Consider the following 139,474-nt stretch of genomic DNA (forward strand, 5'->3'; position numbering starts at 1 on the left):
CAGCCAACAGGGCTGGGGATACCCAGGTCACAGACTTGACTGTCTTCTGACGTCTGCAAAGCACTCTACCCTGCTTCGGTGACACGTGCTCAGTTCCCTCCCACAGTCTTCTCTCCTTTGGTTTATGAAGCAGAGCAGACACCAGCGTGCTTCCAGTTCTGCTTGTCACTAGTGTCCTTTCATGGGTCAACTGTGGAGTGGCTGGAATTTTCCGGACGAGGTGTGTCCAGGTGTCTGCAGACAACCTTCCCTCCTCCCACTGACCCACCTGGAGCTCACACTTCTTTCTGGTGCTTCCATGCATGCACAAAAGTCGTGACAGTGGAGGCTGTGACATAGTTATTTGATGATGGTATTTATTTGGAGGAGGGTGAGCTCTAGATTTCCTTTGCCCTCCGGAAGCAGTCCTGCCCATCACAGAGACAGAAATCCCTTAAAACCAGGCTAAGCAGGGTAGGGGCGCAGAAGCTCCCTGCCCCCAAAACTCTCTGCAGAGCTAGAGAGACAGAGGCCGATTTCCAGGTCAAGGTCCCTCCCTCCCATGTCAGGTTTCTCTGCCTACCTTCATGGCAGCTGTCCTTCAACATGATCCAACTGGAACTCGCTGCTGAGGCAGGGGAGTCTCAAGGAAACCTCAGCCACCTGCTTGTTTTTAATGGCTACAAAAGCCCCACCCAGGTCAGCCAGGAAAAATATGAGCCAGGTGAGTTGTTCCTCTTTTTGAAGGAAACCACTGGCATCGACAACAGAACAGGCCAGCGAGTAAAGCGGCCACCAGACACACGGTGGAGTAAGCACTCCACTCATGACTGGCAGCCATGCAAGACCGGCTTGCAAGGTGGAGGCTGAGGGGCAGGCCAGGGTGCAGCCTGGCTGCGGCGTTCCCATGTCGGCCCCCGGCCTCTGCAGAAATGATGAAGCAAAGGACCAAGGCCAGAAAACACAAGTTCCCCAAGGTTCTTTTTCTCTCCTCTCATTTGGTTTGTCTCAAGGGATAAGAGCTCCCGAATGGAGGGGACCCCTTCTTCAGGCTTCCAGAGCCACTGACTCCATAGCTAGGAAGACCAGCCCTTGAGTCTGTTGACCCTAGAATGTAGTAGCCCCAGCAGGGGCTTCAGTGACCAGGCTGTCTCCAGTAGGGACAGGCACTTCAATAGCTGCAGTGTAGACCACTGAGAGACCCCCAAAATGAGCCTCCTCCCATCGGAACAGGGAACTCTGAGGTTAGTGTTCCTTTAAGAAACCCTCATGGTTGCATTACTGTGCCCCTTTTATCTGGGGTGTGAGGACCAAACTATGGTTTTGGCACCATAAACCGCTGTCTTGTCTTCCTGACCCACACACGCACGCACAGCCAGCTCAGAGGAGGGCAGGAAGAATCACTTCTCTTTGCTGTGACTTGCTTTCACGCCGCCCCCAGGTCACGGGCCTGGTGCTCTCAGCACTGCTCGGCCTCCATGAAGCCCTCCTTCTCGTGGCCCGAGGGCTCCACCTCTGTGTAGGTAGAGTGGCTGGGGTGGTTGCGGAACTTCATGACTGGCCAGTGGTGAGGTCGCCTCTGCAGAGACACAGAGGGAAGGTCAGTGAATGCCACCTCCTCATTGGACCCCATCCCTGAGGGCTGGTGCAAGGCTTCCTCTTACAAGGGATCTGCAGGGATGGGGGCTCACTGTGGAGAAACAGCTGGTGGTTGGGGCCGCTCTCTCAACAAGATTCCTCAAGTAAACTGTCAGCCACTAGAAACCCAACATAAGGCCTGGATGGCCCAGAACTCTCTATGTAGACCAGGCTGGCCTTGAACTTGCAGCAATCCTCCTGCTTCTACCTCGAAAGTATTGGGATTCTAGGTGTACACTACCCCACCTGGCATTTTTAGAAGCCGGTTTGGAAGAAGCACATTTTACCCATCACCATTTGGTTTGCAAAACTGATTTAGAGTCTTCAACAGCAGACTGGAGACGCAAGTCTGTAGGAGGTGACGAAGCAGGTCATAGGTGCCTAAATGAACCAGGAGACTGGACATGACAAGATAGCCCAAGACAGCACAGGTCCCACAGCAGAGTCAGTGGGAAACTTACTCAAATGCAGATTCCTTATCCTACCCTGACTCCAATCATCGAAGTGGCCTGAGGACCGATAGTCCTTGGTGATACCCAGGTAGGCTAAGAATCAGAACATGGGGCTCAGAGGTTAAGAGCACTGGCTGCTCTTCCAGAGGTCCTGAATTCAATTCCCACCAACCACATGGTGGTTCACAACCATCTGTAATGAGATCTTCTGGTCTGCAGACATACATGCAGACAGAACACTGTATACATAATAAATAATCTTCAAAAAAGAATTCAGAACAACTGAAAGAACCCTGTTTCATTAAAAAATAAAAAAGCCAAGGGAACCACCTAGGTCTCTGAGAATAAGGTCAGTGGGCTTGCGACCCAGGTAGAGACTGATGTATCAGACGTGCCCTCTGGAATCTTCTCAAATAGCCCTTCTTAATAAGGGCTTTAGAGAAGCTTGCTCTGATGTGCTACCTAAGTGCTGTTGAGTTCACCATCTGCTTGTGACCTACTAGAGGGCAGGACCAGTGTCTCACTCATCTTCACGCCCTGGGAAACCATGGGGTGAGCACCATGTTTCTCTGGAAATGTCTTCAGCAGTGGGATAGGAACCAGATGTCTCTGAGCTCTGTGGCTTCCCATGATATACTACTCTTCCCTCTGAGTTCTGGAACATTGAAACTGTAGCATCCCAGCTAATGCTCCCTGAGAGCACAGCCCTTGTTAGCATTTTGGCTTGTCAGCTGTCACCTAAAAATCCCACAGAAGCAGTGAAATATGGTGGCTGCTTGGTGACTCGGAACAAGAAATCGCCCCAGCCACTAATGGGGCACTCTGTGGCATTTCTGACCACTAATGGAGCACTCTGTGGTATTTCTGACCACCCTCCTCTGGGTTTCTTTCCCTGGCCTCATAAGTGGGGAAGGAGACAGACCACGTCCCAGCACCTAGGTGCTGGGTCCTGGGGCTTCAAGAGCACCAGCCACGGAAGACGTGATGGAGTGGAGGAAAGGCTCTCAGGGAGGTGAGGGATGGATGGGAGGGGATGGGGCGAGGCAGGTTCTACATGACCAGGGAGACACTGATGTGGAAGCCGTTCTGAGGCAGATGCAGGCAGATCCCACACCAACCTCGATGAAGAAGAGTGCAGCATTGGAGTTAGGGTGGCCGCTGATGTAAATCCCAGCCAGGATGATGGCCGCTACCAGGAGCACAGCCAGCACGATGCCCACGATGGTGCCCAGGTGCACGGGAGGCCCCTTGGTCTTTGGGGACAAGTTGTCTTGAAGTCCTATGGAGGACAGAGAAAAATTTCATGGAGCAAAGAAAAGCTAGGCCTCCAAGCCTTGTGTTCTGACAAGATCCCAGAGATGAACATCCACATCTCAAACCCACAGAGGGGTGTGGCTGGAGTCGGTGGGATGATAATTACAACATGAATGCTCTGGCACCTTGAAGGTGTTTTCTAGAATCATTTAGAAGTTGATCTTAAGACGTAAAAGGAAGCTGTCTCAGACACCTGGGCCACATCAGCACTTCTGAGGAATCCACAAAAGGCATGCGATAGTTAGGACTTTGGGGTTTTGGAGGTAACGAAAAGGCTCAGTGGGCCGCCAAGTGTTATAACTTAAATTCGATCCCTGGGCACCATGGGTGTAAAGGACAGAGCTGACTCCTGTGAATTGTCCCCTGACTTCCACAGGGAGGGTAGCAGGTTTTCACAGATTCTCCACACACAAAATAAATGTAATTAAAAAATTTGGCATCACCCTGTCTCGTAAAACCAAAAAAAAAAAAAAATTGGCATCTTAGTTCTGAGTGTGATCTTGAAGGCCTGTAATCTTAGCACTTGGGAGAAGGCAGGAGGGTCAAGAGTTCAAGGTCACATCCTCACCAACACAGTGAGTTTGAACCTAGCCTGGGTTACCTGAGACCTTGCCTCAGAAAATCTGGGGATGTCAGTTGTGGTGGCAAACACCTTTAATCTCAGCATTTGCGAGGCAGAGGCAGGTGGACCTCTGTGATTTTTCAGTCAGTCTGTTCTACAGAGTGAGTGCCAGGACAGTCAGAGCTACACAGAGAAACCCTGTCTCAAAAAAGCCAAAACCAAAACAAAGCATAGCAAAACCAAAAAACCTCGCAAACCTATACTCTGCCACTTATTAGATATGTGACTTTGGGCAAATCAACCTCTGTGAGCCTCTGTTATCACCTTTGTAGGACAAGGACAATAGCTCTCTAGCTGGGTTACTGTGCTATGGACAAATGGCAGAGCTCATGCTGAGCCCTGAGAATTTCAGCCAGCATCTGGGAAGTCCTGAGCTAGTATTAATTGTTCTGATAGCAAACAACCATAGTTATCCTTGTTTCTGTCTCTTGCCAGATTGAGTCCTGCTGGACAGTAGGGCCACTATCCAGCTCTTAAAAACAATAGGGTCCACTGTGAAAGGGGCGATCCCATTTCACCTGCATCCAGTGGAATGAACTAGATCCTCTGGAGGCACCTACAAACCACGGCGAGAGAACATCCAAGGCATTTGAAATACATTCCAAGGGTAAGAGGACTCATCCAAGCCCACCCTGTCTTTATGACTAAGGTAATGGAAACAGAGACGTTACGTCATTTGCCTACGGACACACAGTATCAGCTGCTAAGAAACCAGGTTCCCTAACATTACTTGAGTGGGTATTAGCTGCCTCCCTACCTAATGTGCAGCGATGAGCTAAAAACACAGATGTGAGTGTCGGCCATGGGAATGCCCAGTCCTTCTCACACGGCTCTTGGGTGGGAAGGGAGGCCATGGAGTGTGAGGATCTCAATAGGATGTTGACTGCATCGGGATCTTGCTGTCCCCATTTGTCTCTGCTGGGCACTGCGTACACAGAAGGAACCCAGGACAGAAACCGTCCGGCCACTCTCGTGTGTGCTAGGGCCTCCAACGTCCATGAACTGGGAACACTGAAGAACACACCCAGGCTAGCCTCTGCTGATTCGGTGGTTGGCCATCAGCCCCTAGCTTGCTGTGATCTGGGTTGTGGCTCCTCCCCCACCACACACCCAGTCTCTCAAACTCAAGGAGGGGAACAATGGTGTCACCTCCACGGGAGGTATGTCAGACTGCTCCTCTTGCAAGGACTACCCCCAGCCTGGAGCTGCAAAGGCATTCCCATGACCAGAGAACATTTTCCCTGAGGCTGGTAGTGGCCCACCTCCTGGTACCCCTGCAGGCAGGCGGCGGACACAACCTGCATGCTTTTCACATGGGAGAGAAACTGGGTGCTGGAGAAACTGCTGTCCCCACACAGCTGAGGCCCACAGGGAAGCAGGTCCCCCTGTCACAAGTCCTCCTGCCAAGTGGCACTGGTTCAGCCACTTCCTCAAATTCTTCTCAGGGCATAGACACGGGAGGCTCCTGGCTGAGATAGGAGGTGTCCAGCCCTCCCATTCAGCCTGGGACCCCGGCTGCTTTGCTCTCTCCCCTCCCCCACTGCTATGACTCCTCGTGGTGGACACAGCCATTCCTCTGAAGAGGGACAGGCAGCTCCGTACTCACCATCTCCTCCTGCGTGGGGATTCAATTTGGTGTCATCTTCAAAGAGGACAGAAGGAGCAAAATTAGTGGAATCATTCAGACTTCTGCCACCCCGGGTCTGGATGGAACTTGAAGGAGGTTGCCCTTTCCAAACTTTCCATTTGGGCAGGGGAGGTGTCCAGCCCAAAACTATATAGCAGTGTAATGGGGGAAGGTCATGTCATTCATTATGTGAGTGTTTACTATGGGCTGGCCACTGGGAGTAGGGTTAGGGAGACTACAGACAATGGATGGACATGGTCCCCACCTCTATCAGGTAGGGAATAGAGGAGCAATTAAACACACACAATACACAATACCAGGCTGTAGCTCAGTCACTGAGCACGTGCCAAGCATAGGGCATGAGGGAAGCTCTGGAGTTAGCTCTAAAAGACACACACACACACACACACACACACACACACACAAACAAGCAACCCCCAAAAAACTATAAATAGGCCTCACAAGATGAAGCCCTCTCTGCTTCAGATCACTCAGATCACTCAGATCATGGGAACCAACAAAAGTTTCCCAGAGGGAGGAAGTGAATCCTAAGCTGGGAAGTGGAGAAGACATGCTAGTCCAGAGTCAAAGAATTGGCCAGCTGTGTATACCAGTGGGCAGAGAGAAGGAAGGGGCCAGGAGCTGGCTGGAATGCTGTATGGAACTCTTGCCCGGCCTTCTAAGGGGCAGCCGGGTGCTGTGGAGGGCTACAAACCCCTGGTTTGTTTGCAGACTCCAGGGCCTGCAGCAGTTTCAACGCCCTCTCTATACCTCAAGGTGTACAGCAGCGGCTGTCTCAGCCTCTTCTGAGGTCGACCTTCTTCCTCGGGTTTTGCCCCACGAGGCAAAGGAAGCCAGGAGTTCAGTGTCTGGAAGCCCCATGGCGCTATAGGCTGTTGCTCTAATCACTTCAACTTGAAACAGTCTTAACCCTACCACAATTTACAGCGTTCCGTTCATCTTCCCTGCTGTAACCCCAGCATCCAGGCTGCTTGAGACTCTTAGTGGGTCCCATGTTCGTTGGCAGGGCTTTGAGACCCTCGTAATCTCTTAAGTGTCACTGCGGTGGAAGCTGCTGGAAAGAAAGTAGCTGGAGACACAGCTTGAGGTCCTCCAGATGCCCTAGCCTGCCCTCCACACATCTGAGCAGCAGAGCAAGTGTTTTGTCACTTCTGCCTCCACGCCCTCCCTCCCCACCCCCGCTTCCTCCTCCAGTGTCTCCCCATGGAAAACTCGGCAGAGTTGACCTGGGAGTCCCATCCTCTGCTGAAAACTGGTGTTTGGTACATCATGGAATTTTTAGATTAATTTTGTAAACGCCACATTGAACTATTTATCCCGAATATCACTTTTGGGTTCTTTGGAGTCTCCTTTAAATTCTCATGCAAGTCGAATGCCCTGCTTGCCTCTCGCTAGTCCTGGTACTGCCACTTCTCAGGGGACAGTTTCGTTGTGTTCTCCCACGAGCCTCACTGTCCTTGGGTCCTGCTTGTCGGCAGAACTGGGATCCCCAAGGCTCTCTCAGGGTCTTGAAGTATCAAAATGTAGGTAGTGGAAGAAAACTGTAATAAAGAATGGGAGCTGGGAGCTGGAGGGAGGGTTCAGAGGTCGAGCGCTTGCTGTCCTTCCAGAGGACCCGAGTTCGGCTCCCAGCACCCACACGGCAGATCACAGTTCTGGCCAACTTCACAAGGGCTCCAGGAATCAAACTCGGGTCCTTGGACTTGTGTAGCAATCACCTCTACCACTGAGCCATCTCACTGACGCATGGGATGGGCTTTTTAGATTTACAGTTTATAATCATTTAATAATTAAAGGATAATTGTTAGGATTTCAAAGTAAAATCTACAGAAGCAGGTATATTTAACAAATTTTTGTTTCCTGATCTCTCCCTCCAGCTTATTTCTTCTTCTCCTCATAAAAATCAACCACAGCCCAGCCCACACCTATCCTGGCAGGCAAATGGACATGAGTGCCTGTTCCAGTCCATTCTGCAGAGCCACAGAAGGCGGCCTCACTGCCCAAGGCAGCCTCTCCTGCTCACCAGGACTGGGTCCCAGAGGCCGTCTTGCCAGGGCTCTGTGAAGTATAAGGTGGTTCTCTAGTCAATGGAGAGAGGATGCAGCAGCTACTAAACTGATAAGCACAGATACTACCGCCCGCTTCTGCCTCCGTAGTGCTGGGATCAAAGGCATGCACCACCACCGCCCAGCCCCAAAGCCCGTTTGTTATGGATGTAGCTTGACAGTGTTGCTATGTCCTCTGGGACTGAAAGGATCCAGAGCTGTAAACATCCTCATTTTACTAAGTGTTTCCACCAGGAGCTGTTACTTAGCACACAGGCAGGCAGCAGATGTGCAGGCAATGCCACCAGCATACTTCTCTCCTACCTTAGTGCTGGGACAGCCCATGAGAGCAGCAGCCCTGAGCAGGGCTGTGAGCACAAGCAAGATTTGTACTCAGTCCCCAGATCTGTGTCTTGGGGTCCATGCAGCTGAACTTCCAGCCCCGGGGCTGCTGCTCTACCACACAGCTGCCCTCTGAGTGGGTGGGCTTGCTCCACGCCCAGTGCAGGAGCAGACATGACCCTACACATAGGTTAAGTTGAGGGTGGCTCATTAGGTTCATTGTAAACATTACCTAGAGGACTGGAGAGCAGCAGCAGACCTCGGACTTGACTGGAGGAGAAGGAGCCATTGATGAAGAGACATCTTTGGGGGGACTGGCTATGGGGGGAGGTTGTAGAGTCATGCATTAATGACACCCCATTCCTATGATCCTGGATGTTGATATTGGAAGGTAAATGGAGGTCACCCTTGCCCCTGGATACTAACTCCCTGAGAACAAGTTCCCTTTGTGCTCCATCTTCACGGAGTTCCACCGAATTCTGAGGCAGCAATGTGTGCTCTGCGTTAATGTCACAGTCTGGCTGCCGTGTCATTCCTGGCTACAAGAGTAAGGCCAAATTTCTCTCTAAACCTACAACACCTCCCTCTATTATGGTATCTCTTTTCATGCTCTCCTCTGTTCTTACCCTGACTCAATCTTCCTGCTCTCTCCTGTCCTCCTCTCCCCTCCTCTTCTCCCCTTCTCTTTCTGCTAACTCCCTCTCCCCTCCCCAATGCTCCCAATTAGCTCAGGAGATCTTGTCCCTTTCCCCTTCTCCGGGGGACCATGTATGTCTGTCTCTCTTAGGATCCTCCTTGTTTCCTAGCTTCTATGGCAGTGTGGATTGTAGGCTGGTACTCCTTTGCTCTATGTCTAAACTAAAGTCCATATATGAGTGAATACATACCATGCCTGTCTTTCTGTGACTGGGTTACCTCCCTCAGAACTGTGTCCACCCCTTGCTATTTTCCCAGTTTCATTTCTCATAGCACAGAGGAGGGCGGGGGGGGGGGGGGAGGGGCCTAGAATTCTTGGAGTCTGGTGAGACCTGTCTCCATGTCTTCCTGTCTGTGTCACCCTGGACAAGTCACTCACATCTCCGAGTTGTGGTGTCTTTTCTACAAAACGGGGGTGCAATAATATAACATCTAGGACTGTGGGGACAGGGTGTTAATGCAAGACTGTACATCCTCCTGGCACACGGCCCCCATGATGTCAGGTCTGAGGTTGGCCGTCTCTCTAGTCTTCTAGGTGATCTTTACAAGGACAGGTGGCTCTCACATAGCCCTGAGTGGCCCATTTGGCCTCTTATAAGCCTCTTACTCTCAAGCAAGACTGCATTGTATTTTTGGATACTAACTTTTTCTTCTCCCCTTCCCTCCTCTCCAGGGACACTATTAATATCTCACAAGCCCTTCAGCCTTCCTAAGGGAAAAGGCTCACGTCGAGGACTAAATTCTAAAAGGATCCAAGGAACAGAAGATACTTGAAGCCCTTAGGACTGGAGGCCACAGGGGCTGCCAGAGACACTCACACTGTTTCCCAGAGATCCTGATCTCTGGCAACATCAGTCAAGATCCTCAGGCTTTGAGGCAGCAAAGGAGCCCTGTGGACAGGCAGGCCTCAGTAGGCAGGGAGCCCTGTGGACAGGCAGGCCTCAGTAGGCAGGGAGCCCTGTGGACAGGCAGGCCTCAGTAGGCAGGGAGCCCTGTGGACAGGCAGGCCTCAGTAGGCAGTGAATGGGTACCAACCCAAGGAGGAAGGCTGAGTCAGAAGTAAAAGTGAGATGGGCATTGTGGCGCACACCTTTAATCCCAGCACTAGGGAGGCAGAGACAGGCAGATTTCTGTGAGTTCTAGGCCAGCCTGGTCTATAGAGAGAGTTCCAGGACAGCCATGGGTATATAGAGAAAGACTTTGCCTGCCTGCCCCCCCCCCCGCAAATACCAGCACTTGAGAGGTTAAGGAGGAGAATCATGAGTTCAATGTCACAGTGAGTTCCAGGCCAGCCTGAGCTACATGAGACCTTTGTCTTAAAAAAAACTAAAACACAGTGGCTCACATCTGTGATTCCAGAACTTAGAAGGTTGAGACAGGAGGATTGCTTCTAAGTTCAAGACCAGGTTGGGGGAGTGAGACCCTGTGTGGGGATTTGAGTAAGAATGCCCCTCACTCTCCCCCATAGGCTCACACGTTTGAATACTTGTCCCTACTCCGGGAAGAAATAGGGGGTGTGGCCTTGTTGGAGGAAGTGTGGCACTGGGGGCAGCCTTTGAGGTTTCGAAAGACCTGTGCCATCCCTGTTGTGCTCTCTGCCTCCTGCTTGTGGGCAGATGTGCGCACTCAGCTGTTCCTGCCACCACGCCTTTGCTCTGCAGTCATGGACTCTAACCCCTGAAACCGTAAGGCCAATGAAACTCTTTCTTTTATAAGTTGCCTTGGTCACGGTGCTTGATCACAGCAATAGAAAAGTAAAATAAGAGCCAGGTGGTGGTGGCGCACGCCTTTAATCCCAGCACTCGGGAGGCAGAGGCAGGCGGATCTCTGTGAGTTACAGGCTGGGCTGGACCGACAGCCTCCAAAACAATACAGAGAAAGCCTGTCTCGTAAAACCAAAAAAAAAAAAAAAAAAAAAGAAAGAAAGAAAGAAAGAAAGAAAAGTAAAATAAGTAAAAACAAGAGGGCTAGGCATGTAGTATAGTGGCGGGGTGTTTGCTTAGCAGCACGCAAGGCCCTGGGCTCAATCTCAGTGTAGGAAGAAGGAAAAAAAAAAAGGTATGTTCTAGAAAAAAAAATCAATGGTCTCTCACCACTGACTGCACGGACAGTTATCATTCTACAGTCTAAGTACCTCAAGGCTCTGCCAGGCCAATATTAAGATGGGGTGCTCTCTGAGGGGCCTCCACCTCATGTCCCACGGTCAGTCTTCTCCATGGTCTGAGCTTCCCCTGTATTGGCTTCTGCTTCTCACCAGTAAGATAGCTAAGTTTCCTGAATCTCATTACATGGTCAGTGAAGGACCAGGGCAAGCCCTGTCCTGTGAGACAATGGCCCCGGGTCCTGTGAGTCGGTCCCTGTCCTGTGAGACGGTCCCCGTCAGGAATGGGCAGGCTCTTCCTGAGGCTTCTCTCTGTCAGTACTCATGGCTTACCTTCTGTGGTGAGGCTGTCCATGAAGAGGGAGGAAGAGGTAGTGCGGTCACCATCAAAGGGGCCGAAGGAGCTGTCAGGGGAGGCTGAGTAGTGACCCTCATCCTGGAAGTCCTCGCACGTCCTGCCTTCTGCCTGCAAGAGACCCCCGTGCTGCTTCTGGACACAGCCAGCCCTGAATTCACCCAAACCTTGTACTTATACTCAACTACTTGGGAAGTGGAGCAGGTAGGATGGAGGGATTGATTGAGTCCAGGAGTTCAAGACCAGCCTAGTCATCAGTGGAGACCCTGTTTCAGAAAATAACTAAGATGGAATCTTCCACTTTATTTTGAAAGTGTCTTATCTTACACGGTAATTTATCTGTCAGCAGCTTCAAATCAATCAGGGGGCTGAGATGTCAATCTTAAATAAATAGATAAAATCTTAATAGTCACTGGCTGGGTGCTCTCCTTTAATGCCAGCATTCAGAGGCAGAGGTAAGGAATCTCTGTGAGTTTGGGGCATCCTGGTATAAATGGCAAGTTCAGTACAGCCAGGACTACATAGACCTTATCTCAAAATCAAAACAAAATAAATTAATAATAATATCTTTTTTTTGTTTTTTGTTTTTTACGAGACAGGGTTTCTCTGTATTGTTTTGGAAGCTGTCAGTCCAGCCCGGCCTTGAACTCACAGAGATCTGCCTGCCTCTGCCTCCCGAGTGCTGGGATTAAAGAATAATGATATCTTAACAGTCACTAACAGCCAGTGTCAGATGTGGCTGCCCCCCACATTTATCTATTTAGCGCATGTGTATCTATTTAAAGTGTGTGACCACCATAACAAGTATATGGAAGTCAGAGAACAAACTGTGCAGGCCGTTCTCACCTTCCATCTTGCGGGTTCCGGGGATCAAACTCCGGCTCTGAGGCTTGGCAGCAGGCACCTTTACCCTCTGAGCCGTTTTGCTGCCCCGGTTATTTTTTCTTAAGAGCAGAGAAAGATGAGAGTATGGCAGGGAAGCCTGGAGGACTTGAGTTTAAACACTGAGCCTAGCATCTTGTAGGGGTGAATGCCAGGCCAACTCTTTAAACTTCTCTGTGCCTCAGTTTCCTCTCTGGTCAGTGAGGGCCCTGGTCCCCAGGTTTTTGGGTCATGTTAAATAAGAGGAAGTAGAAAGCAGCGAATTGTGCCTGGCGTGCAAGAAGACCCGGAGACCAGGGAGCTGTGTGAGTTTGAGGCTAGCCCAGAGTACAAAGGGAGTGGGAAAGGAATGGTGCCCGAATGAAACCACCTGTTCTCGCCATGTGAGAAGATGTCTCCAGAGTCTAGAGCAGCCGTTCTCAGCCTGTGGATCACAACCTCTTTTACAAACCTCTGTCTCCCAAAATACTTACACTGCGACCCATAACGGTAGCAAAATTACAGTTATGAAGTAGCAACGAAATAATTTTGTGGTTGGGGGTCACCACAACATGAGGGACTGTATGAAAGGGTCACAGCGTTAGGAAGGCTGAGAACCACTGTTCTAGATTGTTCTGGCACCTGGATGGGATTCTAAGTAGGAGGTGCCTGGAACAACCCCCCTCATTCCCAGAACGACTCCCTCCCTCAAGATCAGTAGGAATAGAGCTTCATTAACATCATAAAGAGTACAGGGCCCCAGAGGAGTCAGCTGAGGCTAAGGCCAGACCCAACTCGCCCTCTCCTCTGAGGTAACAGGATTCCCAGGGTTCCTGCTCAGGGCCACTGTTGGGGAAGTCTTATGCCAATAAAGCACTGTCTGGCCAATAGGGAATCTAGATAGGAGGGACTAGGAGTCCAGGAGGATTCTGGGAAGGAGAAACACAAGAGTCGACATGTAACGCCATGAGGTAGGAGCCCAGAACTATTCTCCGGTAAGAGACATACTTAGATTAACAATTATGGGGTAATTACTTAAGTCAGAGCTAGCCAGTAAGAGACAAGCAAGGCTCCCAGCAGAGACTAAAGCAGATCTCTCACACTCACACGTCTCACCTCCTGGGCACAGCCGTAGGCCAACCACTCCTGGCGGTAGCGGTCAAAGCCACTGGAACATCTATAGGGAACCAAATGTGGGAGATGTGAGGGGCTCAGCAGAGAACCAATCACTTACCCCTCTACTCAGTAACAGCCAGTGAGGGGAGGGGGGGGGCTCAGCTCTAGGCAACAGAACAGCCCCTGCCCAGGTGCCCTGGGCAGGAGGTGATTATGGGATTTGCAGTCAGACCCTCATGTCCTCTACTTCTTCCTTCTGACCCAGCTGCCCAGGTCTAAGCTTTCTCTGCCCAGCCGTGTCTGTGTGTGTGTGTAGGACCCTGGAAACTCTCGGGTTCCTTCGACTCTGGAAATCTGGGACGTCCATGCCTATGTTTTCCTTCTGAGAAAGACTTGCTCAGTCAGGGCTCTCCATCACTACTGAGGGTCTCCCTTTGGCAGCAGAGGCTGAGCAGACGGTGGTATCAGATCATGTAATGTAGCCAACTCCCTCTGTGTAATCACAAGGGGACAGCGATAAGATTGGTGTCAGAGACCATCATGGTCTCTGGAGAGAACAGAAGACATCAATGGATTTCCTAGGGAGAGGGCGGGGCCCAAGCATGAGCTGCAGAATGGTCTTTCCAGCATCATCCTGCTTAAATTTCCGTTCTTCCTTTTTGGTGTCAGAGGAAGTCACTAAGCTCTATGCCACCCAAGCATGTCGCAATGGAAGAATAACATCCCAAGCCACTAGCTCAGAGAAAGACTCTCCAGCAGGTTAACTCAGCCCCAGCAGTGGCCGTGTGCCCACACCCTGGTCAGATCAAGGCAAAGTTTCTCCGGTGGCTGAGCTGGGCCGGCCACCACTCTTCTCACACTTTTTAGGGGATGGGGACAAGGAGCAGTTTGGAGGTTGGAACTCAGGCTTCTTTGATAATATTGGTGGATTCTTTTAAGACTAAGTTGAGTCTTAGTGGTGGTGGTGGCGCGTACCTCTGATCCCAGCTCTCTTGAGGCAGAGGTGGGTGGATATCTGAGTTCAAGGGCAGCCTGGTCTACAGAATGAGTTCTAGAACAGTCAGGACTAAACCGAGAAACCTTGTTTCAGAAAACAACAAAAGAAAACACAAAGGACTGAATCTTCATGCTGGTTGTGGTGGTGTATGCCAAAGAAGCAGTTCAAGGCCAGCCTGGTCTACATAGCAAGTTTCAGACAAGAGGACCCAGGTTCCATCCCCACTAACCACGGTGAAGGCCCACAACTGTCTATGACTCCAGATCCAGGGAACCCAATGCCCTCTTGTGACTTCCAGGCATGAACATGGCTCACAGACACACATTCAGGGAAAATACCCACATACATAGACAAAATAAAACAAAAATCAAGAAACACCACAACCACGAGTCTTGAGTTTGGATTAAGTCTCAAGCTAGCCAACATTGACTCAGAGAAGAATATGAGAATGGGCCATTTACTGAGTGTCTCTTGACTATCTGGTGCAGTCACAATGACATGGTAAGGTGAGAATTATGACCATTATTTTCTGGGCAATTCCAGGGCTGAGGCCACCCACAGACTCAAGGGGACAAGTGGTAGGACCAATATAGAAAGAAAGGGAAACATCTTTGGAGAAATTGTCCTTTACAGTGCATAGAGGGGACCCTGAGTGGCTACAGAGGGCAGAGCGAGTGGGGGAGGGGAGAAGAGACCCATTGGTGTCCCCAGGACACTGGCCCTGTCCTCTGGCTTTTCAGGGAACTGGCATCAACTCTTATTTGAAGCTGAGGCTCCAGAGGCTGTCTGGTGGAAGCATGGGCTGGAGTAAGCCCAGTGCCGTGGGTGTCTGGCTGTAGAAGCATGGCTTGAGGGAACCCAGTGATCTGGGGATCTGGCTGGGGTGGGTGGTTTAAGCTCCCTTGTTCCCTCTGCTGGGGCATTCCTGTTTTGTCGTAGAGGCAGAGCCCACCAGCAGAGGCCCTACACTTCCCATCCTGGCCAGCATCTTCACATTCAGGAACTCCAGCTTTCATTCCACTGTCTTGTCTCTAAGTTTGGGTATGGCTGCTAACTGGGGGTGGTGGTGAAGGGAGGGTTTGCTTTGTATGACCCATTTTCCTATGGCTCAGCACGGGTTGGATCCTGAGTCATGCCTGGCAGCAGCCCCCAGATCCCAGGGATCATGTGAGGTCATCTCACGTACCATCCCAAGACTCAGAAAATGCTGCTCAGCTTTGAAAATGAGATGAAGCACCCCACAATTTAGGCTCCTGGCATCTTGGTCCCTGGGGACCACATTTTTTTACATTGCTAGTCTCACACTCACTACACAACTGGAGATGACCTGAACTCCTGATGCTCCCACCTCAACCTCTCAAATGCTGGGATTATAGACATGTGCCACCATACCCAGATGGCTTTTTTTTTTTAGCTGTTTTATTTTTATTTTACATATATGGGTGCCTTGCCTGTGTGTACGTCTGTGTACCACATGTGTGCAGTGCCTACAGAGGCCAGAAGAGGGCATCAGATCCCTGGAATTGGAAGTGTAGACAGTTGTAAACCATTGAGTACTGAGATTTGAACCCCGGGTCCCTCTGGAAGAGCAGCTAGTGCTCTTAACAGCTAAGTCATCTCTTCAGCCCCAGGATTGCTTTTTTGGTTTGGTTTTGAGACAGGATCTTAATATGTAGCCTTGTCTGTCCTGGAACTCACGATGTAGACCAGGATGGCTTTAAATATCATAGATATCCACCTACCTCTGTCTTTTTTTTTTTTTAAACAGGGTTTCTCTGTCTAACAGCCCTAGCTGCCTAGCTGTCCTGGAACTTGCTCTATAGATCAGTTCGGCTTCGAATTCACAGAGATCCGCCAGCCTCTGCCTTCTAAATGCTGGGATTAAAGATATGCGCCACCACATCCAGCCTGGCTGCCCTTTTTACCAAGTCTTTAGGGTGGTTCTCACAGTCCACAGGCAGGAAAGCTTCACTCCCAGAAGACAGGGTTTTTTTTGTTGTTGTTTTGTTTTGGTTTTGGTTTTTTCGAGACAGGGTTTCTCTGTGGCTTTGGAGGCTGTCCTGGAACTCGCTCTGTAGACCAGGCTGGCCTCAAACTCACAGAGATCCGCCTGCCTCTGCCTCCCGAGTGCTGGGATTAAAGGCGTGCGCCACCAACACCCGGCCGCCAGAAGACAGGGGTTTAAATCACCAACTTCCCCTGGGGCTCTGTGCCTTGCCTGCAAAGGACCCTGGATGAATTTGTTAAAATGCTATCTGGCATTACAGGAGCTGCAGTAACAGTGAGTGCCCCACCCATGCCTCTCTGAATCACATCCTCTAGGCCATTTCGTAGGGTAAAGGAATTAAGGTCCCCAAAAAGAGACAGACACGGCTGGAGGGAAGAACACCCCCGAGGCTGAGGCCCCTGGCATCCCATCCCAGCTGCTCTCTGGTGGGCGGCTTGGGGTCCCGTGTGCCAGGCTGGCAGTCTGTAGGATGCAGAACGTCTATTTCTGCTCTGAGATGTTGGAGAGGAGCAAAGGAAATGCTGACCACTGCACAACAGCTGCACAGCGGCTTAGAGACTGTAATTTTTCAATTTTCAAGATGGCCTTAAAGGCTCTTGGAATTTGTAGGGCTTCCCACTCCCAGGAGAGCCAGCATCCCCAAAGGAGTCCTTTCTCCCATCTCCTGTCATTTATTTATCTTGGCTAGAAGAACCTGAGATTGAAGTACAAGTCTAACTGGTGAGGAGATGATTCCAGAACAAGGACTGGAAGATGTGCTGGACTGAAGAACTTCATCCCCAAAACCAAATCTCATCCAGAGTGCCCTGAGCGTCCCGTACCTGCAGCATTCATGCCTGCTTCTCAGGAAACCTGTTGCAGCCCAAGAGGACACTGGGGCAGTTTTGGGGGGTCATGGAGCTCACCCAGCAGTGACAAGTCTTTGTGTCGCAGTCTGTCACTTGCTTACTAATGGGGTGTCATGCTAAGATGTAGGCCAACCTTTAATACCAGCACTTGGGAGGCAGAGGCAGGTGAATCTCTGTGAGTTCCAGGTCAGCCTGATCTATAGAGTGAGTTCCGGGACAGCCAGAGCTGTTACACAGAGAAACCCAGTCTCAAAAACCAAAACAAGCAAACAAAAAGATGCAGACCTGGGGTCTCCCTGGAAATCATAGCAGAAGGGTCCAGTGATTCTGGAGTGACCACAGCGTGGCCTACTCTTTGTGAAGCCCAGAATGAGTCAGCTTTCCTGCAGCCTCCAGAGTCTCCAGACGATCTTCCCGAAGCCTGGCCACCCCAGGCCTTACTCTGCCACACACTACCTTGACCAGGTAAAAGCCTTGAGAGAAACTTACTAGTCGAATTCTTGTCTTACGAGTCAGACTGGTACTGGACAAACAGACCCTAATGCTCTCAAGCAGTAGGCAGTGAGGCCTGAGGCTGTCAGTGGGCCCTGGTTACCCCCACCCAGCCTCACCCTCACCTCTGTGGCTGGTCACCTGGACACAAACCTCTGCAGGACATGGCACCAGCTGCAGTTGAAGGTCAGAGTTGAGGACATGCAGGTGTCGCAGCTCCGATGCTGGAGGCAGGCTGCAAGAGAGGAGGCTGTGACTGTCAGCACCGTGTCCCTGCTCCTCAGGGCAAAGCTCCTGAATGCTGGGTCATTCCTGAACTGTGGTGTCTCCGACTTTGGGGACAATTTAAGGTCATTATTGCCTCTCTCTCTCTCACTTTTGTTGTGTTTCAAGACAGTGTCTCTCTATGTAGTTCTGGCTGTCCTGGAACTTGCTATGCAGACCAGCCTGCCCTCAAACTCACAGAAATCCTCCTGCCTCTGCCTCCTTTGTGTGCTGGGATTATTGAAGAGCAGTTCCTCCTTCCCTTTCTTTTCTCCAGCCTTCCTGGTTACTGGACCCTGGGATGTGATCTTCATTATCTACTTGACTGGATTTTGAATTACTTGACTGGATTTTGAATTGAAGCCCAGTGGGTTGGGAATCCAGGTGTCCTGACTGCTGGTCTCATGTAAGTGGCTCTCACTACCAGTTTGCCACCATGATAGACTGTACCCTCCACTGTGAGACAAAGTATACCCTTCCTTTTTGTTTTTGGATCTTTGAGACAGGGTTTCTCTGTGTAGCCCTGGAACTCACTCTGTAGATCACTCTGTAGATCAGGCTGACCTCAAACTCACAGAGATCCACCTGCCTCCCCAAGTCTCCTTTCTTTATTTTTAAATAATTTATTTATTTTTATTTTATTTGGATTGGTGTCTTGTGCTGCATGTGTGTCTGTGTGTGAGGGTGCTGGATTCCTTGTAACTGGGGTTAGAGACAGTTGGGAGCTGCCATGTGGATGCTGGGATTTGAACCTGGGTTCTCTGGAAGAGCAGCCAGTGCTCTTAACCACTGAGCCATCTCTCCAGCCCCCACACCCTCCTTTCTTAAGATGCTTTTCTCACATCAACAGAAAAATAACCATTCATGTGCCCTGGGAGTCTAGAATATATGGAAACCATGGGTAGGAGCTTTCCTTACCCATTCTACAGTGGGGAGCTGAGGCTTGGAGAGTCTTGGAGCTAAGGGTGGCAGGTCTGGGTTTGAATCAGGGCCTGTCTGAGCCTGGAGTCAGAGCGTTCAGTCTTGATGCTCCATTACAGATGCCTGCCTGGCTTGGACATACATTCCCAGGATGGCTCAGTACTGCCGGGGCAGTTGAGCCTGGCCTTGGATATTCTTGCTCCTGATTTCCAGGACTCAAGGTTTGGTTCCCCCCAGAGACAGAAGCTCCCTATATAGCCCAAGCCAGCCTTGAACTCAATGTCCTCCTGCCTTAATGTCTCAAAGGGAATTACAGGCCTGCATCACTGTGAGCCCAAGATCTACTCTTACAGTGTGGCCTTTGGGAAACCCCTACTTCCCAGGCCTTTGGGCTTCTTGCCTCAGTGGTGAGTGACTGGATTGGGGGGTGACTGTGACCTGACTGTGTCCTCAGATTCTGATTGCTTCATGATCAGGGCCTTTCCCAGTCTGCTATCTATTCCCAGAACTTCCAGGGAATAGAAAAGTGTGTGTGTGTGTGTGTGTGTGTGTGTGTGTGTGTGTGTGTGCACGCGCATGCGCACTCGCAAATGGCTACAGCTCTCTCAGTTGGCAGCAGGGAGACTCCTGACACAAGAGAAGGAACAATGCCCTCTGGAGAAATACTATTCTGAACCTGGTGCAACAGCACATGCCTGTAGTCTCAGCTCTTGGGAGGCGGAGGCAGGAGGATCACTGCAAAGGAGAAAGCAGCCTTGGCTACATAGCAGGCAGGCTCCACCTCATCCAAGGCTGTGCAGTGAGGCAGCCTCCAGGGACACCTTCTCTAGGGGAAAGACGGTGAGTGACCGAAGACCAGCTCTATTTCTGGATCCCTGTCCAAGCAGTATCCAGGCTCAGCTCTCTGGAGTTTCAGATATGTATTCCTAGCAGTGGATGACAATGATTAGACACAGACCACACTCCAGGCCTGGGGTGAGCTAGTCCATGCAAGGCTGCCATTTCTGTAGTCAACTTGGCCTGTGTGGTCCCAGCCCTGACCATAGCTTTGCAGGGTGGTGACATCAGGCCCAGAGAAGTTAGGTGACTGTGTTCCCAGGGATCAGAGGTTGGGCCTGAGATCAGAACCCAGCCTTTTTGAGTCTAAAGCATGTTCTAGAACAACAGACTGGCCCTACTCACTTGGCAATGGGGTGAACTCCACAGCTGATGTGTTGGTGATCTTGCCGGAGTCCAGTTCCACCCGGTGGTATTCGAAAATCGTCCGTCTCCGAGACTCTGAGAAAAAGTGGGGTTTGTCACATCAGGAGCACACCATAATCAAAGCACTCCCAGGCCTGCGCCCAGGACCCCAACAGAGGTTAGCAAGCAGCCAGTGAGATAGGAGGTGAACCTGGAGGCCTGGGATAGTAATGCTGAAGCTACATGCAGGGAAACTAAATGTGAGTGGCTTGGGAGGAGGGCCTTACATAAAAAGCAGGCTGAACCTGGTGGCCTGGCTGCTCCTGGAGTCAGGACCTAAGGCATCCTCCTCAGGCCCGGATAATGCCACAGCATTTGTCCATTCTCTTTGTGTCTAGCGCACTCAATGCGGCTTCCCTGGCCAGCGCTCCTAGGCTGCTCTGCTCCACTCAGGCCGAGTGCCTTCCCCACACTCCCTTATTAACTTCTCATTGGACGAGTGGTGAGCACCTGACTGTGAACCTTGACAGCCGATGTTCACTAACAAGAGACACTACCCTGTCTGACCACGCCCTGGCTCTCCCCTCCTGGTAGAGGCTTGGCAAGGTTCAGAGCCCAGAACCAAGCCTACATCCTGCAGCTGCCGTGGCCCCCAAACATTGGAAATCACAGAACCTGGGGGTCCATACAAGTAGGAGGACACTGCTCTGGAGTTGGTGCAGCATCCCAGACAGACAGAGTGACCACAGCCGCAGCCCTTGGGCCTGAGCTGGAGATGCCAGCAGGAACACTCCCATATCACCGGGAGGGGCCAGCAGTCACCTACATCTGCCACAACCCTGGAAAGACGGGGAGACGGACTGAGACCGTGGGGAAAGGGAAGCCTTTGCCAGACTGCCACCTTGCCCAGGTGATCTTGACTGAGGGACTCAGGCTCAGCAAACCACACTGAGAAATGAGATGTTAAACTCTACTCATGGGGCTGTTTTGAGGACTTGGGTTTTTTGTTTGTTCTGGTTGTTGTTTTGTGGTATTTCTAGAAACAGGTTCTCACTAGGCAGCCCTTGGTTGGTGGCCTGAAACTCAATCTGTAGACCAACCAGACTGACCTTGAACTCACGAAGATCCGCCTGCCTCTGCCTCCTGAGTGCCCCACTATGCCCTGGATTATTTTGAGGTTTATAGAAGACAGCGTGTGAGCTTCTCTGCCCTCTGTTTTGTTTCGGCTGAGATTCTGACACTTTCAGCCGCTCCGGAGCCCTCACACCCCCTCTAACCATTGTTTATAAACTTGGCTGTGGAGCGGAAGGATGTCCACTTGCTCCCTTCCCCCCCTGCCCCCAGCTCCCCATGGCATATTTCATGTCAGAGAGCCTCTGCCAGCTTCAGCAGCCCCTCCCACTTTGGACATTGCTGTAACTAGAGTCCCTCCCAGAGGCCCCGACCCTTGGCTAACAACCTGGGCATCCTGCCTGACTTTGTACTCCTAGCCTCTGCCATCCCCACCACTGCCTGGCACTCTGTTGGTCCCCCACCAGAGAGCAAGGCAATAGAAAACACCGGGCTGTCAGTGCTCGGGTGGCAAGTGGGTCTTGGGGTTCAGGCCAAGGACAGTTCAGAGAGTTCTGATCTCAGATCTCCCTCCCCACCGCACTTGTCCCAAGCTCACACATCCTACTGGCCCTCTGGGCTTCTTGGAGCCCTTGACCTTCCTTTACTGCCAGGGGAGGTGACCAACCCAGGCCTGAGATGCCTCCCTTCCTTGGAGGACTCCCACTTTGGAAGCAGATGGTTTGTAATGAGAGCAAGGCTCCTGCTTCCTCCTCCCCACTCTCCATCCCAGACGGATCCTCGGACAAACATCGGGTGGGAGGAAGGGTCCAGACCTCCATGGGATTCCTGCCCAGTGTAGGTTCTGTCAGAGTGACACTCAGATGCCTCAGGCTGAGCTGCAAGGGAGCCAAGACATACTGTTCCGCCATGCACTTCACAAGTGGGGAGACTGAGGCACAGACAGGCTAGTCCATAGAAAAATACATCTTTTGTAACACACTGCCAGCCAAGCCTATCCACAGCCTTAAAGAGAAAACACCTTCTGCAGTTGAAGGGGAAAATTGCACAAGAGCCCAGCATCACCGTGAATGTCTTCAGTCAACTCATTTGGTACGCAGGTGTGGGCACCTGCTAAATCCTGAGCCCCAGCTCAGAGCTCCCAGATCTGACCATCTCATTTGCTCTGGCATCTTTCTGGAGCTCATGGAGAGACACCACTGCTCACTACATCTTAAAGGAAGAAGTGACAACAAGGAGATGCTGTGCGTATTACCTATATGTATTACTTGCTCAAAGCCATGTAGCATTTTTTTAATCCAAAGGCTAGACTTAAACCTGAGGTTTCAGCTAGACATCCTGGCACATGTCTGTAATCAGAGCACTCAGGGAACTACGCCAGGAGGACCGCTATGAATCGGAGGGAACCTAGACTACATGGTGAATACTAGACCAGCAAGGGCTGTATAGCAAGACCTTGTCTCAGAAAAACACACAAACAGCCCCAGGTCTCAGGGTTAGGAAAACTCCGAAAAGTCCCCAGAGGTGTGTGTGGTGTGTGTTCGGGTGAGTGTGTGCAGGTGAGTGTGTGCAGGTGAGTGTATGCAGGTGAGTGTGTGCAGGTGAGTGTGTGCAGGTGAGTGTGTGCAGGTGAGCGTGTGCAGGTGAGTGTGTGCAGGTGAGCGTGTGCAGGTGAGTGTGTGCAGGTGAGTGTGTGCTCATGAGTGTGTGCAGGTGAGTGTGTGCTCATGAGTGTGTGCAGATGAGTGTGTGCTGATGAGTGTATGCAGATGAGTGTGTGCAGATGAGTGTGTGCTTATGAGTGTGTGCTGATGAGTGTATGCAGGTGAGTGTGTGCAGGTGAGTGTTGCAGGTGAGTGTGTGCTCATGAGTGTGTGCAGATGAGTGTGTGCAGGTGAGCGTGTGCAGATGAGTGTGTGCAGATGAATGTGTGCAGGTGAGTGTGTGCTGATGAGTGTGTGCAGGTGAGCGTGTGCTGGTGAGTGTGTGCTGATGAGTGTGTGCAGGTGAGTGTGTGCTGGTGAGTGTGTGCAGGTGAGTGTGTGCAGATGAATGTGCAGGTGAGTGTGTGCAGGTGAGTGTGTGCAGGTGAGTGTGTGCAGCCATTGGGGATGGTACATGAGATCTGGCCAATTCCTGTAGCATAAATGCTCTAACACCCACTTTCAGCATCCTTACTGGTGTTTCTAAAAGAGACAGAATGGAACATTTGCATGACTGTCTTTGAAAGTAAACTATTATACCAGCATCCAAAGACTTGGATGATTGTGTATTCATTTCCCTACTGTCTGAGAGTTTCCACTGCTGTGATGAAACACCATGAGCAAAAGCAACTTGGGGAAGAAAGGGTTTATTTCATCTTACAACTTTTGTGTCACATTCCCATCACTAAAGGAGGTCAGGACAGGACCTCACAGAAGGATCCCGGAGGCAGGAACTGATGCAGAGGCCATGGAGGAGTGCTGCTTACTAGCTTGCTTTCCCTGGCTTGCTCAACCTCTCTTATAGAACCCAGGACCAGCCGGGCATTGGTGGTGCACGCCTTTAATCCCAGCACTCAGGAGGCAGAGGCAGGTGGACCTCTGTGAGTTCGAGCCCGGGCTGGTCCGACAGCCTCCAAAACAATACAGAGAAACCCTGTCTAGTAAAACCAAAAAAAGAAAAAAGAAAAAAAGAAAAGAAAAAAGAAAGTACAGTCAGGTATGCCTTTAATCTCAGCACTCAGGAAGCAGAGGCAGGCAGATTTCTGTGAATTCAAAACCAAGATGGTCTACAGAGTGAGTTCCGGGACAGCCAGGGCTACATAGACAGACACTATCTCAGAAAAAAGAGAAAGGAAGAAAGAAGGAAAGAAAGAAAGAAAGAAAGAAAGAAAGAAAGAAAGAAAGAAAGGAAGGAAGGAAGGAAGGAAGGAAGGAAGGAAGGAAGGAAGAAAAAGAAAGAAAGAAAGAAAGAAAGAAAGAAAGAAAGAAAGAAAGAAAGAAAGAAAGAAAGAAAGAAGGAATGAACCAGAGTTGCCTACAGGTCAATCTTATGGAGGCACTTTCTCAGTTGAGTCCCTCTTCCCAGATATGTCTGTCTGGGTTTGAGTCAAGTTGACAAAAACTAACCAGCACACCTACTAAATAGCCTTCAGTTGAAAGGAGAGGCTGTGGAGACAAGCTTCAGAAATGACAGGCAGAAGAATGAGGTATGGTGTCATATGACTGCGATATCAGCAGTCTGGAGGATACTGACTTTGAGGCTAGACTAGGCTACAAAAACGATCCTGTTCAAATGAAGAAAAAGTCACTTAGTAGCAGCCAAGTGTCTAAGGGGTACCATTGTGCTAAGAGGCTGCGTCCCATCAGGAACTGGGAGTGGACTGGAAAACTAGCCCAGCAGTTAAGAGGACTTGTTCTCACAAGGGACCTAAGTTCGATTCCCAGCACCCACATGAAGGCTAGGGACTACCTGTAACTCCAGTCCCAGGTAATCCAATACCCTCTTCTGGCCTTTGAGGGCACCAGGCACTCATATGATATACATACACACATGCATACAAAACACTCAAACACATAAGATAATAAAAATTTAAAAATCTAATTTTTTTAAAGAACTATGGGAGTGAGCCTGGTATGACAGAGCATATCTTTACTCCTGGCACTTGGGAAGCAAAGGACAGGTGGATCTCTGTGAGTCTGAGGCCAGCCTGGTCTGCATAGTGAGTTCCAGGACAGCTAGGGCTATGTAGAGAGATCTTGCCTCTCAAAAACAAAACAAACAACAATAAAATCAAACTATAGGAATGAGATCTTGTACATGGGAATGAACCTCTCACCCCTACCAACCCACAGCGCACCCACTCATGCACACACATACACAGGCATATAAATAGCCACACCCATAGACAAACACATAAACACATGCACACAGAGTTTTGTTTTAGTGCAGGGGGTTGAACCTAGGTTCCATCCATACTAGACAAACACTCTACCATTGGGCTACATCCCCAAACCCACTCAGACTAATGTTTGAATGAGGTGACGCAGGGTCTCACATTATACCTGGTTGCCCTTGAACTCGGGATTCCGAGTGATGGGATTATAGGCCTATATCATCATGCCCAACTTTCCCCATACACACTTTTTTTGACAGAAGACCCCTAACCATGGGAAAACGAGATGCTATGGGCAGTAGGGTGAAGAAGGCAACGTTCTTGTCATTCGTGTGCCCAAAGGGACACTGAGGCCCAGAAGGTGGCCTGGGGACCTGGGAACATTTAAGTAGAGGATGGAAAATTCTAATGAGGCTTTGACAGCTCCATCCCTGTTCATTCTTGCCAGGAACCATCCCAAAGCCACCCTTTGAGCCAGGAGACCTCAGGTCTAATGCCAACCTCCTTTTCCTCTTCGGGCTCCCTCCTCGGGGCACAGCTGATTGGTTCCCTCTCTCATGCTGAATCATTGGTGCCATCTCACCCGTCACACAGCTCAGTCATTATCTAGATTCCAGTCTTACCTTCCCCTGCCCCTGGGCTTCAAGATCCCTGAGGACAGCGTTAGCCTGGCATTTGTCTTTGCCGGTCCCCTGCCAAAGGTCTTCTACCTAACAGGGCTTAGGAAACGGCTGTGAAGAAATGAACAGATTACAGATGGCCCTGAAAAACCTCATCTACCTGTTCTAGCCAGCCAGAGCCCATAGGAAAACCCTTCTCGTCCGCTCACTACAGATCAGGGCAGAAAGCCTCAGAAGAGGAGTCTTCAGATGGCCACAGTCAGACAGAGCCAGGCTGGGGCCCAAAGAAGGCACAGGGCTGAATCTGAGGAACTCCCCACCTACAAAGGTGTAGGCCAGAGCTCAGACACAGGGTCAGAAGGAAGGTGACATGAGACCCAGGCACAGATGGAGACAGGCACTTGCAGAGGAAGCCAAGTCCAAGGACGGAGACATATAATCCATAGCCGTGAAAAGCAGAGCACTGCAAGGCTCCCACTAGACGGCGGGGCAGAGGTAGGGCTGAGCCCAGGGCATAGTCAGATCTTTGGGAAGCAAGTGCAGCCGTACCAGTGGTCAGGCAGATGAATGGCAGTGTGGAGGAGGGTGTTGGATGATGTTCAGAAATCTGAGTGAAAAAGACTGGCCACTTTGACTGCCGCCTTGTACCCATCTGAGTATATGACTTAGGTACATTTTTATTTTTATAAACTGAATCTCCATACTGGAGTCATTTGCCTTTGGATTACTACACCAACGTGTGGGCTCACCCAGTGGACAATGACATCCATCTGCATGGCCATGTTTCTGGAGCCAGGAGAGGGGCAGTCTCCAAGCCACACTTCTGGCAGTTTGAGACGCTCTCTTTTGTCTGCTTCAGCTTTCCCAGATACAGAAACACTGAGGTCCACAGGAAACTTGCTGCCCCATCCAGACCTGACAGTGGCTCGGAGGAGAGGGTCACACGACCCATTTTGTTCTCACACCGGCCACCAGCAGGCCAGCATTGCTCTGGGTAGAGTCAGGAGTGGTAGAGAACATCTGTAATTCCAGGACTGGGGGAGGGGAGGTGGGATGGTCAAGAGCTCAAGGTCACCTTCCTGGGCTGTGTATGTTTCTGTCTTAGAAGAGGAAAAAGGAAGAGGAGGGGCAGAGGGAGAGAGAGAAATAGGGGAGAGGGAGAAGAAAGATGAGGAGGACCACCACTAGTAGATACTGAAAGATCAAGCCACAAAAGACTCCAGAATGTCGTAACCATTGTTTGGAAGTATGCAATGTGGGTCTCCATCCATCCATCCATCCATCCATCTGTCCCTTTGCTCGTTTGGTTATTTAATCAGTAATAAAAATTAGAACCCTGGCAGAAAACCCTGAGGAACTCTCAGCTCAGGGCAGGAAGCAGATCAGGTTTTCATCATTGAAGCAAAAAAGGGCAGAAAATGCAAAAAACAGACTCCAGAGCCAAGTGCTGGGAACACAGGATAAAAGTGGAAGAGTGGACGAAGGGGCCTCAGTGGAGAAAACTCTCCGAGGAAGAGCACTATAAAACCCTTTAAATATACTTTAAATGTGGTGGCACGCGTCTTTAATCCCAGCACTCAGGAGGCAGAGGCAGGTGGATGTCTGTGAGTTCCAGGCTAGCCTGGTCTACAGAGTGAGCTCCAGAATAGCCAAGGCTGCTACCCTGTCTGGAAAAACAAAACAACAACAACAAAACACTGTTTTTCTCTGTCTTCCTCCCCCTCCCTTTGGAGACAGGGGTTCACATACTCCAGAGGGGCCTGGGACTCACAATGCAGCTGAGGGTGACCCTAAACTAATCATTCTCCTGCCTCTACCTCCTGAGTGCTGGGACTACAGGAGCACAGCATCACGTGAGACTCTCTATGAAGGATCCTTATTCAGGAGAGTAAGAAGTCAAAATGGGCCAGATTTGGTGGCTATCCCTCCTCCCACAGCCTCTTTGGCTGGTTCCTCTCCCTTCTGCAGCCAGCTCTGGGGCCTCCACCTTCTTCATGGCTGCCTGGCGCAGAGATATGACACATGCTTCTGACACACATCTGGCCTCAAGTCAGCTTTGGAAAGGAAATTCTAGGAAAGGAGGACCAGTGCTCTAGGGCCATCTGAGGCCAGTCAGGTGACATCCAGAGTTCACATTACATCTGCAGCCCTTGATAATCTGGCCTTGAGTAACTGATTCTGCCTCCTGAGTTCCGAGATTAAAAGTGTGCACCAGCACTGCCTGGCAAAATAAAGTTTCTTAAGACAAATGAAGGGGCCAGATGTGGAGACAGCACTGAGGACGCAGAGGCAGGAAGATCTCTGAGTTCGAGACCAGCCTGGTCTATAGAGTGAGTTCCAGGACAGCCAGGGCTGTTACACAGAGAAACCCTGTCTTGGAAAAACAAACAAAAACAACAAAAGACAAGTGAAGGTAATTGAGTTTTGGCACTTTCTCCAGCCAAATGGAGAGCACTGAGGCCACCATGGAGGCTTTGAGCTGCAAGCAGATGCTGCTGACAGACACAGCTGCCCTCTGCATCACAGTGCTCTCTGGGCTCCGGGCACAGTGTGAGCAACAGTTTACATAAGGGACATAAGGGAGTAATGGAAGGAAACCTGGCTGTGTTCAGCAAATCTCCCCTGGTCCCTCCCAAGACCTCGCCTATCCTACTTAGTGGGGCAAAAAGGGGTGAGTGGCAGGTGGGGTTATCTGGATGTTGGGCGTCTGAAGGCAGGTTCTTTTTTTTTTTTTTTTTCAAGACAGGGTTTCTCTGTATTGTTTTGGAGGCTGTCCTGGAACTCGCTCAGTAGACCAGGCTGGCCTCGAACTCACAGAGATCCGCCTGCCTCTGCCTCCCGAGTGCTGGGATTAAAGGCGTGCGCCACCAACGCCCGGCCTGAAGGCAGGTTCTTATGCTAGCTAGTAGGTAAACATTTTAGCTACCAAGTCATCTCCCTAGACTACTTGGTTTTTTGTTTGTTTTGTTTTGTTTTTAGACAGCATCTCCTGTAGCCCAGCCTGGCTTTGAACTCCTGTACCCTCCTGCCTCCACCCCCAGGTTGCTGACATTGCAGACATGTGTCACGACACCCAGATGACCGTGGAATCTTCATAATCAGGAAACTGAATTCCACTCTGCATCATCTCAGGCAGAAAAGGGCTGAACATGGGCACAGGACAGAAGAGGCCTCCCATTCTGGGCTCAGACAGTGGGATATCCATGGAAACAACACTCTGCAGGCCACAGTGCTCCCCCTGAAGCATTTCAACCACAGTCATCTGGGGGTCACTGCTACTCAAGGCTCAACCTTAGAATACTGTCTCAGAAAACTGCACCAAAGTGCCTCCCGCTTTTGCCTTGACAGTGGATTGAACCTGGGGCTTTGCCCATGCTATGCAAGGGCTCTACCACCGAGCCACAGGCCAAGTTCCCCTCCAACTGCTCCAACAACAGACACACCACAGTGAGTTGCACTCATTGTCCACCAGCCCTGAATCTAGTATTTAGGATTAGAGTTAGGACTTAAATGATAATGGGACCTGCACAGAGTCACACAGCATGGAGCAGGGGAGTCACAAACTTGTGTTTTTAGGGTGCTCCCTACAATTCAGCCAAGACAAGAGACAGTCCTCCATGAAAATTATGAAGATCTTAGGATATTATAACTTGATAAAGGGACAGGGGCTTGGAAGTGCGTGCTTTTGAACAGCCCAGGGACACTGGGAGCTCTAAGGTGTCCTAGGACCAATGGATGCTGAGGGCATGGAGGTTAGTCTCCATCATCAACTTAATTAGATTCAGGATCACCTGGGCGACACATCTCCAAAGGGTTTTTCCAGAGAGGTTCAACAGGGGAAGGGAAGATGGTGTGGGATGCGGGTGGAGTCATCCATGGGCTAGGGGCCAGGACCAAATGCCAGCATCCGCTTCTCTGCTTCCTGACTATGGACCAACACCTCACAGTCTCACCGCCTCTCCTTCCTCACCACGTGGACTGTATGTGAGCCAGAACAAACCCGCATTCCTCAAATGGTCTTCATGAGGCATTTTGTCATAGGAAAGAGAAAAGTGGCTAATACAGACGTTGCTGTATGGGGACTCACCTGGCACCTCTGGGGATGAATTGAGGATCATGAAAGCATCTGACAGGCCAGCCTTGACAGGGTGCTGGGCAGAGCTGATTTCCAGAACAGCCATAGGGATCTGCAGCAGGGAAAGAGGCACCTGCCATCCACCCAGAACCTTCTGTGGCCACGAAGTCCCCACTCAGAGCTCCACACCCAGCTGTCTGCTCAGGACTTAAACATCCAGAACCGTATTCTAGGAAACCCGCAACTCCTCCCACATAGACCCTCTAGCTTCACACAGGCCGGAAGCCGCCCTCAGCCTCTCCCCTTCTTTTCTCTCCTCCCCCCTCTTCTCATCCATCTCCAAATACTGAGTTAATGCAGTGGTTCTTACATCTTTATGGTTCTCTCATCTCCCTTCTCCCAGCATTCCCTTAGTCTCCAATAGTCTGTCCCCCACTCTGGAGAGAGAGTGGCTTTTTCCAAAGGTGCGTCTGCTGTTCCCCTGTCCCATCCTGTCCCCCACTCTCCACTCCAGAAAAACCACATTCTTCTAGTGCTTTGTATAAGCCATACTCTGTCCTGCCACAGGACATGCCACTCTCTCTTCCTCGATGCCCTTGTGTGGTTTGAAAGAAAATGACCCCCAAAGGGAAAGCACGATCAGGAGGTGTGGCCTTCTTGGAGTGGGTGTGGTGCTGTTGGAGGAAGTGTGTCACTGTGGAGGCGGGCTTTGAGGGCTCATACTTGCTCAAGCCACGCTCAGTGAGGCAGACCACTTCCTGTTGCCTGTGAGTCAAGATATAAAAACTCCCAGTTATCTCTCCAGCACCATGTCTGCCTGTCTCCTTGTCATGACGTGATGATAACAGACTGAACCTCTGAACTGTAAGCCACCACAATTAAATTTTTTCCTTTATAAGAGTTGCTGTGGCCGTGGGGTCTCTTCACAGCAGTAGAGATCCTAAAACAGCACTTCGTTCTCATTCTTTTCTTACAGACTTTCTGGATAAACGAGGGGCTCTAGAGCTCGCTTACCTCTTTGTAGCCGAAGACAATGCGGCCATCTTGGTAAAGGGCTGCTTGGAAGGTGAAGCTGCCCCTGTCCTCCCGGCCCTGGAGGTAAACATGGTCCCACTGAACCACAAAGACTGTCCCTGGGGAGAAGGACAGACACCTGGCTGAAGAGGGAGATAGGGCAGAGGGACCCAGCAGTCATGGTGGGCAGAGATGGGGGCCATTTGTGAATTTGAGAAGCAGGAACTTGGCAGCCCACACCACCACCCTGGCTTCTGAGCTACAGAGGCCCCCAAAGATCTTATCTATGTCCGGGACCCCAAGTTGCTCATCTCTTACTCTGTGTGTGTGTGTGTGTACCCCTTCTTTCTTGCCTATCCTGACCCCTGGAGACAGAAGGAAACATGGGAATGTCTGTTCCTAAGGGGGTGGGGCTGATAAGAATGAGAAGGACTGGAGGTTCCCGAGAAAATACTCATGTCTTCACCTGGCTCAGTAATGCTAGGCAGTGGTGCCTCGGTGCCCTTCTTACAGGGGAGAAAACAGCACAGGGTAGGAGGGAAAGATGGCTGTCTGCCTGTAACTGTGGATCTAGGGCTCCCATGAAGGGGTTAGGCCAGGACCTCCCCCCCCCCAGTGCTAGGTGAACCGTACTCTGAGATCGGACCTCACCATTGTCGAAGTAAGCAACTGTGGAGTTGTCAGAGTAGCCAGGGTTGAAGTTGGCCATCAGGGGCGCCACATACTGAGTAGCTGTGAGCATCCGGTGGAGCACATCACCCACAAAGATGAAGCCTAAGGAAGGGAGAGAGGTTTAGAGGTGTCACTGGAACTGGCTCAAGGGGCTCCCCCTAGGGTCCCCCACACCCACTGGCAGGGGCTAAAAGTGAGTCTTGTGGCCTCATCCCGCACCCCCCCCCCAGTGGGCTCTGGACTTGGTGAAATAGAAAAATGGCCCAGACTAGAGAATTCTTGTTCCTGTCTCCGGGTAGAAAAAGGAAGAGGAAGTAGCCCCCATCTTCCCCAGTTTCAGGGGAAGCAGGAAATAGAATGAAAGTGACAGGAATCAAAGAAACACCTCATATCAACAGGGACCCTGTTCCTTGCTTCCTTGGGCTCAGACTCAGAAATGGAGAGCCTAGAGCTGTGCACACTGACGGTGTTGGTCCAGCAGGATAGACCCATGCACACACATGCATGCACACACAGATGTCACCTGATTTGAGTGGGACATTCAAGACATTCCCTGACTGCCTCCCTAGCCCACCTATCCTCCTGGCTCCAGTGAGTCCCTCAACAGCCTCTCTGAGTCATGCTGAGACCTCCAAGTCCTCCCCCAACCTCACTGGTTTTTCCTTACCTCCAGTTGCTATGGTGATCTGCCGCAGAGGATGCCCGTAGAAAGGGAAATCAAAGGACAAGACCACTCTCTGCAGGGACAGGAGAGAGTCCCCATGGGTGGAGCTGCCAGCCAAACACTGGCCACCCTCTCTGCTCCAGACTTGCCTAAACAATGGGTACAAGCACATCCAGGGTAGGCCCCCTGGGACTACAACTGGGTACCCGCACTATGCGTCCTCTGACTGTACCTACCCCCAGGTCACAAACCTCAGGCCATAATCATGCCTACTTCCAGGCAGCCACTGTTGGCCTAGCCACCAGCCTCCCAGCGCAGGCTGTCCTGCTAGGCCTAGGCACTCACTGAAGCCTGTCGGTGAGAGCTTGAGAGGATCCTGTGGACCTTCACGTGGCTCTGGTTGGCCATGGCCATGTCTACCCACAGATCCCGGCTGCGACGCTCACCAGGGCCGTAGACTCGGGACACATAGTAGTTGTGGTTGTCCTCCTGCAGGGACAGAAACAGAACCTGTAGGAGGTGTGATGAGCCAGGCAAGCTGGTCACCAGCTCTGTCCTTCTCTACCTAGACTTTCCCAGGTCCTCCTGGCCCAGAGCACTGGACCCACTGGGAGCTCCTGGAACACCCCTGAAGAGCACGGTCCGGTGTCATTCCTCAACAGGTCTGGTCCACACTAGCTCCATTTGGGTTCAGCTCTGTCCTGCCCAGACAAGCAATTCCTGTAACCCCGAATGTTTCAGAGCATAACAAAGACCAAGTTCAGCATTGGGGACACGATGGGGAAACCCCAGATAAAGCTTTTGTCTGAAAGGAGTGCACCTGGACCGCAGGGGACACAGTCTCTGACCTGCACTAAGAAAAAAGTGAAAAACCAAACAAACCTATAACTACTCAGTCTTAGACATCTAAGGGAGAAGGCAGTCGCTGATCTTGGGGAGTTGCTAGTCTGTTGGAGGAGACAGGACTCAGGCAATGGGACACTCTGACGCGGGCAGCAGCACTCTCACTGCGGTCACCAGATGGATTGAAAGAAGAGAGAAGCAAGGAGTTCCTCAAGAGACAATTCTGCATCTCCCTATGTGGCTGGTGGGGATACCACAGCGGGCTGGGTTCATTCCACAGTCTCCCTCGGGGGAGCATCTGGGGTCAGGGCTTGCAGGAGACCAGGGAAGTGGCTGGCAGAAAGAATGGGAAAACCAATGAGCTGGGCTGTATCTCAGCTTCCTGGAGCTGGACCAGAACACCTCACAGAAAGCTTAGTGGCAGCAGCAGGGAGGTCAGAGGTGCCCAAGGCTGCCCCAGGTACTGTGGTGCCCTGCATCCTGGATCATTAATCAGTCTGCAGACACAACAGAACAAACCATGTTCTTCCTGGAGAACTGCCAACTGCCCAGCCAGCCCCTGGCCTGAGCCCAGTGGGAGCAGGGAGCTGGGTCCCCGGCCATTGCATGCCTCCTGCAGAGAAGCAGACCACGATTCTGACAAGCCACACCCTCTGAACACATTTTGGAGACTCAGGGTTCGGATGGGCTTAGAGAGATAAGTAAAGGAACATGGGGGGGCGGAGGGTTGGTTCTGCTGGGACCACCTGCAACTTGTCTCTACATTCCCGTTTCAAACAAAATAGTAGTTTAATAAAAGCCAGCTTTGGGTTGGAGTGATGGCTCATTCTTAACTAGGAGTGTTTGCTGCTCCTGCAGAAGACCAGAGTTCCGTTCCCAACACCCACACTTCAGGGCTCCCAACTGCCTATCACTCCAGCTCCAGGGGATCTTGTCTCTGTGAAAAAAGGAAATCAAGTTTAGATGCAAGTCTTGCTGTGTATGTGAGGACCACGCCCAGCTGCATATGTGTTTTTTAGGGTTCCCAGACCCCATCCAAGAACATCTGCTTCATCTCAGGCTACACCTGCTATGTTCTCCAACCTGGTGCTTCCTCAACCAGACTGAATGGAATGGGTGGTTGAAGGCAGGTTTAAAGGAGTCCACAAAACCAGATAAATGATTGACAGGTATTTATCAGGGGACAACACTACACGATGATGGTAAGTAACTGCCAGTCTTCTGACTCCTGAAGATGCAGTCTCTGCTCTTCTGGATGCTCCACCACAACCCAAGAGATCAAGCCCCTCTTCTTCCTTATGAGGAGTCAAGTCCACACACCTAGGATACGGCCACCACCCCAAGTCCACTGGTGGAACAAGATGCCACAAGAGGTGGCCACATAATTCAACACACACACACACACACACACACACACACACACACACACACACAGTGCAATGGAAGCTTGTCGTCTTCATCTATTGCTTCTGCTGTCTAAACCAACTCCATCCTTCCTTCCAGAGGGAGAGTAAAACTGAATGAGTGAGAGGCTAGGGGCTGAAGAGGTGAGCTAAAACTGCCACCTTGCCTTGTCCACAGGAGACACTGGTCCCCAGGAAGGAGAAGGAACAGCTCCTTGCTTCTTGCTCCAACTATGAAGAGTGGAAATGAGGCAGGGACTGAGGTGCCCGGAGAGACAGGCTAAGCAGCTCTTGTTCCCACACTGTCTAGACCTTCTCTGTGACACTTCTAAGATGGTTGCTGGAAACTGAGGGGACCTTACATGGAACAGTCATCTCTATGGGGTGGCTGGAAGAACTTCCAGGAAGACTCCAGGCAGCTCTTCATTAAACAGCACAATCTGAACAGCAAGAGAGAAGCAGCAAACCAAGTCTCTGGGCAGCTGTTCCCTGGCCACCATGTTTGTTTGTTTTTTCTTTTCTTTTGTTTTGTTTTTTGAGACAGAGTTTTTTTTTGTGGCTTTGGAGGCTGTCCTGGAACTAGCTCTTGTAGACAAGGCTGGGCTAGAACTCACAGAGATCCACCTGCCTCTGCCTCCCGAGTGCTGGGATTAAAGGCATGCACCACCAACGCCTGACTTTGTTTTTTTCTTACACAAGTCAACTACAGCTGGTTTCTTGACTGAACACTACAGCAGAGTCCCATAGCTTGGAATGAACCTTGGGGACACTTCTTGGTTGTCACTATAAGCCCCCAATCATGTTTCCACCTATCCCAGTAGTTCTGGTCCAGGATGTCCACTAATGGCCTGGAAGTAACCACTGTCTCCATCTTACTGCAGCAGCAGACCTTCCACTTTATCAAGGTATGGGCCACCTAGCCTGACTGGATCTCCCTAGTCCTCCCAGCCACATGGCTATGTATGACCAATGGGAGATTAGCAGAATTATGTGCCCTCCCCTCCTCCCACCCTGAGCCAAAATGGGATGCAGATGTGCAGGTGTGGTGGCTAGAACGGAGACAGCCATCTTAGGTTACAAACGTGAAAGGCACGTTTGCACAGTGCAGAGCAACAGGACAGAAGGGAACTTCCTACATCACGGAGACTCTTTAGCAGCCCTTGCTCATACTCTTCCCTTGGAGAGAAGAGATTTATTGTGTGTCTTAAGGCCCAGTCACGCAGGCATTTGCTACAAGGGCAGAAAGTGTGCACTCTAATTAATACAAAAGCAGCGCACAGTGATGTATGTTTGAGATCCCAGTGCTTGGGAGGCAAAGGCAGGAGGATCAGGAGCTCAAGACCATCCCTGGCTACATTGCAAGTCTGAGGACAGCCTGGGTTGCATGAGACTCTATCTCCAATAAATAGATGAATAAAAACAGAGAAAAGGGGGGTGTGGGGAAGCAAGCCCTAGTTGAGCTCTCCTGCCAGTTAACACCATACGATGTACAGTTAATCCATGTACAAGGTATCGATACTGTGTGTGTCTTATTCATGATGCACAGGCCAAGGGACTCACCATCCGCAGACCATCACTGCATACAGCCTGCTGTTTGTCACCCCAGAGGATGGTCTCTAGGTGCTGGAGCAATACTGGTTTGGCATTTCAAAGAGGAAGTCTAGTGAAGGAGTATCTGTGACATGTCACAAAGCCCTGGTCAATAATCTTCCTGTTTCACAGGCAATGGGGTGAGCTCAGACCCTTTTTCTTTCTTTCTTGGCAGTTCAGCACCTACATCAAATCACAGCCAAGCCACTCTGTACCTTCTGGAGCCTTCTCCAGCACCCTCCATCCCATAGCAGACCATGGGCCATCTCCAGGAACTCTTAAGGTTCCATGAGGCATCATTTGAAAAACCACTGCTTCAGGATCAAGTGTGCAGGCTTTGGTGTCAGCCTGATCCAAGTTTGATACCCAGACATAACAATGGTTAATGATGATCTCTTCTCTCTGGTACAGTCCCTTCTTCAATGCAGCAGTCTGGGAAGGATTCCCTGGAACAGGACAGCCGAAAGCTCTTGGCCCGGTGCCCACAGCAGGTGTCCTGTAAGTGCTAGCTCTTAGATGATTTTGTTGGGCCTTTCCACGAAAAGTCTTGACATCCCCAGACTCCGTCATAGTTCACACAGCAAGGGCTCTTCTCTCTCCATCACTCATGCTGCCCTGAGACCCTCCAGGCACTTCACTATGATGGTGACACTGCATTTACTTTGGCTGAGCTGAAGATGTTTCTGGAAAGGAACTCCAGCTAAGCTGTCACAATCATCCCATCACCTGCCAGCCAGCTGGCTGGTTAGGATGCTGGGCAAGCCACCAAGGGCACTGCAGGGCTGGCAGGAGAGCTTGGCTAGCCAGGCTTGTCAGGATAGCACTGAGGCAGCTGGAGCCAACCAAGGAAGTACGGCTGAGAAGGGGACTTTCCGTCACCCCAGTCCATGAGGGTTTACAAAGCCACCCACTGGGAAGGTGTTCTAGATCCCAGCTACTCAAAATGATCTGGGGTCATCTGAAATACAGAGTTCTGGGCCGGGTGTAACAGTCACACCTTCAATCCCCACACTGGGGAGGCTGAGGCAGGAGGATCTCTGTGAGTTCGAGGCCAGCCTGGTCTACATATTAAGCTCCAGGACAGGCTCCAAAGCTACAAAGAAAACCTGTCTCAAAAAACAAAAACAAAAACAAAACAAAAGAAAAAAGCCAGGTGTGGGGACTCATTGTGTAATCTTAGTACTTGGAAAACTGAGGCAGAGGGATTGCTACCAGTCAAAGGCCAGCCTAAGCTACAGAGTGAGTTCCAGGCCATACAGAGCTAAAAAGGGGTTAAAAACCCTTAAATAAACAAGAAAAGAAAGGAGGAACAGAGAGGGGAGGGAGGGAGGGAGCGGAGGGAGGGAGGGAGGAAGGGGAGGGAGGGAGGAAGGGGAGGGAGGGAGGGAGGGGAGGGAGGGAGGAAGGGGAGGGACAAGGGGAGGGGAAGAGAAGACAATGTTCCTGGCCAACCCTAAGCCTGCAGATCAGAGCTAATATCTGCATAAGAATAATTTGAAAATTTGCAGAGAAAATTTTAAAAATTAAAAGTGCAGGTTTAAAAACATAAAAAGGGTTTTCCCTACACCATTCATCCTAAAGGAGTTGGAGGCTGAGCTAGACTGTGGGCTCTGCCACTCATTTGATGTGTGACCGTGGGCAGGTGACTTCAGCCATCCCTTCTGGATCAAGAGAAAATAGAGCATCAGAAACACTTATCCCGAGCTGGTAGGATGGCCCAGTGGGTAGGGTATCCCAGTGGGTAGGGTTGCCCAGTGGATAGGACAGCTCAGTGGGTAGGATGGCTAAGTGGGTAGGAGAGCCCAATGGCCACTGGCCCAGGCCGGAGCTACACATGGCTGGAGTCACTGCCCCTCTGGCTAGGTTTTCCTTTCCTTTCCTCTCTCCTGGTGGGCTTTCCTGGGACATCCTTCTCAGGCTGCTGCCAGACTAGGTAGCTGCCTTGAAGTCTGGTCAGGCTTTTACTGTTCTACGCAGGAGCAGTCAGCCTCATATCTTCACCATCATCACTGGCAGATTTGGTGAGAAAATTGGGAATTCTTAAAGGAAAGAATCAGTTAAAAGAGAGAGTTTTTTCCCACATTAAAAATGGGAGGCACTATCACAATGGAGAGAGTTAGATCTCTCTATGATTATGCAATGCATGATTTAAAATGGAATAATTAAATGAAGGGATAATCAACTTAATCAGGATTGACATACTTTTAATTATCATTTTTGATAGTTCTTGTTGTCACTTTGATAATTCTTAGTTTATCTCTAAAAAGTTGATTGATATGCGTGCCAAGATGCAGGCCTTAGAAAAACTTATTAAAGCAGATCATAGATACTCAAACCCAGATAGGAATTTAAAGGAGAACCAATATCAGCCTTGCACTATAAGGTTAAAGAGGAACAGCCTAATTTTTCCAAACAACCAACCTTAATATATCCAGTAACCTTACAAGAAGTGCCAAATGAAATAGGGTCTGTAATAGCTACTTGGAAGCCTATGACAATGTTAGATTTAAGGAAATTCAAGGAAGCCATACTCTCATATGGCATCCATTCACCATTTGTGAAGCTGATATTAAACTCGTGATCAACTTGCAATAGAATTATCCCTATAGACTTGGCTAAAACTGCTTTAGAGCCTGGTCCTTAATTGCAATGGAAGACCTCGTTCAAAGAAGAGGCAAAGACTGTTGAACAAAGGTGTAGATCTAGAGGTATGGATATCTCCCAAGATCAACTTCTTGGAGAAGGAGATTGTGCTACATTAGAAAGGCAATGTCTATGCGATGACCACCTCTTGGGTTTATGCTGTAGAGCAACTTTGAATGCTTGGAACAGAATTGAAGAAGTAGGAAAGAAAATTGAATCATTTACAAACGTTATATAAGGCCCAAAGGAAGCCTTCACGGATTTCTTACAAAGTTTGTCATTAGCAGTAAATAGAATACCACCTAATTTCAGAAGCTAGACAAATAATAATTGTATGCCAATTCTCAATGCAAAAGGATGATTACGCCTTCAAAGCACCCTTGGAGGAATGGATCCCAGATACAATCAACATTGAAGCTCATGACCATGATGATGCATGGATAGGACAGAGGTTTGAAGAAAAATTAAAATGTCAAGTGTTTCAATTGTGGCAAACAAGATCACTTTAAAAGGGATTATAAACAGGGCATTCCTAGAAACAATGTGTTGTCTAAACATAATCCAAACAGAATGCCCCTCCCTTCTGGATTATGCAGAAAGTGTGGCAAGGGCAAGCACTGAACTAATGAATGTAGATCAACAAGGTACAATCAAGGTGACCCTTTGTCATCAGGAAACGCCTTGAGGGGCCTCTCACAGGCTCCCATGCCAAATTTGCTTCAGTCATTTCTGTCATTGTAGAGGAAGCCCCTTCCCAGAGCAATTAATGAACCTAATGCCTATTGTAAGAAACCATACTGCTCTGAATAATAGAACAATTATAGAAGAGAACAAAAATTTCAGGAAAAACCATAAAGTGAGTATTTTAGCAAACCTCTATAAATGAACAAAGGCCAAAATTAAAAATATTAATAAATACTGTTGTCAATGAAGGTCTGTTTAAAAAAGGTGTGGATGTAACAATAATTTCGCCAGAACCTTGGTATCCAAATTGACCCCTTCAGGAGGTAAATATTCAACTTTTAGGGACTGGAACTTTATCTCAGGTAAAACAGGGTGTGAGATGGGTCAAGTGTACAGGACCATAAAGACAGAGGGGAAAATTAAAGCCATGTGTTGCTAATATTGCAATGAATTTGTGGAGGTGTGATTTGTTATAGCATTGGAGTACTCAGATTAGCATTTCCCCAATCTTAGAAACAATTGGAGAATGGTAACAAATCTAAGAGCTGTTAAAAAGGTGATTTAGCCAATGGTCTCTCTACAGTCTGGAATTCCTTTGCCTTGTCCATTGTCTAAAGGATGGCCTCTTATAGTTATTGATTTAAAAGACTGTTTCTTCACTATCCCTTTACAAGAAAAAGACAGAGAAAATTTTGCCTTCACAGTACCTACTTATAATAATTCTTAGCCTGCTAAGAGATATCAGTGGAAGGTTCTCCCACAGGGAATGTTAAATAGCCTCATCCTGTGCCAATATTTTGTACTTCAGCCATTGCAATGGTACATAAACAATTTCCTCAATCTATAGTTTACCATTACATGAATGACATTTTAATGCAGAGGGAAGATATTATCTTAGAATGGATCTTTTTTTATAATTTATTTATATTTTATGTTATCTGTATTAGTGTTTTTACTGCATATATATGTGAGGATGCTAGATCTGCTGGAACTGAAGTTACAGACAGGTGTGAGCTGCCATGTGGCTGCTCGGAATTGAACTCAGGATCTTTGGAAGAACAGTTAGTGCTCTTAACCACTGAGCCATCTCTCCAGCCTCTAGAATGGATTATTTTACCACATAAACTGAGTTTTAAAAAAAATTAAAAATTTATGTGGAAAAGGTCTCTGAAGCTGGGCGTTGGTGGCACATACCTTTAATTCCAGCACTCGGGAGGCAGAGGCAGGCAGATCTCTGTGAGTTCGAGGCCATCCTGGTCTATAGAGCGAGTTCCAGGAGAGCCTCCAAAACAATACAGAGAAACCCTGTCTTGAAAAACCAAAAAAAAAAAAAAAAACCAAAAGGTATCTGAGTGAATTATTTTTTCTTTAGATTTATTTATTATGTATGCAGTGTTCGGCCTACATGTACACCTTCAGGCCAGAAAAGGGCACCAGATCTCATTACAGATGACTGTGAGCTACCATGTGGTTGCTGGGAATTGAACTCAGGAACTCTGAAAGAGCAGGCAGTGCTCTTAACCACTGAGCCATCCCTCCAGCCCTTGAGTTAATTCTAAAAGGAAATTGAGATTTTTGTCAATTAGCAGGAACAGACCCAGTAGAAATTAAATTATAGAACCTTTTAATAATGATGAAATTGACAAATTATGGGCAGAAAGTGAGCTTTAGCAAAGAGCTTGCAGCAATTATTTTTTGGGGTTGGTGGGTGAGATTAACAAGTATCCCCAAAGCAAGAGAATTCAGCTTATAAAGAGAACTAACTGGACCCTTCCTCACATTGTGTGGGAGGCACCAATCTCTGGAGCCCTACATTCTATACTGACACAAATAAATCTTCTTTCTTCCTTTTTTTTTTTTCTTTTCTTTTTTTTTTTTTTTTGAGTTCTTTGAGACAGGATTTCTCTGTGTAACAGCCCTGGCTGTCCTGGAACTCGCTCTGTAGACCAGGCTGGCCTCGAGCTCACAGAGATCCTCCTGCCACCACCCGGCAAATCTCTTTTTTAAAAAGACCATCTCAGGAAAACCAGGGTGACTGTCCACTGTGACCCACAGCCCATTTCACACGCAGTGTGCGCCCTCTGCAGCTCCGTCAGGGTCAGCCTTCGTGGACCTGACTGCACCGTCTTTATACTGAGCCAACATCATCCGCAGCACAAGGGAAACACGGGCTCGAGGGCGCAAGGATTTTCCCAAGACAAAAACAGACAACCTGATTTAAAAACAAAGTAAAGTCGGCAGTAGACTCTCCCGCAAGGAAAGATACACAAATAGCCAATAAAAACACAGGAAAACTTTTAGCGTCATTAGTCATTGGGGAAATTCAACTCAAAACTGCAATGTGAGTTGGGTGTCGAGATACCTGTAATTTCAGCACTCAGGAGGCTGATGCAGTAGGCTACACAGTAAGTTCAAGCATTGGCTACAGGATGAGACTCTAAGCAAGCAGACATGGGGCTGGGGAGATGCCCTGTGGGAAAGAGTGCTTGCTATGAAAGCAAGAGTCCCTGAGTTCGAATCCCTAGCAACCATGCTTGCTGGCATCAGCGCTGAAGAGCAGAGACGAGTGGATTCGGCTAGCCTCGCCCAACGAGAAGCTCCAGGGCTAGTGAGAGACCTTGCCTCACAGGCGGGCAGTGAGCAGCCCTGGCTGAAGCCTGCTCAGGGCAGAGCTGAGTGTGAAATGGACACAGACTCCCTATAGACCCTGGCACCTCCTCCCTCACAGAGTACTGTGAGAGAGCACAGGTAAATGGAGCAGAGGGCCTTCGAGGCCCCTGGGTCCACTCAGGGATCGGTTCTCTCTAACACCATTGGAGACCTCTGGGACGGGGAGCCCCTCCTTCCTTTGCTCCCTCAGAGGAGTACCTGCCGCAGACAGACACTGATCGCAACTGACGAGACAGCCTGGTTCTAAGGTGCCAGAGCGAGGCATGCAATGCAGACACATACAGGTACTGCGGTGCGGCTGCCAAGCGACATGAGGCAAAAATAAGACCGTTTCTTCTGCTCCCCAGCTCCCCAGCTGTCGGGACACAGCCATGGCTAGAGCTTTCTCTGCACCAGGGAGCACCCTAAGGGTCTCCCCCTCCACGCCTCCAGGGATCGGGACTCAAGTCTCTTCGCCGTCCTGTCTACGGTCTCCTGGACGCCTCTGTGTTCTGGAGGGCCACCCGAAAAGGGCTCAAGCCAGAAGTCGGCCTGCAAGGTCCCCAGAGCCCTGGCTGCGGTCCCCGGCTGTCACGGGTTTCCTTTCACACAGCTGCTTCCCCGCCTCCGTCCTTGGCAGAGGCCCCTGTGCCTGACTCAGCCCAGCCCTCAGCAGTCCCACGTTGCTGAGAAACCATTTCCTAAACCATCACTGATTCATTGCAGCCTTGAGACCCAGGATTTACATTTGTCAGGGCAGCTGCACCTGGCCTGGGGCAGTTCCTGCCCACTAAGGGTGAGAGGGCTCTTTTCCTGATGGGGCACTTGAACCCTCTTCCAGATAGCGTCCATCCTAAGACTTCACCTCCTGTTTCCTTCTGGGGACAACCGGATAGAGGTGTCTTCGCTCAGGTGGCCTTGTTCTACAGCGTGGCCTCTTTTTTAAAAATTAATTCCTTTTTTTTTTTTTGAGACAGTTTCTCTGTGTAGCCTTGGCTGTCACGGAACTCACTCTGCAGACCAGGTTGACCTCGATCTACCTACTTCCGCCTTCCTAGTGCTGGGACTAAAGGCGTGTGCCACCATGCCTAGTGCTGGGACTAAAGGCGTGTGCCACCATGCCTAGCTGCAATGTGGTTTCTTGGTGGGTGGTTGTCAAGGGGTCATGAAGCCCCCAGATGGTGGAGGTCATGTACTCAAGTATTGCCATGAGGTGCATTTGAAAAGCCTGGTGTTGTGGCTGTCACCCTGGCCATTATTTCTGACTTATTTCTTTCAGGAAGTCTGAGACAAGATCCCATTCTTTGTTCTAGAATTGACTATGTAGTCCAGACTGGTTCTGAACTAGTGGTAATCCTCCTGCCTCAGCCTCCTGAGTGCTGGGATTACATGTGTGAACTACCATATCTCACTTTTTTTTTAGTACTAAGTACTGGACTTTGGGTCTTGCACCCTAGGCAAATGCTAGGCCACCTGGCTCTCTTTTTACCATTTTATTTTATTTTTGGGACAGGGTCTCTCTACACAGCCCTGGTTGCCCTGGAACTCACTATATAGAACAGGCTAGCCTCGAATTGATAGAGATCCTCCTGCCTCTGTCTTCTGAGTGCTGGGATCAAAGGCATGCACCACCACACCTGTCCTATCCATTTTGTTTTTGAGACAGCTTTTCACTAAGTTGCCCAAGCTAGCCTTGAAATCACTCTGTATCCCACATAGGCCTTGAATTTATGAGCTTCCTATCTCAAGCTTCTGGGCCAGCTCTGACCACCATTATAAAACTGCTTGGAGGGACTGGAGAGATGACTCTGAGGTTAAATGCACACAGAATTCTTCCAGAGGACCCAAGTGGGGTTCCCACATTCATTGACTCATAACTTCCTGTAAATCCAGCTCCAGAGGATCTGACACCCTCTTCTGGCATTGGGGGTACCTGTACACTGGTGCCATACACCATACACTTTCACAGACACACTTACATACACATAAATACGAAGTAAATTAAAACAGGTCTCTTTAAAAACCTCAAAATCCGCTGGGCGTTGGTGGCGCATGCCTTTAATCCCAGCACTCAGGAGGCAGAGGTAGGCGGATCTCTGTGAGTTCGAGGCCAGCCTGGTCTACAGAGTGAGTTCCAGGACAGCCTCCAAAACAATACAGAGAAACCCTGTCTCGAAAAACCAAAAAAAAAAAATTAAAAACCTCAAAATCACCTGGACATCTTAGATCCCAGAAGTTCTTACTCGAAGCCGCCCACCAAAACCACATGCAGAGTTTTGTTATTTATTTCCTTCTTCTCAGGGGCAAGGATGGAACCCTGGGCCTCACACATGCTAGGCAAATGCTCCATTGAACTACACCCCTACCCCAAGGAGGTATTTTTTATGATTTATTTGTTTGTTTGTTTATTATTTATTCAGTGTTCTGTCTGCATGGATCCCTGTATGCCAGAAAAGGGCACCAGCTCTCACTACAGAGCCATCATGTGGTTGATATTGAACTCAGAACCTCTGGAAGAGCAGCCAGTGCTCTTAACCTCTGAGCCATCTCTCCAGCCCTTGTATTTTTGAAATTACTTCATTCTGTTGTATTATATTGTTCAGGTGTCCGCCTGCACATGTGTGTGCACCACATGTGCTCCTGGTGTGCAAGGAGAAGAGTGTCAGATCCTCTGAAACTGGAGTTACAGATGCTTGTGCCATGTAGATGCTTAGAATAGTAGCCAGGTCCTCTGGAAGAGCAGCTGGTCCTCTTAAGCCGTGAGCCATCTCTCCAGCCCCATGGGAGGGTACTGTGAAGAAATGAGTCCCAGGCTTCAATGCTACTGAACTAATCTGTCCAGAGTGGAGCCCAAGACTGTGTGTTGTCTTAAAGCCCTAGTGTTACTGAGTCCACTAGAGCTCATGGAATGCATTGCTCCTACTAAACACCCACAGACAATTGCTTCCAGGAGTCCTTGTCCCTGTGGCTAGTTCCAGTGATGTCCTCTTTGTGCAGAATGGGACATGACCCTTCTGACTATCGTGCCCGGCCCCTGAGCAGGTACCAGTTATTTAATCCAGAATCCGAGAAAGCATCGAGGAATGGGTAAGCCAACAGGAGTCCCTTCCTTAGGGACATCTCATGGTCTGACTGTCCACTCTTCCCTTCTTTTATACCTACCCTACTCCTCAATTCTGAGTGTTCCAGAAGGCAAGACAGAATGGGAAGTGAGTGGGCTTTGTCCTTGGAGAGGCCGCTGTGGGGCTGGGATGAGGGTCTGTTGAGGGAGTCATTTGCCTCAGGCACAATGATAAGGGAACCAACAAAGTTCAGGAGTTGAGAAGAACATCTTAAATACGGCATTTTATAAATCAACGTTAGAGCCAGGTGGTGGTGACCACGCCTTTAATCCCAGCATTCGGGAGGCAGAGGCAGGCAGATCTCTGTGAGGCCAGCCTGGTCTACAGATCAAGTTCCAGGACAGTCAGGACTACACAGAGAAACCCTGTCAAAAAACAAAACAAACAAACAAAAGCAACACTAGTGCCAAACACTAGTGATATTTTGATGAATGAAATCTCAAAATGTTAAATAATGACAGAATCAGTGGTGTCAAACTACTTCAGAGACTGAGGTAAGCATAGTATCACAAATGACATGGCGGGTGAAAAACCCAAAACACCCAAAGCTTATGAAATAGCCTTAGAGAGAAAAGATGTTTCCTCCATAACACAGGAACAAGAAAGAGGACTTAAAATTATATATGTATATAATAATAATAATAATAATAATAATAATAATAAAAGCCTTAGAAATGCAGAACATGGCCAGGTGTGTGTATCAGGGTCCAAGACCTTAGCACTACTGACTCCATGATGGAAGTACCATTCAGGCCAACTCATCACATAAATAGTACCACCTGTCAATATGAAAACAAAGACGTGATTCATCGAAGTCCATAGTTCTGGGAAAGTCTCTAAATGAACTAATCCTGGTTTTTTGCTTCTGTAGTTCTGCTTCTGGATAACTGTTCTTGTTACCTGAAATATACCAGCCCAGAACATGGTTTCTTGTGTTTAAAACTCACTCTGAGAAAGGCTCAGTGCTACACTGGGATCTCAAACATCTAGTGTAGTCCCTGGATGGCTAATAGACTTTCTACAGACGTAAACCCATGTCCAATCAGTCTTCCCTGGTGGGCACCCCACAACAGTGTGGTGGCTCCTGTAGGAGGCTAGCCTGTCCTACATAGTAAATCCCAGGCCAGCCTGGACAGTCAGCTATGATTTCAGAATGCTGAAATGACAGTAAACAGAAGTATATGACCAGGTCAGGAATAAGAGTGACACTAAACATCAGGTTTCCTTTTCGAGACAGGACTTGCTGTGTAGGCTGAGTGGTCTCAAACTGAGCAATCCTTCCTCAGCCTTCCAAATACTGGGATTACAGGCATGAGCCACTATGCCCTAGGTTACACCAAATCTCCTTGGAGTGGGAAGCAGGCGCAGATACATTTGTGCTGAAGTAGAGGTCTCATTAGGTACCCCAGGCTAGTCTTGTGCTGAAGTAGAGGTCTCATTAGGTACCCCAGGCTAGTCTTGTGCTGAAGTAGAGGTCTCATTAGGTACCCCAGGCTAGTCTTGTGCTGAAGTAGAGGTCTCATTAGGTACCCCAGGCTAGTCTTGTGCTGAAGTAGAGGTCTCATTAGGTACCCCAGGCTAGTCTTGTGCTGAAGTAGAGGTCTCATTAGGTACCCCAGGCTAGTCTTGTGCTGAAGTAGAGGTCTCATTAGGTACCCCAGGCTAGTCTTGTATTCTTAGCTGTCTTCCTGCCTCAACCTCCCAAGTGCTGGGATTATAGGTATGAGTCACCGTGCTCATGGTTACAGCAGATCCCTTCACGGTGACATTAGAAGAAAACGGTGAAGAACCTTCAAGCTTTTGTTTAGCTGTGAGATTCCCATAAGCCCCCTTCCTCCCTCTCCAAACCCTGACTCTGCCCTCAGAAAGCCTACCAGGTGGTAGCTCTCCCCAGGAGCTACTCAAAGACCACTCCTACAGGGTATTTAAGCCCCACCCCCTACCCCCACGCCAAAGAAACAAAGCTCACTCACTAAGGGAGCCTAAGAAGCGGTCAAATTGGAAAACAATAGCCTAGAGGCCTCCTGCGTGGAAGCCTGTGGACTGTAGGAGGCAGCCTGGGTCTTCTGTGGTTACTCTTCTGTGCTTCCAGCATGACTTTTGGTCTGCACTGCCCAGGCTGGCCCTGAACTCTGGGGCTCTGGTCATTCTCTGGCTTCAGCTTTACCCTCAGCTGGGCTCACAGGCATGGGCAGCCACATCCCACTACCTCTAGCACTGCCTGATGTCTAGAAGTTTCCGGAAGTTCTTCAGACACAGAAAATGGAGACCTTGTGAAGCATATCCTCACTGCTGCTGCTTCTGCAGTTTTGCTGCATCCTGAGAGACTCCACCCTTCCCCCTCCCACTCACACTCATCCCAGACACAAGCCGCCCGCAGTGGCAAACTACGGGCACGCGGACATAACAGGCAAGCGTCCCCAGCCACAGGTGCAGACGCCTCCAGTTACACTCACATATGGACGCAGAGGCCCGTCAGCTTTCAGAGTTATCTCCTCCCACAGAGTGCTCCCCGCCCCCAGGCCCAGAAAGTGCCTGAGGACACCTGGACGGCTTGCTGTGGGCCCTGTCCTTAACCTTCAGGGCCCCACAGTCTAAAGATGGTGCAGAAGTGTGACAGCGTGGAGCTTACACGTGCAGCTGTACTGTAACTGTGTCATCCTCAGTTTTTCTCCTCAAAGTCCTGGCAGAGCTCAGTGCCTACACTGTGCATCCCGGAGCAGGCTGCTCTGTCCCTCAGGGCCCTAGTGGAGGAGGCCAGCAGCCCACAAAACTCTGAGATGCGTTCATCCTATGACCCAGGCTGGAGTCAGCTTGCCTCTTCCCTGGGTTCCTCATCCTGTCCAGTCCCCACACCAGACACCTAGGCAGGCCGCGGCTCTGCTCTCCCACAATGCTGGCTCACACTTACCACCACCCTGGTCCTGTTGTCCGGGAGTGTGTCAATGGCCAGCGAGGCCCCACCCAGGTCCTGGCTTAGCTGAGTCCTGCCTGGCTTCAACACCTGCCCAGGACTCTCTCGGGCTCTCCGACTCCAGCCTTGCCTGGTCCTCTTAGCAGTCCATTCAGAGCCCTGGCCTTCATCATGACCTAGGAGAAGGGACAGAACAGTCAGTGCTGGTGGCCCTGAGGAAGGATGTGAGAAGGGGGCCAGACCTCCTACCTTGCAGAAGCCTCAACACTACACCATCATTGGCTCTGGGGACACTTGATGACCAGGACAGAGGTTCACAACACAGACTGAGAACCACGCCCAGAAACAGGCACATACAATGCTAACCTCTCAGCCCTCCACAGTGGACGTGGTTTATCTGGCAAACCAGGACCTGGCTCAGAGGTTAAAGGTACTGGGGACAGAACTCAGAGCCTCACACCTGCCAGGCTCTACCACTGACCTACCTGTCCAACTACATCCTACTTTCTTTCTTTTCTTTTCGAGAAAGGGTTTCTCTGTGTAGCCCTGGCTGTCCTGGAACTCTCTCTGTAGACCAGGCTGGCCTCAAACTCACAGAGATCCACCTGCCTCTGCCTCCTGAGGGCTGAGATTAAAGGTGTGCACCACCACACCAGGCTGTCCTTCTACTTTCTACCTTTGTTTTATGAATACTCTGTATGTCTCATGTAAGTGTAACCATACAATACGTCTCTTGTGATTGGCTTATTTCACTTTGCATGATGTCTTCCAGGTGCAGCTGTGTTCTTTTTGAAGACTAAATGGTATTCATGCTATACCATATTTTGCTTATCTGATCATTTGACTACAGAAACTTGGGTTGTGTTCATGAGTTGGAGATCATGAATGATTCTAAGAGGAACAGCATCTCTTCGGGGACCTGTTTTCAATTTTTTGGCTTATGTGCCCAAAACTGGAATTGTTGGTTCCTATAGTAATTCCATTTTCTCCCATACTATTTTCCATGTGAAGTGGCTATGCTAGTTCATTTGTTTGTACATTTTTAAATTATTTGTATTTCATTTTATTTTGTTTTGTTTGCATGTAGTGCCCCAGGAGGCCAAAAGAGGGCATTGGATCTCCTGGAACTGTAGTTACAGACAGTTGTGAGCTGCCATGTGGGTGCTGAGAACCAGACCCAGGTCTCTGGAAGAGCAGCCAGCGCTCTCAACCCCTGAGCCATGTCTCCAGACTCATAGGTCAGTTTCTCTTCTCAGTGATGTCTGAGGTTTCCTATTTCTTCACAGCATCGTCAAGTCTTGGTAGTAACCATTCTAATCAGTGGACAGAAAGTGATACATACTTGTGTTTTTATTTGCATTACTTTAATGGTTAGTAAGAATGAGCATCGTTTCGTGTGATACTGGCTGTTTGTATGCTTTCTTTGGGAGCATGTTTAAGTCCTTGGCCCATTTTTAAGTCTGGTGGCTTGTTGGCCTGGATCATAGTTTTGTAAGCTATTCAATAGCATCTTTTCTCTCTACCCTCTGGATCCTGTCACACCCCACTCTCCTCCCCCACTGGCTTTGACTGCTGAAAAGACAAAACCAGAAACTCCCTGGAAACAGATACTTCTACTTTGCCCACTTGATTTGGTTTGTTTGTTTTGAAACAGGACCTCAATACTTAGCCCTACCTGACCTGGGACTGGCTATGTAAATGAGACCGGCCTTAAATCACAGAGATCTAGCTGGGCATTGGTGGCGCACGCCTTTAATCCCAGCACTTGGGAGGCAGAGGCAAGCGGATCTCTGTGAGTTTGAGGCCAGCCTGGTCTACAAAATGAGTTCCAGGACAGCCTCCAAAGCCACAGAGAAACCCTGTCTTGAAAAACCAAAAAAAAAAAAAAAATCACAGAGATCTGCCTGTATCTGCCTCTAGGGTGCTAGAACCAAAGGTGTGTGTTTCCTTGTCCTACTAAAGGACATAATTGTTGTAATTTTTAAAAAAAAACTTCGTGGACAGAGCTTGAGTGGACTTTTTTTTATTGGGGGAAAGTGATGGGAAAGGGGGAAGGGGTTCGGAGACTATCTCTGGGGACAGGAGTGGGCAGAAGAGAGAGACAGAGAGAGGTGTGAGGGAGAGGAGGGGAGGGAGGGAGAGAAGGAGGACCGGGGAGAGGGAAGGAGGGGGAAGGGAGGGAGGAGGAGAGGGAGGGAGGGGGAGAGGGAGGGAGGGGGAGAGGGAGGGAGGGAGGGGGCAGGGCCCTTTTATAAAGGAATGTAGTAAATGTGCACAGGGGTTGCTCTTAGTGTCTGCAGCTGGAGATGTTGCCTGTCAGAACCCCAAGGACAGGCCAGAATAGATGCCTAAATGCTAACAATGGTTTTAGCTCCATCACTACTTTCAAGCTCTGATCTCAGGCAAATCACTTTCCTGTGTAACAAGAGGAGGAGAAAGCAACTGGGATGCTAGAAGAGGTTTCACCTCATCTCAAACACCATCTCCCATTAATTAATGACAGCCAGAATCATTCTCAGTAGGAATCCCAAGACTTCATTTGTATTTAGCAGCAGAGAGTGTCATGATAGATTAGCAATGTCTGTCATGAGCACAGGATTGGCAAGTGGCTGCCCAGAAGCAGTTGTTCCAAGGCTCCAGCTGTCATAGGGCTGCTAAACTGATTTGAAATGATGCTGAAAAGCATCCCTTTCCATTTCAGAGCGTTAGGTTCCCAAAGCTGGGCCCTATGTTGGTGTTCTGATTGTCACACCTGGCCTGGATATATAAAGGACACAGATCACCCTGCCTGTGGCCTTCATCAGTTTTGGGTCCTCAATCGGAGATACCTCTCTCCTCTCCACCTCTGATTCCATCCACCTTGCTCACCAAAGCTCCTGTCCTAGATCCCCTCTCTGAGGCAACTTTGTGCCCTCTCCCTGGGAAACTTGCGCTCCTCAGGCCTCTCTCCACTCTCCTCAGAGAGCCCTGCATACAGTAAGTGCTCAGTTGTTGCATAATTGAGGCCACTCCACTAGGTGATAGCTCTTGGGTAGCAGCAAGGACAGAGGCTGAAGCAAGGCTTGGCTGGACCAGGCCTGGGGCCTGGCCAGGATGCTGCCGGGGAGCTCTCATTTGTCATTAGACATTTTATCCAATTAAGTCATTCTTGGCTGCTGGTGCCTGCTGGACTCTCGCAGGGCCCCTCTCACGTCTCTGCCCTTAATCATAACCAGATGCTCCTGGAGAATGTGGGCAGAGGGGCAGTTCTGACCTCTTCCACAAGATATCTAACAAATAGCGCAAAGCCCAGTACTCGGCCCCACACAACCTGCCTGGCCTCACCGGCAAGGCCATGGCTGTTTGTGGCAGGCTGTTTGTGCTGAGTTGGGTGGCCTTCTCCCCCAATCCTCCCGCAAGTGGCCCCACGGGGAGGGCAGGAGCCAGAGGTGGAAACCAAGAGGAAGGGCTGACGTGTGGGCTGGCAGGAAGTATCTGTCCTGGACTGACTACGGAGAGGGATGTCAGGTGGGGAGACAGGATGCCCACAGGACGGTCCATTCCTGCCCACCACCTTCAAGCTGGGACCTGGCAGTTTAGCTTTGCAACCTCAGCTTCCCTGTGTGACAGCCATGCCAACAACAGCTTGCTCTGTCATTGAGCAAAAACAGAGATGGGGTTCCAACCAGCCAGGAGCAGGGGCGCAGCACGGGATCTGTGCAGGATGATAGAGTTAGAGCAGAGGACGCTACAAAGAGCTAGCAATCCCCAAAGTGTCTCTTGAGCTTCAGCATGTCAGCATTTCTCACCCCTCCCAGCTGGATGAGCCAGGTCACCTCTTAGACATAGCAGGAGGCAGTGTAGGTGGCCGGTCACACAGCCGTGAAGCCTGATGGTTCCCACAGGTGGCATGCCCAGATACCCTAGGACACCCTTGCCCCTGTTGCTGCCTCTCAGTAACCATTCTGTCACTCACTTCTAGAACAGAGGCTGAATTCAGTCACTCGCCTCGAAGCACAGCATCATCTAGAGGGATGACCGTCATCTTAGCTGCACTATTTCAAGTATACACACACACAGACACAGACACACACACACACACACACACACACTTTCATCCCTCATGTCAGTCAACCCCAGGAGATAGGCACCATCTTTAGATCCATGTTATAAATTGGGGAAACAAGGCCTGAAGATGCTAAACAACCCCCTCAAGGCCACCCAATCAATCCATAGCAAGATTTGAACTCAGGCTCCTGTCTGGTCAGAACCACAGAACACAGAGCAATAAGGCCAAGCATAGTAGCACATGCCCTTAATCCCAGCATTTAGAGGCAGAGGTGGGCAGATCTCTGTGATTTCAAGGCCAGTCTGGTCAACATAGCAATTTTTTGAGCCAGGACTTCATAATGAGACCCTGTCAAAAATACACACACACACACACACACACACACACACACACACACACACACGATAGGAAGCTGACAGGATGGAACACCCTGTAATCCCATCATTCCAGAGGCTGGGGAGGGAGAACCTTTGGTTAAAGCCAGCCTGGGCTACAAAAGAAGTGACTAGAAACTCTCAGATTGTCTCTTAAGGTACAGGGGCAGCCCCACGCCTGGGTTCCTGGAGGGTACCCCTGGTCTGAACATGGGAGCTGCCTTGGGAGACTAGTGACCTGACAAGGTGTGGGGGAGAACAAAGGTGATGCTCCCACTCCCTGACCTGCGGCTGGGGCTGAGGAAGAGCCAGGATATACTACCAGGGCCTGACCCTACAACAAGCCCATTTGTCACTCAAGCTAGTCCTTCCAGCCATACTGCCACCATCCTGTTCCGGCCCCTGAGATTCTCTCTGGATATTCATTTCAGCATCCACTCTGTGCACGATTCAGCCAGTAGTCCGCACAGCTCCAGCTAGGGAGACCCACGGGATTCCATCTCTCAGGCACCCTTCCCCCACTGACCCAGCAGTTGCAGCCAATCCCTGCTTTTCCTCACAGCCCTTGAGGCTAGAACCCAGCCCTGCTCTCAGTTTCCTCAGCCAAGACCACCCTGCTCCTAAACTATCCTTTTCACCTGATGAAAAATCCTTTCCCTCAAGTGTGGCAACATGTCATTCCCTCCAGAGCCTCCCTGATGCTTCCCTTCCCCTTGCCCAGATGCCAGGCACACCACCCAGGCTGCCCTCTGGCCCATCATGCCCTTTACTGCCCGTGCATCTAGAATTCTGGGTACTGACTGCAAGGACCAGAGTTGAAGGGGCACCAGTGGGTGAATGAGGGAGGCTGGCAGCAAGGACGGCGAGGCCAGCGCCAAGCCTCGTAGGACAGAGGAGACCCTCCCTCGGGCACAGCCCAGCTGGAGGCCCCACTGACCTATCACAGTAGTGGAAGAACACAGTTTTGTCACCAAGCTGGAGGCCCAACCTTAAACCATGACACCACAGTTTACAAACTCTCTAGAAGCTTTCATCTCTAATATAAGATGGGATGGGAACGGCTCGGCCACTTACTAGGCTGAATCTTTAACAAAACTGTACACAAAGCAGCCAGCAAAACTGACACCCCACCCAGACCCGGGATGTAGCTCAGTTGGTAGAATGCTTACCTAGCATGTGGGAAGCTCTGGGTTCAATACTCCAGTGCCATGTAAACATGACAGAATGGCATTGTGTCTGTGATCCCAGTATTGTTGGGTGGAGGCAGGAAGATCAGAAGTTAAAGGTCACCTTTAGTTACGTGGCGGCGAGTTCAGAGCCAGCCTGGGCTGCATGACACCACATCTCAAAGTCAGCTACACGGTGAGTTCAGAGCCAGCCTGGGCTACATGACACCGCATCTCAAAGTCAGCTACACGGTGAGTTTAGAGCCAGCCTGGGCTACATGACACCGCATCTCAAAGTCCTATTCTTTGCTTCCCACAAGGTCCTCCCAGGCTTCACTAATCCCGCCTCCTACTTATAAAGCCCCTGCTGCAGAGACCCCGCCCCTCACCTTGGAGATTAGAAAGACAGAAACATGGACAAGGAAGAGGGACACCAGGTAGCAGAAGGAGGGGGTACGATGATGACGATGACGATGAAGAAGATGATGATGACACGGGGCGGGGGAGGGGCTCTGCTTTCTGAAGGCTACCCCAGAAAGGGATCAGTCAGAAGCACCTTTGTTTTAAACTGGGTTTCCTGTAGCCCAGGCTAGCCTCAGACCCCCTGCGTAGCTGAGGATGACCCTGCTCTCAGCGTGGTCCCACCATGCCCAGCTTTCCCACGCACACTTACTGAGCAGGTTTCCATACAAGTTGCGGTGAGGGGTGGAGGAGTTCTCAGTGACAGGCAGGCACGATCCTGAGCCCAAACATTCTAGACTTCTTCCCATAGACACAGCACAGTGACTCAGGCCCGAGAGTAGGGTTGCTGTCTGGCCCTGCCGGCGGGGTGGGTCTCTGTGAAGAGGGGTCCTGGGACTGCTAGGGAGCAGTAGCTATGTCAGCAGCCACTGTGAGGTCTGAAGGTCAGGCACAGTATATTAGTGGGGCAAGGAAGACTCTGGAAGCAGATAACGGTTGGACGGGTTCTGAGACCTCTGCTCAGTTCCCTCTCTAGAGACAAGCAGCCTTGGTTCAGAGAGTAGGGGCCCCAGGTAGGTTGGAAATGGCTGCCTGCAAGATTCTCCCTTCTGTGTGTCCCAGGTGTCTCTGGTTTCCCTGGGACCAGACCTTCAGGGTCCATTCCCTGGGCTCTGAAGTCAGTCATCTTCCTGTCTGTCATCTGTTTTTCTGTCTTCTGGCCTGTGCATGTTTGGGGAGAATATCTTGAGAAGGGGAAAGATCTTTCATAATCCCACTTCCAAAAGCCGAAGATTTCACCAGTAACCTCACTTTACACATCAAGAAACAGGCCCAAGAAGGCAAGTGACTTGCCCGAGGTCACATAGCAAGTGAGACAGCAGAACTAGAAGCCAAGTGTCCAGCCACCTGAACACTGACGGCGCCACACCAGTCTCTAGACGTGTGACTTCTCTGCCCTCTGCCCCGCTGTCATCACCAGCACCGCGACCCAAACCATCTCATCCCAACACAGGTTCATTTGAACTACATACTGTGACCACTAAAAGTCCAGGACACAGTTAGGGCCAACAGCAGCGACCCATGAACTACCCTTCCCTGACCCCAAATGAGGGGCACCCAATTCTCCCTTTCAAGGAGCTTGATCACCCTTATTCCCAGCCCCAGAGAAAGTCTGTGTGCAGAACCTAAGTTATATATTGAAAATGGCCTTTCTTGGTAACATGAGGGATTCAAGGTAGATCTCCGAAAGTGGAAGAAATGGCTTAAGAAACTGATACAGGCGAAAGAGGAGTGTGCAGAATGGAAGGTCCTCCCCCACTGCCCTCCCGCCCAGCCCCCACCTCCACCCCCAGCACAGTCAGGGCAACAGAGAGCCAAGCAGAACCACCAGGAGGGTGAGGGGACCCTTAACTCTGGGAGATGCAGAAGCAGCAAGCTGCTTTTTCCTGCGGCCCCCGCTTCTCCACCGGTACGCAAGAGGTCGTAGAAGCAAGTTAGACGGCCACGCTGGTGCCAGAGAGAAAGGCTTGGCTAGGGTGTCCCCATCCTCCGGCGGCTCCCACGCAGTCTTCAAGCCCAACTGGGACCCAGCCTAGAGCAGCCGAGGGTGGCAGCAGGGAAGAACATGGAAAGGCAAACGAACGCCGCCCTGTACGATCGCGGTCCCTGGGACTCTTCTGGAGACCCCTGGCTGGGTCCCTCCACGTCGTGCGCACCCTCTGTGAGCACACGGGGAAAGTAGGGTGCCTGGTCCCCGGTCCCCGGCCTCCCGCGGACAACATCTCGCGTCCCGCTGGCGGGTCTGCACCTGCCCTGCCAGCGCATCCTACCTGCGGGTGTTGCGGGACTGAGAGCGCGCGCGACCCCGCCGAGCAGCAGCAGCTGCAGCAGCCAGAGCTGAGCCTGCATGGTGGGAGCGGACCGCTTCAGGGTCCCCGCGGCAGCGGCTAGAGAGGGAGCTGCCCCGGGCTGGGCGAGTGGGGAGCAGGAGTGGATCGGGCACCGCGAGCGAAGCGCGGCGTTGCGGCCTCGGGGAGCGCGGGCGGGAGGACCCGGAGGGCGGGGCGCGACGCCGGGGTCCCCGCCTCCTGGAGCTCCGCACGCGCCGCGCCCCGCCGGACTCGAGACCGCGCCGAGACACCCCTGGTCACTGAGAGAACGCGGCTGGCCCGGAAGAGCAGGGGAAAGGCCGCGGTGGAGACCCCAGGAAGCGCCCCTACTTGGGCCATTGGCTCCTGCCACTCACTCGTCCCCAGGGCACGTGACTTTCTGAGCTGTCCCTGCACTTCTGTGGCTCCCTGGTGTTCTGCGTAAGTGCACACAGCGACCCACGCACCAGGAATCTCCCGCAGCGGAGCCCCCCAGCTTCTGCCCCAGTGGGGGCGCGAATTGCATCCCCCACTTCTCTACTCCACACCCCATCCCCAGCACAGGCTCCCCCCGCAGCCCAGCAGACGTGTAGGTGCAGGCTTCTGGCACATTCCCACTCTGAAGCTGCACGGACGCCCCCTCCCCGAGGCCAGATCCAATCAAAGCGGTGCCCACGGCCACCACCTCTACCGGGCTCTGGGAATAGGACACTTTTTTTTTTTTCCCCTTCCAGGAGAGAATAAAAATACCCGCAATTTAGGAGATTTAATAGACGGCATGGAACCAGGTCAAGGCGCGAAGGTGCCTGTGCCCTACTTCGTGAGAAGACGAAGAACTGGGGCCTGGAGAGCGGAGCAGGCTGAGGGGCCCCGGGCTTCCTCCGTGCTGGAGACCTGCACAGTGCGGGAAGAAAGGGCGACAGGCTGCTTCACGGGTCACATCCCCAGAAGGAAGGGGCGGCTGGGGACAGAGCAGGTGAGCGGCCTGACACTGCAGTCAAAAGAAGGACCCGAGGAAGGAAATGAAAACTAAATTCTCTCGTCTCTCAGGATCCTATTTCCACTCTCCTCCGGGTCGAAGAGCCCAGAGATTGCCTCCCTCGGACCTCAGCCCTCTATGGGATAACACGGGCCAAGGCAAGCTCCACAATGGAAGGTTTTTGTTGCTACTGTTTTTTCCACACAGGGAGTTCCATTTTACACGAGGTTGGCTTCGAACTCACGGCCACCCTACCTGTTTCTGGTTTACTGAAAGGATTACAGGCGTGAATCCACCAAGAGAGCCTAACCCGAATTCTCCCTTGACAGTGGAAGGGGGGGGGGAGGGATTCGAATCGGCTCTTTTCTGGCTGCGGCCTCCTACCGCCACCCAGTGGACGTGGGACGAACCACCCGCCTGCCGTTTAGCAGCCCTCCTGATTCTGCCCGTCCGCGCAGGCGCCGTGGAGAGCCTCTAGAGCGTCCCAAGATGGACCTCCAGCCGCAGTTCTGGTGTCTTCGTGCACCGCCAGACTTGGTGCCCGCATTTTTGTAAGACCTTTTATTAGGGTTCAGGCAAAAGCAGAAACTTGGAAGTATCAGAAGCAAACGATGTTTCCAAGTTTCTAAAGGCAAGCCTCTAGAACCTGGGCATGCACCTGGGGCTCTCCTCAGAAAACACATTTCTAGCCGCACCCCAGGCTGTTTCTCTGGGTCAGAAATGAGCACAGGGATCTTCATTTCTAGCATGGACCTGCTAAGTGCAGCCGCTGGTCACACTTGACAAGTTCCTGGATCCGTTATCAATTCCCGACCGTCTGAAAATTGGCCAGAAAATATTTACCATAAAAACACATGGAACATAAAAAAGCCATCTAAACAAAAACTGTCCAAAAAGCGTCCAGGGGGCACCCGGATTTGAACCGGGGACCTCTTGATCTGCAGTCAAATGCTCTACCACTGAGCTATACCCCCTCTGCCGGCGACACCGCGCCAGTAATCATTAAGTGCGATTCTAGCGCAGGCGCTCTAAAGCATCTATAAAAATTGAATCAGGTCCGACATTTTCAAGAAACGTAGGAAACTGGCGTGACGATTGCTCGTTTGAAAACAAAAGGTGTTTCCTGACGCTCTGCGAGTCCTTCTGATAGTACACAAAAACGTGACCAGAAAGATGGAGGCGATCGACCCTTCGCGGCCCGGGCGCTCCCCTGGACGGAGTCCCACTCTGCAGCCCCGCCACTGTTCCTCCGCGTTCTCTCTTCTCTCCCTCCTACACGTTCACGCGACTTCTCCCGACCTTCTGCCTCCAGCCTCAGCCCCATCCCCAGACACTCAGCCGTCCAGCTCACCCGCACCCGCCCACCCCACTCCGCGCGCCCCGCGGTTCTCGAGCGGCTGCCTCGAGGGATCGGTTAGCCGAGAGGTTCGGCTCCGGCCACATTCTGGCCAAGGACGTACACTGGACTGCAGCAACTGCAGGACAGCACACGTCAGCAAAATAAGGTGGCCTCGGGGAGTCCAGTCCCCCTTTCTAAAGTGTCATGTTACGGGTCGGCTTGTTCAGCAAAAGGCATGCACGGCTTGAAGCCGTGAGGGGGCACCCGGATTTGAACCGGGGACCTCTTGATCTGCAGTCAAATGCTCTACCACTGAGCTATACCCCCGTTACGCTAACAAGGTTCATCAGAATTAATTTCAATGGAATAGATTTCTATAGAACTGATACATTTTTGTTATGTCAAGAATTACCTAATGGAGGCGGACGCGCTCCGGGACCTAGGGGCAGCAGCGATCATCTAGGCCTCGCTGTAGAGATCCGCAGGATCCAGATGCGGGATTATGTCTGCGTCCACCCGCTTCTCTGTGGGTGCCACCGAGGCTTGTTCGAGGCCGACTAGAACACAGGGGAGCCCGAGAACACCTATATTCTGAGGCCCATTTTCCAGCAAAGGTTTAGACCCTCTGTGGTTAAAGACTGCATCCATGCAGTGCTCAAGGAAGAACTGGCAAGTGCTGAATATTCTCCCGATGAAATGCCTCAATTCACGAAATATCTGTCAGAAATCACTAAAGATAAACTAAAAGAATTGGGACATGACCGGTATAAAATGGTGGTGCGAGTCGTGGTTGGAGAACAGAGAGGATTAGAGGATTCATGGCCGCTCGATGTTTCGGGGATGCAGACACTGACAACTACACGCATGACGTCTTCATGAATGACAGCTTATTCTGTGTTGTAGCAGCGTTTGGTTGTAGTGGAACGAATGACTGTGACTATGAAGAAACCTCGACTTTTTTATATTGTGAAATATCCTGACCAAATAAAAATAAGTAGGTACTTTAGCACCTACAAAAGAAAAAGAAAAAAAAAAAGAATAACCTAATGGAAATATGAAGTATGACCGGAATGTCTAGAATTCACAAGCTTTTCCTTCATAACCACATCTCAGGGAAGCTGCAAAATTAAAAATACTGGGTCCTCTGTTTCTCTGCCGGGTTCCCCTACAGGTCCACTGCCTGATTGGAAAGGGGAGATGCTATCCTGTTTAGGTCTCTGAATGTAGAAGGGCATCTGGGCCTCCAACCCATCTTTAGCATCACCTCCAAAGGACACTGGGGCTTTCCCTCCCTCTGGAGTCCCTCCTCAGTGGATCACCACAAGCCTCTTATCGCTGCCCCAGTCTTGGTTAGCCGGTACCAACGCCCTTCAACCTGGCCAACCCTAGCCGACTTCTCTAGCCAAATGGAGCGTTGAGGCAGTCCCTGCTTCCCCATCCCGTTTCCAAGGTGACAAAAGCCAGTTTTAGGAACAGACAGAAATAAGAGGTGAGACGTTTTGGTAGCACTTACTATATACCTTTACTTTGTAAATCTTTTTTTTTTTTTTTTTTTTTTTTTTTTTTTGGTTTTTCGAGACAGGGTTTCTCTGTGGCTTTGGAGGCTGTCCTGGAACTCCTCGGTAGTCCAGGCTGGTCTCGAACTCACAGAGATCCACCTGCCTCTGCCTCCCGAGTGCTGGGATTAAAGGCGTGTGCCACCAACGCCAGGCTTACTTTGTAAATCTTAATGCAAGGTTTTGTTTCATTTGATCATGACACAAAGACAAAAATAAGTGGGTCCTATAGAACCTGTGACATTTGAGAGGAGTAGGACTCACACCGGAAGGACACTGAGAAGGAAGGAGATTCCACGTGGTAACTTAGACCCCAAAAGCTGTGGCCAGAGTCAGCATCCCAGAGGGAGCAGAAAGGCAGGGGGACGGGAGGGCATCAACTCCTGCGGTGTAAGGATCGCCTGTCTAGAATGTTCTGTCCTCCCATTCTCTGCCTCACCATCCCGCCCCACCCCCCAACTTTTGGCCAGGTCCTGTTGCCTCCTTGGTCAGGATCCCCTTTATCCCATGGGTATGGCACAAAATCAAAGATCTCTTGCTTTCTGGACAGACAGAAGGTGAGGCCTGGGAGAGGATCCCCCCAACACATCCAGCAGTTTTCCCGAGTCTCCTAGTGCCTGCAGTGATGGAGTGGGTGACAGTTTCATCTGGGGGCCTGTCTGTGCCGACCTGAAGCCTTTGATCCAGCCCCTCAGTGACAACTGACAGGACAGGGGCAATCTCTCTGTCCACAGCCACCAGCAAATGGCTGGGGTTTCTCGCCGGTGCTAACCATGTGGCTTCTGGTTGGCCTCAGGTTGGAACATCAGCTGTTGGTGGCCCGAGATTGCAGCCACTGAAGACCAGCTGGCAGCCTGCAGGGAGGAGGAATAGGAGGGACCATCAGCCTTTCCCATAAGATGATGACTGGAAGGTTCCAAGCCTTTGCCTGGGACAGACTGAGAGGGTAGCCAAGGTTATATTCAATAACTTAATGGTAGAAGGGAAATGAGCTGAGTTCCAGAATGCATCAGCACCCACTGCGGTGGGCACTGGGGCTCCTGGGGAGAAGCAGTCTAGCAGAGGGAATGGAAGACTCACCTTCCTGGGCCCCTGAACAGTCTCTGGGCAAGCCTTCTCTGTCCTGCTTTGTCACTAGGAGTAGCAGCAGGGTGACCTCAAAGGCTTGGGAGGAGACAAATTCCTCATGAGGAAAAAAACACCTCCAGAGCAAAAGTGGGAACTTGGCCATGTCTGTCATCACATAGCTTAGCCTACGGAGCTGCACACGTGGCCCAGAGAGTACACTGAATTAGACTATAGAGGGGAGAAGACCAGAGTCCCTAATGGTGACAAACACATTGCCAGAAATCTGTGGCCCCTCAGATTCTTTTATTTAAAGTTTTCTTTTCTTCAAAAAAAGTATCTAGACAGGGGAGATGAAAGGAAATTTCCAGGTCTCATGGAAGGCCCTTTTGGAGAAATTCAGTTTGTCACACTCTGAGGTATCTGATCCAAACACTAGAAGCCCTAATAACCTTCATCATGGGAGTGTGTGTGTGTGTGTGTGTGTGTGTGTGTGTGTCTTGTTTTTTTTGGGTTTTTTTGGGGGGGTGGCTTGATACATGACCCAGCTTAGCCTGGACCTCACTGGGGGATGTGTTTGACCCTCTGAGCCTCTTGCCTCTACTGCCCAAGTACTGGGCTTACAGGTGTGCAATAGTTCAGGGCTTCAGGCATGTACAGCTAGATTGCCAGCCCCGAGGCAGGAATTTTTGTCTAGTTTGTTCACCACCATTTTTCCCAATTCCCAGAACAGTGCTTGGCACAAAGCAGGTATTCAAATACACCTAATGAAGACATCATGCCAGTCGCTCCCTGGAGAACTGGGGGAGAGGGAAGTATGATCCCCTCCTTTTACAAGTAAGAAACTCAGAGAGAGTCAGTGATTTCTGCCTTGAAGGCCCATGACCTGAAGTCTTTCCACAGCTTCTTCCTCTTACTGGGAGGATCTCAGCTACCCAACCATGGAGACAAATTCAGAGTTACCCTTGCCTTTCTGCCACTTTATCCGTTCCACTTTCTCCAAAAAAGTTTCTCAGTACCTAAGACCCCTGCTGTTTGGGGGGACTTTTAGTCTTTGGAGGACAGAGGCTTTGCAGACTCATAGGACCTTAGCTATGGGCCTGTGTCCATCTTACTGGGCATGGAGCCAACTGTGGGAAAATTCTGACTGGAAAGAGACAGGAGAGGGGTGCCTGTAGCCTTCTGCCCATTGGCTGGGCCAGGCAGAGGAGTGGTGAGGGCTGACCCTTCTCCGGTGAAAGCACAGCAGCCCTGGATATGCCGCGGGTGGTCTTTGATGGCAGTGCCTGTGAGGAATTGGGAGATCTCTGCTGTGGTCATGGAGTCTTTCACATCCTGCTTGCTGGCAAAGATCAGGACTGAGGCATCTTGAAGCGTCTGTGGGCAGAAGAGTCCAGTCAGCCAGCCAGCAACCCTCCCACAGCCTCAGAGTGCTCTGGGACCCCTGCCAACTGTCCTAGCAAGAGAGGCACATGGCCTGGTGAGATGGAGGTGGAGACCGAGTCTGACATTAGCAACCGCTTCAAATGATGCTGCAGCTCATGGGACATCTTTCTACTGCACACAGGATGGCTACAATAACCTCAGACATTGTTTTGTTGTTGTTTATTTTTCCAAAACAAACTCTTACTCTGTAGCCCAGGCTGGCCTGGAACTCTTTGTGGAGCCCAGGCTGGCTTCAACCTCATGGCAGTCAGCCTCAGCTTTCCAGATTGCATATGAGAGCCGCCATTCCCATTGTGAGGTAGAATCTAACAATGCCCCTTGGTAGCAGAAGTGAAGCAGCTTGCTCGGGGTCTCACAGGGAGTGAGGGGTGAGCTCAGTCCCTGAACCAGCAGCTTTAGCTTCTGTGTTCAGCTGTGCTGAGGACACTGACAGGGTCCTTCATCTGTAATAAACGAGCATGTGACCTGCCTGAGAGCACACAGCCAGTCACTTACCTCATGGGCCAGCGTCTTACACAGCTCTTCCCGGGTGGTCAGCAGCCGATTCCGGTCTGTACTGTCGATCACAAGGATGACAAACTGCCCATCGGGAACGAGATGTGAGCCGCAAGCTTTGTCCTTGGTGAGCATCCTTCCTACCAATGGTTAGGCCTCTGCCCTGCCCAAGTGCCAGCCCCACAGGAAAGGAACTGTGCAACCTGCCATTCGCACCAGGATGGACCCATATTTTTTTTTTTTTTTTTTTTTTTACGAGACAGGGTTTCTCTGTTTTGGAGGCTGTCGGTCCAGCCTGGCCTCGAACTCACAGAGATCCGCCTGCCTCTGCCTCCCGAGTGCTGGGATTAAAGGCGTGCGCCACCAACGCCCGGCTGATGGACCCATTTTTAATCACCTTATATTTTATTCTTTGAAGACAAAAATCTTGGTATGTAATCCAAGGCTGGTCTGAGACTTAAGATCCTCCTGTCTCCCTGCCCCAAGTGTTGGGATTATAGGCATGGACCACCACACTCATCTTAGAATTTGAAAATCTTTGTATTTATATATTTAATTTTTTGGTTTTTTAGGTTTCAAAAAATCTTCACGGGTCTACACAATGTTAAATATTTGATACATGGCTTGTTATTATTTCCTTCTCAGCACAGCTTGAGTGACCGTTATTCAGTCACATCCCAGGTAACAGAAGCTAGGCTCAGAGAGTGTGGTGAGTGACCTATAGGCTAATATAGCCGTTTCTGCGACCTCCCAGACCCGGTTCCCTCCTCACCTCAGTATTGGAGTTGTATGTGTCCCAGGCAGAGCGCAGAGCCTCCTGGCCCCCTAAGTCCCACAAGAGGAAGTGGATCTTCTGAAGAACAACTTCTTCAGCGTTGCTGCCAATGGTGGAACACGTGTGAACCACCTCATTGGTCAGGCTAGAGAGACAAGAGAAGGCTCTGGCCATCACCCCTCTACCCCCAGAGCAGCTGAGTCCAGTTCAGAACACTCAGCCCTGGGCCATCAAGCAATCGCCAAGGCCAATGGTCTGTGACTGGTGTGGGGAAAGAAAGGTATGAGTTAGTCCAAGTGTGGCCTGGGTTGGGACCCCAGAGAGGAGGGCTCCTTAGAACAACCTCCGACCCAGCACTCGGGAGGCAGAGGCAGGTGGATCTCTGTGAGTTCGAGGCCAGCCTGGTCTACAGAGCGAGTTCCACGACAGCCTCCAAAGCTACAGAGAAACCCTGTCTCGAAAAACCAAAAAAAAAAAAAGAACAACCTCCGAGGCCCAGCGGCTTGTAATGTGCTAAACTCCCACATGGTGGCGTTGCTCTGGTCTGTGGACCACAATGGAATTGTGGGAGCTGTGAAGAACCATGCAGGTCCAAGTGAGGACCATCAGACACTTCCCTGGTTTAAAAAAGCTTTTTTTTTTTGGAAAAAAAAAAAAGAAAAAAAGAAAAGCTTTTTTTGGCCAGGTGCTAGTGGTGCATGTCTTTAATCCCAACACTTGGGAGGCAGAGGCAGGTGGATCTCTGTGAGCTCAAGGCCAACCTGGTCTACAGGGCAAGCTCCAGGAAAGTCTCCAAAGCAATACAGAGAGAAACCCTGACCCCCCCCACAAAAAAATAAAACTTTTTTGTTTGTTTTAGTTCCCCCCCCCCCCCTTGGGGAGATTTGTTTTCTTTTCTTTCTTTTTTTAAATGGTCATGTCTCATTGTATGACCTCAAATATGAGTTGCTCCTCTCTTAACCTCCAGAGTTCTGTGATTATAGGCAAGGACTGCTATGCCCCATTTACTCATGTTTTCTGAAAGCTTACCAAAAAGTTATAAAGCAGAAGATTAGGAGTAAGGATTTCGTACTGTTTGAATTTCTCTTTTCTCATCTAACAGTGTCAGGAATCTAGGGTCTCAAGAATTCTAGGCAAGCAATCCACCACTGACCTACACCGCCAGACCTTTCTTTTCGAATATTTACATTTATTTCTCAGAGAAGCACTTGCCCTAAATAAATAGGTGCCTTGTAGTCTCCAAATCAGGAGAGACTCCATCCTGGGCGACCGCCTGGGAAAGCGCAGGTGGCTGTTTGAACTGCAGAACTTTATAAGGGCGAGAAGCGCCCTGCCGCCAGGGGGAGCCCAGAGCAGCGAGGCGAGAAACCACCTGGCATTTCAAACCTGCAGGGACTGAAATAAGGTAGGAACTGGTTGCGGGAGGCGGTGAGACTGAGGGTCTCCCGCAGCTTGCAGGATTCAAGTCCAAGCCTACAGCCACTAAACCAGGAAGGTCACACCAGCGCCCTCCCATCACCCCTCTGCTCTCCAGCTGCCGGCGAAACCCGGAGAAGGGCTCTGCCCAAATGACAGGTGTGAGGCCTAGCTCTCTCTGTCCCCCAAGTAACTTGCAACTGGTAGAGAATGGTGGTCTTTCCTGCATTGTTCAGCCCCACGATGACTTTGTGCTCTGGAAGCATCCAGGGGAAGGGCAAGGTCAGAGCCAACCCCGAAAACCACGGATTTGGGTGTCCCCAGCAGGCATCTGCCCTGGTCTCTTCCTCACCCTCTGCTCCCGCCTGGGTGCCCTCTCCTCTCCCGGCCCCACCCCTCCCCCTGGCAATCTCCGAACCCAACCACACTGATGTAGAACTCAGTTTTCTGGGCCGTGTGGGTCCATCGTCGGTCCCCGTGGGCCCCGCTCCCAATCCCTGGGAAACTCGTCCCTAGCGGGCTGGAGACTGTACCACTTGACTTGCCATCAGACTGGACCTCAGCACCTCTCAAGAACGTGGAAGAGATAGCTGACCCCATTCCATCTCCCTCCGCGCTTCTAAAAAGGGATTTTCTTGGGCTCCAAAGCACACTGGCCTCTAAGTCACCATCGCAAGACACTCACTTATCCGGGTTGAGCTTAGCCCAGCTGGGTGGTGGGGTAGGGCCGGGGGCTCCCCCACCCCTGAGCACATTGAAGCGCAGGGACTGGAGAGTTGTGAAGCGGACAGCGGAGGGGAGGCCGTGGAGCGTGTGGGAGTGCACACAACGGACTCTACAAGGGCAAGGTTCCCAGTCAGTCTTCCCCCTACAACCCCCGAATCCCAAGAGCGCCAGAAGACAGCGGAATCAAAGAGGTCATTGGGCTGTCCGGTGTGCCCCTTACCCTGGCTCCCAAAGATTCGCATCAGTTTGGCTATCACCTGTCCCATAGCACTCCTGGAGCTGGTAGTCTGGGGTCCTGGGGGGCTCGAAGGCCTTCCTGGCCAGATCCGGCCTCAAGTGTTCAAAGCCCCGCCTGGGGAACCTGCTGCTCCTATCAGCTGGGGGGAAACCTCAAGCTTCATCCTGGGAATCCCATAGGACGCTGGCACCTCAGCGGTGCTAAGGGACATCATCATCACCGTGAAGACTAGGTACCTGACCAGGGCCCTGAAAGTGCAAGGAAAATCCCAGAGTCCTCTTCACCCCGAGGAAACTGAAGAGTGTGGACCTTCTGCTCCAGAGCGGCAAGCAGAGAGTCAATGTACAAAGTGAACGCCTGCTCCTCCTCCCACAACTGCGGCCGGCCGCTAGGGCAAAACCCTCCAAGGCGGCCCAACTTTCTGACATTGCAACACAGTTTTGTCATCTACAAAGTTCCACACTGGAGAGCCCTGCAACTGAGTTACAAAACAAACAACAACAAAAAAAAAAACCCTCAGAATGTTCTTGCCAATGCAATCTCATAATTTTTTAAAGATTTTTTGTTTCGTTTTTGAGACAGGGTTTAATGCTTGTGCCACTAATTCTGGTTCCTTAAGATTTATTTTTATTTACACGCACGCGCGCGCGCGTGTGCGTGTGTGTGCGTGCCACATGTGTGAGTATATGTATATGTGTACCTTTGACAGCCAGAAGAGGTCCTCAGATCCCAACTTGGATACTGGGAACCCAACTCAGGTCCTCTGTAAGAACAGCAAGTGCTTTTAGTTGCTGAATCATCTCTCTAGTCCTTAATTTCATCTTCTTAAGTTTTCCCATTTTGTGTTCCCATTTTCCCATAGTTATTCTTAACTACATGAATTATATGCAGCCAACAGGTTACAAGTTGGATGTTGGAGTTTCTATCCTGCCCATCCCGCAGCCATTTATTCCCAAATAAACACACGGTTTGGACAAAGACTCAGGCTGCTTATTGGCTAGCTCTCTCAATTATTAACCTATTTCTATTAAACTATGTATTGGCATGAGTATAATTAATATAAGCTTCTGTGTTTTTATTTGGGACCAGGTGGGACAGAAACCTCTGTCTTCAGTTGAACACAACAATAATGGCTGAAGAGATGGCTTTGTTCCCAGCATCCACATCGACAGATCACAACTCTCTGTTGACTCCAGGTCAGGGGATTTGGTGCCTCTGCTGACAGCCGCACTTATGTGCATATACCCACATGCAGATACACACATACACCTATACATAATTAAAAATAATACAAATAAAATTTTAAAATCACAGCCGGGCAGTGGTGGCACACACCTTTAATCCCAGCACTCGGGAGGCAGAGGCAGGCGGGTATCTGTGATTTCTAGACCAGCCTGGTCTACAAGAGTTAGTTCCAGGACAGGCTCTAAAGCCACAGACAAATCCTGTCTCCAAAAAAAAAAAGTTAAAACCACAATGACCAAGTATGACAGTGCATGCCTTTAATCTCAGCACTCAGGAGGCAAAAGCAGGTGGATCTCTAAGTTTAAGACCAGCCTGACCTACAGATCAAGTTCTAGGACAGCCAGGGCTACACAGAAAACCAAAACTAAAATAGACTCTTAATTACCTCAGGCAGGCTCACAGATCACATCCCAGCTATCAGCCCATCTGCAGTTGATTTATTAGTGGGCATTTTTCTGGGCTCCCCTAGAAAAGAGCTGAGGTCTCCTTTCCTCTTGTGGGTACCCCTGGTCAGTTTCACACTCAGCAGAGGAGAAACGGTCTGTTTATGTGTTGATCTTTTTCTGTTTGTTTTTCAGAAGACCTCAATATGTGTCGCCTGGGCCAGCAAGCCTCCTGCCTCAACCTTCTGAGTGCTTGGCCCACAGGCTCCAGCAGCAGGCAGACCCAACAGAGGGTGACATGGGTCACAGAGGAGGAGGGAGAAAAAAAAAATGTGTTGTTTGTCAACTTCACAGCCTGGGGAAAACCCAGAAAACCAGAGAAATGGGAAAAGCAAGTGGAGCTCAGGCTGAGCAATTCGGACTCTGATTCGGAGTCCCAGACTGCACAGTTTTTCTCTGGCCCTGAAAAAAACTGGAGATCTTTGATAGTCTTCCCCAACACTGTAAGTCAAGGCAGACTCGAAGAAAACAGTCCCAGTCATCACCCCCCAACACTCACTGGAAGTGGCCTCCGACAGCCCCTTATGCCTGGCTGCCCTCTACTAAGGCAGCGACCCTCTAGCTGGTCTTTCTGCCTCTACCTGCTCCGCTGTGCCTGGGCCTCCTCTTCCTCCTCCTACCAGCCTTTCTCATAGTCACTGACTTCCCCCACTCCATAAGCTTTCCATGACTCTCTGCTGCCCCCTGGGTTTGGAGCAGCCTTAGGTGGCCTTCAAGAGCCTCCATAAACAGTCTCTGCCTGCCGGGCGTTAGGCAGGCGGATCTCTGTGAGTTCGAGGCCAGCCTGGTCTACAGAGCGAGTTCCAGGACATCCAAAGCCACAGAGAAACTCTGTCTTGAAAAACCAAAAAAAAAAAAACAGTCTCTGCTCTGCACAGTCTGGCCCTCACTCAGATAAGCCGGTGCCTCCTCTACCTTTAAGGCTTTGAAAGGAAATCCCTCAGAAGCCTTTAACTGCATTGCTACCATCGCCACCTATTCCCCAAGCTCTGGCTTGGTTCTCCTGCTGCATAGAACTCTCTCTCTCTCTTTGGGGTCTGTGGATTGGAAGCCTGTTTCCTACAGTGTGGGGCTTGAATCCTGTTCACTGACACATACCAACCCCGCCCCCCCACACACACACCGCCCCTGCCTTGTCCAATCTCTGGCATATGATTCAGGAAGAGAAGTTACTGGATTGTATTAGAATGAGTTAAGCTACAGCCTCGGGGAGGCTGGTTAGAGTATTCAAAATGTAACATGAGCTGAGTGGTGGTGGCACTTGGTAGGTTGAGGCAGGCAGATCTCTGTGAGTTCGAGGCCCACCTGGTCTACAGAGCGAGTTCCAGGACAGCCAGTGCTCTTACATAGAAAAACCCTGTCTTGAAAAGCAAAGACAAAAACAAAAAAAAGTAACATGGGTACCAGTGTAAGAGGCCTAAGGAAAGCCTGGACGTTTGTAGTGAGCAAAGAAAAGCAGAAGCAAACCCTGGAAGCTGGCCACCCAAGCACTTATGACAGAAGACGCCCATCCCACTCTACTTGGTGAGCAGGGTTAAAACAATACAAAAGTGACCAGCATGGTCCACACAGCCTATCTGGGCCGATTCCATTACCGTCCTAGGAAAGGGGCTGGGCACATCGGGCATGTTCCCATTGGGAACTGTGATTCTTGATAGGGCACAGAGTACCTGGGGAATCAGCAGTGTTTTAACCATTGTTGCCGTCTGGGGGAGAAAGGCACCCTGCTTTGTCACCCAGTTGCAGAAGTGAAAGTGACACTTTGCACGCACATTAGGTGAACAGATAAGAAGAACTGCCTTGGGGCTAGGGAGATGGCTCAGTGAGGGGTTAAGCATGGCTTGCTGTTCTTCCAGAGGAAGAGAGCTTGGTTCCCAGCATCCACGCAGGTCAAGGACTCCCGCCTCCTCTTCTGGCCGCCACAGCCTTGCAGACATGGTTCTCTGAGGTTTCATTTAGAAGGGAGCCCAGACTTCAGCAAGAAAGCTGTCACTGGAGCTAAGATATGACAGGAGATTAGCCTGGTGCCATGGTCCCATCCTAGGCCAAAGTGGCCTCAGCTCAACCCAATTAGTTTCAGGACAATGAAGCTTGGGGCAAATCTGGGGTCTGTGGCTTATCCCACTGCAGCTCACTGCGGCAGCATCCACCAGAATGGAAGCAGCTAGTCAGAGAAGCAGTGAAGGAAAGGTACCAGTTAGGAGAGTTCCGCCGCCTCTGCTTCTGAGACATGGAAGTAATGGTGGTATCAAGGCCGACTGACGTCATGCCTGTTAAAATCCTCATGCATTGACAACCACCAGCTTGCTGACTGAGCAGCCCGAGTGGGTAGAGGGTTGCGGTTACCTAGAAACCAGGCTTTCTCCTCATCTCTATTATCTACGCCAGCTAGAAGTGCCCACCTCTAAGTTCTGAACAAATGCAACTGTAGGCAGGCATACAGGAGACAGGGCATGTTCAGACACCTGCTTTCTCCCCCTCAACCCCCCAGCCCCCTGGAGCAGAAGTTCTGTGCTCCCTGGAGCAGAAGAATTAGTTGAACTTGGGGGTCACAGGCACCACAAAATTCAATCTGTGGGGGCTGGTGAAGTCACCCCTGGTAACTCCCAATTGTCTCGCCTGCCACCTCCAACTTACTCCCTTCTGAGAACTTCAAATCCTGGAGGCTTCCTCTAGTAGTCGGTGTCTGCCTTCCACGTGGCTGAGCCTTCCTTTCACCCTGGAGTAGCAGTACTGTCTTCTTCAGGAAAGGCTGCAGGCTCGACACTGCACCCTATCTTGCCACCGACACTTAAATCCTTCAATCCCTGCATCAGTTTCAGAACCAAACTCAAGACTCCTCAGCATAACATAAGGCCTACTGTGACCTGCTCCAGTCAAGGCCACTAGCTTTCACCACACTTTGTTAGTCAGGGGCCAATAGCGCGTCATGCATGTTCCTCCTTCCTCCGCATTAGGGATTTCCTCCCACTTCTCTGCTAGATCAACCTGACCGTGTTCCCAGATTTCACACCACTGCAAGAAACTCCTCGTGCTATCTGTGGTGACCTGTTTGACTTGAGCCTACCATATAGGAGATCTTTAATAAATGCTGGTTCCATAGCTAAACACGGAAGTCAACAACTGATGCCCTTCAGTTGAAGGGTAGTGAGAAGGCTGGGGTGGCAGGCAGAGCAAGATTCTCATCAACTCCACTATCAATTCCCCAAGGGACTCTGGCATTGGTCTGTCCCTGTGACCTGCGAGTTCCTCATCTGGGAGTACCAGGGGTCTGCTGTCACTGTCTTACTTAAACATGCACTTTGGGCAGCAGCAGGTGGAGGACCACACACTCAAGTCCTCTAGAGTCATCCCCTCAGAAACAAGACCCAGGGGGGTGGGGAAGCTTCAGGTGCTGTGAGGCAGGTGGCGGAAGGGACCACCACCTGCTTGCTGTGTCTTCCTCAGGTCTCAGGGGGCTGGCTGCTCTCTCCTCAGCCAAGAAGCTGATTCTCAGGACCCACATGGTGGCACATGTGTAACCCTGTGATCCCAGCACTCAGAAGGACGCAACAGGAGCATGAGTTTAAGGTCCACCTCAACTACATGAGTCCCAGGTCAGTCAGAGGTTACATAGCAAGCTCTATCCCAAAATAAAATATTCTGCCATGGTGGCTCACATACACCTGTGATCCTAGCATCTGGGGAAGCCAAAGTAATTCCAGGCCAGCTAGAGATACACGGTAAACTCCAGGTGAGTCTTGTCTACAGTGAGTACCTGTCTTGGGGGAGGGGGATACAAAAACCAAAACCTTGTTGCTGGGGGCATGGTGACATATGTCTTTAAACTCTGCGCTCAGGAGGTGAGGCAGACAAACCTCTGAGTTCCCGCTGAAACAAACAAACAAACAAAAAACCCAGAGTCTCTGAAGGTCACCCTCCCTGGTGAGGTGGGCTACCAGGGCACTAGGAGGTCAAAGCAGAAAGGAAAAAAACCAACAACAAAGTGCATGTGTCACTAAAATGTGACCAGTGGGCCTGGAGCATTACCCCCCACACACATACACCTCTGCAGGGAAAACCAGAAAAGTAACACGTGAGCTTGTGGCTGAATGAGGAATGCTTGTAGACAACTCAGAACTGGCTAAAGAAAAGCACTAGCTCTCCCTTGCCCCAAGAGCCGGGACACAGCTTTTTCCTACGCTCCCCCACGGCTCCCCAGCGCTCCCTACTGAGTCAGTGAGGCTGCCAGGCTGACAACAAAGAAACAGGCGCAGGAGGTGGCCGCAAAGGACAGGACTGCGGTTTTATATGTGGCAAAATATCTCTCCTAGAGGAGTACAGACAGACAGACAGACGGATGGGCACAGGACAAGACAGGGAGCGAAAGGCTGGGCAGTGTTATCTTCTAACCTGTAAGTGGAAGCTGCAACCCCGCCCCCAGGTGAGGGGTGGGACAACATTGGCACAGGTGGCGAGACAGGCGTGAGGTGCCCATCCCTGAGGTGGGCAGCTGGGCAGGGCCCAGTCCTCGTTGGCACAATCGGCTCTCTCTGGACCAGCTGTGATGCTGGGGAGGGGCAGGGCTGTTGGACTACGGGGATGCTGAGGCTAATGGTACCCAAGGGAGAGGGGCCGCCAAGGCCTCTGGGGGAGGGCGGACACCGGGAAAGGACAGAACCACAAGAGGCAAATACAGAGAAGCAGCAGCAACCAAGACCCCCAGGGGAGACCCGAGGCTCTCAGACAGGCCCTGGATGATGTCACCTCTTGGGCACCAACCCACAGAGCTTCTCCCCTGGGGCCTCAGGGCGAAGGTGAAGGAACAGTTTTTTTGGTTTAGAATGAGGTGGACCAAATATTCATGGTCTCCACACCCAGGTGGCACGGAGATGTGGGGCTCAGATGCAGAGGGCCCCTCTCTTCCGATGGCAGCAGGCAGGGGATGCTGTAGACAGAGCTCATTCCTGGGGGAGGCAAGGCTTGGATATGGGGGGGCAGCATCTTGGTTTGCTCACTCCTCAAGGCTCTGGGCCTGGGCTCTGGCCATGACCCTGGAGGGCAGAGTGCACAACTGATTCCTGTCTCTCAGGGCAAGCTCCACATGGGTTTCCAAGCTGTGGCCTTCACCCACCAGAGAATGCTGCTAGGAAACCAGGTTATGGGATGGACATGGTTGGGACCCTGGCCTGGGATTTGGGGAAGATTCAGCGGCCTCTCTCTTCAAGAAAAGCACCCAAGCTTCCCCAAACACCCCTATGTTGGTAAAAAGAAGTCCCACCCCTCCCCGTTGGGAACTTCACTTACAGCCCCGAGCAGAAAGAGTTAAGGAAGCGCACCTTTTCTCTGGGAGGGAGAGAGCCCCCTAAGATGGGGAAAGGGGGCACTTCAGAAAGTAGGTATCCCCCATCTACTCACAGCAGTTAGGGAAGAACCCACAGCTGGGGGTTTCGGGCCTCCCAGGAGTTGGGATGATAACCACCAAAGAAACCCTTCTTTGAGCAAAGGCATCTAAAAATGAGGGTCACAGCGCCCCCTAGAGGCAAGACATATCTCGGGGTGGTGCGCCCCTCTTCTCTCCCCTCCCCGGGCTCAGAGCCTTTCCTCTCCCAATGCTGCCCCTGCCTCTCAGTGGATGTAGACGCCTTGTCCCCAGCCCTCCAGCTCATTCTTATTGCGCCCCAGAACCGGCCCACCACCCTCTGCACAGTAACGGCCCTTATTCCGGCCCCTGTTCCGGTTGTCGGTCATCTCCTCCTCATAGTCTTCCTCGTCTTCCCAGGAACCCTGCCGGGCTGGTGGTGTGCCTCCCCCTGCAGGGTCTCCAGGCCCTGGGCCCTCTGAGGGGTCTGTCTCCATGTCCACACACGAGTCTCCCGGCTCCGTGTAAGCAGAGTTTCGGCTGCCGGGGGTGTCAGCATCAAACGTGTCTTGTCGGGACAGTGCCCGCAGGGTGCCTGCCCGGCCAGGTGGGTGGTTGCTGGGGTAAAGGCCCGGGGGCTGGCCCAGCTCCCCGGGGTACTCGTGCACGCTGGCGTGCTCCCCAGTGGCCCGGTCCAGCGGCTGGTCCCCGGAAGCAAGGTAGGGTCCCTGGTTAGCAGACAGACGGCACGCACCATGCAGATCAGGCAGGGGTGAGAAAAACACAACAAAGCAAGGCAGGTTAGTGATGGTGCCAAGACACCAGCCTGGCTCCTGGAGGGCGCTGGCTCTAGGGGAGGGGCACCCGGGACCAGGGCCATTGGCTATTAGAGCTCAGCCTGAGGGCAGGCCACAGGCCATTTGCTCCGGCTATCTGCTCCTCTATCAGCCCGAGGGCACCCAACCTCATCTGGGCATGACCTCTCCTGGTAACCATGGTAAGGAGCCCTGAATCATTAGTCACTGGTTCCTCAATGCATGTTATTAACGCCTTCTTGGGTTAATCATCGTTAACAGCTCATTAGTATTGCCACTCACTCATTAGTTAGTGGTTGCTTGGGTTAGTCAATCCTCCAATTTTCCAAATACACTGAGATTTCAGCTCCAACTCACTGACCCCATCTTCCTCTGCCCCCACTAGACCTCAGGCACAGGCTCCCAGAATCCCACACTTCTCCCATGCCTTACACAAATGAGTCTCCAAGGTTGACAGGATTCCTCTCCTGCCCCCCTTAAAGCAGCCTATTTGAAGACTGCTAATGATTCCATGTCTCCCCCCTATCTCCCCACCCACTGGAGAGCATGAGATGGCCCGGTGCCCTTGTCACCAGTGGCTGACAGCTCCTGCCATCTCGAGCTGTGTGACTAAGCAAATGATACCCTCTCTGCGGCACCATATTTCCTGGTTAGAGTGTCATGGGAAACAGACTCCAGCACCAGTTTCCAGACTGCTTCCTGGAACTGCTCTATGGCAGAGCGGGGAGAGCAAAGAAGTGCTTCTGAGGTCCCCAAGGCAGGGAAGGGGAGGCCAGGCCCCCAGCTCCCCATGAGCAGATCCAGGATGGCTCAGCTTCTCTGAACAAGTGAGATCTGTTGCTCAAAACACACATGAGGTGCAGCAGTTTAGAGTAGCTTCATGGTGTTCTGGCTCTAACCCAGACCATAGACTTAATGGTGTGGGCTCAGAGGCGGGCTGTGGCTCCGTGGGAGGAGAGCCTTTCCTGGGCTGTTTCCCTGGGAGACGGTGGAAGGCACAGCTTAGCACATAGATGCTGCAGCTTGGGTCCCTCAAGGATTGCTGGGGAGGGGCAAGTTCCCTGGATTCAATGGTCCCCATCCTGTTAGATATAAAATGGGTGTGGAGCTGAGAGCTGTACTGCTAACTTGTAATTCCAGTATCCAGGAGGCTGAAGCAGGAGGATTGCCTCCAGTTTGCAGCCAGTCTGGAACACTGGGAATTCCAGGCCAGCTACCAAAAACCAACAACAAAAGAGAAAAGGGTGTAGAGTCCTATGAAAACAAGCCTATTCATCTTCCTCAAATTTTCTTCCTAGTTCCTGGACTTATAAGGGCTCCCATCAGGCCTCAGATCCAACGGGCAGCAGATGCAATCCTAAGGGACCAGTCCCAGGAAGGCAGCATCAGCCAGCCCCTAGTCCCACCAAAAACCACAGACACCAGACGCTGCCGCTCACCACGGTTTTTTTTGTTTTGTTTTGTTTTTTTTACAAAATAAAGCTCTTCCTTTCCTTCCCCATGATCCCTGCACCCCAGGGTGGGAGGGAAGACCGGAGAGACACCTGCTACATGGCGTGCTCCTGCGGCTGGGCCACCGCGTCGCCTCCCTGCGGTGAGGCCTCCAGCCCTCCCCAGAAGCTGAGATTTCTCCTGAGCGACGTGAGCACCTGTACCTGGAGGTTGGAGACCGGGGCAGGGCTGGCAGCCAGAGCTGCGGTAGCCATGGTGCGGTTCAGCAGCGGATTGGGTGGCGTGCTGCTGGGCGGGTGTGTGGCCTTCCAGTAAGCTTCCAAGTACTCTGCCAGGTGCTCGCAGGCATCTTCCAATTGGTTCTCGTCCAGTATTATGTCAAACATTTCCTGTGGAGGTGGGGTTAGGGGCGGGGCTGGGATGAGCGGGGGCGTGACCAAGGGTTGAAGGTGTGGCCTGGGTGCAGTGGGTGGAGTCAAGGGGTTGAAGGACAAGGTTAAAAGGCCTCCGGATGTGGAGCAAGGAAAGGACACTCAGACCTACAAAGGACAGAACTGCAGGACTCAGCCCAACTCCCTCAAATTCTAGGTATAAGGAAACGAGGGCTTGGCTCCACACTAAGGAGTGTTTCAGTCATTTGCCCACCCTCTTTATCCAAGGACCAGTCTATAACCCAGGTACTGTCTTCCATGCAGGCAAAGGAAACAGGAGAACCCAAATGCACACCCTCCCTTCCCTCCCCGGTTCTGAGCACTCACGGGGGGACACTGGGCCAGCTTCTCCGAGGCTGCTATTTGGACATTGAGGTGTTTGGATTGAGACTTCCCTCGGGATTTGATGAGCCTCTGCAGTACCTGGTTGGGGGAAAGAGAGGGAGTTAGAAGGACATAGGCAATGAACCAAGTCTAAAAGGCAGATTCTGGTTGGAGCCAGTGGGAAATCAGAGTCAGATGGGTGGAATGTTCCATGATTCTCTGTCCTAAGCACCTCTGCCAGAATGATTTCACAAGCTCTATGTCCACTACATAAGGCTCGGGCTCACGACCACATGCAAGTTACACACACATACACATACACTCACACACTCACATACACACACTCACACATATACACACATCCATACATCCATACATACACATACACTCACAATACACGCTCACATACACTCACACACACACTCACACACTCACACATACACACACTCACACACACATACACACACACACACACACACACACACACACACACATATACTCTCTCTCTCTCTCTCTCACCCCTTGCCTACAGGTCTTAGTCTCCAGTCTCAGCACCTCTAGTCCATGTGACCGGCCGCAGTCATCCTTCATGGAAGAACTCCTTGCTGGTTACTAGCACTGCTCTGAGTATGTTTTTGAGATGAGGGCTTGCTATGTCACCCAGGCTGACATCCAACAGGGCCTGGGGACCAGTGATCTGCTGCCTCTTGCCTCTTGCCACACTCTACCTGGCTGTTCTGTGCTTCTTTACAGGATCAATTTAGTCCCCCAACACTAAACCCAGCCATGAAGGGAACTTCAAACTCAAACTGAGAGAAGATCTACAACATGGTTGGCCTATAATATTACAAAGTGCCACTGTCATAAAATCTAAAGAAAGCCGAAGAGCTGCTCTATATCAAAAAGACTACCTGTGGCGGGCGGTGGAGGAGGGCTACACAGAAAAACTCTTGTCTAGAAAAAAAATAATAGTGCATGCAGTGCGATCCTGGGTGGCCTCCTAGGCTATGGAAAAGTGCTGTGCAATAAACCTTCTGTACACTGAGAATGTGTATTACTCTCATTGTTAATAAAGAAGCTGATTGGCCTATAGCAAGGCAGGTTAAAGTTAGGAGGGACAATCAAACAGGATGCTGGAATGAGGAAGGGCAGAGTCCGGGGAGTCACCAGCCAGATGCAGCGGGAGCAGGAGATGAACATGTCATGCTAATAAGGTACCACCATGTGACAGGGGGTAAATAAGGCATATGGATTAACTTAAAATGTAAGAGCTAATTAGTAATAAGCCTGAGTTTTTGGCTGAGTATTTACAATTAATATAAGCCTCTGTGTGGTAATTTGGAAATGGTTCCAGGGTGGGAAAACTCCAGCCTACAGAAAATGGTATCATAAGGGGGAATATCATGACAATTGAAGAAAGCTAAATTTGGGCTTCCACCTGGAATTCAATATTAAGTCCAGCTGGCCTTGAACTCAGAGACCCACCTACCTCTGCCTCCTGAGTGCTGGGATTAAAGGTGGGCACCACATTTTTAGATAACGTATAATATACAGGGGCACTGAGACAAACCCAGGCTGGTCTTGAACTCAGAACTTCGTGTGGCTGACCTTAACTTCTGATCTTCCTGCTTCACCCTCTTAAGAAACACATGCTGGCCGGGCGGTGGTGGCGCACGCCTTTAATCCCAGCACTCGGGAGGCAGAGGCAGGCGGATCTCTGTGAGTTCGAGGCCAGGCTGGACCGACAGCCTCGAAAACAATACAGAGAAACCCTGTCTCGTAAAAACCAAAAAAAAAAAAAAAAAAAAAAAAGAAACACATGCTGAAGTAAATAGGGTGAAGGCATAAGATTTTTTTGTTAAGTGTGTGCTGAGAACTGAATCCAGGAGCTCATACACATCGAGCTTATAATCCATTAAAAATAAAATTGAAAGGCCAGGGTAGTGGTGCATGCCTTTAGTCCCAGCACTTGGGAGGCAAAGGCAAAGGCAGGGGAATTGTCTACATAGTGAATTCCAGGCCAAAAAATGAAATAAAAACAAAAATAAAATGAAATTAGAGCTGGGCAGATGACACAGGCCTGTTATCCTGGTACTTAGGAATCAAATGCAGGAGGGTCTAGGAATTGAGGCCAGACTTGGCTACATAATGAAAACTAAAACAATTAAAATAAAATAAAATCAGCCGGGCGGTAGTGGTGCACACCTTTAATCTCAGCAGAGGCAGGCAGATCTCTGTGAGTTCGAGACCAGCCTGGTCTACAGGTCTACAGAGTGAGTTACAGCACAGCCTCCAAAACAGTACAGAGAAACCCTGTCTCGAAAAACAAAAACAAAACAAAACAAAAAACAAAAAAAAGTGAAATTGGGCTAGAGGTATAGCCTGGTGGCATAGCACTTGCTTGGCACTTACAAGACTCTGGGTTTGATACCTAGCAGTGAAATACTTAAATGAAATGAAACGACAAGAGGTGGAATGAGGCAGATCCAAAGTTTAAGACCAGGCTGGTAGCTCAGTTGGCAAAGTACTTGCTTCCCAAGACTGAAGACCTGAATTCGATCCCCAGAACTAACATAAAAAGTTGGGCATAGTAGTGTGAGCTTACAATTCTAGATCCATAATGGATCCCTGGGGCCAGTCAACCTAGCCCATCACACCAGTGACAGACCCTGTCTCAAAAAATGTGGATGGCACCTGAGGAACCACACTGGAGGTTTTCTCTGGGGATCCCAGCTGCGCACACACAAACAAACACACGCAGCTGCACATACACACACATGCACATACACACACATGCACATACACACACACAGCTGCACATACACACACATGCACATACACACACAGCTGCACATACACACACATGCACACACACACACAGCTGCACATACACACATGCACATATACACACGCAGCTGCACATACACACACAAACACACACATGCACATACACACACACATGCACATACACACACACATGCACATACACACACATGCACATACACACACATGCACATACACACACACAGCTGCGCATACACACACATGCACATACACACACAGCTGCACATACACACACAAACACACACATGCACATATACACACGCAGCTGCACATACACACACATGCACACACACACACGCAGCTGCACATACACACACATGCACATACACACACACAGCTGCACATACACACACATGCACACACACACACAGCTGCGCATACACACACAAACACACACATGCACATACACACACACATGCACATACACACACATGCACATACACACACATGCACATACACACACACAGCTGCGCATACACACACATGCACATACACACACGCAGCTGCGCATACACACACATGCACATACACACACGCAGCTGCACATACACACACATGCACACACACACACGCAGCTGCACATACACACACATGCACATACACACACACAGCTGCACATACACACACATGCACATACACACACAGCTGCACGTACACACACATGCACATACACACACACAGCTGCGCACACACAAACAAACACACACAGCTGCACATACACACACATGCACATACACACACACAGCTGCACATACACACACATACACACAGCTGCACGTACACACACATGCACATACACACACACATGCACATATACAAACACACACAGCTGCACATACACACAAACACACACAGCTGCACATACACACACATGCACATACACACACACAGCTGCGCATACACACACATGCACATACACACACGCAGCTGCACATACACACACATGCACACACACACACAGCTGCGCATACACACACATGCACATACACACACACACAGCTGCACGTACACACACATGCACATACACACACAGCTGCACATACACACACACAGCTGCACATACACACACAGCTGCACATACACACACAAACACACACAGCTGCACATACACACACATGCACACACACACACAGCTGCACATATACACACACACACACGCAGCTGCACATACACACACACATGCTCACACACACACAGATGCACATGTACAAGAAGTTCAATGTCTTCAGTGTCACCCCTTGATACACAGTGAATTCAAGGCTAGCCTGGGATACAGGAGACCCCATCTCAAAACAAGCAAACAAAAAGCCAGAGCATGGTGACACATGCCAGCATGTGACTGAAATCCTAAGCACTTGGGAAACAGAGTCAAGAGGATCAGTGAATTTGAGGCCAGAAAGGACTACATGAGATCCTATCTCAAAAACTGAAAATAAAGCTAACAGAAAGAACATGGTACCTTCGTGGGCACCAGGCTTTATTGCATAATTAATCCTGTTGCTAAGTTTTCACAATAATCACTGAAGCGTGACTAGGTAGAGGAGGGAAAACTAGGGCACAGAGATGTTGGAAGACGTGCCAGGAGAACACAGTAAGTAGGAAGCCCAGGCACTCTGAGCCCACGCCCGTAACCTCAAAGGAGGAAATGGAATCTCTGTTACATCCTAGGCCACGGGATGTTTTGCATCCATTACCTCATTTGATCTTTTCAAAGCATGTAAATCCCATCATGCCGGTTATAGCATTAGGAGCCAAGGACTCAGAAAGGTCAAGAAAATGTCACAGGGTTCTTAGCTCACAGGACACACACTCCCATGGACAGACAGTCCCTACCACAGCCGCCATCATCAATTGGATGGTACACTGGGCTTCAGAGAGGTGTGGTGGCCTATCCCTTTCATGCAGCCCTAAAGAGGCTGAGGCAGGAGGACTGTTAAATTCAAGGCCAGCCTAGGCTACATATGACCCTGCCTCAAAATTAATTGTTAAAAATTAAGAATAAGCTGGGCAGTGGTGGCAAACGCCTTTAATCCCAGCACTTGGGAGGCAGAGACAGACATGAGCTGGAGCCAGCCTGATCTACATATCGAGTTCCAGGACAGCCACAGCTACACAGATAAAAACAAAACAAAACCGTCATCCAAATTCTTATTCTATGTCTCTCAAGTCCCCACTAACATCTAGAAAGGGAAGTTGATGGAGCCAGGTGTGATTTCACATGTCTGAATCCCAGTAGTCAGTAAGTTAAAGCAAAGGAAGCAAGTTCAAGCCACACAGGGAGATCCTGTCTTGAAAAAGAAAAAGAGCTGGATGGTGGTAGTGCACACCTTTAATCCCAGCACTTGGGAGACAGAGGCAGGAGGATCTCTGTGAGTTGAAGGCCAGCCTGGTCTACAGAGTGAGTTCCAGGACATTCAGAGCTAAACAGTGAAGCGCTGTCTCAAAAAAACAAAAAAAAAAAAAAGAAAGAAAAAGACGGAGATGGCTCCGTATTTAAGAACAGTACTGCACCGGTTGGTGGTGCCTTAGATCCCAGGCAAGCGGATGTCTGTGAGTTCAAGGCCAGCCTGGTTGACAGAGCTAGTTCCAGAATAGCCAAGGCTATTCAGAGAAGCTGTCTTGAAAAGTAAAATAAAAATTTAAAAATTAAAGAGAAAAAAAAAGATCATGCACCACACTTGCAGAGGACTCAAGTTTGATTCCCGGCATCCGTGTGGGACAACTCCCAACACCTGAGACTCCAACTGCAGAGAGCCCATGCCTCCAGCCTCCAGGGCATCTGTACATACATGCATATACCCACACGTAGATACATGATTAAAAAGAAAAAAACTGCCAGGCGTTGGTGGCACATGCCTTTAATCCCAGCACTCCGGAGGCAGAGGCAGGCGGATCTCTGTGAGTTCAAGGTCAGCCTGGTCTACAGAGCGAGTTCCAGGACAGCCTCCAAAACAATACAAAGAAACCCTGTCTCGACAAACAAAAAAACAAAAAATTTAAAAGAGGAAGGAAAGGAAAAAGTTCAGAGTCACAACATAATGAAAATGAAATCAGCCTCCCTGCCATTATCCTCTGTCTCAGGCCCACATGAAGACAGTACAGCAAAAAAAAGCTTGACATTAGAAGATTCAAAACTTTCCAACAGCCACATACATAGCTGGGTGACACTGGAACAAACCATACCAGACCCTTTCATTTTTCTGATCCAATGATGGACAAAAGAGTAGAGATGAGACTAACCTGTGTAACCCTAATAAAATTTATAATATTGAATACACAGAAGGTACAGACCACTTTCCATATCCACATGAGTCTTACAGAGAAGGGAACTAAAGACGGGGTGGGGGAGGGGGATAACAGACTATCAGAAGCCATAGCATGAAAAGCAGCCCCGCTCAGGGACGTTCCTTGTAGACCACGTCTACCATTAGAACCAGTCTCCTGCACCCACCTTGGGAGATGTGATCTTGATGTAAACAATGATGGGGGCCAGCGACGTCTTAGAGAGCTGAGCTGGGTGGTTGATGGTGTCGGCATCCAGGGCCACCAGCTGTAAGGTCCGGGCCAGCTCGAAGATCCGCTCAATCTCACTCTGCACCTCAGCTGGGGTGTGGAGTCAGGGGAGGAGGTTGTAAGGCACCCCCCAGGAGGCCGTGGAGAGAGGGAAAGCTTCTGGAGAATTCCCAACACATCCCACCCCTGCTGACAGGCTGGGAGGGGGAGAGTAGGCGGGCAGCTTACCCAGGCTGGAGCGCGTGTTGGAGCGCTCAATGATAATGTGTTTGCTGGGGTTGTTGAGGACAGAGCGCTTGGCCAGGGAAATGTCGGCTGTTACCCGAGTGATGGAAATCCTGAAGGACCAGGCAGGGAGAAGTCAGGGGTTCGGTGGGCAAGAACATACTGTCCACTCACAGGTTTCAGGGTTTCCGGCCTGCCACCCTAGTCTCTGTCTAAGAGCCTCAGAGTGGTTCCCTCCAGACATCTTGCTCATCCCCAAGTGGAAGGTGGGAGACAGCTCTCAGGATCTCACCTGCCATCAAACCGATGCTTCAGAAAGTCAAACAGTGCCTTCTGCATCATGTCTGTCACCTGCCATTGTGGGGGGCAGGGGAGAAGGAGAAGTCAGACTCTGAAACCCCCCAGGAGGTCAGCCTGCTGGTGTCTGGACCCCCACTTTCTACCCTCTTTCAAAATTCTTGAGATGAAGGGGCCCCTAGGGGGGGCGGGATCCTCCCCTGGGGCCTCCAACACAGCCTGAGCCCCACTGGTCCTTATGTGGCATCTCTAAGAGGGCTCTTAAGAACTTTCCCTGGGAGACTGAGCCCTCCTGAGCGGGCTTCCCATGAGTCAGGCCTCTCTAGGGGTTTTCTCTGAAGGGTGTGGGCTTTGGGGAGACAGGATCTTAGGGAGATCTTTCCATGCACACTCTGGAGATCTGGGCCCATCTGGGTGCACAGCCTACCTCATAGCCCTTGAGGGATGGTCCCACCAGGATGATGGGCCTCATGGAAGGCACCACGTCATACGGGGGCACATGCTCTGTCTGGGAGGGAAGCAGGGAAGGGAAACCCCAGAGCAGAGATGGCATCAGCCCCTCTCCCCAAGTATCCAGGCTCCCACATGCAGCCTTTCCCCCCTTTGACCCCCAGAGCCCAGATGTGGGTGTCACAGGAGGGAGGAGGGATGGCTGGGAAGGACCAGGAAGGATGGGTAAAGGGGAAAGATATGGGAATGGGTGTTAGAAGGTCCCCCAGCTCATCCCGGCATGGGACAGACACAGAAAGCTGTTATACTCACCGATTTCTGCTTCTGTTTGGCTGGGTCCAGAGATTGCCAGGAGGGGGAAGGGAAGGAGAGAGGGGAAGGCACCAGGCAGGGGTAGAAGGCCAGGAAGGAGCCGGGACAGGAGGAGGGGCAAAAGAGTGGGTAGACGAGGAAAAATAACAGGCATGCGTGTTAGTGACAGACAGAGCCAGAGAGGGGATGGGACCCCGGGCCAAGGGGAGCCAAAGGTGGCCTAGGAGGCTGGAGGCAGGACTGACAACCATGTGGACTTGAGAATACTGGGACATGCCTCCTGCCCTTCGAGCCTAGCTCTGGAATGAGCTAGAAAAGTTGGAAGCCCCTAATTCAGAGCCCACCCTCTACTCTATTGGATATCTCCAAGTATATTTTAAGGGTTCCTCTGAGGACCTGCTTTACGTCCAGTGGACCCCCTCATACATCCACTCAGAGTAGGAAAGGAGGGGCTCATGAATGCCATTCCATCCTTTACAATCCTGGGAGTGGGATTTTATAGAGAAGGATAGTCCCATCCCATCCTGTCCCACCCCCCTTACATCCAGCTAGGCAGAAAGCCCTGAGGCTTGAAGTGGCGACTGGACCACATCTGGACCACTCCAGCCCCTTCCTTTGCCAAGAGCTGGGTCCTAACTCCCCTCACAAGAAATGAGACAGAATTACCTTCTTAAAGAAGGGTATGCGCTTGCCGTGGGGTGGCGGCGTGGTGACACTGCTCACACTAGTCTTGGCCGAGCCGCTCTGCTCCCCTAGCTCAGCCTCCTCATCCTCTAACTCTAGGGGGTCTAGCTCAAAAGCTAAGTTAGTCATTTCGTTACCTGGACCAGTCAGGAAGGAGGTGAAGGGAGAAGAGTGAGATGAGCGGGAAGACACAGTGCAGAACACAGGAGGGGCGGGGGAAAAAGAAAGAAGAGGTGAATGGAACAGGGCTCGGAGAATGGATGGGGCATGGAGGGCCGGGGACGGCAGAGAGATGGAGCTACCACAGAGAGGGGACAGGAGAGACGCAACAGGCTCAGCTTGTAGGCTACCCTATCCTTGATGGAGAGGTACCACTGTATGTGTATGGGGGACTCAGGATTGGGGTACCTCCTATTGCTGGGAGGAGGGGCCACCCCCATGGAGAAGCCTCCCCACCTAGGAAAAACTCTCCCTCCCCTGGGCTGCAGGCAGCTCTTACCACTGGCAGGGGGTGTGGGGCGGCGAGTGCCAGTCACCACGTCTCCCAGACTGGAACTGGAGTTGTCACCTGACTTGCTGTGTGGGCAGAGAAGCAAAGGAGCTGATGAGCGTGTGGGGCTGCAGGACCTGAGTTCTGACGTGGGCGCACACCTGGTGTGTGCGTCCCCCCGCAAGGCCCCCCCCGCAAGGCCAGGGCATTCCCCCCCCCCCCGCAAGGCCAGGGCAGCGCCACGCCCCGAGGACTCCTCCCTGGCTGCTGGCCTCTCCAGAGACAGCGCTGCCCCACCCCCAGGCAGACACCTGGAGCTGAGGCGGTTCTGACGCAGGGTCTGTTCCTGCAGCAGGCGAAGGCTGTCCAGTTTGACCGGGCTGGGGATGAAGCCAACCTCGCAGCCTTCCTTCACCAGCCGCCCGATCCACCAGTCGTTATTGTATTTCTGTGAACAAGAGGCTAAGAGGGGAGACTGGTGGGAGCATAGCTACCCTGGGGGGGGGGGGTGGACCTCCAGGCGGCCAGCCCTGCCAGTAGATGGCGCCCTCAAACTAGGTTACCCCCACCCCCATCCCCCAGCCCCAGCTCTGATGAAAGCCTCCCAGTTTCCAAGACAATGTCAAGCCCAGGACCCTTTCTGACCGTGGACCACCCTCTGCTAGAGAGTAGGGGAGAACATTCCCGCCTCCCAGAGACCCACACTGCAGGAAATCAGCAGTCCGTGTGAAAGCAGACACCTACAACGCACACTGTCACTGTCCCAGGGCTCAACAGACCCTCTCAACATCTTTGTGACCTAGGCACTGCCATCCATTAACCAATGAAAACTCGGGTGCTCAGAGAGGTGAAGAGATTGGACTGAGGTTGCACAGCAGACTCGGCCCGGCTCTGCTCGGCAGCTTTTTCCCACTAGTCTTCCAGACACCTCTACCCACACACCCCTCATTTCCCACCCCCACCTCCCTCCAGGGGCCAAGGGTTCAGCCCACCTCCTTGATGTGCAGGAAGTCCTTGGGCTCAAAGGTGATGGCCACTCCCTGCACAGGCACCTCATCTCCTGGGGACGGATTGTAGCCAACATTTGTCCGCACAGCAAAAGCCACTGGTTTGGTCTAGAGGAGACACACAGGTGGATGACGAGTAGCGGACTGGAGCCAAGTAGTGCCTTGCTTGACTGCAAAGGTGACTGTGTGGTTGTTGCTCTGTCAACTATTCACTGAAGTGTATACCGAATGGATTGTGTGGTTTTCTGTAACTTTTACAATAAAACGGCGGGGAGGGAGGCGCTGGGGAGATGGCTCATCAGGCAGTGGCATTTACCATACAAGCTTGGCAATCTGAGTCTAATCCCCAGAACATAAGCAGAGGCAGACGGACAGGGCTGACTTTACAAAGGTGACTTCTATGTGCCGTAACATGCAAGTCCACACACATACAGCATCATGCCCAAACACACAAGCGCACACACACACTAATTGATTACAAAGAAAAGAAATAGGAGCTGGAGAGATGACTCTGGTTAAGAGCACTGACTGTTCTTCCAGAGGACCCAGGTTCAATTCCCAGCACCCACTCGGCAGCTCATAGTTATCTGTAACTCCAGTTCCAGAGAATCCAACACCCTCACACAGACATACATACAGGTAAAACATCAATCAATGTACATCAAAAAATAAATTAATTATTAAAAAAAAAAGAAAAAGAAACAAACACTGGAATTCAAGGCTGGAGAGATGGCTCAGTAGGTAAAGGTACCCACCACGTGTGACAGATGACCTGAGTTCGATCCCCAGGACTAAGATGGTGGAAGGAGAGACCCAACTCCCACAAGTTGCCCCCTGACCTCCACATGTACACTGCAACATGCAACACGACATACAAAAACAAGATAAATTTTAAAATATTCAAAAGTGGAATCTAGCCTGTGGTGGTGGAGGGAGCCTTGGGGAATGGCACCCGGAGGGAAGGACAAAGGAACAGCAAAGTCGCTGCTCACTGTGGACACACACTTCATTTGCTCACAAAACCTGATCGCTTTGCTAGGATTGTTACTATGCCCACTTGGTTTTATTTATTTATTTGGAGATGCCAGGGCTCCTGGCTGTTGTCAAGCACTCAGGACACTGAAGCAGGGGGATGTCTCTAAGTTCAGGTTAGTCTAGGCTATATAATGAGTTCCAGGCCAGTCTGGATTACAGGGAAAAACTATGCCTCAAAAACAAGTTTTGAAATACATAATTGTTTATTAAGATATCTGCTGTTGGGCCGGGCGGTGGTGGCGCACGCCTTTAATCCCAGCACTCGGGAGGCAGAGGCAGGCGGATCTCTGTGAGTTCGAGGCCAGCCTAGTCTACAAGAGCTAGTTCCAGGACAGCCTCCAAAGCCATGGAGAAACCCTGTCTCAAAAAACCAAAAAAAAAAAAAAAAAAAAAAAAAGATATCTGCTGTTATTATTTTGTCTCTCAGGACTGGGGATCCAAGCAAAGCTTTGTACACAAGGTAGGTGTTCTACCACTGAGCCTATTACATCCTCACCACTATCGTTTATTTCTAGGTTTTGTTTTACTTTTTGTTGTTTTCGAGACAGGGTTTCTCTGTATTGTTTTGGAGGCTGTCCTGGAACTAGCTCTTGTAGACCAGGCTGGCCTTGAACTCACAGAGATCCACCTGCCTCTGCCTCCCGAGTGCCGGGATTAAAGGCGTGTGCCACCAACGCCCGGCTTTGTTTTACTTTTAATTTGGTTTAATTTTTTTTAATGTGTGTGTGAGGGGGCGGGTGAGCATGAGTGTGCACATGCCATAGCATCTCTGTGGTCAGGAATCAATTCTGTCCTTTCACTGTGGGTCCCAGGAACTGAACCCAGCAATTGCTTTTGCTGACTGAGCAATCTTACCAGTGCCTCACCCCCCTTTTTTCTTTCCTTCTTCATCTCTTATTTTGAGACAAGGTGTCATAGTGCGGGCTAACCTGGGATGACCTTGAACTTCTGTCCTGCTGCCTCTGCCTCCCAAGTGCTGGGATTACAGGCGTATGCCATCAAGTCTGATTTTTGTGATGCTGGGGATTGGGCCTCGAGTTTGCTAGGGGAGCACTGCACCAACTGAACTACAGCCCCTGTCCCGGCTGTCTTTCTTCTGGAGCTTTGAGCTTCCAATCAAGCCTAAGCTGATCACACCACTAGTTTTTTTTTGTTGTTGTTGTTGTTGTTTTTTTGGTTTTTACGAGACAGGGTTTCTCTGTATTGTTTTGGAGGCTATCGGTCCAGCCCAGCCTCGAACTCACAGAGATCCGCCAGCCTCTGCCTCCCGAGTGCTGGGATTAAAGGCGTGCGCCACCAATGCCCAGCTTAGAATCTGTTATTTAACATTGTTGGTTCTTCCAAGAACATCAGGTACGTTGTTTTATGCACATTACGGTGTCATGGAAAGGTGGCAAAAAGCTATCACCACGGCTGTGAGACGGCTCAGTAGGTAACGTGCTTGTGCTGTGTGTGTGTGTGTGTGTGTGTGTGTATGTGTGTGTATGTGTGTGTGTATGTGTGTGTATGTGTGTATGTATGTGTGTGTATGTATGTGTGTGTTTATGTGTATGTTTGTGTATGTGTGTGTGTATGTGTGTATTTGTGGGGGGGTGTCAGAGATGGGCCCTGAGATGACTTCTGGCTAGCATCCTCTCCTGGGGTGGCAGTGTTCCACTCCGAGATAAACATCCTAGCACCCATGTAAAGGCCAGGAACATCAGTTCACATCTGGAACCCCAGCACTGTGGTTTCAAGAGCACAGTAGGTGAATCCCAGGAAGGCTCACTGGCTAGTCTAGTAAAAATGGCAAGCTCCAGGTTCAGTTGGACCAACTGAGGAAGCTATCTGACATTGACCTCTGGCTTCCCCTACAGCATACATGACTGTGTGCTCCTATACACACTAGTTCATACAACACAAACACACGTACACACAAACAGCTACCATCAGCCATGTGTGGTGGCTCAGTCTGTAATTCCACCTCTTGGGAGGCTGAGGAATGAGGATTGCTGTAAATTCTGGGACATCCTGGGCTACAGAATAAGGCCTTGTTTCAAACAGAGAGGAGAGCCAGTGAGATGGCTCAGCATGTAAAGGAGCTTGCCAACAAGCCTGACACCTGAATTGGATCCCTTTGTAGAAGTGGACAAGTACCCCAAGTTGTCCCCTGACTTTCATATGTTCAGTACAGCATGGTGGGCCCCTCCAAAAAGGGGTGATTTTAAATATGTAAAGACTCTCCATAAGAAAAGGCTGGGGATATAGCTCAGTGATAGAGAACTCACCTGACATGAATAAGGTCGTAGGTTCAATCTCGTGTGTGTGTGCGCGCGCACGCGTACACGTGCATGTGTGTAGGGGTATGGATCAGAACTAGAAGCTAGGTATATTCTGAAGACTGAAACAGAAACACCGGAAGTTTAAGGCAAGAATGAACTGGCCAGGAGACTGTCTCCACAACAAACAACTAAGGCTGGGATTCTAATCCAGGATGTTTGATTCTACAAAGTAGGTTTGTTTTCCTGGTGGTGCTGAGGATTGAACCCAGGACACTGTGCAAGCTAAGTGAGCACTCTATCGATGAGCTACATCCCTATCCCAGGAAGAAAGTTTCATCACTTGTCAAGCAATGTGGAAACAGTGTCACTTTGAATGCTGTCTGAGAGGAAGATATCCCAGCCCACATTTTCTTCACAGGGGAAAGACAACATGAGGTCTGAGACAGACCTCTGCAAGTAACTGGCACTGAGTCTGCCCAGGCTCTCTCAGGATAGGGGTAGGGGAAGGTGAGGACAATGCCCACAAGTTCCCTTCCCCTCATCTGTCTCACCTTGGCTTTCTCAAGCTGGGCTAAGGCCTGGCGCTCTGCCTCCTTCCTTAAGGCTTCCCGGTCCTCCTCCAGAGACACGTCGGAGTCTGATGGGCGACTTGTGTAGGACTCTGCTGAGCCCTGAAAGCAGAGGGGGCCAGTTCAGGGCAGCGCCACATCTTCAGGTTCCTGGGAAGGCATGGCAGTGCTACCCACCTTAAAGACCACAAGTCCCTCAGTCCAGCTCAATGCCACAAGGCCTAGGAAGAGGTATTGTTAGGGAGAGGAGTCCAGGAATCAAGGTTTGCAAGCCTGCAGGGTGAGTGTGACCCTAGGAAAGGTGACAACAGCAAGCTGGGGGGTTAAGACAGGTCTAACGACAGCTGCTTGGGCTTGGGAGAGGGTGGGAACCCGATAGGGGCACAGCCCAAGGGAGGAGTGCCAGGGGATGAATCTAACTCCCGGCTCCTCCTTCCCTGCCCTGCCCCCTGAATGGCTGAGTGAGAAGTCACAGTAGAAGCTCAACACCATCCTTTCCAGGGACAGTAGCCACTCTCTTAGGCCTGAATCCTCACGGTTGGAATGCCAGGGCCACAAAAAATACTGCTCGAGGATCAGAGGAGCAAGACACCTACTTCCCAGCCCCCTCTATGTGGAATTTCTGATTAGAGGCACTCCAGGCTCTCCTTCGATTTTCAGGGAAGTGCAGACAAGAGATGTAAGAGAAGGGCAGATCATGGAGCAGCCTTTGCCCGCACCAGGCTGCTAGAATGCCAAGGTAAAGTCAGGTTGAGGAGACTGGAAGCCATCTTAGGCCACAGTCACCATCCCAGAGTTCAAAGAACTCTAGTAGAGACATGTTCATATGTATGAGACACATGGAACCTGTACAGATGTCATTGCACTGGTCAGGAAGTGTGTGTGTGTGTGTGTGTGTGTGTGTGTGTGTGTGTGTGTGTATATGTGTATTTGGAAATATAAAAAGTGTGCTTGAAAAAAAATGTACTCAAAAAAAAAAAAAAAAAAAAGGAAAAACAATTTGAGGCCAGCCTGGTCTACAGAGAGAGTTCCAGGACAAGCTCCAAAGCTATACAGAGAAACCCTGTCTCCAAAAAGAGAAAAGGAAAAGATGTATATCATAGTGTGTGTCGCAGGGTGTGAACAATCGAGTCACCAGGGACAGCCAGAGGTCTATGTCCATGATGGCGGAGACAAAGGGTGGCAAAGGACAGGATGTGGGGACTTGTGACTTCTGGGTGGTGGCAGACAAGTCTGGGAGGGAATACGGGGAAGACGTGGGATTACAGGGATGTGAGGGGTTTCTCCTGAGGGCAGGAAAGACTCACTTGCCTGGGATTGTCCCTTGGTTTGGCATGGAGAGAGGAGGCCGGGACCTACCTCTTCCCCAACACCCCTGGCCATCAGTTGGTACAGGCATTTCCTTCCTGGGGAAAATCTGGGAATGGGGGGGGGTTCACTGCAGGAGGGTTGGGCTAGGATTTGTATCACTAATTAAAGCTGGAAAAGAGACAAAGTCAGGGGAGGGAGAAGCAAAAGAACCCCCACTCTCCCCTGTTACACAGTCCCCCAAAACAAGAATACAGATGGACAGACAGACAGAGAGACAAGCAGAGGTGGATAGTCAGGGGCACCCACTGACCCCAACAGACTCGCATATGCACACTCACACACACACAATGAGAAATGGGAGACGGGAAAGCCAGGAAGCAAGGAGACGGGCTGGAGAAAGGCCCTCCACAGCGGTGAGAGGCATTGTTCCCCCCACCACCACCTGCCCATCCCCAGCTCACCACTACCAGGGTCCGGCTGGGCGCCTCCATCCCGGCACCCTCAGTGCCCAGCCCTGCTGGCCTAGGGTGGCCCACACAGCCCGTTCCCCCAGGGGCTCAGGTTACAAGCAGAGTTGCTACATGTGCAAACGGCTGGAGTATATTTAGCTCAGAGATGTGGCAAGGTCTGCCCCCCACTCCTGCCACCTACTGGGGGTAGGACTTGGGGAGCTAAGAAAAGGAAGATGGGAGGCTGCAGGGTCTGACCCCCTTGGCTGGCAAGGGGAAACTGAAGGCTCTTCCTGCCCTGAGTAAGAATGAAGCACATCTTCATTCTTTCTAGACCTGGCCTGGGCCCAGTTCCAGAACGGGAGGGCTGAAGGAATGGCTAAAGAAAGGACTTCTGGACTGTTTGTGTATTTTAGACACACTCAGATCAAGGCCTCCCTTCAGTTTCTGGAGCTAGGCCTGGGATCACATGTGTCAACCTAGAGACCGAAGAGTCAGAAAGAAAGTACTCACTCCAGTCAGCCATGGCTCAGCCTGCTACTACGTTCTCTGGGACACAGTGGGGGTCACTCCAGGGGGTTCCTCCTGTCTAATGTCCTCTCCCTCATGCTCTGCCTATTATCTCCTTAACACACTCCTTTTCTTGTCTGATCCCAAGCCCCTCTTGCCTTTTTTGGGTACCAGACTTTGTTGAGATGCTCAGTAGTCATAGCAACCACATGCCTCCTCACTGCCTCTCCCCAGCCTAAGATGGCCTGGGGTTGAGGGAAGAGAGGAAAGTGGCCGTTTTCCCAGCTCAGCACGAGGGCCCAGGGAGCTACTGTCAGCACCTGCTAAGCTAGGGATGCAGGCTGGAGCTCTCTAAAGCGAAACACCTCTCCTCCCATATCTTGTTTTCTGTGCATATTCAAGAGTCCTTTTGGAAGTGGGGAGCACGTGTTCCTGACCCACACCTAACCAGAGCCCAGTGTCTCAGCTTATTTCCAAGCACCTGTCTCAGCCCCACCCTGGCACAGATTCTGGGGGAGGACATGGAAGCAGACAGCCGGCAGGGGGAGTGGGTGACAGCCCGAAACAAGCCAGGAGGAGGCAGGCCAGGCTGTCCCTGAATGAGATGACGTAGGCAGGCAGGCAGGCAGCAGGGGCTGGTAGCTGGTGCTGGAGGAGGGGCTGGCGGGGGCGGGAGCGGGAGTGGGGGCTGAGGCAGTGGGTGCAGCTGACAGGCATCCACGAGAGGTCACAGGGTGTCAGAGTGTGGTGGTGGTTCCAGGCAGGTGACAAATGACATGAGAAAGGGTGCCTGGAGTAAGTCGCAGTTCAGCCGGCACCAACCAACTGCATCTCCCTCCCAAGTCACCATCCCCAGTTACCTGGCGGACGAAGCTGTTGGATGTTGTATCCGAGGATGTACTCCCATCAGATCTTTTGAACCTCCCTTTCCTCTTGCTGTATTTGCCCTGGAGAGGTGGGGAAGGAACAAGAGTGAAATCAGAAAGACCCTTTCCCTGTTTGCCTCCTACAGGAGCTGGTCTAAGGGCCAGCCCCACGACAGTCTGCTCCACCCCACCCCTCTCCTCTCCTAGAGGTGGCCAGGCTGAACCACGCAAGAGAGCCTGGGATGCACACACAGAGATCCCCAAATCAAGCCAAAGGCTGGGAAGCAGAGGGCCTGAGGAATGGGAGGTTCATTAGGCAGCAAAGCTAATTAAGATGCTGGGCAGGCTGCAGCAGCCTGGGGGAAGGGAGAGGCTGCCTGCAGTGCTGGGGGGCGGAGGAAGAGAGGGGGATGTCCTCTCCTGCATCTGGAGCTGAGGGGGCAGAGTATGCTGTGCCCCCAGAGAGAGGAGGGAAGGCAACCCAGGGCCAGGCTTGGTTCCTCCCCTGAGCCCAACTCTTGTGCTCTCTGCTTTCCAGAGTAGAGAGAGGGTAAGACACTCAGCTCCACATTTCTGGGGAAGGAAAGGAGGGAGGAGGCACGGAACCGAGTCTGGAAAGTAGACATCAACCTGTGGCCCAGCGCCTCGGGAGTAGGTTCTGCTTCCCACTCTCACCTCCACCCCACCAGGACCGTCCTCGGCCTCCCTCCTCATAAGCAGGGTTTATATTCCTCCCCAAGGTAGGATCCACCCTACTCCCACTCCAGCTGATACTGCCCATGCCCCCTCCCCACAGTACTAACCCTGCTCCATCAGTCAAAAGGCCCCTTCTGCTCCGCCCCAAGCTGAGACTAGAACCTAGTCCTGCCAGTCCTAGGTAAGATGGCTTATCTATCTGAAAACAACACAGAGAAACCCTGTCTCGTAAAACCAAAAAAAAAAAAAAAAAAAAAAAAAAAAAGATGGCTTATCTATCAATCTTACTGGACTCTTACTGGGATGGGGGGGTTCCTGCCTGACCTCTCAGATGCCAAAGGTATGGACCAAGGCTTCAGCCATCTCCATGCTTCCTACAAGGGAGCTGCTTCTTTGCTCCCTCTCACTCCCCACCCCCCCCACTTGGCCCTTGCCAAGTACAGAATGGGCAGAATGTCCAAGAGCCCCTGACCCCAGACTTTCTTTGACCAAAGACCCTAGAGGAGCCTCAACCACATTGCAGCTCTGACTCCTGAGGCCTGGTAACAAGGAGGCTGGATAGCCATGCATAGTAATCCCCACATGTAATCTCCACACTTCTAAAGTAGAGGCAGGAGGATCAGTAGTTCAAGGCCAACCTATACTACATAAGATCCTAACACACACACACACACACACACACACACACACACACACACACACACACACACTTCCATGATCCTCTTTCCTTTTCTTCTTCTTCCAAAGCTGATGTACAGCAAATCTAGTTTTGAGTTTCCCTACAAACCTATGAGGATCCTGTGGTGAACTCAGACTCTTTCCCATCACTACCCCAACCCAGCTGAGCAAAGGGAGTGGCTTTCAGAGGGACAGGGGACAGCTGAAAGGAAGGCATCAGTCAGCTGCCTCCCAGGCTCCAAGGGGCCTGGGGTGGAGGAATGAGGTATTTTTAGGTCTGACCTGACCCCCCCCCATACACACCCATCAACCACATCCTGGTGCTTACAGTGGCTCCAGTCTGGCCACAGCAATGCAAGAGTTAATGCTATCCTTGGAGAAGGACAAGTCTGAGAAAAATCCCTTGGCATGGCCACCACATACCCTACCGGTCATTCTTTGGGTACTTTCTATGGCCAAGAATGCCCCTACCTGGGGGTAACCCAGGGACCATAGAAAAAGTGAGAGTGGGCAAAAGCAGAGCCCCTCCCCCAGGTAAAACAGCTTCCTCTCCTCCAAGACAGTGAGTTGGCACCCATCCAACTTTCCAAACTTCGGAGGCTCCCACCCCTTGGGGCAGGGGGGAGGGGTAAGCCAATGTGGGTGTTGGGGGGAGGGAAACATCCAAGGGAGGGATGGAGACCAGGTGACCAGGGGAGGCCTCCCAGGGCTGATCCCTTCCCCACCTTCGAAAGCCAGTGTCTGAGCCTTCGAAGGCCTGTTGGCAACGCCCTCTGACCATCATTTTTGCTGTCTCCCAATACTACCCCCACCCCACCCACACCCGCTAGCGCCCCCAAACGTGCTCTGCGTTGCTCCCATCGCCTGATTCGCTCTCCAGCCTCCCTCCAACTCCTCAAGGCCTGGATTCCCCCCCCCCCCGCTTCCATCAGCAACCCCGGTGTCAGCCCGCTGGAGCCTGAACCCCAGCAGCAGGGACCTGGACGCGGGGGAGACCTGGAGGCGAGGCTGACAGGCATTCCACCCACCCCGTCTCCGCTCCGCAGGACCGCGGCCCAACTCCGGCTAATAGTCAATCGATCATTAACCCTCCAGAATGGGGGGGGGGGTCGTGCAGACCCCTCTCCCATCCACGCTGGGCATATAACCCTTTCCTTCCCGGAGCTTCTCGAGCCAACCCCAAGGTCCGCAGGAGCGGTCCCTTTCCCTCGAGCCAGGCACCTCCCCTCACCTGTGGGCTGGGGTCGAAGACCTCCATAGGGATCTCCTGGGAAGATGGGTAAGGGCCCCGGGACATTCCGCTCTTCTGGACCATGGAGAGAATCCTCCCGTCCGGCCGCCCGCCCGGCCCAGCCGGGCACTCTCAGCGCATGGGAGAGGCCGTCCAAGCCGAGAGCAGCGCGGCGTCGCGCAGCCAGCACCGGGTGCAGTCGCCCAGCCCGACCTCGAGCTGCACGCTCGCCGCCTTGCCGCCCTCCCGGCTCGCGATCTCGTCTCTGCGGCCGTCGCCGCTGCCGCCTCCGCCCCTGAAGGCTCAGCATCTCCCCCCCGCCCCTCCCTCGCTCCCGCCCCGCGGCCCCGCCCCTCGAGCCCCTCCGCGGGTTGCGCGCAGACAATGGCCGGTGGCAGAGCCCAGCTGGCCTTCTGATCCCAGAGAGGCTTGACCACTGTCCTCCGATTATCTTAGGTTGATGGCAGCCTGCAGGGGACCAAGGGGAAACCGGCTTTGAGGCTGGGGTGGAGGTGGGGGCGTTTACCAGTGAGTACCAAACGCTGAAGCGCAGGTTGGCACGGCTGGCACTGCCTCCCTGTCTGTCCCAAACTACTCTCCCAGCGGGTCTCCCTGACCTACTCCTGCTTGGGCCACCGGAACTTCCCGGTCCCTGTGATCCTGGGACCTGGCTTTAACTCCTTTCTCCCCAGTGTGGGACCAAGGCCGCCATGAAACCGGCACAGTAGACCTCCCTCTCCAGCCTGGCTCTAGTGCTGTTGGCTTGGGCCTGAGGATGGTTTGAGTGTCCAAAGGGAGAGGCCAGCAGAGACAGTAGGAATGCTGGCCAGGGACTCAAGAGTGCTTCTGCCTCATCGTTATTAAGGCCCCCCTGTTGCTTAGAACAGAAGGGAAACAAAAGGAAGTATGAAGATGAGAGAAGGAGAAAGTCTATCCAAAATCAGATGTCATTAATGTTGACCTAGGATTGTCCTTGCTTTATCCTTGACTGGGGAACAAATGTCCCAGGCCTGTGGGGAGTAAGATCCTAGCAACTCGATGTTAATTGGACTCAGGCTCTTTCTGGTTGTGGGGTATAGCATGCCTTTAATCCCAGCACAGGGGAGGCAGAGGCAGGAGGATTTCTGTGAGTGTGAGGCCAGCTTGGTCTCCATAGCCAACTTCAGGACAGCCAGGACTACACAAAGAGACCGTGTCTCAAACAGACAAGTCATTCTCCATGCTTCAGTTTCCGTTCCTATAAACGGTGTTGTTGGCACTATGCGCCTTTGCCTACTGGAATTATCGGCAATGATGAGAACACTGTAGGAAGTCTGGAAGCTGGATGTGATGGTGTACAGCAGCGATTCCAGCATGAGGCAGGATGATGGGGCTAGAGGCCAGCTTAGACCACACAGTGTCATCAGCTCCATAGAGAGAACCGATTACAAAACATCAGTGAATAGACAGAAGTGCCCCACAACAACAAAAGTGCTACGGTTCTGGAGGTGCTGTGAGGAGCAGTGTGGGGGTCGTTGTAGCAAGAGGACTATTTCCCACCTTTTCCACCCTGTTCTGTGCGCCACAGAAAGCAGAGAGGCCAAATGAAGCCCTGTCAAGGTCAAGGGCTCCTAAAATATAAACAGCTTTCTGGGTTCTCCTTGACTGGAGACGGTGAGCTCTTCACAGTCATCCTCATTCTGGATTCTAAGTGAGTGTTCACACTCCGGTCACATCAGTGTGTGGTAAGGACTGTGAGCAGTGCTGAAACTTTGTATCCTTCCATGAACATCACAACACAGGCAGGGTTCCCAGCACACAGAGGACAACAGAGCTTGGCATGAGAGGGAAGCATGGGCTTCTCCAACTAGGCATGATGGTAGAGGCCTTCAATCCCAGTACTCAGGAGGCAGAGGCAGGTAGATCTCTATGAGTTCAAGGCCAGCCTCGTCTACACAGGAAGTTCAACCCAGATAAGGGCAACTGCAGAAGAGGAGGAAGAGGAGGAGAAGGACCTGTGTTCTTGGTCTGTTACTTAAGTTATAAAATGAAGTGGGTTTTTTGTTTTACTTATTTGATTGACTGTTTTGAGACATGACTGGTGCCTTATGTAGCCATGTTTGGCCTGGAACTCTCTCTATAGACCAGGCTGGCCTTGAACTCTCAGAGATCTGCCTTGCATCTGCCTCTCAAGTGCTTCGATTGAAGACATGTGCTGTCATTAAAATGCAGATTTTTGTTTGTTTGTTTGTTTTTTGTTTTTCAAGACAGGGTTTCTCTGTGGCTTTGGAGGCTGTCCTGGAACTAGCTCTTGTAGACAAAGCTGGTCTCAAATTTGCAGAGATCTGCCTGCCTCTGCCTCCCGAGTGCTGGGATTAAAGGCGTGTGCCACCACCTTAAAGTTCAAAATGAAGATCTTTTAAAAGTTGTATTTTTGGGCCGGGCGTTGGTGGCACACGCCTTTAATCCCAGCACTTGGGAGGCAGAGGCAGGCAGATCTCTGTGAGTTGGAGGCCAGCCTGGTCTACAAGAGCTAGTTCCAGGACAGCCTCCAAACCTACAGAGAAACCCTGTCTCGAAACCCCCCCCCAAAAAAGTTGTATTTTTGTAAAAAAAAAAAAAAAGCCAGCGTTGGTGCCACACGCCTTTAATCCCAGCACTCGGGAGGCAGAGGCAGGCAGATCTCTGTGAGTTCGAGACCAGCCTGCTCTTCAGAGTGAGTTCCAGGACAGCCTCAAAACAATACAGAGAAACCTTGTCTCGAAAAACCAAAAAAAAAAAGTTGTATTTTTGTGAGGCAGCACATAAATATACCTCTCCCCCCATTTCCTTTTAAACTCTCAGCTCATTTAACTGTCTAGAAAATTCAGATGAAAAAGATAGAAACAGCTGGGCAGTGGTGGTGTACAATTTTAATCCCAGCACTCAGGGGGTAAAGGCAAGCGGATCTCTGTGAGTTTGAGGCCAGCCTGGTCTCCAGAGTGAGTTCCAGAACAGCCTCCAAAACAATACAGAGAAACCCTGTCTCAAAAAAAAAAAAAAAAAACAGAGAGAGAGAGAGAGAGAGAGAGAGAGAGAGAGAGAGAGAGAGAGGAGGGAGGGAGAAGCACGGAAGCACAGACCTGCACCTGCAATTCTAGCACTTGAGAGAAGGTAGACAGTTAAGGCTGTCCTGGGTTACATAAAAGAGAAAGACTCTTGAACCAAGTAAGAATGAGAGCCAGAACCCTGATCTAGAACTTTGTTTTTCTGTTTTTTTGGGTTATTGGGTTGTTTTGTTGTTGTTTTGTTTTGTTTTTTAGAGACAGGATTTCTCTATGTAATAGTCCTGACTGACCGACTGTCTTGAAACTCACTTTGTAGAGCAGGCTGGCCTGGAACTCACTGAGATGTCCCTGCCTCTAGCTCCCAAGTACTGAGTTAAAGGCGAGCACCACCATGGCTGGCTCCAGATCTTTAACTTTTTAAAAAGGGAGTTATTTTTATTTGTGTGTGTGTTTGTGGGCATGCATTCCAGCATGCCTAATGTGTATGGGTACATGAGGAGGTCAGAAGACAGCAGCAGATCCCAAGTAACTGGAATAAGAGGCGGTTGTGAGCCACCAGTCATGGGCTTTGGAAACCCAGTTAGTTTTCTGGTGGAGCAATGAGTACTCACCCTGTGCCATCTCAGCCTTTTTACTTTAAAGCCAGGGCTTCCAGTACTCTAGGCTGGCCTTGAACTCCATATGGAGCTGAGGATGCCCTTGGACTTCTGATCCTCCTGCCTCCCAAGCACTGTGATTACCTAGTGTGTACCACCATGTTTGGCCAGATTTCTTTCTTTTTCTTTTTTAATTTTAAGACTGGGTCTCATTCTGCAGCCCAGACTGCCTGGAATTCTTCAACTTGGCTATCTTGCTACCTCAATCTCATCTGGCTGCTAGAATCTGCTTTGCTCCAGATCTGCAGATGTTTTAACTCGTGAACCCCAGGGCATTTTCCTTGGCTTATTGCAAAGGATAATGGCTCAAAAAGCTGTGCTTGCTACAGTGAGCCAAACATTGGTCCCGCTTGCTTGTGCTAATGCCTTTTTTTTTAAATGTGTTTTCGAGACAAGGTTTCTCTGTGTAGCTTTTTAGACCAGGCTGGCCTCGAACTCAGAGGTCCGCCTGTCTCTGCCTCCCAAGTGCTGGAATTAAAGGCATGCACCACCACCGCCTGGCTTAATGCCTTCCTTTGTAAAAGTATATGCATATGATTTTCACAAGTGGATGACAAAAATATTAGGATTAGGTTCAGTCTACAATGGAGGAAGCATTCAGACATTGAGGATCTGCAGGGGCACCGGGATAAAATTCTTGGTGGTTTAGCCTGCATACCCGTTCTTCCTCTATGAGAGTGGATGCGAGGTTGCGTTTCCTTGCTTTCTGCTGCCATTATTCTCTAACGCTTCGTTCGCTAATTTTCTCCCAGCTAAAATAACAACCTCCCCCTGATGACTTGCCCTCTGCGAAGTCTAGGCCATTAGGGCCAAACCCTCCTAACTCCGCCTGCGCGATTTAGCGTGACTTCCGGCCACCAGAATACCCACGTGATCAAATAGCCTCACTGCGCATGTGTGCCCAGAAGCTGGACTGAACCATTTTGCCCAACGAAAGGGGTACACCGTCTGCGTTTTAAAGTTTAAAACCCATTCTAGATCTTAAGCATCTAAAATGACAAATTTTTAGGAAGTATGTAAGTGGTTCTGAGATGGAAGAAGGTGAAAGAGCCGAGCGGAAATACAGACAAGTATGGAGTGGGGCTTGGGCTCTCCCCTTCGCAGATAATGGGAGGAGCCCGCGGCCCGCAAGCTCTTTCCTTTCGCAGCTGCGTCCGCAGCCATGAGGTGAGCGCGCGCGGCTCTCGGTTTCTCGGCCGATGGGGCTGGCGGGGCTTGAGGGGGATCAGGGCCGCGACCCCGAATGACAAAGGGGAGAGGGAGGCAGGGATGTTGCGGCCGCGCCGGGAGCCCGGGGAGGACGCGAGCACGCACGGCCTGGGGAGGGTGGGGTGCGGGGCGCCGAGGCCTGAAGAGGGCCTCCCGCGGGCGCTGCTCTCTGCTCGGCTCGCGTCGCGGGCGACCACGCGGGTAGAGCGGCGGCTGGTGGCCAGTGAGTGGCTCCCTGGCTTGCCTGGAGCCTAGCGGGCCTCGGCCATGTGACGTGGAACAAGTCTCGGGCAGGCCCGGGCCTCCGTCTGCCGAGGGGGAGCCACCAGGCTAGCTTCCACCCGGACGGCTGTAGCAAACGGGAAGGACGGCTGGGCAGCGTTTATTACTGCGACAAAGCTCAGAAAGCAGAGAGTTGCGCCTGTTCTGGGTAAACAGGCTGAGTCACAGCCGTGATCCATTGGTCTCTGAACCTTAATACTAAACCCTAACTACAAAGGGCTTAAGGCCCCATTAGACTCCTAATGGCTAAGGCTTGGTTGGGGTTAAAGTTTTCTTACATCTACATGCCCTGCCCACAGCTATAAAAGTGACCTTAATTTGGAAATGTTTATTAAGGGAACACAAAGGGAATAGCAAAAATCTTGGGACTAGGAATTGTATTTAGCCTTAATAACGATGTATGATATTAATGCCTATTTTGTCCATTTTTAAGTAATGTTAAGACTTTGGAGGGAAGATTTTGCTTGGAGTGTTTGTCGTTGTGCAAGTGGCTTCCAGGACCTAACAGTGTTTTCTGTTTCCCAGTATGCTCAGGCTACAGAAGAGGCTTGCCTCTAGCGTCCTCCGCTGTGGTAAAAAGAAGGTCTGGCTGGACCCCAATGAGACCAATGAAATAGCCAATGCCAACTCCCGTGAGTATAGTTCACCCTCGCTTATTACAGGTCTGAGGAAGCTCACGTTCTAGGGGAGGTGTAATAATGGGGTGAAAAATAGGATCCTTTTATTGGCATTTGTCTGAGGATAAGACGGAGGTTACTGTGACCATCCTGTATTACATTAATAAACTTTGTACAAACCAAACATTTTGTAGCTGCATGGAGGTTGTAAAGAGATTTGAGGGCTAGAAAGATTGGGGCTCCAAGATAAGAGCAGAGGCTTGTTTAGTGTGTTGTTTCCACGGCAGAGGGGTAGATGGCAGAAGGTTCCAATTCGACCCACATTCAGGTGTACTAAGTCTGCTGTGAAGTATTTAAAAGGGAGAAGTGCTTTTTAATGACAAATACACCAGGATATTAGCTCTTTTTGAGAGTGTTGGCATGGGTCAAGTATATAAGCAATGTCTCACTTGGAGTTTGTGGCATTGCCTTTGGTAACTAAATGTGTTGTGTTTTTCAGGTCAGCAGATACGAAAGCTGATTAAAGATGGGCTGATCATTCGGAAGCCCGTGACTGTCCATTCCCGGGCCCGGTGCCGGAAAAACACTTTGGCTCGCAGGAAGGGCAGGCATATGGGCATAGGTGAGAATGGTCTTCCTTTTTCCCTGACTTAAGTAGCAGGCCCTGGGTTCAGGCTCAACCATTGTCAAAAACTGTTGACACCTGTGCTAATACCCATGAACTTTTTCTTTTTTCTTTTTTTTTGGTTTTTCGAGACAGGGTTTCTCTGTAGCTTTGGAGGCTGTCCTGGAACTCACTTTGTAGACCAGGCTGGCCTCGAACACACAGAGATCCGCCTGCCTCTGCCTCCCGAGTGCTGGGATTAAAGGCGTGCGCCACCAACGCCCGGCCTACTCATGAACTTTTTCTCATCTATTTTTGTGCCATTTTATTTTCCCAAGAAAATACAAAGCAATAAAATAATGTTAGCACTAGCACTGGGTGTTTGTTCTTGGGAGAAAGTGTTAATATTTTAAGTCTGTTTTATGCTGTAGTTTATACTGGATATTTTAAAGCTGGGTGTTGGAGAGATGGCTCAGAAATTGGGAACACTTGGTACTCCTGCAGGGATGGGATGTGAGGTTTGATTCCCAGCATTCATGCCATTGGCTTACAGACACTGGAACATAGGTGTGTGAAGCCCCCACACAGTTTTGGGAAGCCACTTTCTAGGACCATACTACATTTTGTCGATTGTAACCACTTGCTTACAGAATAAGAGGACAATAATTTTCCATGTTTGAGGTAGAGCAGGTGAATCACAGTTACAAGGCCAGCTTTGATGCCCCCACTCCCCAGAAGAGAAATTGTGTTTGTTGAGACAATCTTGTGTATTGTCTGAATACAGGCTCTGACAGTCCACCTCTGCTGTAAGTGAAAGAGATTAAACATTTGGAAGTCTCATTGCTTTTTTTTTTTTTTTTTTTTTTTTTTTTTGACACAGGGTTTCTCTGTATTGTTTTGGAGACTGTCCTAGAACTAGCTCTGTAGACCAGGCTGGCCTGGAACTCACAGAGATCTGCCTGCCTCTGCCTCCCAAGTGCTGGGATTAAAGGTGTGCGCCACCAACACCCAGCTCTCATTGCTTAAAAAATGAATGTGGGTTAAATGAGTTAAAGTTTGTTGTCTCTAGTAACTGACTTAAAACAGTGGACTTAAGCTTACATGGAGTCCTAATTCTTGAACAGGCAAGCGGAAGGGTACTGCCAATGCCAGAATGCCCGAGAAGGTGACCTGGATGCGAAGGATGCGGATCCTGCGTCGACTTCTCAGGAGATACCGTGAATCCAAGAAGATTGACCGCCATATGTAAGCCTGCCACGTTGTTGGCTTTGTCTTGTCATAGATCTCTGTGTCAGTGGCTTTGGGTAGAGACTCTTGCCAAGGGGTTGTAGTAGGGTTGTTTTGTTCTTGGTTTCTCCTATGCCATCAGAATAACCCATGAATCAAATTTGCCAGGCAAGTTCCATATAGGAGCTGCCCAAGAATTTTTGGTTTGGGAGCCGTAGTCCCTGTGGTAAAGGGAAGAATCTGGGGAGGAAGCAGCCCACAGTGCCTGCCTCTGGTCCTATCGCTCACAAGAGCTGTTCTTGTCACCTGCAGGTACCACAGCCTATACCTGAAGGTCAAAGGGAATGTCTTCAAAAACAAGCGGATTCTCATGGAGCACATCCACAAGCTGAAGGCAGACAAGGCCCGCAAGAAGCTCCTGGCGTAAGTTTCCCCCGGGGACAGTGCTGACCTTCACTGTAACAGTACTAAACTGGTGCTGCTTGATGCTGTGATGAGCATCTGTTGGGAACACAGCTCCTGTGCCCTGCACATTCCCACATTACCTGCCCATCCTCGGGCTGAGGAAGCTAGAGAGGGTTAGGGTGTGCTTCTGTCTCCCTGGATGCTCACCTGTCCCCAAACTGACCATCTTTTTCCTTATACTAGTGACCAGGCTGAGGCTCGCAGGTCTAAGACCAAGGAAGCACGAAAGCGCAGGGAGGAGCGCCTCCAGGCCAAGAAGGAGGAGATCATCAAGACTCTGTCCAAGGAGGAAGAGACCAAGAAATAAAGCTTCCCTCATGTCTGTACATAGTGGGCTGCGGTGGCCTCAGGTGGATCAGTCATTAAAATAATAATAAGTAAAAACAAGCCTTTGTCCGTTGTCCTCTTATTAGTCATTCTGGCTGCTTCATCTGACAACATGAGCCCAAAGTGTCTGCCATTTCTTCAAGGACCTGGGGGGGGGTTGACATTTTTGTAGAGCAGTGGGCAAAATGGATACAAGGAATAGCTTCTACCCTTGCCTTCAAAATACTTTATTTCAGAATTGCCCTTTATGCACACGAGATGACTTGATGCTTGTGATTCTAGCTCTTGAAGGTGATTTTAAAAATTTCAAGGCCTCAAGGGCGGTGATGGCACATGCCTTTAATCCCAGCACTCAGGAGGCAGAGGCAGGCGGATCTGAGTTCGAGGCCAGGCTGGACCGACAGCTTCCTACACAATACAGAGAAACCCTGTCTCGTAAAAACCAAAAAAAAAAAGTCAGGATTGTATTACCTATAGGCTGAGACCCTGCTACCCCTCCAAGGTGGGTAAGTCTGCTAGAAATGGTTTTGTGGGTAATGGTAATTAAATGGTGCCTATCCTGAATATAAGATGAGAAAACCAGAAACCCCTGTTACAGCAGCACCTAGGAATTGGTTTCATGAGTAATTGAGGAGTGGTAAGGGACTATGCATATGTATGTTCTCAGTGGCTGAGATCAGGGCATGTGTCAAGCAGCCTGGCTAATGGGTACCAGTCACAAATACTGGTATACCTCACTGTTAACTGCTTGAAACCTGCCCTAGAACCTCAGGACAGGCCATTGTGAGTTACTTAGTCTGTTTCAGCCGGGCGTTGGTGGCGCACGCCTTTAATCCCAGCACTCGGGAGGCAGAGGCAGGCGGATCTCTGTGAGTTCCAGGCCAGCCTGGTCTACAGAGTGAGTTCCGGGACAGCCTCCAAAGCCACAGAAACCCTGTCTCGAAAAACCAAAAAAAAAAAATGTGAGCCTGTTTCAAAAACGAAGTGGCCGCCAGTAAGACATGCCACTTCACATGGATTTACATTAATTTTTTAATCTTCACAATAAAATCAAAGGGTCAGCCACCTCCATTTTGCAGATGAGAGGTGAAGTAACCTCTCATTTCACAGAGCTGAGGTGAGCTGGAGTTTGGAACCATGGGACACAGCAGTTGAACCTGGTTCACCTGTTAAGGAGGGCCTCCAAGCCTTAGGAGCCAAAGGGGTGGGGAGAAGAGCAAAAAACTTAGGGAGTTACCACAGGATGTCTAGTAACAGGTCTGCTGTGAGAGTTAAGGTTATGCTGGGAAACTTGGGATCTCCTCTTCACCAGTGGCTTTCACAGGAGATGAGGGGTGTCAGGAAAGATTGAAGACATGACACAGTGGGCCACACAGTTTTACATCCTCAGTTCTGAGCATGGTAGGAAATGGTTACTCAGAAGCTCCCCCATCCGGCCATGTGCAAGGCTTGGCACAGAGGGACACTAGCAACCTGCATTCGTTACCTTATTCGTTAACTTATCCTGACAGTGGGACTTTCCAAGACCTGGAAGTGGGGTGGCCTTGACCACGCTTAGCACACGCCCAACTCAGGGAGAAGGTGTTGGAAATACGATCTGAGCATAGGGGTGCTCCGGGGCCTCTGAGCCCACTCTACAGGGACTGGTTCCATTGCAGGCCAGAAGATGGTGCTGTTCACTAACTGGTGCCTGCTGTATTTGTAAACTAGGGCTTCACTCGGGCTTTTTGTTGATTGGTTGACATTGGGCTGTTTTGAAAGATGGTTGTTTTTATTTTTATTTTTTATTTTTTGGTTTTTCAAGACAAGGTTTCTCTGTATTGTTTTAGAGACTGTCCTGGAACTCACTCTGTAGACCAGGTTGTTTTTATTTATTTATTTATTTATTTTAGTTTTTTGAGACAGGGTTTCTCTGTATTGTTTTTTGGACCATGTGCTGGAACTCAAGATGGTTGGTTTTAATGTCAACCTGCCACAAACTAGAATCTATTGAGTAGGGAGCCTCAGCTGAAGAATTGTGATGGCCTTAACAGATGTTAGGAAGACCCACCCCCCAAATTTGGTTGCCACCTTCTAGAAATGACCCAAATCAAAAAGGATCACGGCAGAAAGAAGATTATTAGTCTTTTTCCCTACTCAGTTTTCCCTCTCGTCACTAAGTTAATTCATGCTGCTGCTGCTGCCGCCTTCATTGAAATTAGAACCGGCATTTTCAGACTTCCACCATTGACTAAGGACCAGTGACTGGCTCTCTAAGAATCTTCCCGGTTTTCAGTGCCAGCTGGGACTGCCAGGTGCCCAGGCAGTCAGTAAGCGGCACCCTCCTACAGTCCCTGCTTCCGTTCCTACCTCCAGGTTCCCACCTTGAGCTCCTCCTGGCTTCCCTGGGGATGGGCTGTAATCTGTAAACTGAATAAGCCTTTTGTTGTTTTTGGTCACTGTTCATCGCAGCAACGAAGAAGCAAACTATGTAAAGTTGGAGGACACCGCAGAAAAGCAGTTTATCTGACTTCTCAGTTCACTCATGACAAAGGCTCTGCTACGAGCTACACTCCACCCAGTGCCATTTCCTCCTGAATGTCACCCCAGGTCTGGAAGGTACATCCCTCCTTCCGTGAGCTCTAATAATCTTTACAGGAAAATATATGGAAGGGGTCTAATTTTCAGGGAGCCCCAATCATTAAGAATCCCCAAGAAACCATTGAATTCATTCCAGGCCCTGGAAATCCAATCAATTTAGAACGGAGGGTACAAACGCAGCATGTACCTAGTATGTGTTCCAGCTCCACCCACTCAGCCTCTCCAGCCCCTAACGGTGGGGCCTTTCATTCAAGAGTATGTGCCTTGGGTGCTGGAGAGATGCTTAGCAGTTTAGAGCATTTGCTGCTAGCTCAGAGGACTTGAGTTCAATTCCCAGAGACCAGATTGGGCAGCTCACAGCCACCTGTAACTCCAGCGCCAGAGCTTCTGATGTCTTCACACATGGGCATTCACACACATGTAACCACACACACAGACACACACACACACACAGAAACACATAAATTAAAAATAAAAACAAATCTTTAAAAAGTATATGAGTAAGCCAGGCAGTGGTGGCCCACGCCTTTAATCCCAGCATTCAGGAGGTAAATGCAGGCAGATATCTGTGAGTTTGAGACCAGCTTGGTCTACAAGAGCTAGTTCCAGGACAACCTCCAAAAGCCACAGAGAAACCCTGTCTTGAAAAACCGAAAAAAAAAAAAAAGTATATGACTAGCCAGGTGGGGTGGCGGCGGCGGCGGCGGCGGGGCGCATGCCTTTAATCCCATAGCTTGGGAGGCAGAGGCAGGCCTGGTCACAGATCACAGAGTGAGTTCCAGGATAGCCCAGACTGTTTCACAGAGAAACACTGTCTCGAAAAAATAAACAACAACAACAAAAAAAAAGGTATATGACTATCCCAGCACTCAGGAGCCTCATTGTTCCAAGTTTAGGGTCAGCTGGGGATACATAGCAAAACAGAGCAAAAACATAGAACTGGGGGCTGGAGAGATGGCTCAGAGGTTAAGAGCACTGACTGCTCTTCCAGAGGTCTTGAGTTCAATTCCCAGCAACCACATGGTGGCTCACAACCATCTACAATTCAATCTGGTGTATATGTAATAAATAAATAAATCTTTAAAAAAACATAGAACTGTTCTCATCATATAACCTTATTCATCTTTCCAAGGGGCTCACTGTCTCCCAGGTAAACACCCTGAGCAAACCCAACTCATTTTCTTTTCTTTCTTATTTTTTTTATTATTATTTTTTATTTATTTTTTTTAATTTTATTTTCCAGTTTAAATTTAGATAGGAGCCGGGTGTTGGTGGCACACGCCTTTAATCCCAGCACTCGGGAGGCAGAGGCAGGCGGATCTTTGCGAGTTCGAGGCCAGCCTGGTCTACAGAGTGAGTTCCAGGACAGACTTCAAAACAATACAGAGAAACCCTGTCTCGAAAAACCACAAAAAAAAAAAAAATTTAGATAGGAAACAAGGTTGCTTCACAAGTCAGTTCCAGGTCCCTCTCCCATTCCCTCCCTTCCTCCCGTGCCCCCCCCCCCCCCGTTATCCCCTCATTTCTCCAGGGAGGGTGAGGCCCTCCATGGGGGTGTGCATAGTGTGTCATTTCATATAGGGCAGGGCCTAGACCCTTCCCCAAGAGTTCAGGGTGAGAGTGCACCTCACATTGTTCTATGGGAGTCCAAAGTCCGTGTGTATACTTGGGATGGGTACTGATCTGTTGCCCAAGGCTCAATAGATTACCTAGGCCTCTTCACTGACACCCAGATTCAGGGGGTCTTGATCAGTCCCATGCTGGCTTCCCAGGCTAATGCCTGGGATTCAAGAGTTAACCTTTGTCTGGTCAGCTGTTTCTGGGGGTTAAACCAGCCCAGTCTTAATCCCTTTGATCATCAGTCCTCCCTCTCTGTTACTGGCTTTCTTGAGTTCAGCTCAGTACTTAACCAAGGGAGTCTGCCTCTTCTTCGATCAGCCACTAAATAAAGTTTCTGTTTCCCAGACTCTCTGGCCATAGGATTGTAGGCTGGCACTCCCCAGATCTATGTCTAAAATCCATATATGAGAGAGTACATGCCATGTTTCTCTTTTTGTGACTGGGTTACCTCACTCAGGATGGTTTCTTCTAGTGTCATCCATTTGCCTGCGAATCTCATGATTCCATTATTTTTTTCTGCTGAATAGTACTCCATTGTGTAGATGTACCACATTTTCTCTATCCACTCTTCAGGTGAGGGACATCTAGGTTGCTTCCACGTTCTGGCAATTACAAATAAAGCTGCTATGAACATAGTGGAACAGACATCTTTGTTGTATGAATGGGCATCATTTGGATATATGCCTAAGAGTGGAGTTGCTGGGTCTTGTGGTAGGTTTATTCCCATTTTTCTGAGGAATCTCCACACTGATTTCCAAAGTGGCTGAACCAGTTGGCACTCCCACCAGCAATGGAGGAGTGTCCCCCTTTCACCACATCCTCTCCAGCATAAATTGTCATTGGTGTTTTTGATTTTAGCCATTCTGACAGGGGTGAGATGGTATCTGAGAGTTGTTTTGATTTGCATTTCCGGATGGCTAAGGATGTTGAGCACTTTCTCAAGTGCCTCTCAGCCATTTTAGACTCCTCTATTGAAAACTCTCTATTTAGTTCTGCAGCCCACTTTTTAATAGGGTCCTTTGGTGTTTTGGAGACTTGCTTCTTGAGTTCTTTGTAAATTTTGGAGATCAACCCTCTGTCAGATGTGGAATTAGTGAATATTTTTTCCCATTCTGTGGGCTGCCTTTTTGTCTTGCTGACTGTGTCCTTTGCCTTACAGAAGCTTCTCAGTTTCAGTAGGTCCCATTTATTAATTGTTGATCTTACTGCCTGTGCTACTGGTGTTATGTTCAGGAAGCTGTCTCCTGTACCAATTCGTTCAAGGGTACCACCCACTTTCTCTTCTAAGAGGTTCAGTGTGGCTGGATTTATGTTGAGGTCTTTGATCCATTTGGACTTAAGTTTTGTGCATGGCGATAGACATGGGTCGATCTGCATTCTTCTACATGCCAGTCTCCAATTATGCCAGCACCATTTGTTGAAGATGCTTTCTTTATTCCATTGTATATTTTTAGCTTCTTTGTCAAAGATCAGATGTTCGTACGTGTGTGGGTTAATACCCGGATTTTCAATTCGATTCCATTGGTCTACCTGTCTATTTTTGTGCCAATACCAAGCTGTTTTCAGGACTATAGCTCTATAATAGAGCTTGAGGTCAGGGATGGTGATGCCTCCGGACATTGCCTTGTTGAACAGGGTTGTTTTGGCTATCCTGGGTCTTTTGTTTTTCCATACAAAATTGATTATTGTTCTTTCAAGGTCTGTGAAGAACTGTGCTGGGATTTTAATGGGGATTGCATTGAATCTGTAGATTGCTTTTGGCAGGATTGCCATTTTTACTACATTGATCCTACCTATCCAAGAGCATGGGAGGTCTTTCCATTTTCTGAGGGCTTCTTTAATTTCTTTCTTTAAAGATTCAAAGTTCTTACAATACAGGTCTTTCACTTGTTTGGTTAGCGTTACCCCAAGGTATTTTATGTTGTTTGTGGCAATTGTAAAGGGTGATGTTTCTCTGATTTCTCTTTCAGCCCTTTTATCATATGTATATAGTAGGGCTACTGATTTTCTTGAGTTGATCTTGTAGCCTTCCACTTTGCTGAAGGTGTTAATCAGCTGTAAGAGTTCCCTGGTAGAGTTCTTTGGGTCATTGATGTAAACTATCATATCGTCTGCAAACAGTGTAAGTTTGACCTCTTCCTTCCCAATTTGTATCCCCTTGATCCCCCTTTGTTGTCGTATGGCAATAGCTAGAACTTCAAGTACCATGTTGAAAAGGTATGGAGAGAGTGGACAGCCTTGTTTTGTTCCTGATTTTAGAGGAATTGCGTTGAGTTTCTGTCCATTTAGTTTGATGTTGGCTGTTGGTTTACTGTCTATAGCTTTTATTATGTTTAAGTATGTCCCTGTTATCCCAGATCTCTCCAAGACCTTTATCATGAAGGGGTGTTGGATTTTGTCAAAGGCTTTTTCAGCATCTAGTGAGATGATCATGTGATTTTTGTTTTTCAGCTTGTTTATATGGTGGATTACGTTGATGGATTTTCGTATGTTGAACCATCCCTGCATTCCTGGGATGAAACCTACTTGATCGTGGTGAATGATTGTTTTGATGTGTTCTTGGATCCGATTTGCCAGTATTTTATTGAGTATTTTTGCATCAATGTTCATGAGGGATATTGGTCTGAAGTTCTCTTTCTTAGTTGTATCTTTGTGTGGCTTGGGGATCAAGGTTATTGAAGCCTCATAGAAAGAGTTTGGCAAAGACCCTTCTGCTTCTATTGTGTGGAACACTTTGAGAAGAATTGGTATATGCTGTTCTTTGAATTTCTGGTAGAATTCTGCACTGAGGCCATCTGGACCTGGGCTTTTTTTGGTTGGGAGACTTTTGATGACAGCTTCTATTTCCATAGGGGTTATAGGTCTATTTAAATTGCTTATCTGTTCTTGATTTAGTTTTGGCAATTGATAGCTGTCCAGGAAGTCATCCATTTCCTTTAAATTTTCGAATTTTGTGGAGTACAGGTTTTCAAAGTATGACCTAATGATTCTCTGGATTTCCTCAGAGTCTGTTGTTATGTCCCCCTTTTCATTTCTAATTTTGTTAATTTGCGTGTTCACTCTCTGCTGTTTGGTAAGTTTGGACAAAGGTTTGTCTATCTTGTTGATTTTCTCAAAGAACCAACTCTTCGTTGCGTTGATTCTTTGTATTGTTTTCCTGGTTTCTACTTTATTGATTTCAGCCCTCAATTTGATTATTTCCTGGCGTCTACTCCTCCTGGGGGAGTGTGCTTCTTTGTGTTCTAGAGCTTTCAGCTGTGATGTTAATTCTCTGGTATAACTGTTCTCCTGTTTCTTCATGTGAGCATTTAGCGCTATGAACTTCCCCGTAGCACTGCTTTCAAAGTGTCCCATAGGTTTGGGTATGTTGTGTCTTCATTCTCATTGAATTCGAGGAAGTCTTTAATTTCTTTTTTTATTTCCTCTTTGACCCAGGGATAGTGCAGTTGAGCATTATTCAATTTCCATGAGTTTGTAGGTTTTCTGCAATTTGTGTTGTTGTTGAATTCTAATTTTAAAGCATGGTGGTCTGATAAGATGCATGGAGTTATTCCAATTTTTTTGTAGCTGCTGAGGTTTGATATGTTGCCAAGTATGTGGTCGATTTTTGAGAAGGTTCCATATGGTGGTGAGAAGAAGGTATATTCTTTTTTATGTGGATGAAATGTTCTATAGATATCTGTTAATCCCAGTTGGGTCATTACTTCTATTAGCCCTTTTGCTTCTTTGTTGAGTTTCTGTTTGGTATTCCTGTCTAGTGGTGAGAGTGGTGTGTTGAAATCTCCCACTATAACTGTGTGGGGCTTTAGATGAGATTTAAGTTCTAATAATGTTTCTTTAACGAATGTGGATGCCTTTGTATTTGGGGCATAGATGTTCAGGATAGACACTTCATCTTGGTGGGTTTCACCTGTGATGAGTATGTAATGACCTCCTTCATCTCTTTTGATTGATTTTATTTTAAAGTCTAGTTTGTTAGATATTAGGATTGCTACCCGGCTTGTTTCTTGGGTCCATTCGATTGAAAAATTTTTTCCCAACCTTTAATTCTCAGGTAATGTCTGTCTTTAAGGGTGAGGTGTGTTTCCTGTATGCAGCAGAAGGAAGGGTTCTGTCTTCGAATCCAATCTGCTAGTCTGTGTCTTTTTATGGGTGAGTTAAGGCCATTAATATTGAGGGATATTAATGACCAATGATTGCTCATCCTTCTTCGATTTGCGATGGTTGTTGTTGGTGGAATTATGTGTGGAGTTTCACCCCTTTGTTCTTTTGGCTGTTGGTAGAGAGAGATTCTCTAATGCTTATGTTTTTCTGGTTGTAGTTAGCTTCCTTGGGTTGGAGTTTTCCTTCCAAAATTTTCTGTAGGGCTGGGTTAGTGGACACATATTGCTTGAATCTAGTTTTGTCATGGAATATCTTGTTTTCTCCGTCTATAGTGATTGAGAGCTTTGCCGGGTATAGTAGTCTGGGCTGGCATCCGTAGTCTCTTAGTGTAGGTAGAATATCTATCCAGGACCTTCTGGCTTTCAGCGTTTCCATGGAGAAATCAGGTGTAATTCTGATAGGTCTGCCTTTATATGTTACTTGACCTTTTTCCTTAGCTGCTCTTAATATTCTTTCTTTATTCTGTATGTTTGGGGTCTTGATTATTATGTGGCGAGGGGATTTTTTTGTAGTCCACTCTATTTGGTGTTCTGTAGGCTTCTTGTACCTTCATTGGCATGTCTTTCTTAAGGTTGGGAAAGTTTTCTTCTATGATTTTGTTGAATATGCCTTCTGCCCCTTTGAGCTGGATTTCTTCTCCTTCTTCTATACCTATTATTCTTAGGTTTGGTCTTTTCATGGTGTCCCATATTTCCTGGATGTTTTGTGTTAAGGATTTGTTGGATTTAAGGTTTTCTTTGGTTGATAAATCCATTTCTCCTAGCGTATCTTCAACACTTGAGATTCTCTCTTCCATCTCTTCTATTCTGTTGGTAATGCTTGTATTGGTAGTGCCTGTCTGTTTGTCCAGCTTTTCTATTTTCTGCCTTTCTTCAGATTGTGTTTTTTTTAATGACTCTATTTCAGTTTTCAACCCTTGCAGTGTTTGCATTGCTTCTTGCAATTTTCTGTTTATCTGTTCGTCCGTTTGTTGCCTTTTATGAATTTTTTGGTTTGTTCTTTCTTCCATTTCTTGCATTTTTTGGTTTGTTTTTTGTTCCATTTCTCGCATTTTGTGCTTTGTTTCTTCTTCCATTTCCTGCCTCTTTTGGTTTGTTTCTTCTTCCATTTTTTTCATTTTTTGCTTTGTTTTTTCTACCATTTCTTGCATTTTTTGCTTTGTTTCTTCTTCCATTTCCTGCCTTTTTTGGTATGATTCTTCTTCCAATTCTTGCATTTTTTGCTTTGTTTTTTCTTCCATTTCTTGCATTTTTTGCTTCATCTCTTCTTCCATTTTCTGCCTTTTTTGGTTTGTTTTTTCTTCCAATTCTTGCATTTTTTGGTTTGTTTTTTCTTCCATTTCTTTGAGGGATTTTCCAATATCCTCTTTTAGGGCCTCTATCATTTTCATGAAAGTGCTTTTAAGGTCGTTCTCTTCTGCTTCGTCCGCATTGGAATGTTGGGGTCTTGCTGGTGTGGAGTCTCTAGAATCTGGCGGTGTCATATTTGTTTTTCTGTTGCTGACTGTGTTTTTGTATTGTCTCTTTCCCATCTCTTCTTCTAGTGGGTGCAGAAAGAGCTCCTTACTGGTCTGGGGACCAGAGTTCCCTTTTGGTGGGTGCTAGCAAGTCCAATAATCTGGTGGTTCTTCTATTCCTTGTCCGAATGCTGGTCCCGTGGGTGGAGAAGAACAGGAATCTGGGGCGCTTATCCTCTTACCTGGTCCCCTGGACCCTATGCTGGGTCCTGTTGTACTTGATCCAGAACAGCTACTCCCCTGGTCTCCCTGGGTCCTCTGGTTTCCTGGTCTCGTTGGTGGGAGAGAAGACCTGGGGTCTGGGTGCTTGGCTCCCGCCAGGATTGGGAGCTCTGTGCAGGTCCCAGGAGATCTGCAGGCACTGGAGCACAGGCCGGGAAGCCGGCCTGTTTACCTGATGCTGCTGGAAGAACCGCCGCTTCCCTGGACTCCCAGCCTCCTCTCCTTTCCTGGTCTCGTTGGTGTGAGCGAAGATCCGGAGTCTGGGGTGCTTGGCTCCCGCTGGGATTGGGAGCTCTGTGCAGGTCCCAGGCGATCTGCAGGCACTGGAGCACAGGCCGGGAAGCCGGCCTGTTTACCTGATGCTGCTGGAAGCCTTATTTTATTTTTATATTTATTTATTGATTGATTTTTCAAGACAGGGTTTCTCTGTGTTACAGTTCTGGCTGTCCTGGAACTCACTTTGTAGACCAGGCTGGCCCCAAACTAAGAGATCTGCCTGCCTCTGCCTCCTGAGTGCTGGGATTAAAATCATGAACCATCATTGCCTGGCTACCCGACTTATTCTCTAGATAAGGAAACCGAGGTCCAGTGACTTCCCAGAACCTCAGCATTGCCTAGTTACTAGTTCCATGCAAATCTGGCGCTGGGCTCCCAGTTGTTAGTATGATGCAGTGAACTACCATGTGCATAGACACAGAGCAGAGCCACTGATGTAGGCTGGGAGCTGGAAAAGGGCTGAGGAGGTGGGGCTGGCTTTGGCCTCCTCCCTGGTGGCACTGGTGAAGCTGACAGAGGGGCAAGCTAGGCCATCTCCTATAAAGCACAAGAGACTAAGTCTACGTGTGTGTGGCTGCCTTCCTTGTGTGTCTCAGCAGACTAAGTCTACGTGTGTGTGGCTGCCTTCCTTGTGTGTCTCAGCAGACTAAGTCTACGTAGGCCCCTTGGAGACTGGGGCATGAGGAAGGCTGAAGAGAGGGGAATGGGCTAGCATTGCGGTGGGAATTACACAGAAAACCTCACTGTCTTCATGAGTCCTCCCCATCTCCAGCATTTACTCCCTTGTCCCTCTAGGCCTCCCCATCTCTGGCTCCTAGATTTTTCTTTCTGCATCTCCCTTGAGCCCTGGCGGGGTGTACCAGGTTAGCTCAGGAAGAAGGGTGTGTGTAGGTCAGAGATGGTACTGGCAGCAGATTTCTGGGGATCCCCAGGCCAGTAATGATGCTGGTCCAGCCAGATTCCCCAAGAACAGGCACAGAGGAGGGCAGAGGCCACAGTGGGGACACCAGCTGTTCCCTGCCCCTAGGCTGTAGGCCTGCTGTCAGCGGTTCAGCCACCGGAAAAAAGCTGCTGTGTTCAGCAGTGCGGCAAACAGATTGGGGGGTGAGGGGGGGCTCCAGGCCAGCTGCTGGCTGGTGGCAGACACTGGGTATACACAAGGCTTGAGTTCAACATTCCCACTTGTCTCCAGTGAGGTGGGAGCATCTATTTCTGGAGCATCTCAGGCTGTCCTCCATCTTAGCGGCCTAAGGCACTGAGGTTCAGAGGTCAGGACAGTAAGATGTCTGGGCCACTGACTGCTTGATAATCGGGACAAGTAATTAGCCTTCTCTGGGCATTAGTTTTCCTAAGTGAGAAAGGGATGGGCTCATGCTGTATAAAGTGTGTGACCTTCGGTAGACCACTACCATCTCCACCACATTGTCCTCATCTGTCAAAGGGTTCAGTATGGTTTAGATCAGGTAGAGGACCATAGCGTGAAGTTCCCGGCGTGCTGTGTGGGCCACACCCGGGGTTTAATTATGTGAACTCCTCTCGAGGCAGGCATGGCGGTGCACACTTGTAATCTCAGGAGGTGGCCTGCCTGAGTTACATAATTCTCTCTATAGCCTTCAGAGCCAGGCGTGGTGCCTCATATTTACAACCCCAGCACTTCAGAGGCTGAAGCAGGGAGATTATTGGTTTCAAAACAAGACCGTGTTTCAAAGAAAAGAAAGCCTTCAGACTTGGGGGTGAAACTCCCTTGCAGTTCCAGGGTGCAGGATTCTAGGAGAGGGCTGCCCGTCTTCCCCTCCCACCCTCAATCTCTATGGCTTTCACTGGACGGAGGGGCCCAAAGGATGATCAGGGAGAAGACGCCACAGTCTGGTCCCACCTCGCCTACCTAGAAGGTGGAGGCGGGACCCAGACTCAGCAGATTCCCACCTTCTGTGGTCTGTCAGCACTGCCGCTGCCCTATCACCCCCGCAGCAGCCTCGGGCTCGCTTGCTCCCCCCTGAGCCTATAAATAGTCCAGGACACGCGAGCCCTGCGAGTGACGTGGCCGGGCAGGCGCGGGAAGGCGGCCGCTAGGCTGGAGCAGGTGGGCGGCAGAGGGGCGCGCGCGAGCCCCCTCTCCCCGCGCCGGGCTCCCGATGACGGACGCTGCTGAGTCATCTCTAGCCCCCAGCGTCCGTCCGCCACTGTCCCCTCCACCATGTTTAAATCTTGGGCTTGCGGGCTGCAGGGAGAGGCTGATGCCCTGCGCTACAGCACCCTCCGAGGCCGAAGCACGCGGGCTGCGTCAACAGCTGCACTGTGGATCCGCCCCCTGCGCGACTGTGGTGCGCACGGAACCCAGACGTGACCTCAGCCCCAACCTCCCCGCCTGTCTGTTTCCTTCCTTCCTCTGGTCCTTCCCGCATCTTTCTGCGGTTCCCACTCCGATACCCGTCCTCTCTGAGATCAATGACCTCTTCTATCCTTCTATCCTTAGCTCCGCCTCCCCCGCCCCCATCTCGCTGCCCGCTTTTTCTATCCCAATCAGATACACAGAGCAGTCAAACCGAGACAACAAACATTTAATTTTGGGCTGGGGGCTCAGCAATTCCCCCGCAGACCCGTCATGCAGCCTCATGTACAGTGGGTTGGGCCCGCCCCGGGGATTTTGCTGGGGGGGGGGCTCATGGCAGCAAACAAGGGCAGTGTGGCTTTAGTCCCCTCTTAGTGGGGAAGGTGGGGCAAGGTGTGTTGGGCAGGAGAATCTGTGTCCCTTCACTGTATGGGGGGCATGACTGTGCCCAGAAATGGGCGTGGCATTGGCTGACGTGATCAGGGCACAAAAGGAAGGCTCTGAGCTTGGAGGGCGGGGGCTGGTACCAGGGGGTAAAAAGCAGCCTTTGAGAGGTCCTTCATCCTGCCCACAAGGGCCAGGGGTTCCTAGACCCCTTCCTGGTGGCCAAAACGAACTTTCCATATCCTTTCTCTGTCTCTCAAGATATTCCTCCCAGAGACGGGCCCTGTAGAGCCTGGTGAGAAGGGTAAGTTTGGTCCATCTGAGGGCAGAGCTTTTAGAGAGACCAGAACTCATAACCACAGACTACCCTGACTGGCTGCTTCTGGTAACGGGGATTTCTAGAATCCTAACCGAGAAATGTTTTGACCAAACAGGGGTCAGTGTCTTGTTCTCAGCTGGGTCTGTGTCCAAGCTGCTCTTGGACACCAATTTCTAGTAGACAAAGGTAGGATGAGGCGGCTCTGTGGGGACCATCCCTTTTTTTGGGGGTGGGAGGGTTTCCAAGACAGGGTTTCTCTGTGCAGCTTTGGAGCCTGTCCTGGAACTTGCTCTGTAGATCAGCCTGGCCTCGAACTCACAGAGATCCACCTGCCTCTGCTTCCGGAGTGCTGGGATTAAAGGCGTGTGCCACCATCTTTAACAGACCAGTTTCCTACATTTCCCATCCCCTCCAGACCTCAGTACTGCCCCTGCTCTGTCGGAATGAGTTTCAAGTAATGGAAAAGATTCCTGAACTTTCCTGAGAATTGAAGGAGTGACAGGTGGTGACTTCAGGGCTCTACCACGGTCCTCAGTCCCCTCTCAGTCCAGAGTGGCGAGCTGAGGAACAGCAAAAGGCCCTCTCACAAGGCCCTATTTGCAAAGGGGTGGACACACAGACCCAAGCAAAGGCTGTGGGCAAAGGCGTCAGGCATGCATGGGCAGTGTGGGCAGGTAAAGTCTCTGAAGACCGCGGGAGACTCCTAGGGTGGGACTCATTGTGGCAACTTGATTAGGTGGTACCTGGGCACTGGGTGGGCTACCTGTGGCTTCCTCGTGTCTTCCCACTTTTAACTCCCTTCCCCAAGTCCCAGAAGATCACCCCATTCAGGATACCCCACCCAAGACAGAAAACCTTCCTCAGTGCAGAAGGCTCCCAAGTGGGGGTGGGTGATGCTTAGGAGAGACAGGGAGAGGAAGGGTTGGCCAGGATGCCGGCTTCCTTCTCAGGCCAGAAGCGAGGGCCAGGCACGGGCAGGGGTAGCATCTAGGTTCTCTTGGTTTCTGTCAGATCTCTGCCAGGGAGTCGGCTGGCACCAAGCCCCGCTTCTTGCCACTGCTGACTCGGATGAAGCCTTCAACATCCTTGCTTCTGCCCACGCCGACACAGATCTGCGTGGATACATAGAGAGATGAGGTCTGGAATGAGCACTGCTGATAGCTCCAGAGGACACGCCCCAGAGAAGGGTGGGGTTGGCGTGTCTGGCGTGGATGGAGCTGATGCAGCAGATCCTATGAGAGATCAGCAGCATGACCAGGACCTAGGGCATAGCAAGCAGGATGTCAGCAGCAGGCCTGGTGATCGGCTAAACCATTGCCCCTTCCGAATCCCATCTCGTAGAGGAGGTGGCAGAGGGAAAAGGGCTTGTGCAAGATTATGCAGAAAGCCAGAGGACACAGTTAGTGTTTAAACCTGGTTAGGGGCGCCCTAAATCCTAGCACTGGGGAGGCAGAGGTAGGCAGATGTCTGTGAGTTCAAGGCTAGCCTAGCCTACATAGTGAGTTCCAGGCCAGTTAGGGCTAGGGCTACATAGCAAAATACTATCTAATAAAAACAAAAAGCAGCTGTTCATAGTCCACACACTTTTAATCCCAGCACTCAGGAAGCAGAGGCAGGCCAAACTCTGTGAGTTCCAGACTAGCCTGGTCTACAGATCAAGTTCCAGGACAGCCAGGACTGTCCAAAAAAACCCAACCAACCAACCAACCAAAAACAAAACAAAACAACAACAACAAAAAGCAGGGGCTGGAGAGATGACTCAGTGGTTAAGAGCACTGGTTACTCTTCCAGAGGATTTGGTTTTAATTCTCACCACCCACATGGGCTCACAACCATCTGTAACTCCAGTCTTATGGGATCCAACAACCTCTTTTGGCTTCTGTGGGCAGCAGGCATGCACATGGTGCACAGAAATACATGCAGACAAAACACCCATACACATAAATAAATTAAAAACAAACAAACAGAAAACAGCGAAGCCTCCAGATTCATAATTTAGTGCTCATGTTTTATTCTGACTGCCTCTGACATCAAGCAGCCTTTTGTCAGCTCAAGCGCCCTGGGAGGATCTTACTATCCTATCCCTTTGTTTGCTTTTGGTCCTTTTGAGACGAGGTCTCACTATGTAGCCTTGGTACTTGCTACATAGGCTTAAACCCAGGGTGATCCTCCTGCCTTAGCCAGGTTCCAGAAGTATGCCATCACACTCAGTTCATGTGCTGGGCATGGAACCCAGAGCAAGCCCTGTACCAGCTCAGCTCCAGCTCCCAGGGCTTTACTTCTAACCAGCTTCCTCACCCGGACCAGGTTTCAGGTCCTCAGCTCCAGCTCCAGCTCCAGCTCCCAGGGCTTTACTTCTAACCAGCTTCCTCACCCGGACCAGGTTTCAGGTCCTCCTCGAGGCACTTGACGCCCCCACTCAGTACACACCCCCCCGTGCTTCAACCCCAGCAGGGCCCTGGAACCCACCTGGTTCTCCTTGAGGCTCATGTAGCCCTGTTCCTTGTTCCCACAGAAGGGCTGACAGCAGCGCCAAACGTTCTCGCCTGGCCTCACCCGCTGCACGAAATTGGCTGGGAAGAAGCCAATCCGGTCGCCGATCTTGCCCTGGGGATGAGGTTGGCAGTGAGCCCAAGAAGCAGCCTCACCCCCACCCTTCTCTAGACCTAGTTCCTACTCAGAGCCAGTACCAGCATCCTCCAGACCTTGGGCTCTTGTTACTCCAGCCCCCAGCTGGTGGTGGCCTTGGAAGGCCATGAGGTGGGCAGAGGGAACTGATGTACGGACGGTGAACAGACAGTAAGAGCCAAGGGTTGGCTGGGCATGCCATGGGAGGAAGGGAGGTCCTTGGGGCCTGAAGGGAAGGCCCAACAGTACTTATGAGAGTCTGCCCAGATCCCACCCTGCCAGTCACCTTCCACCAGTCTTCATTAGAGTCATCCACCAGCATGATTCGATCTCCGGGCCTGGAAAAGAGAGAGCTGGGGCAGCATGCGGGTACCTCGGGTCCCTGATAGCCCTCTCTGCCGGGAGAGGATTCTCAGTGCCCTTTGAGGCCATTGAGATCACAGATACAGCAGGCTCCCTGAGAAGGCCCAGAATTGGGGCAGAAGACAGGAGACTACACCCCTCAAACTGGGCAGCTCCAGGCTCTCTGTGGACAGAGTATATTTAAATGTGCAAGAAGAAAATTCCTGGAGGTCTTCACCATCCTACATTCTAAGGCCAGTAGGGGGCTAGACCACAGGAAGGACTTACTGCAGGGCCAGGTCGTTGTTTTCTTGTGGCAGGAACTTGTAGAGTGCAACATAGGAGTACATGGGTCCCACATCCTTCCGCAGGGATGGCTTTGGGGGCTGTGGGAAAAGGCTGGGTCAGTGATGGTGGGTCACCTCGTTGGTCTACCCACTGTCTGCTTACTGCCCTGGGGTAGGACGAGGACACTGTGAGGTAGGGCCCCGTGAATCTCTGGACTAATGTGTCTTGCTAATCATGGGGCAGGCATGGGGCTGATACAGAGGGAGGACAGCCTTGTCTGCTGCACTGGGGAACTGCCTGCCCTTGGGAGAGCAGGAGTGGAGCAACAGACTTTGGAGACCCCTCCCACCTCCCATGCCTCTCGTCTTGACTGTTGCCTCTCCCCAGGGATGGAGGACACCCGAGGGAGGACGAGTGAGTGCTCTATGTACATGCTGATCAGTGACAAGAAGTGGCACTGCTTCCCACTCTGGCCTGTGGGCACCAGGCTCACCTGCTGTCCAGGGCTCTTCTCCTCTGCTCCAGACCCTTCGCTTTCTGCTGGGGCTATGAATACTGAGGACACCAAGGTGAGACCAGCGTGTGAAGCTTCAAGAAGTACCTTCCCACCCACCCTCTTCCAGTCCCTGGGGCCATGTCGCTCTGGCTCACCACTGTCACCAGGCCCCTCTTCTGAGCTGCGGATGCTGCCCTCTCCATCTTCCGTTAGCTCATCACGTTCACTCTGGGGTCGCAGGAGGAGGATCAGGAGGAGGATCAGGAGGAGGATCAGCGTCTGGGCCCACAGTCATACTCAGACACCCTCCCCAAGGGCTCCCTTCTGTGCCGGGCATACCAGGCTCCGCGTGGGGGACTCAGACGTGCTGCTGAAGCTGGAACGGTTCATCAGTGCCAGGGAAGTACCATAGCGCAGGGTCTCATAAACTGGGTCCACCTTCCCGACGGTCCCTGCTAAGCATCCACCTTTAGTGCCTGGCACCTGGCTGCCAGCCTGGACTCACTCTGAAGCTCCACCAGGTGGGTCCCGGGGCTAGAACTCACATCATGAGGTTTGGTGGCAAGTGCCTTTACTTTTTTTTCTTTTAAGATTTATTTATTTATTTATTATATATAGTGTTCTGCCTGCATGCACGCCTGCATGCCAGAAAAGGGCGCCAGATCTCATTACGGATGGCTGTGAGCCACCATGTGGTTGCTTGGAATTGAACTCAGGTCCTCTGGAAGAGCAGCCAGTGCTCTTAAAAGTAATTTATTATTATTACTTGGTTTATAAGGCAGTGTCTCATGTAGCCCAGCCTGATTTCCTAGACTCTATAGGTAGCCATGATGGCTTTGAACTGCTTATCTCCCTTCCTCTGCCTTCTGAATGCTAGAATGCCTGCCATGGAACACCACACCCAACTCAATCCCACCCTCTTCGGTGCTGTCTCTCAATGTCTGGCACAGGGCCTCACACTAAGTAGATGATCGATAAATTGTGGTTGAGGGATGAATGAACAAATGAATAAATTGAGCCTACTTTCAGCATCCAGAGAAGAGAAGCAGGGAGCACCAGGCAGTACCAGTGCAGTTCAGGCATGGAACTGAGAAACGTGTGGCGATTCTTACAGGACCTCTGAGGTGGGGCCATGGGGTGTAGGGCGCTTACCAGCAGGTGGGGACTCTCTGTTCACGGCACAGGCTGGTGGCGGCTCATGCACCAGGAGAGGGGAGCTGAAGTTGCGTCGGAAAGAGGTGGACTGAGGCAAAAGGAGGCGTAGAGAGAACACAGAGATGTGGTGACCCCTGGAGAGATTGCCCCTGCCCAAGCCCAGGCCACCCTACGGGAGGAGCCAGCCTTGAGGGGTTCAGTCGCTCATTCTGTCACATGCCGAGTCTCACTCACTGTCTTGCCTGGACATTGCTGGTGGGAGATCTCCTCAGAGCACCAGAGGTGGACGCTGACTTTGCATGCTTTACATCGCAAGCCCTGCTTGGAGTTTCCTAGGAGATGTGGGCTCAGTAAGAGGAGGTGGCCAAGACAGGACACCATGGACAAACAACAACAGAGAGCCTGGTAGCGCATGCACGCCCTCAGTCCCAGCACTCTGGAAACAGAAGAGGGCGGCAAATCTCTGAGTGCAGGGCTAGCCTGGTCTACAGAGTGAGTTCCAAGATAACCAGGGCTACACAGAGAGACCCTGTCTTTTTTTTTTTTTTTTTTTTTTTTGGTTTTTACGAGACAAGGTTTCTCTGTATTGTTTTTGAGGCTGTCGGTCCAGCCCGGCCTCAAACTCACAGAGATCCGCCTGACTCTGCCTCCCACGTGCTGTGATTAAAGGCGTGCGCCACCAAGTCGGTCCAGCCCGGCCTCAAACTCACAGAGATCCGCCTGACTCTGCCTCCCACGTGCTGTGATTAAAGGCGTGCGCCACCATCGCCCACCCTGCTGAGACCCTGTCTTAAAAAGCCAAAAACCAAACAAGAAACAAAATAACCAACCAGTTGAGGGCATGGGGAAAAGGTCAATGCTTGAGTCCTGAGCTGAGCTTCAGGGCCTGGCACCCTCCCACCTACAGTGGAGACCTGAAGTGGTGGCAAAGCAGCTTGTAAGTGAGCTTGGAGCAACAGTGGGTACCCATGACTCCATTGCTCGTTCCTAGCGTAGGCGACACGGAATCCAAGGCCCAATACATGGTAGGTCAGTACTGTAGCAATTAGCTAAAGTCCAGCCCCGCCCCACACTCACTTGTCTCCCCAGGGAAAGAGGCGTGATCTGCATTGCATTACTCCAACATGAGACAGTTCCATGGCTTACTCCCAAGCGCCCACCAGCCCTTGCCCCGGCCTGCCACGGAACCCAGGTACCTACCTACAATGAGCTGGTGGCACAGCTCGCAAGGGCTGGCTCTCTTGAAGACGTGTTCCTGGAAGCTGTGCAGCCTCACTGGTTTGAGTGGTGCCAAGGGGCGTGGGACTGGGCATGGGGAGGGCGCCGGGGTGGGTAGACCCCCGTCTGTGGAGGCAGGTGGTGGTGAAGGAGGCGGCAGTGGCGTTGGTGGCGTCAGCAGCACCTCTGTGGGGCACTTCAGCTCAGAGCCTGAGCGGAGGAAGAAGTTCTCCACGCTCTTACTTCGGAGGATGGTTTTGAGGGAGAGGGAGCGCTTAAATCGCTGGAGCTGGGAGAAGAAGGAGCGAGCTGTGGGTGCAAGGCTGGAGGGCTGGCCAAGGAAGGCTTCCTGTGTCTCCTGCTCAGACCATCCAGCCTCCCAGAGCCCACAGGGAACTGGCAGGGAAGTTTACCGGCCGTCTAGCTGTGCGGGCACAGGCTTAGAAGTAGTGGAGAGTAATGAGGCCAGGTGGCCACGAGCAGCTGCTGGTCTCCTCCAGCCAGTTAAGGCTGACCCAAAGAAGCCAGATCCCCACACTCTTTCCAAAAAAATCTAGACTTTTGGCTGGATGTGGTGACATACTTCAGTTATGCCAGCAGTCAGGAAATGGAGACAGGAAGGTCAGAAGTTTGAGGCCAGCCTGGGTTACACAGCAAATAAATAAACGCAATCAATCTCTGGGGCCAAACAAAAAACACTGGAGGGGGTGGGGCCCCAGAGAATTGGCTCAGTAGTTAAGAACACTTACTGTTCTTGAGGAGGACCTGGGTTCGATTCTCAACACTCACACGGCAACCCCCAGCTGTCTGTACTCATGTCTGTTACTCTAGTCCCAAGAGACACGCACATGCTGCACAGATATACATGAAAGCCAACCACACATACAAAACATACCAGGAGCTGGGTTGTGGTGGTGGTGCATGCCTTTGATCCCAGCACTTGGGAGACAGAGGCAGGTGGATCTCTGTGAGTTTGAGGCCAGCCTGGTCTACAAGATCTGGTTCCAGGACAGGCTCCATAGCTGCACAGAGAAACCCTGTCTTGAAAAACAAAAACAAAAGCAAAACACACCAGAACCTTTTGGTTTGCCAACAACAGGATAAGAAGGTAGATACAGGAAAATCAGAAATTCAAGGTCATCTTCCTTGGATGCATGAGTTTGAAGCCAGTCTGAGATACATGAGACATCATCTCCAGAAGAAAAACAAGTCTCCTTTTATTTTGTTTTATATTGAAACAGGGTCTCACTATGTAGCCCTGGCTGGCCTTGAACTCATATTCACTTGCCTTTACCTCCTGAGTGCTACAATTAAAGGCTTCATTACACCCTGTAAAAACCTAGTTTCATCATTTGTTTGAGAAAAGATGTTGCTGTATTCTCCAACAGTTGGGGTGCAGGCAGGAAAGTCGCTCTGTATTCTCAAGGCTAATTCCCTCCCCAGACCGTATCTCCACCCCTTGCAGCCTTATCACCATCGATGTCTGATACCCGAAGCCTGGTTCAGGGCTGTAACCTCCTGGCCCAGATCCCAGGCCACGACCCCTGAGCTTGCTAAGAAACTTTTTCTGTGGGTGGAAGAGATGACTCAGTGGTTAAGAGCATTTGCTGCTCTTACAGAGGACCCAGGTTCAGTTCCCAGCACCCATGAAGGAGGGTGGCTCACAACCCCTGTAACTCCAGCTTTGGGGGATCCACACCTCCTTCTGGGCTCTTTGAGGCACCTGAACTCCCAGGTACATACCCCACGTTCATGCACATAACTAGAAAATAAAATCTAGCCAGGCACTCGGGAGACAGAGGCAGGTGGATCTCTGTGAGTTCGAGACCAGCCTGGTCTACAAGAGCGAGTGCCAGGACAGCCTCCAAAGCCACAGAGAAACCCTGTCTCAAAAAAACCAAAAAAACAAAACAAAACAATTATCAGATAAGAAGTACACTCACAGTGTCTAGTCCATTTGTATTTGTCAAATTGGAGAAACTATTATCTATCTTACCTTGTTGAAGCCAAAGGTTTTTTTTTTTTTAGACAGTGTTTCCCTGTGTAGCTTTGGAGCCCATCCTGGTACTTGCTCTGTAGACAGGCCTGGCCTTGAATTCATAGAGATCTGCCTGCCTCTGCCTCCTGAATGCTGGGACTAAAAGCGTGCACCACCACTGCCCAGTGAGTCCAAATTTTTATACCTAAACCATTTTTTTGTCATAAATGTATTACCATCCTAAAAATATCTTTTTAGACCTTAAATCATTTTCTTAGATAAACTAAATTTTTTGTTTCTCAACCTTATAAAATTTATATCTCTTATGTAAGTTTCTTTCTTGAATTTGGTAACAAGGAAAATTATAAAACTATGACTATCTAGTCTTTAACACCATCAGACCTAAGAAGGATATAAATATTACCTGAGCAAACAGGAATTGTAGAAAAACAACTTCCAAAACTATAGAAATACCTGGACTCAAGGCTCCTCCACAACATTGGGGAATCAATTTTTGGCCTATAGGCCTATGTTACTCAATGCTTCTTGTCCCACCAGGTCCTGCTGCCACTTAAGCCCCAAATAAACACACAGATGCTATATTATTAAATTGTTGGCTAATGGCTAGGGTTTCTCATTGGCTAGCTCTCTCTTAATTATTAACCCATAACTACTAATCTATGTATTTTTTCAACTTATTTATATTTATTTTACATGTATCGATGTTTTGCCAAGGGTGTCAGGTCCCATGGAACTGGAATTAAGACAGTTGTGAGCTGCCATGTGGGTGCTGGGAATTGAACCCAGGTCTTCTAGACGAGCAGTCGGTGTTCTTAACCACTGAGCCATCTCTCCAGCCCTAATCTATGTATTTCTACACGGTCTTGGCTTATCGGAGAATATCCTGGCCTGTTCCTCCTTTGTGGTCTACATGGTGACTGTTTGGCCGTCTCCCTCTGCCTATCTTTCCCAGAATTCTCCTCATCTCCTAGTCCTGCTAATCTTCCTGCCTCATTGGCCAAATGGTGTTTTATTAGTCAACCAATAAGAGAAACATATATACAGATGGAAATCCCCCATCAGACCTAAAATATCTGGCAGACTTTTTTGTAAAGCAGGAATTTTGAAGGGCTGTCCTACCTTATCTTGGCAAAGTTTTGCAGTCCCCTTCTTTTGTGTTCTGTTTGTCCAATCTGGACACCATACTGTCAACAGTCAAGGCAATGGCAGTTTCCTGCCCAGGGGCCAACTTTGTTATAATAAAAGCAAACCCCATATGGAGGTTCTTTGATGCCCATCATCCTTTTTTGAAGTAGATTGGTACTGTCAGAAACAGAAGTGCCTCACTGTCATGAAAAGCTTTAGGTTATTAAAAAAAGCATGTTAAATGCCATATTCCGTAGGTCTCTGAAGTGTTTGATGTGTTTATCTACAAAATATTGGTTTAACTGTGAAAATATACCTAATGTGACTACAAGTTTGATTGTCATAGACAACTACTAACCTGTATTTCTTAATTATACATCATATTTTTATTTATTTCTTTATTTGTTTTTTCGAGACAGGGTTTCTCTGTGGCTTTGGAGGCTGTCCTGAAACTAGCTCTTGTAGACCAGGCTGCTCTGGAACTCACAAAGATCCACCTGCCTCTGCCTCACAAGTGCTGGGATTAAAGGCATGCACAACCAATGCCCAGCACATCACATTTTTAAATGAGCTGCATAGGTATAATATCTTAAACAAGAGTAGAAACATATAGAGTATAACAAAAATAACCTTAAATTTCTATCAATATCTAAATTTATACCAGTGTAAAATATTTAAGACTAATAGTTGCTTTTTCTAGGTTAAAAGTAGGTTTCATAATTTACCCTTTTATCCTGTCATTTCTATATCCCCTTTTTTCTTTCAAAAAGAGATCCCTGAATTTAATCTCCTTTGTTCAGCGCTTTTTTCTGACCATTACTAATATCTTGCAACTAACTCCCCAAACAATGATAAACAACCATAACCCACTGAATGACCAAAAAGCTACCCACCCCACCTCTTGAGAATATAGACGTCATATTCTCTAGACTGCTTACTGTTGTCAGGGGGCAACAGCATCTTTAGGGTATCCTGAGAAAATTGAGATAATGGGCAAGTCCTGGGAGAGCTAGCTGTTATCATTTGTTGCCAAGTCTCTGTGTGACGGAAAACTTCAGGTCTTATCTGGAGTCCTGGCTGGAGTAATCTGAGTCTGGACCATCTCAGCTAGCAGTTTTGTTTTTTGTTGTTGTCTTTTGTTTGTTCTTGTTTTCGAGACAGGGTTTCTCTGTATTGTTTTGGAGGCTGTCCTGGAACTCCTTCTGTAGACCAGGTTGGCCTCGAACTCACAGAGATCTGCCTGCCTCTGCCTCCCGAGTGCTGGGATTAAAGGCGTGTGCCACCAACGCCTGGCTCTCAGGTCCTATGTTTAGATAATTGAGTCTCCACATTTGATACCATATGTAGTGAAATTTTTCTTTGGACTGCCAGCTCACAAATAATGACAGGGAGACTTATTAATTATGAAATCATGGCCTTATCTTAGGCTTGTCTCACTAGCTCTTATAGCTTTTATTAATTTGTTTTACCATGAGGCTTTTTAAAAAAAGACTTGTATTTATTGTGTATGCAGTATTCTGTCTGCATGTATCCCTGCAGGCCAGAAGAGGGCACCAGATCTCATTACAGATGGTTGTGAGTCACTATGTGGATGCTGGGAATTTAACTCAGGACCTCTGGAAGAGCAGCCAGTGCTCTTAACCTCTGAGCCATCTCTCCAGTCCCCTACCGTAAGACTTTTAACCTTTCTTTCATCCGTATGTCCAGCTCCCTTCATGTCTCGTTGGTGTCTCCTGCATGCCTTGATTCCTTCTCCTCCTCCTTTCTCTCCCCAGAAATCCTGTTTGTACCTCCTGCCTAGCTATTGGACACTCAGCTTTTTATTACACCAATCACAGAAATGCATCTTTTTGTTCTTTGTTTTTTTTTAGACAGGGTTTCTCTGTGGTTTTGGAGGCTGTCCTGGAACTAGCTCTAGTAGACCAGGCTGGTCTCGAACTCACAGAGATCCGCCTGCCTCTGCCTCCTGAGTGCTGGAATTAAACGTGTGAGCCACCAATGCCCCGCAGAAATGCATTTTTTTTCACAGCACACAAATATCCCACAAGTTCATCAGTAGACCCATTTCCTCCTCTGGTACTTATGGAATATTTGTACACTGTATAAAGATGTGTTGCTGTGATTGGTGTAATACAAAGCTGAATGGTCAATACCCATGTAGGGGGTATAGAGACCAGATTTGCCAGGACTTAAAGGACTCTGGGAAGAAGACAAGTGACACACCAGGAGATGCTGAGCAAGAAGGATGTACAGGAGGAGAGGTAACAGCCACAAGCCGTGTGGCAAAATGCACAGTAATATAAATGGATTAATTTAGTTATAAAACTAGTTCGAAGAAGCCTAAATTATAGGTTGAGCTTTCATAATTAATAAGTCTCCATGTCATTATTTGGGAACAAAGACTTGTTATAGGTTCACCCTGGGCCTGCCCTAGGACAGAACCACATCAGCTCAGGTTCCTTTTGTCAACTTTTTTGTTTTGTTTTGTTTTCAAGATAGGGTTTCTCGCCGGGTGTTGGTGGCGCACGCCTTTAATCCCAGCACTCGGGAGGCAGAGGCAGGCGGATCTCTGTGAGTTCGAGGCCAGCCTGGTCTCCAGAGCGAGTTCCAGAACAGTCTCCAAAGCAATATAGAGAAACCCTGTCTTGAACTCCCCCCCCACCAAAAAAAGATAGGGTTTCTCTGGGTAGCCTCTGCTATCCTGGAACTCACTCTGTAGACCAGGCTGGCCTAGAACTCATAGTGATCCACCTGCTCCTGCCTCCTGAGTGCTGGGATTAAAGGCGTGCGCCACCAACACTGCCGCCACCACCACTCTGCTCCTCTTGCCAACTTCTAACCCCATCTGAGACTGAATCAGAGGCCAAGGGCCCAACACACAGTAGGTACTCAGTCACTGTGCTTCTGCCAAATACATCACCAACTTTGTGGAGCCAGGGCCAGTTCTGCTCTGAGGCTGGAGTTCTTCGCACCCCTCACTCAAACACACCCTCACCGAGTCTGCTTAGAGCAAGGAATGGTGACTCCTTTATCCAGAGACTTGCCCCTCTCTTCCTGTGGAGAGTTACCTTGTTCCTGCCCATTCCTTTCCACCAGCAATAGAAAAGGGGGGGAAGAAGGGGGCTTGATCAGGCTCCAGGCAGGGAGTCTTGGCCAGGGTTCCCAACTGGCATGCTAGGCAGCCTGTGTGCTGTGGCTGTCTGCCTAGCACCCGTGTATGCCAAAGGGAAGGACATAGTGGCCTTTCCAGCCTCCCAAAGGCCAGCAGGCCACAAAATGTTGGGAGAAGTAGAGGGGATATTTGGGCACAAAGCAAACTCTGGAGTGCCAGCTGGGAGGCCGGAGCCCTGGGGTGTCTGGCACATTGAGTTGTTCATTTGCTTCCAAACTCAGCTTCCTGGACAGCACTGTGGGCTTCTTTGTACATCTATGAGAAGTGAGGCCTGGGGCCCCAGATGCCTGTGCCCAAAAGCAGAGGTGTCAAGCAAGCCAGAACCATGAAGAACCAGACGACACAGATCAGCTCAGGTCAGGCTGTGGCTGCCAGTGCCAAACAGGGCTTTGATAGGGTCCAAAAGGAAAGTGAACACCACTGCCACCCTCCCTGACCTCACTCCCTGACATCAATGTCCTGCTCAGGGACCTCAAGGCACAGAACACACAGGAGGCAAAATTGCAGAGATATGCTTGGGACAGGGCAAAATTAACCCGTTATCTGAGGGGAAATCACTTCCCTTCCTTTCTCAGAGCCTCGGTTTCCCTACATCCAAGGAGGAGGAGGCAACACTGGGCAGTACAAAGCTCTGGGTCCAAACAGATCACTCACTCAGGCAGAAATTTAGCTCCATAAAGGGTTTTCAGCGCTAGAACTCTGGGTCTGGGCTAGCACCTGATACACAGTCTGCCCCAGGCTCCAGTGATACCCTCTGGGGGGACAGTCATTGTCCCATGATTCAGCTGAGGAGTGAAATCACTCCCCCTCTGAGACCTTAGCTGGCAAGTACCAGACTCAGGGTGGCTCAGGCTGCTCGGCTCAGACAACCAGGAATATCTCACTGCCATGGTCCCCTCCCTTCCCTCAGCTGTCCCATGGGCTTGTCCATTATGTCCATCAAGGAATTCAGGGTTAGAAGGGACCTAAATTAGTCTCTACCCCACCTCACCATAGCTCTGGTCGCATTGTCTCTGAATGAGTGGCTCTTGGGCTCCTCTTGGGATGGGAAGCACACTCCCTCATGGGATAGTTATCCCATCTTTGGGCAACTGCAATAGCTAGGAAGTGCTTCCCTATATAGTGCTGGAAACCACCTCCCTGTAACGTTTGCCTATCAGTCCCCATTTCTCTCTTGGCTCGGGCCAGGCTATTCCCTCCTAGCCACATCAGACATTCCAATATGTGAAAGTATCAGACATGTCCCCCATCCAGAGGCCATTAATTCCTGAGTGACCCCTGTAAATCTAAGTCCCTCCCCCAAAGTCAAGTCTGCACCCTTTATTGGTATACCCCCTCCCTGGGACTCGGTGCCAACAGTCACCTCTGCAAGGGTACCAGAGGCATCTGGAACACAATGTCCCCGGGGATCATGGTAGCCTCCACTCTGCCTGATGATTTCCTAACTCAGCTGTGAGTCCCAGATCCCGGGAGGGCAGAAAAGAGGGGAAAATGGGATTGCCACCTAGGCAGATGACAAGGACTTTGGCCAGAGTGCAAGGTAGGACATAGCTGTCAAATGGCTGATGCCTGCTTGCTCCAGAGATGCTAGGTTGGCGACTCTGCCAGGCTAGGCGTCCCAGCTCCTTAGACTCCTGGCCCTGCAGCTATCCCCACCACTTTACATTTTTTCTCACTGGTGTGTGTATAGATGTGCATATATGATCATGCACATTCCATGACACATATGGGGAGGTTAGAAGACAACTTGTGGGAGCTGGTTCTCTCTACCATATTGGTGGTTTCTGGGGATTGAACTCAAGCCATCAGGATTGCTGTAAACACCCTTACCTGATATGGTAGTTTTATTAAAATGGCCCCATAGGCCGGCCAGTGGTGGTGCACTCCTTTAATGCCAGCATGCAGGAGGCAGAGGCAGGTGGATATCTATGAGTTTGAGGCCAACTTGGTCTAAAGAGCAAATTTCAGGACAGGCTCCAAAGCTACACAGAGAAACACTGTCTAGAAAAAAAAAAAAGCCCTCCCAGACTCATTAGGGAGTGGAATTTTCAAAGGTGTGGCCTTGTTGGAGGTGTGGCCTTGTTGGAGGAAGTGTGCCATGAGGTGGACTTTGAGGTTTCACAAGCTCAAGCCAGGCCCGGTGTCACTCTCTCTTCCTGCTGCCTGACAATGCAGATGTACAGCTCTCACCTGCCTCTGCAGCACCATGTCTGCCTGCACGCTGCCATGCTTCCCCTGAAGATGTTAATGGACTAAGCCTCGGGACTGCAAGCCAGGCCCAGTTAAATGGTTTCCTTTAAAAGAGTTGCCATGGGAGGCTGGTTAAGAGCACTGGTTGCTCTCCCAAAGGACCCGGGTTCAATTCCCAGAACTCACATGCCAGATCACAACTGTCTATAACTCCAGTTCCAGGGGGTCCAAGACCCTCACACCAATGCTCATAAAATTATTTTAAAAAAGAGTACATGGTCATGGTGTCTCTTCACAGCAATAGCACACTGACTAAGACTCCCGATAAGCATTTTACCAAACCTTAGCACACTGACTAAGACTCCCGATAAGCATTTTACCAAACCTTAGCACACTGACTAAGACTCCCGATAAGCATTTTACCAAACCTTAGCACACTGACTAAGACACCTGATAAGCATTTTACCAAACCTTAGCACACTGACTAAGACTCCCGATAAGCATTTTACCAAACCTTACCAGCTATCTTGGTGTCTCCACTGACAGGGACCCATTTCTGCATGACCTTAGTAAGCTGCTTCACTTGGATCCAGTTCCTCCCCAGTGCACCTGCAGACTGTCTGGCATGCGGCCCAGGTCACCAAGTCTCTTCTGAACTCCTCGGAGCAGGAGCCTGACCGACTAGTATCCTCTCCCTGGAACTCTCCGGAGCCTCCTTTTTTCCTCAGTTTCCCATGCCATCTCCTGAAACAGTACTAGGCAGCTGGCAGTGGGTGGTGTCGGGTGTGGTGACAGATGACTCAGATGGCAAAGCAGGCATGGTGGGGTCTTCTGGGATGATTCCGAAGAGGGTGGCAAGTAATACAGGATGAATGAGAACCCTAGAGACGGTGGACCTCCCTAGAAGACTGCCCAGTAGGCTGTGTACAGGCCTGAGACCCCGCCACAGACTGAGCAGGAAACCCCTAGGGGCACCAAGCTGATGACTCAGAACAGAGGGTTGGCTTCTGGGCACCCGGCCCTTGTTGAGCCTGCCTCACGCTGAGCTAGGTGGGCACCCGGCCCTTGTTGAGCCTGCCTCACACCGAGTTAGGTGGGCACCCGGCCCTTGTTGAGCCTGCCTCACGCTGAGCTAAGTGGGCACCCGGCCCTTGTTGAGCCTGCCTCACGCTGAGCTAGGTGGGCACCCGGCTCTTGTTGAGCCTGCCTCACACCGAGTTAGGTGGGCACCCGGCCCTTGTTGAGCCTCTCGCTGAGCTAGGTGGGCACCCGGCCCTTGTTGAGCCTCACGCTGAGCTAGGTGGGCAGCACTGCTCTTTTCTACCTTTCCTTCCTTGGAGTCCACAGGAACAGCTGCTTTGGCAAAGGATTGGAAGGGGGCTGACAAAAGCCCTGAGTTCACAGATGGAAGGGGGCTGTGGGATGACCTCATAGACACTCCCCACTCCTGTCTCTATGAGGTCATTTCAGAGTCCTTCACATGCAAGGGGGGCCAGGCTGGAGGCCCAGAAGGCCTGGAACAGAGTGGGCCAGCTGTTGAGCCTCACGCTGAGCTAGGTGGGCACGCCCCTCCTCTACTCCTCCAGACTTCTGTGGCTCAGATCCAGAGCAGACGACATTGGAGGGTCCTTGGGATGGAGGAGGGAGACACAGCCCTGCCAGGTCTGACCCCCACCCCGCCCCCACACAGCTGAGTGAGCAGCCTGTGGGACGGCTGAGACACTCCAGGCTCCTGCTTGCCTCGGGGAGCCCCTAAGGAGGGGTAGGAGCAGGCAGCTTCTCAAGCCGCAGGCATTGCGAGCCCCTCCATTCTCTAGGAAGACAGCAGGGGCCACTGTACATCTGCCGGGTGACGACAGGGCAGGTGAGAATGTGGAGGAGCCGGGACTCAGCTCCCACTGTCCCCTTTGTATGAGAGATAACCCAAGCGACACCCTCCCATTGCATTCCTTTCCAGGAGAGATTTTGGCACCCTAAGGGGTCTAAAGTGCGGACCAGGAGCCAGAGTCTCGCTCTCAGAAGGAAGCAGAAGGCCGAGTGTGTACTGAATTTGGACTGAGGGACCCAGGTATGGAGGCTCAGCGCTGTAATTTTAGTTCTCGGAGGTAGAGGCCAGCCAAGGATGCTTAGCAGGACCTTGTCTCAAAAAGCTAAGAGACTTGAACTTGGAGAGCAGCAGGGTCCCCAGGTGCAGGAGCCGGGTAGCTACCTGGAGAGCTTCAGGCAGACGCCACCCTCCCTGTTCAGCTCCCCCGTGCTCACTGCGGTAATGACCTTGACCTTGAATTAACCTCACATTCTGAAGGGTGGTCCAGAGGGACCGAGGTGGAAGGGAGTCGTGGGAAGAGCTGTGTAGGAGTTTGTGACCCCAGGGGGGCCCAAGACACCACCCATTTCTGGTTCTCACCACACCTCTCCTGGTCACAGGATGGTAACAAACACCAGGGTGCAAGGGAAAAAAGAGGGAGTCCTGGTCTGAAGTGTAGGGAGGGGTGAGGGCTCCTCCTACAGTCCCTTCTCTTCCCATTCCGGGACGCTCAGGTAGCTTCCCACAGAACTTTATGAACACCTAGAAGTTGGGGAGGGGGGTATTGGGGTAGGGAGATGAAATGTGAGCACCGGCCTCCCCCATCCCTTTCAGTTCCCGCAGTCTGGGCTCCGCCTGCCTTCATAGGAGAATAATTTATTCATTGTGACTCCCACAAGAGTAACAATCATACATAATTAGGGTTAATTATGACATTCATTAATTACGATGACTTCTTTTGATTCTGCCCTCTCTCCTCCCCTCTCCAGGCTCTCCGAGTGGGGGGTGGGGCCGCCTCCGGCTCTGGAGCCGCAACACTCCGGGTCCCCGCCCGCCACCGACGGCCGGTGCTGACCGTGCTGCCGCAGCCCCCAGCGCCGGCTCGAAAGCTGCGCACCCGGGGCCGCGGCCTCCAGCGCTCCCAGCCCAACCCGTCCGCGAGGTGGATGCAGGCTGCGGTGGTCAGAGAGGGACGCCGGAGACACACAGAAGCACGTAGGGAATCGGAGAGGACCAGAGAGAGGAGACGGTTGTGGAAAGGGATTCAGAGAGACAGGAGAGAGGGGGACCGGGGAGCCGCAGACACCGATCTGGCGGCCACGGGAGGGGTGCGCCTCGCACGCACACACGCGCGCGTACACCGGCTCACACCCGCTCGCTACACACGGCCACACACGCCCCGCGCCTCCGCCGCGCCGATTCCCTCCAACAAAGCCGAGTTACAACCGCCCAGGAGGGAGCCGGAGCGCGTCGGCGCCTCGCGCGTACCGAGGGTCGTGGTCGTGTGATCGGCTTCTTGGGTCCCCTCATCGCGAACCCTCTCCCTCCCTCCCGGGCATGGCGCGCAGCCTTAGGAATCACGCGGGCCCCGTTTAGCGTCCGTGACCCCAAGGGGACCCCCGCCACGGTGACCAGCGCACCGAGTCAGCCGTGACCGGGCGGGGCCAGGCCTCTCGCCCCCCGACTTACCTTGGTTTCTTGGAGGGTGGAGACAGTCCCTGGGGGGGTATGGGTGGCCGCGTCATCCGGCTCATTTTCCTTCTCGCTCATTTCGGTCATGGTTGGGGTATAAAAGAAGAAAGGGTGCGGAGACCCGACGGCAGGCCCGCCGAGGGCAGACTGTGGGTGTCGGGCGTCTCTTTGGGACTCTCAAGGCTTTTTCCAGTGGCTGCTCTCCAGTGACCCTCAGGAGCAACCCTCCCAGGCAAAGCAGCCCCCTAGCCCCAGGCACCAGAGGAGAAAGTTGTCTGGGTGGCGGGGGAGAGGGAGGCAATTACCAGGAGCCACGGGAGCGGGACGACCCTGGGCGTGAGGATCAAGGGTCTGCAGAGGATGCTGCGCTCTGCGAGAGGAGGAGGGAAGTGGGGATGCGCGGATGAGCAGAGCGAGGGAGCGACGGAGCTGTCCGAGTCCGGCCGGCTCCGCCGTCCTCTGCGCCCGCCCCCCATTTCCCTCCCCCTCCCCGCGCCGGCCCCAGCCTTGCACCCGGCGGCCCCTCCGCCCAGTCCTAGCCTCCCAACTTTGATTTAGGAGGTCGCCTGGTCCCTCCCCCTTCCCTCCGCCGCGCCCCCGCGCAGCTATGCAAATCAAGGTTTTCAGCTATTGGCTGCGGAGGTGGCTAGGAGGGCCAGCTGGGTGGAGTCTTGGGGGGCTCGACCAGATGGGGAGGGGTTTGGAGGGTAAATAAGTAGAGGGGTAGTTTGACACTGAAAACCTGGAAGGGGGTGCGGAACAAAAATTGAAGAAGGGCTGGGACGAGCATGGTAGCGTCTGGAAATACGAATAATCCGGGGCTGCAGCAGAACAGCCGAGAGGGAAAAGTTACAGCGTTCTGATAGTGCGGATTAGAAGAGGCTGCACCTTGGCAGAGGAATAGACAGGACCGGTTCGTTCACCCATTAACGCCTTTCTGTCCAGGAAAGGACCTCACCAAATACACACAGCAGCAGTACTAGACTTAAGGCGTTTCCTGAAGCAGATAACAGGCTGTTGCTTGACGTGTGTATGATTAGCATGCGTGTACATCTAAGTGTGTGCATGTGGGGCACACGAGTGGCACATGTGTGAAGAGTAGTTGATGGAGGTCAGTTTTGGGTGGCATTCCTCAGGAGCCACGAGTCTGAGTCAGGGTCTCTCATTGTAAGCTAATTTGCCTAGACTGGCCCTGGAGCCCCAGAAGCCCCCTCTCTCTACCTTCCTAGTGCTGTGGGTTTGGCCTTTTTTAAACAGATGCTGGGGATTAAAGTCAGGCCCTTGAATGACAGACACTCTACCTCTGAACTATCTTAGAAGTCTCTGTTTTTTATTTTTGAGACAAGGTCTTTCTGTGTAGATCAGGCTAGCCTGGAATTCACTATGTAGCCTTATCTTCCTGCCTTAATCTCCCTAATGTCAGGATTATAGACTGAAGACACTTTTTATTTTTTAAATTTTATTTATTTTTATTTCACGTGCATTGGTGTTTTTGCTTGCATGTATGTCTGTATGAGGGTGTTGGATCCCCCTGGCTTTGAGCTGCCATGTGGGTGCTGGGGATTGAACCTGGGTTCTCTGGAAGAACAGCCAGTGCTCCTAACTGCTGGCCCTGAAGACACCTTTTTTTAAAAAAATATTTTTAAAGAGAAAAAAGATGTATTCTTACTCGTGTTGTGGTGGTGGGCACCCTTAATCCCAGCCCTTGACTGGGAGGCAGAGGCAGGACTCTGAGTTCAAGGCCAGCCTGGTCTACAAAGTGAGTCCCAGGACAGCCAGAACTATACAGAGAAATCCTGTCTTGATGAAACCAAATAAATAAAAATTTAAAAATGTATTTTTATGTGAATTTGTATTTTGCTTGCATGTACATCTGTGAGGGTGTTGGATTTCCTGGAATTGCAGTTACAGACAGCTGTGAGCTGCTTGTGGGTGCTGGGAATTGAACCTGGGTCCTATGGGCAGTCAGTGCTCTTCACCCAAGAGCCGTCTCTCTAGTCCCATTCTGAAGGCATCTTAACGGGTCAACGCCCAAGCCAAACCAGGCATAGTGGTACCAGCAATTAGGAGCCAGAGGAAAGAATGTCTCGTGAGTTGACGCCCAGTTTCATTTACATAATAAGTTTAGAACAGTCAGGTCTTACATAGTGAGACCCTGTCTCAAAAGGAAAAAATAAAAATAAAAACCCAAGGCAGACAGCTCTTCCTTGTAGATGGAGAGTCAGGCAACTATGGTCCGTTCTCGTCTTCCTGTCTAGACCAGCAGAATGGACGTCATCCTCATTCAGGAAGTCCCCCAATCAATCTAAAATAGGCCCTCTAAAACCCTGCAGTGCTGGAGTTTAGTCAAGCATACGGCTTGGTGCTCTCCCCCACACCAATCTGAAGGAGCTTCTTCTAATATATGGCCATAAACTGGGACCGATTTTCCTGTGCCTTCCTGTACCCTCCTGGCTCTGAGTCTAACTTCATCTCTTGACCTGATCAAAAAAAGGGAGATGCTATGTGTGGATGGAGAGAATTCTGGGTTTACCCATGCTCCTTCCTCTGTTGGTGGTGGAGGCACTCAAGGACCCCGGTGATGACAGCATCCAGCTTCCTGTGAGGCCTGAAGGGCAGAGTGGCCAGCCTCTTAAGGATGAGATCACCCTTGGAGCACCGCTCAGGTTATTGTGTCCAGGAATAGAGATCCGTTTGCCAGTGGCAGAAATAGGACAGGGACAGGTATGGTGGGTTCGGGCTTAATCCCCTCCCTTCCAGCTCTCCTCTGGCTCCTGGCTCTCCTGGAAAGAGCCAAGGTGGATACTGAGCTCAGCCCTCAAACCTGTCTCCCCACAGGCACACCCAGTACCAGCCCCTGAAGACCCTCCTATAGCTGAGAATTGAACCCTTTGCTCATTGGATTTCCCTTCTCCAGGCCGCTCTAGACTTGGGATACTCAGGACCCTCAGAGTCAGCAGGTTCTCCAGCAGCCCAGGGCTAGACTACATGTGATGGTGCATAGCTGTCATCCCAGCTTTCAGGACGCTGAGGAAGAAAAACCACAAGCTTAAGGCCTGTCTGCATTGAAGAGAGTTAGAACCCTCCTCTGGAGACACTATTCCTTAATGAGAATCGGAAAACTAGGGATGGGTTCTAGTTTGGTAGTAGAATACTACGTGTCTAGTATACACAAAGCTCAGAATTCATTTCTCAGTACTACAAAACATGTGCATCTTTCCTGTTCTAGAATAAACAGGTCTTCTCTCTCTCTCTCTCTCTCTCTCTCTCTCTCTCTCTCTCTCTCTCTCTCTCTCTCTCTCTCTCTCACACACACACACACACACACACACACACACACACACACGAGTCTATGTAGTCCTGGCTTGCTTGTAACTCAATATTTAGACCAGACTGGCCTCAAACTAAACTCAAATCTGGTGCCTGTGGAGGCCTGAAGCTGTGAATGGAACATGGTCCTCTGCAAGAACAGCCAGTCCTTTTAACTACTGAGCCATCTCTCCAGGCCCTTCAAAATCATTCTGTTTAGCCGGGCATTGGTGATGCACACCTTTAATCCCAGCACTCGGGAGGCAGAGGCAGGCAGATCTCTGTGAGTTCAAGGCTAGCCTGGTCTACAGAGCGAGTTCCAGGACAGCCTCCAAAGCCAGAGAGAAACCCTGTCTCGAAAAAAAAATCATTCTGTTTTATCCTATGTGTATGGATGTTTTACCTGCATATATGTCTATATACCATGTGTGTGTGATGCCCATAGAGGCCAGAAGAGGGCATTGGATCCCTTGGGACTGAAGTTACAGATATTTGGAAGCCACCATGTGGGTGCTGGGAATAAAACCTGGGTCCTTTGAAAAGCAGCCAGTGCTCTGAACCACTGAGCCATCTTTCCAGTACCAGCATTGGAGGTCTCTATTACCTGTATAGTCAATAACTAGTGGGAAGACCTTGGGCATGAAACTAAGTCTTATAGTTCATTGATTTCTTCACCTGCAAGATGGCAATGGTGGAGCTGAATGAGTAGCTTAATTGACAGTGTCAGCTTAGAATGTAGAAGACCAATATCACATAAACTGGGGGGTTGGACATGCCTATGATATCACCTGTTGAGAGGTAGATGCAAGAGGATCAGGAGTTCTAAGCTATCCCCCCTTACATATGGAGCCCATCCTGTGCTACATGGGACTCTGACACAAAGTCGAGGAGATTGGATGGGGGAGGGGACTGGTAAGGTAATTCAGTTAATAAAGGTGCTTGCCCCCAAGTCTGGTAACTTGAATTTGATTCTCAGGTCCCACAGGGCAGGAGGAGAGAATGGACTCCTAAGAACTGACTTCAAGCTGAGTGAAGGTGGCACATACCTTCAATCCCAGTCCAGGCAGATCTTT

At 50.4% G+C, this 139,474-nt stretch overlaps 5 protein-coding genes, 1 long non-coding RNA gene and 2 other non-coding genes across 16 annotated transcripts; 2 read left to right on the forward strand and 6 right to left on the reverse strand.

Annotated features, from left to right (window-relative positions):
• Positions 1 to 339: 339 nt before the first annotated feature.
• On the reverse strand, positions 340 to 55,823 carry Plxdc1 (plexin domain containing 1). 3 transcript variants are annotated; one of them, XM_040749621.1, is made up of 14 exons: positions 55,602 to 55,823; positions 47,720 to 47,898; positions 32,220 to 32,363; positions 31,878 to 31,947; positions 31,190 to 31,312; positions 30,539 to 30,657; positions 29,537 to 29,636; positions 19,882 to 19,977; positions 17,668 to 17,749; positions 13,170 to 13,230; positions 11,171 to 11,303; positions 5,612 to 5,647; positions 3,188 to 3,348; positions 340 to 1,558 (listed from the first exon to the last, which is right to left on the reverse strand). In XM_040749621.1, exons 1-14 carry the CDS (start codon positions 55,678 to 55,680, stop codon positions 1,439 to 1,441), a joined length of 1,503 nt encoding a protein of 500 aa, XP_040605555.1. In that variant the 5' UTR covers positions 55,681 to 55,823; the 3' UTR covers positions 340 to 1,438. The 3 variants fall into 3 exon arrangements, with proteins under 3 accessions (XP_040605555.1, XP_040605554.1, XP_040605556.1); XM_040749620.1 differs by lacking the exon at positions 55,602 to 55,823 and adding an exon at positions 53,984 to 55,066; XM_040749622.1 differs by lacking the exons at positions 340 to 1,558; positions 3,188 to 3,348; positions 55,602 to 55,823 and adding exons at positions 4,601 to 5,016; positions 53,984 to 55,070.
• Positions 55,824 to 57,521: 1,698 nt separating this feature from the next.
• On the reverse strand, positions 57,522 to 57,593 carry Trnac-gca. Its single transcript has one exon. It is a non-coding gene; the product is annotated as a tRNA-Cys (tRNA).
• A 620-nt stretch (positions 57,594 to 58,213) lies between these two features.
• On the reverse strand, positions 58,214 to 58,285 carry Trnac-gca. Its single transcript has one exon. It is a non-coding gene; the product is annotated as a tRNA-Cys (tRNA).
• Positions 58,286 to 60,868: 2,583 nt separating this feature from the next.
• Positions 60,869 to 63,684, reverse strand: Arl5c (ADP ribosylation factor like GTPase 5C). 2 transcript variants are annotated; one of them, XM_021230566.2, is made up of 3 exons: positions 63,293 to 63,684; positions 62,521 to 62,604; positions 60,869 to 61,956 (listed from the first exon to the last, which is right to left on the reverse strand). In XM_021230566.2, the coding sequence occupies exons 1-3, from the start codon at positions 63,467 to 63,469 to the stop codon at positions 61,672 to 61,674; spliced, it is 546 nt and encodes a 181-aa protein (XP_021086225.1). In that variant the 5' UTR covers positions 63,470 to 63,684; the 3' UTR covers positions 60,869 to 61,671. The 2 variants fall into 2 exon arrangements, with proteins under 2 accessions (XP_021086225.1, XP_021086226.1); XM_021230567.2 differs by lacking the exon at positions 62,521 to 62,604.
• Positions 63,685 to 71,623: 7,939 nt separating this feature from the next.
• Cacnb1 (calcium voltage-gated channel auxiliary subunit beta 1) lies at positions 71,624 to 95,426 on the reverse strand. 4 transcript variants are annotated; one of them, XM_005075917.4, is made up of 14 exons: positions 95,155 to 95,426; positions 92,544 to 92,630; positions 89,396 to 89,515; positions 85,534 to 85,656; positions 84,853 to 84,989; positions 84,551 to 84,627; positions 84,034 to 84,188; positions 83,033 to 83,113; positions 82,601 to 82,659; positions 82,312 to 82,421; positions 82,022 to 82,173; positions 75,730 to 75,825; positions 75,175 to 75,360; positions 71,624 to 73,432 (listed from the first exon to the last, which is right to left on the reverse strand). In XM_005075917.4, exons 1-14 carry the CDS (start codon positions 95,236 to 95,238, stop codon positions 72,971 to 72,973), a joined length of 1,929 nt encoding a protein of 642 aa, XP_005075974.1. In that variant the 5' UTR covers positions 95,239 to 95,426; the 3' UTR covers positions 71,624 to 72,970. The 4 variants fall into 4 exon arrangements, with proteins under 4 accessions (XP_005075974.1, XP_005075975.1, XP_021086227.1 ...); XM_005075918.3 differs by lacking the exon at positions 84,034 to 84,188 and adding an exon at positions 83,368 to 83,387 and having other exon boundaries at positions 95,155 to 95,425; XM_021230568.2 differs by lacking the exons at positions 92,544 to 92,630; positions 95,155 to 95,426 and adding an exon at positions 91,186 to 91,546.
• A 2,418-nt stretch (positions 95,427 to 97,844) lies between these two features.
• On the forward strand, positions 97,845 to 103,627 carry Rpl19 (ribosomal protein L19). 2 transcript variants are annotated; one of them, XM_040749625.1, is made up of 6 exons: positions 97,845 to 97,849; positions 100,853 to 100,959; positions 101,444 to 101,566; positions 102,673 to 102,793; positions 103,088 to 103,198; positions 103,424 to 103,627. In XM_040749625.1, exons 2-6 carry the CDS (start codon positions 100,854 to 100,856, stop codon positions 103,545 to 103,547), a joined length of 585 nt encoding a protein of 194 aa, XP_040605559.1. In that variant the 5' UTR covers positions 97,845 to 97,849; position 100,853; the 3' UTR covers positions 103,548 to 103,627. The 2 variants fall into 2 exon arrangements, with proteins under 2 accessions (XP_040605559.1, XP_040605558.1); XM_040749624.1 differs by lacking the exon at positions 97,845 to 97,849 and adding an exon at positions 99,852 to 100,003.
• Positions 103,628 to 116,490: 12,863 nt separating this feature from the next.
• On the reverse strand, positions 116,491 to 135,571 carry Stac2 (SH3 and cysteine rich domain 2). 2 transcript variants are annotated; one of them, XM_013117708.3, is made up of 11 exons: positions 135,090 to 135,571; positions 123,090 to 123,396; positions 122,124 to 122,221; positions 121,887 to 121,977; positions 121,074 to 121,186; positions 120,890 to 120,962; positions 120,732 to 120,793; positions 120,239 to 120,336; positions 119,895 to 119,946; positions 119,450 to 119,587; positions 116,491 to 118,092 (listed from the first exon to the last, which is right to left on the reverse strand). In XM_013117708.3, the coding sequence occupies exons 1-11, from the start codon at positions 135,177 to 135,179 to the stop codon at positions 117,988 to 117,990; spliced, it is 1,227 nt and encodes a 408-aa protein (XP_012973162.1). In that variant the 5' UTR covers positions 135,180 to 135,571; the 3' UTR covers positions 116,491 to 117,987. The 2 variants fall into 2 exon arrangements, with proteins under 2 accessions (XP_012973162.1, XP_021086230.1); XM_021230571.2 differs by having other exon boundaries at positions 121,074 to 121,189.
• Positions 133,082 to 135,095, forward strand: LOC121141487. Its single transcript, XR_005878425.1, has 3 exons — positions 133,082 to 133,457; positions 133,551 to 133,661; positions 134,390 to 135,095. It is a non-coding gene; the product is annotated as an uncharacterized LOC121141487 (long non-coding RNA).
• Positions 135,572 to 139,474: the final 3,903 nt, after the last annotated feature.

This window comes from Mesocricetus auratus, unplaced genomic scaffold (genome assembly GCF_017639785.1).
Source record: "Mesocricetus auratus isolate SY011 unplaced genomic scaffold, BCM_Maur_2.0 Super-Scaffold_100007, whole genome shotgun sequence".
Lineage (NCBI taxonomy): Eukaryota > Metazoa > Chordata > Mammalia > Rodentia > Cricetidae > Mesocricetus > Mesocricetus auratus.

Bases quoted from the DNA above. Each gene is read 5' to 3' on its own strand.
- Plxdc1 (XM_040749620.1), bottom strand. From the start codon at position 54,080: ATGGGAAGAAGTCTAGAATGTTTGGGCTCAGGATCGTGCCTGCCTGTC. The intron at 32,364-47,719 runs GTAAGTGTGAGC...CTGTCCCTGCAG, and splicing joins ACAACAGGACCAGGGTGGTG to GAGGACAACCACAACTACTA. The intron at 17,750-19,881 runs GTGAGTAGGGCC...CCTCTCTTGCAG, and splicing joins GGAGTTCACCCCATTGCCAA to CCTGCCTCCAGCATCGGAGC.
- Arl5c (XM_021230566.2), bottom strand. From the start codon at position 63,469: ATGGCCAGAGCCTTCTCTTGTCTCTCTAGCCTGACCAATGAGGTGGTT. The intron at 62,605-63,292 runs GTGAGGAGGGAA...CCCGATGGGCAG, and splicing joins CATACAACTCCAATACTGAG to TTTGTCATCCTTGTGATCGA. The intron at 61,957-62,520 runs GTAAGTGACTGG...TTCTGCCCACAG, and splicing joins GTAAGACGCTGGCCCATGAG to ACGCTTCAAGATGCCTCAGT.
- Cacnb1 (XM_005075917.4), bottom strand. From the start codon at position 95,238: ATGGTCCAGAAGAGCGGAATGTCCCGGGGCCCTTACCCATCTTCCCAG. The intron at 84,990-85,533 runs GTGGGCTGAACC...TCTTGTTCACAG, and splicing joins ACTTCCTGCACATCAAGGAG to AAATACAATAACGACTGGTG. The intron at 84,189-84,550 runs GTAAGAGCTGCC...TGACTGGTCCAG, and splicing joins CCCCACACCCCCTGCCAGTG to GTAACGAAATGACTAACTTA.
- Rpl19 (XM_040749624.1), top strand. The intron at 100,960-101,443 runs GTGAGTATAGTT...TGTGTTTTTCAG, and splicing joins AATAGCCAATGCCAACTCCC to GTCAGCAGATACGAAAGCTG. The intron at 103,199-103,423 runs GTAAGTTTCCCC...TCCTTATACTAG, and splicing joins GCCCGCAAGAAGCTCCTGGC to TGACCAGGCTGAGGCTCGCA.
- Stac2 (XM_021230571.2), bottom strand. From the start codon at position 135,179: ATGACCGAAATGAGCGAGAAGGAAAATGAGCCGGATGACGCGGCCACC. The intron at 122,222-123,089 runs GTAGGTACCTGG...CACATCTCCTAG, and splicing joins GTGCCACCAGCTCATTGTAG to GAAACTCCAAGCAGGGCTTG. The intron at 119,947-120,238 runs GTAAGTCCTTCC...TCTCTTTTCCAG, and splicing joins AACAACGACCTGGCCCTGCA to GCCCGGAGATCGAATCATGC.